We start from the raw sequence: 138,820 nt of genomic DNA on the forward strand, positions 1-138,820 counted from the left end.
AGAGATTGGAAATGGTCCAGTTAAATGGTGACAACAACCAGCAGGGCCAGCACTCGGTAACAAACTGTTTTTGTTTAATCCATCCAAAGTAGTGGTTTAATGGGCCTGGTGTTTCTAAGCTTATCTTATTTTATGTGGGTACTTGAGAATTGTATCATCTTCTTTTATACTGCAACTCTAATAAACAAAGCAAATAAGAACTGAGACAATGTCTCACCCTGAGGTTAAAACACAGCCAGTCACCAAGACAAGAGAAGAGACCTTCTGTTTAATATCAGCTTGGAGACAAGGTCATCTGGCATTGGAGATAAAGGCGGGCGGGTGTGTGTCTGTGTGTGTGTTTGTACCACTTCAAACAGACGCTGTCCATCTCGCTCGCCCACCATGGGCAGGCCAGGCATTTCTCATCCACATTCCTCAGATTATAGAGGGACGAGCAGAGGCAAGCCTGGACCCACCTGGGCAGACCCTGGTAAATTCCACTCACGCTCACAGACCCACTGGGAGAAGTGGGGGCACTTTGGGGAAAAACAGCATTTGCATCTCCCGGAGCTTTGTTCTCATTCTCAAGGAGCCAGAACTGCTCTCTGCGTGAACAACCTCGGGCCGGCAAACAGGCCCTCCTGGTCTTTGCGGTGGGTAATGTCCCCGCTGTACCCACCCACCCCTCTGCCTTCCCCATTGTGTTTGTGTGGCGCTGATGTTAGGGGAGAGAGGGGCTTGGGAAGGGGGAGGGCAGGGTAGGGCTATCGACACCAGGGCCATTGTTTCTCAGCGACCCCCATTCAGGGTCATTTAGCATGTGACACCTCTGAGGGCACAGTGCATTGCTAATGGCACAGAGGAGCAGTAAATGTGCCAGCTTCCTACACTCTGACCCGAACCAGGACGATGTGAAATAAGGCAAGGGAGATAAGGGCGAAGGGGAGAGGGGGTGGCAAAGGGAGAGCGATCACAGATAAGACGGCCACAGAGGAACCTGATGGAAGGAAGTGCTGAGAAGCGCCAACTCCAGGCCGACAGACACTGAGGGAGCTCATCTACATACCTGAGCAGGGTGTGTGCACGAGTCTCTGCTAAGTGTGTGTTTACTTTAAGTGATGGGGAGGACAGCAGCCCACAGCCAAGGGCATTTCTACCTGGGCATCAAAAGGAATATTAGAAGGAGACGCTGGTGGGGGAGGGGGCTGTAGACGGCCTGGAGAAGGCCCTGCGTTTACCACAGCGGAGTCAGCTACGGGAGGTGCTAGTTGAAACCCACATCAATAGAAGACACATATGATGTTTAGTTTTCATTGAGATTTAAGGCATACTTCAATATTTAAGTAAATACGCCACAATATAAAAGTCGGGTTGCCTACTTTCACGAGGAATGGAGGTGCATTACAGCAGAGTGACGTTTCTTTGTTGTCAGCCCTAAAATGCCCCTGAGGTAGTGTTGGTGTAGCTCCACTTGCAGAAAGTGCATCAGGCTTTTCGAGGCATTTGCCGTGAGCACAAAATACTTCTGTGGTTGTTTGTGACGGGTCCAAAAGCAACAGAGGCAGTAAAACCTTTTAAAAAGGGATAGTTCACCCAGAAATTAAAGTTCACTCATATCTACTCTGGAGTCTCAGGGGCAAATAGTGTTGCAGCTGAATCCAATAAATAGTCTTAAAACTTATCTAGGCTTCCCAACACTTGTATGACACCACACGAGCCATATATGGAGGCCTGTTTTGTTTTTTACATCTGAAGATAGGTCACTAATCTCTTCCCTTATATTGGATTTGGCTGCAACTGTTTACCCCTGAAGCTCCTAAAGTGTTTTGTGGACTGACACACTTCCCCCACTCCTCCATCGGCATAGTGGTGAGTAGATTATGACAGAATTTTCATTTCTAGGTAAACTATCCCTTTAAGCCCACTACAAAGAAACTGGATACTAGTAATGATAAATCTTTCAACCACAACAATGATTCAGGGCATCGTGAAATTTGTTGTAGAGGCACAAAGACTCAGTCTTCTTGAGTCGGGGCAGAAGAATCGCGACGACATGTAAAGTACAGGAAAACTGCTTTTTCAAGATGGACCAGTGTCACGATTTGAGCTGTTCATAGATGGTACATTAAACAAGCCTGAGGCAAACGGCACAAATACCTGAAATGAGATGAGAAACATGTGACCTGCGAGTTGGGAGACATTATTCTTCCTCAGGTGCCATCTACCAACAGGATCACTTCACGCCAACACTCAATTAGACTTGTTCTCAAGAGACAAACACACAAAGCCAGTCTTGGTTTTCAATCAAGCTTTTTAATGAAAAGATCATAAAATAACAGTTTATTTTTCCTCACTGCTGTACATTAAGACTGCAAGGTTGTGAGTGCTGAGGTCAGCTGTATTACACTTTTATGACACTTTGAGTTTGCGAGCCCCATCGCTATGCACGGCGGTGGCTCTGACCTGAATACGAGCTCTCTGAGGAGTGGAGATAAAGAGAGAGCCCAGCCTGGGTGCTGCCAAAAGCCACAGAGAGGGGGTCACAGAATCCCACCTTAAATACTGCTGTGTGTTTGTGTGTGTGCGCATGTTGGGTTGGGTGTGTGTTTGAAGTCGAGACGATTGCATCGGTCTTGTTCGCGTGAGCGGAGGTGTATGTGCGTGCATGCCAGCAAAAGTGCACCTGGGTGTGTACACCTTTGCATATGAAGTGTTGTTTGCCAAGGGGTAGGGGTGGGGGGGGGGGGGGGGGCTTCTTGGCCTTTAATTATTCATCAGCAAAGACACTACATGTCCATTCCAGAGCCTCTCAGCCCACAGATCCTGATACATTATTAAGAGGCTGTTCCTGAAGAAAATGGACCAGAGAGGAAGCTTGATACACCCACTTCATGAGCACCTCCACTAAATCAACTCTTCAAGCACTATTTATTTTTTTAGCAGCGCATTGTGTCTTTCCATTAACGCAGAGCACATCAAGGTGACAGCAGGCCTTCAGAAATTCACAAAACAGATGTAAAGGTTATATATGATAATATGCTGCTACAAACTCAATTTTAGAAAAGATATTTTGGTTACAGATGGACGGCAGAGGAAAAAGGTATAAATAGTGAGATTTTATACAATGAAAAACCAACAGCACATTTCTGTAAACAACAAAAGTTTTGAGGTAATTTGGTGTTTTTGTTTTTGTTTTAGTTGCTACTGCACAATGTCAGCGGAGGTACAGTTAATACTTATGTGAAATATAAAATGCGGCCGAGCAGAGGGTACGGTCGCCTGTGCATCAACAAAGATTACAGAGGGTCAAAGGGCTAAAGCAAGGGGTCAGGTGAATCTGAGATAAAGCAAGGGACAGTAAAGCTTAGATGAGGTTTAATGGCACTGGAGGCCATTTTAAAACTGGCTTTGGTTTAGTCTGCCGAGGTAAGAAGGAACATCTCCATAATAACTGGACAGACCAGCCCCTCGACTATACAAATGCCTGGAGAGGATGGTAGGAGCAACAGCCGCACATTGTGTAACAACAATGCCAAGAAACGAGATGGAAACTTGAATGCTAAGAGCCGAGTGCAGCCTCGGTTGAGTTTCCTGCTTTGTAAGTTCATTTTTAAAGCTTTTGTAACACTGCATAATGATATGATATTCCAACAAACACTCAGCAACAATGAGGAGGTAAGAAAAGAACGACAAAGAGTCGACTGTTAGTTAAATGGGAACTGATATGAGAGCGGCCGGGTCTTCCCAGAGGCTTTGAAAAACATACAAAGTGCACTTAGTAAAGCTATCTCACCCAAGGTTTCTACAATCCACCAACGCGGAGCTAACAGACACTAAATAAACAACAACACAGAACATCACGTAGAACAGATGGAAGAAGTGGCAAGTGGTTTAAGACTGTAACAATAGTCGTGGCGGAATACGAGTGTTCGGCGGAGAGACAAGTTGAGTATGTGCACGTTCCGGCTGTGTGAATGTGTGTTTTGAATGGCAGCAGCATGGCAACACCCAAGGAGAGCAAGTTTGAAAAGATACAGTAGCCTCCGTTCTGCACAGGCAGGTCGCAGCGTCCTGCCTGTGTCCACAGACACACACACACACACACACACACAAGGGGTTAAAGTTCAACTCCCCTGGTGTGCAGTCATCCAGCGAGAACTCAAGAACACACGGGATCCAAAAACACCCATAGTGAATTAACATGAAATCAAAACCCCACAGACTGTTCAGGTGTAACTGAGAAAAGAAGATCTTAAATGCCATAGACCATTGTTTTGAGTTTGAAAAAAAAAAAAAACATCAGTTCTCCCACATAATAGTCAACTTCACAGATTGTGGTTAATGGCTATGTATTGTGTCTCATTTTTGATTCTCAGCTTGAAATCCTTTAAACGTAAAATAAAACAAAAGAATCGGGGTCCTGCCTCCACCTCAGTCTCACACACTGAGCTAATTCTTTGCAGAGGTGAGGGCAGGACCGGAAATAAATACATTCATCACTGACAATAGACATTTGATAAAAAAAGAACACTGTCAATAAGTGTTTGCACCAACGTTGTATGAGGCTCGGCCAGCCAGAGGTTTGTGCTGCTTTCACCCACAGATCACAGGCAGCTAAAGAAAACGCTTTTGAAACATCGCCACAGCGGTAAAATAACATTAACATTCACAGTTAAGACAACCAGATAAGCCTGTTTACATGCAGTGAACAACTCAACGCTACATTCTCCGGATAGGTTTCAAGAACCGCCAGCATAAGAGATGTACCAGGTTACTAAAACCACCCTAATCACTCCGCCCACCCACTCCTACATATTAAGAGACCCAAGCAGCAGAGGTAGTCCTCGAGTGCACTTGGGTATAAACACAGACGCACAACATTCAGCTAAAGACCCCGACTAACAATGCCTTTTGATTAATACATCAAGGATGCACTGCCCACCCCCCTCGCTGCAGTCCCATCTGAAGACAGGCCAGAGGGCAGGGGGACTGGGGCGCAAGGTCACCCCAAAGCCAGCTGGCAGAGGAGGGGTGGGGGTGGGGGGGGGGGTGCCCCAAAACCACACACCCCTCCCATTAATTGAATATGCAGCAGTTCACCCCATGTTTGACGCTATGCTTTTATTTTGGCAGCAGCCTCTGTGGTGAAGCATCATTTGAAAAAGAAAAAAAACTAAACAAAAACACAAAACCACCTCTCTGGTTGGCCGAGCCTCAACTGAGGTCTGTAAAACTGTAAGAGTTTATGTAAACAATGAGATAAATACATATGTTTCTTTTTAGAGCCACACATGGTTCCATAATCATTCAAATGTGCTTTGGTTTAAAAAATAGTTTGTGGATTTGGGTATGAGCTTTTTTTTTCTTTTTCTTCTTCTTAGTTCTTTGTACAACTTTGCAACTATTTCTGAACATACTGTGTTACTAACTAAAATGTAGACTTGTTTCGAGCTGCCTCGCCTTTGTCAAGGCTCTTTGTGTTAGTTGATAAAGTACCCCCCTGTTTGTCTTAAATATGAAACTAGTGTTCTGCTTTTCCCATTTGATTAAAATACAGAGAAATCGATACAATACTATGTCTTACAAATGTAGCTGAGAGTCTGCATTCACAGATGCAGAACAATCCCTGAAGTATTTGAATAGTAGTAGTACTAGTAGTAGTAGCAATAGTAGTAGTAGTAGTAGTAGTAGTAGTAGTATGGTCACAGTTTGGAGTTCGTAGTTTCTTTTCTTTCTTCGTTATGTCAAGCGAGCAAGCATTCAAATGCAGCTGCAAAGTCTTCTGCAGAGATGGCTAGAGATCTTGTACAAAAACACCTTTTGCACGACAGACATTACGCTGTACTGCAGTAAGTGCTGACAAGTACAATGACGTTTGAAGGCAATGCATTGTGGACTCCCGCTTAAGCTAGAAGAGATCACAAGCAACAATGGATCAGGCGATAAATAACATGTTCGTGGTTGGAGGGGGTGGGGGTGGGGGTGGGGGTGGGGGGTGGGGGGGGGGGGGGGGTTGGAGAGTGTGGAAATGTCCTAGATGTACCATGCAATCACTAAAAAAAGCAACTGCTCAACCGCAAGACGCCAAACATCCAACAGAACCAGGTAACAACTTAGGGAGTCCAGGACGCAGGTACCTTAAACGGTAGTGATGTTTGTAACTGTAGCTGATAACAAACATTTCACAGACCATAACATGAGTTCGAAAAGAGGAATTAAAAAAAAAAGGAAATCAAGAAGACAGTTAAACCAACATAATAGAGGAATGCCTATACCAAAAACTTGTAGTGAAGGTTCATGCTCCACAGTGTAACTGTTCAGAGTCGATACACTGGACAGGTTTCAGTGAAACCCACAGACAACAGAGGGGTCATTCATTCCCATTTGCTTATGATGAGGTAAAGCTTTAGAGGTTTAAAATAATTTAAATTCACTCTGTGATATAATGAAATACAATCAGGTACAAAAGGATGGTGCAGGAGACGATGAGTTGTCCAGCTGTCCAGTGCATCTCTGCTTCTCCCTTCTAATTACAAGTTTTCACAAGTCTGGCTCAAAAAACTAACAAGCAACTTGAACTTCACATTAAAATTCTGATTATAATTCCTATCTTTTTTTTTTGCTTTTTCTTTTTTTTTTTTTGGTCTGAACAGAAAACAATACAATGTCATCAAGTCCTGTTTTTGAAGTCAGGGAATATAAAGTGATAAGGACTCTGGAAACAAACAAAGGGCAACAAAAACAAAAAACATGTACAGGGAACATGTTTTAAGCTTTACCGGTTTCATCATGTGGTAAAGTTTACATCACACCAGCCCACCAATCAGCACAAGCTTTCCTTGCAAACAACAAGAAGCTTCCTCAGTCTCAGAGTCATTGGCCAGAACTCCATCAAAAGAGAGGATTTCTTTGTCTGGACTTGGAATATAATTCATAATTTGTTTTTATACAGCAAAGAAAGGAATCAAAAGCAAAATAATTTAGTATGCTATATATCTTAAGTACATCTTTTTTTAAACTTTGGTTATGAACTTGTCTAGCAATGTTTGTTAGTTAGCTCTGTTCTCCTCAACATTCATTAGATCTTTGGAACACTATACATCTAAACTAACTAACTCACTAACCACTATTTGCTCCAGGCAGGAAGCTACAGTACACTTTGAGGTGGGGCCACACTGAGCAGGGCACCCGGAAAGCTATAGTTGACAAGAAAAATAACAACAGCTAAACAATATTAATGTGTGAAATCTATGAGCATCAAAAAAACCTGTGTTGAGAGATGGGCAGGTTAAAGCATCAGGTGAAAAGTTACCATAATCTACACACTTTTTACAATTAATTACATAGGAACTTTCAACTAATCAACATAGAGTTCGTAAGAGTAATCAGAGGTAGCGAGGTCACAAGCCTATATAAATAGACTTCTTTTTTTTTTCTGAGGGGAGGAAAGCTATACAGACAAAAAAATAAAAATAAACGTACCCGCTGAACATAATGTTCAGGCTCAAACACCCTTTTCTTACCCTCATTAAACCCCACCCACCCAAAAACCAGATCCCTCCCCTCCACAAGAAAAATCCAAAGACATTCCAGTTTAAACATTCACTGAAACATTACAAGTTCTTTAAGTGAAACAAGTACCTCAAAGGGTTCATCTTTCCAACCAGGAGTAATTCCTGGAAGCACTAGCAGGCAAAGCTGAAAACAATCCTCTCTATGTCACACAGCTGTAGAGAAGGACTTGGAGAATCTGTGGTCTGTAAAAACTAAAACTTAATCCAATGTTATCCCACCATGAACCTTCTTTCAGGACTTTCAGTTAAAGCATGCAGATGGTCCCAAACCCAGTTATCCCTCCTTGTACATACAGATCCCCGTCACCAACGTAACAGAGGACATAAAGCTGTCAGGGTAAAAATAATCTTTAAGCTGAATTATTGCCAGTTTTGTTTGCACGGGTTTTTGGTCAAAACAGCACTGAAGTGCAGAGGGGACTCTCGAGTTAATCTGTCTGAGGAACAATCTGACAAACTCAGAGACTCAATGCTCAAAGGAGGAGAGGAAGGTTGCTGAGGGGTATGAGGTGAGGGGGTTTGACATTATATTAGTTCCCACATTCACATTTTAGAGACTTGCAGCGCAGACCAGAAGTCTTGCCACACCACCATGGCTTTCGTGACTTTGGAGAGTGACAGGAGTACATTGTTCATCTAGAACTCCTGAGAGGTGAGCGAATGATATAAACGACGACACGATCCCTGCGTCAACGAGATCCCACCGTCACCAAGAGCCCACTGTGGCTCAGAGCAACATCATTCACTTAGCCATGGTGTCGTAAACTGGAATTCATATGTAGAACTATGCAAGTCTGCATGTGAATGCTTTTTTGTGTGCGTTTCTTTGCTTTCGAGATGAAAAAAAAAAAGGTAGAGAAATGTTTTTTTCGATTCCCAGAGTTCTTTGGCTTGATGCATTTCTAAGAGGGTGAGGTGTGCATTCTCAGGTGACTGATGAGGTTGCGCTGCTGGGTAAACTTCCCCCCGCATAGCTGGCATTCGTACGGCTTCTCCCCAGAGTGGACCCGCATGTGCTCTGTCAGGCGGTACTGGCGTGTGAACCTCATGCCACACTCTTCACATGCAAACGGCTTGAGGCCAAGGTGGCTGCGCATGTGGCGCGTCATGGTGCCTCTCTGGGTGAACATTTTGCCACAGATGTTGCAGGGGAAGGGCCGGGTCAGCCAGTGGCTCTTTTCGTGTTGTCTCAGTGTTGCCGGGTCTTTGTAGCTCTTACTGCAGACTGTGCACTTGAATGGTCGCGTTTCGGAGCCAAAGTTGGAGGGACCTACAGGGGCAGAGAGGTCCTCCGCCTCCTCCTCGTCCTCCTCTTTCACGAAGGTCCCCCCCTCTTCTTTGATGTAGAGCTCATCCTCGGTGTGAGTCTCCACGTGAGCGTTGAGCTGCTCGGAGCTGGGGAAGCCCTTACCACAGGGAATGCACACGTAGAGGTTGTCTCCGAATGCTGGCTCAAAACCTTCCTGCCTGTACACATAGTTGGCGCTCTGAGTTCCCCCGCCTTTTCCTCCTCCACCTCCTCCACCTCCGGCACTCTCTCCATCACTTTGACCGCTCTCGTCGCTGTGGTCCTGGCCATTCTCTCCTCCCTCTTCCTCATCTTTACACTGGAACGACTGGTCCGAGGCGAAGCTGCTACCACTGCCCCCTCCCACACCAGAGGAGCGGCCATCTTTAGGACCCATGATCACCCCATTAACCAGGGACTTTTCGTGATCTTCAGACTTTAAGCCTGACGCCTCTCTCTTGGGCCATTCGTTCTTGCGAGCGCCTTGTCTTGATTTCTTCTGGGGTGGGGGCCCGTCGGGCTGGTTCGGGGCTTCCTCTGAGGTTTTTGAGGAAGTGTTGAGCTCCATGGTTTCTGAGCCGCATGTGTCTGCCCCTGGTAGGGTGGCAGAGGAGTCATCCAGTGAGGCACTGTTGGTTGTCGATACTGAGGCAGATTGAGGGGATTCTTGGGAGTTGCTGTTTGGGCTGAGGGCATCGGTGGCTGTGCCCGCAGAGGGAGGGCTCTTCTTGGACAGGTCTAGTCCAAGGTCGGGTTCCCCAGCACTTCCTCCACTGCTGAGGTTACCATTACTGCTGCCATTTCCTGCGTTCCCGTTCTTCCCAGAGCTGCCAACAAACATCTCATCGTCTGAAAGTTTGTCCCGAAGGCCTTCATCTGGCTGTGGATGGTCAGTGTCAGAGGGGGTTGGAGGATAGTGGTTCTTGGGGCCAGCAGGGGTAGAAGAGGAAAGTCTCTGGTTGTTGAGGCGTAAGCGGCTATGGGGACCTGGCGTGGAGGGTTTACCTGGCAGAGGTTTCCCACCACTGCGCTTGAGCTTCTTTCTGCACAGAGCAGCAAGGTCATGGAGCTGGAGGTAGCTGGCTGCGGTTAAGAGGGCACTGAAGTTCTGCTCACTGCTCTGGTCCGACGAGGACAGGAGCTTCCCAGTGTAGATGAAGTCCAGCACTTGTCTAAATACAGAGGGATTAACCATCTCTGTGTCCAGGTTAATGAGGTTATCGTGGAGGACCAAAGATTTGAAATAAATGCTGCTTGCCGCCAGGATGTTCTTATGGGCACGGAAGAGCGCATTCTCCACCACGATGATGACATCACACAGGAAGCCCTTGGCTCTCTGCTGGTTGAGTTGTAGCAGCAGGTGTTTGGCATGATTTGGCAGTTCCATCTCCACCTTCCTTCCTTCCTTCTCTCGCTCTCTCTCTCTTCCTACACGAGCACCACCTGAAGCTGAAAGAAAAACAATGAAAAAGATGATCAGTGTTAAATTGTAAACCTGAAGCAGTCTTAGATTACATCCACACAACTACATTTTAGTTTCAAACTTTCAAGGATCTAAAACTGAGAATTTTGGAAATGATGCAGGTCTCAATTGAAAACTCCAGAGACAAGAGATATTCAGGACGAGTAGAGCTAAGAACTGTGAATGCAGAGCATTGCTAACACTTATTAGCTGTTCTAGCTCATCTCTACAAGAAACAATTACTCTTATTTTTGTTATCGCTGTTGCTATGTAATGCAATATGTTGTTTTCCTGGTATGCTCATGTGTATACGAGAGGTCATGTGATATGTGTTTTCATGTCAGCGTGGATGGCTGATTGCTTCCGATAGTTCGCTAATCTGGATGAAGATCGTTTTAGTTTTCAAACTATTATGGATGCATCCTCAGACTCATGCTGTGTCAAATAACAGATCGATCCAGCATGAAAGGCAAAAAAGTTATGTTTCCACATTTCAATTCACTAGCATTGCTCAAATGCAGTTGGATTTTGTGCAAGTCTGATATAAGTTCTACTTTACTGCAGCCTGTAGTAGGATTCAAATTTAATACAGGTTTTTTTTTAATTACAGTTGCGATGCTCACAATAAGCCGGGATGTGCCATGACTCCCACTGTGAGAACATCGATCACAGCTTTTAGCTCTCTGAGGGATATTAGCAAACTGTTAGCACACCGTGCCACATAATCCCACGGCAGCTCGGAAACTGGAACCCCTCCCTCTCGTCTTCCTTTTTAAACAAATTGCAACCACACATGGATCAAGTTCTGATTGCACACATTGCCACAGTTCTGGCACAAAAGCCGAAGGGTGGGGAAGAACAATGGGTAGAGTAACTACTTTTCTAAAGGTGGCTCCTCTCCGCTTCTCTTCCCTAGGTCAGCGGAGCAACTCTAGTTTCGGTGGGGTGCCCTCTTTGGAAACGTGGCTCACCCTAGACCCATTAGGTCATGGTAATGTCAGCCCTGCCCCATTGTCTCTGGGTGGGGGGTGTCGGTGGCACAGCAGGGCCTGGGGGGAGGGATTAGGTGACACCTGAGCAGGTAAAACTACATAGGAGCTCGGGCAGGGGGGGGGGGGCTAGTGGTTGGTGGGTTGCTCAAAGACAAGGACACTACCACCTGATCCTCCAGAGAGGCCCTCATTTATGGAATTAGGGCATGAATCTCATTCACCGGTAAACCATACACTGACTAACTATAACTAACCACCGTGCTCCACTTCTGTCCTGACACTGAAAACATGTGCCACAGTGTGTTTGTCACTGTAGGCAGCATCAGGGTCTGTCATGTTAAACGTTATAAAAGCTCTGGGCACGCTGGGAAAACGAACATACATCTTTAATGCCCCTCGTCAGGGCAGGGTATACCGTATTACAGGAGATTACACGGTAATTCAGAGAAATGCTCGGCTCAAGCTGTAAATACAGATGAAAATGTGCCATTTCAATGCAGTGCCAACAGAGAGGTTTACTGAAAACCACATTTTATCATATGGAGCAGGAAAGAAAGTAGTGATTCCTCAACTTAGGTTTGAGAGACAAACGTGTGAAGCCTGAATACGACGACACAAAAGTGACATTTTGATAGAGCCATATTTGAGTAGTTCGCCATCAACCATGTTTAGTTGAATCAGTTCCTATATATTCAGCTTGAATAAACAAGTTATTTAACAAGCGTGTGTAGGATCTATATGTTTCACCAAGGACTGTGCATTTTCAGACTCCAAAGAGAGAACAAAAACCTCCTAACTGAAGATGACTTGAATGAAGGAGGGGGATTTGTGCGACGTGTCTGGTCAGGATGGCAACAACAACCCAGGCGAAATTAGTAAAAAGGGAGACGTCTGGCTGATGAACCAAAGCCAGCCCTGTTGGAACAGTCGGGGTAGCAGATACAATCAGCTGGAGTGATCATTACTTCCAGCTCCAGGCCTGGGCTTGCCTCCTCTGCTTTGACACTTCAAGTCATGGTCTTCTTCCCCTCCCCCGTCTTTCCACTGCTCCTCTCTATCCTCCCACCCTCACCAGCCTCTCGCCGGGCATTCAGACACATCCCAGGAACAGTTTTGTTGCCCGCCCCCCCCCCCCCCAAAAACGTGAAGCACAATGAGCCATTCTGCAATACATAACCAAAGATCTGCAGTTGAGTCGTGGAGTGTGCTGCAGGGGCGTACAGGGAGAGGAGGGCTGCTGGAGAGAGAAGGGCCTCTGCTATGATGCCAGCCAGGAAGCCATATATCAGTCAAGTCTTTCTCTTACCATACACACACACCTCTGCAGGCTTTATGGGGGGATTCAAGAGGCTTTTCCAGCAGACCGACATAAAAGGGGGCTGGGCTCGGTGTAGAGGAGCCAGCACAGGAGAAGAAAAAAAAAAGCTCTCCCCACCCCTCCTCCTCCTCCTCCTCTTCTCATCCTGAGTTCTCCCTCTCTCTCCTCCCCCCATCACCCACACAGCTACCCTCTCCCCCTGGCCCCTCCAGTGCTGTGCCGTGCCGGCTGGATTCCAGGGAGCTGCTAATGGATTACGGCTGATCTATATGCAGCTAGGGTGGGACACGTGTAGGCCCAGCTCCCCTTCCAGTGGTGCTGCCCAGGCAAACAGGCTTAATACCACAGGGGAGAGATCGGTCTGCACCATCATAGCAGCTCCATCTGCGAGTGGTCGGAGGTCTTTGCAGATTCCCACTACCATACTGAGGCTGTTCTTCTGTTACAGTGGAACAATTAGAAAGCAGATACTGCTCAAACAGCTAGAATGTTTTTTCTAGTATGCAGGATGAATAGTTCACGCGGGTGTTTTTCAAATTGACAGGTAGAATTTCCTGCAAGGTGGGATTCTTGCATTATTATACCCTATGCAAAAGCTGACAGGGGGGGTGAGAGATGGCATAGGAGCTGGTCAGGAGAGCGACGAGAAACGACACCAAATATGGCACCACATACCAACCAAAGCCAGCCCTGGGCTTGGACTGCAGACCAGGGTAGATGTTGCCCTTCAAGCGCAGCCATGGGATCAACTTACTTTGCCTGCACTGTTAACCTTTTCAAATAGTGACTGTGGCATAATGATAGAGGAGCCAGGCTCATTTAAAAAACACAGCAACCTACTGTTTGGCTTCAACCTTGGCTGGTTACAGGGGTCTGCTGACGAGGAGATGAGCCGACAGGGATGTTTGCGCAGACTTGACAGACAAGTTCAGGATAACACATCCGTGTGTTTGATGCGGTGAATTTATCTCAGTCTTCTTTAAATTAAATTGGTTACACGAGAGAGCCGGATGCACTGGTTTGGCTTCATTTACCGCGGCCTGTCAGGGCATCCTTTTCCCAAGGAGTTTACGGATTAAACAGTGAGCTGGTAAAACTTTCAGAGTCTGTGTTCACGCAGCGAAGGTGACGGAGAGCAGTGGGCTGTGGCACTAATCTCCTGAGCAGAGGGTAAAGAGCCAGGAGAGAGGGCAGAGGTGAGGCAAAGTCCTGTGGCGCAATAACACAACACACCCTACTACTGTGAAAGGTCATCTGCTAACAACCAATAGAAAGCGAGACCGAGCAGGATTTTTTTTAAACATATACAGCCCCGGTTTAATTGGTGGGATATTTATTTTTTTACGGCAATACCTTTAAAGGATACAAGTAACAAAGCTGCGAGGGTTGTCACGCTGTGCAATGAGGGATGGGCTGATGAGACGGATTTGCAGGTAAGCGGAAAGAGAGCCAATCATGTACACAAGCATAAGGCCTTGATGTGTGCGCACACTCGCGGACAGTGCACTTAAACACAAGCACACAGCACACACACACACACCCAGAGAGGTGGGCAGAGGGAGTGGGGGAGGGGTTAGGGGGATGGTACAAAGCCAGTTTCAAATACAAACACAGAGCAACCACCTCAGAGCCATTTCAACATGGCTGACGCTGCTGCATGTGGGTAAGGTTGATCCAAGCAGGAATCGTGGGGACTGCGCTTATCCGAGTTTCGGTTGGCTCACGAGTGAAAGGACGTCTCACGACACAACGAGGAGATTAAACCGAACGGCTGTGCTTTTCACCGACTCTTCACCACTCTGCGTGTTCCATTACACCTGTGTTACATCTGCTGCACCAGAGGAAACACCCTGAACACCTCTGTGACACTATCATTTCAGTTTTAAGACATCCCTTAGAAACTTTACTTCACAGTAACTGCGGAAAATAATAGCTCATTATAAACAGGTTACGGGGAGAATAGTAATTTTCCTCCAATATCTTTTTTTAAACTGTGAGCATTTGGCTTCTAAAAACACACACACACAGAGAGAGACAGAGAGAGAGAGAGAGAGAGAGAGAGAGAGAATCATGTGCATGTTTTACAAACAGATTACTGTTCCGCTGTGAAACCGACTCCTTAATTTCTGTTTGAATCGATTACAATGATGCACTTGTTCAAGCAATGATGTTTGCTTTCATCCTGCCACAGGGATACTTTCCCTGTCTCAAGTCTTTGACATGCACACAAGTAAAAACCTTTTCAGCCTGATGTACAGATTTCCGTGCGGTTCCTCCAACGGAAATCTATCAGAGAACACAGGGTTTTTTCTTAATCCTTTACCCTGATCGATCCCTGTTATTTGGTTTCTATAATGTTTAAGAAGTCAAGCCGCAGCAGAAAGTCAAGATATAAGAAAGTTATTTATCCACAATCAGCTTCAATCAAAACCAATCTTAGATTTTGGCACTGAATGTAAAAACGTGGACATGCAGTCTTGTATTGAATTTCCTCCAGTGATATATAAAAAAGCTGGGCTATTCATCCAGGTGCCGTGTAGAACAGATATGCAGGGTTTTCTTTAACAAGTAGAAACTACAGATGGGGAAATAAGTGAAATCGCCTGCTGTGATCTTTGCTTGAACTAAAAATCCTGCCAACACTCGTCTTTGTGGAAAATGGTTGAATAGCTCTGATGCGGAGCGTCTGCTGGAATTCTGGATCCAATTCTAGTCCTAATCTACTCAGAAAAGCTGCAGGAGAGACGTCCTGCTGTAAAAAAGCTCTAAAACGTTAAGACGGGAGGTAAAGACGGATCTGTGCCGTCTCAGAGACCAGAGTTTGCTGTAGAACGGTTGGAAAATAAATACATGTGAGCAGGTACATTACAGTGTCCCCGGCTATAGTCTGGGTAGAAACCATCCAATTAAGACCAATCTTCTGTCAGGCAGTTCAGCCATGTTGCAGACAAACAAGTCCTGCCCAGGGTGCAGCGCAGTGAAAAGAGCCCCGTCCATTTCATCACAGGAGGGGGTCAATGTCTGCTGTGTACCCCAGATGTGCCAGGGCTATGCAGCATGGGAAGAAAGGGCAGGAATCCCTTTCACACACACTCGCAGCAAAAACACATTTTTCTCCATTTCAGGACCTTCTTGTGCCCGGGCATTTACAACGGTGAAAAACAAAAATAGCAAAAGCGTGAGTCCAAACCTTTTGTTCCCCTCCTACATAACATCATAAACAATGAGCCGTGAATGAAGGTGTTCTGTGGTGTGCATGTCAACAACAGGTAATACTAGACACTAAGGCCACAGCCAAGTCTAGAGGGAGTAACAGGTGTACAAGTGTACTCTCTCATGCATGCAGAAACAGAACACACACACATACAACTTTCCCAAATGTTCCCTCCCCTTTATTGTTGTGAATGTGCTGGATACAGGGGCCTTACACTTCTCCCTGTTTCTATAAACCATGGTCAAGTCTCATTTAGCTCATTATTTATAGGCATGGGACCGTTTAATGACAAGGTTAAAAAGGCGCAATAAAACAACAAGATATCAGATTACAAACGCACAGGATGGTTCAGAATGTCAGATTTAAGATTAACTAAAAAGGTACATGAATATTAATATGCAGTGGACAGCGCTGACATTTACGCGAAGCTAAAAGGAGAAATTTCCAGCCAGTGTTCTTCTTGCATTTACAGAGACTCTTTCATTGTTAATGACTCCCACACTCAAGCAGCACCTGCTCTGAGTGTAAACACTAATAAGCACATACATGATGTCGTTGTGCTGCGTTTGTGTTCTACCTCGTCCCAGCTGGTGTCACCCATTCATCCGTTTGTTTCTCTGCTGCACGTTGTTTCAACACAGTCAGAGTCCCAGTAACACCAGTCCATGTAAACTAGAATTCACCTCAAAGCCATTCCCAAGCCGCTGTGATGCTAAAATCCTGCTTTTCGTAGCCCCGACATCATCCGACAAAATCCCAACACATTCAGATGTACTGTGATTTAATTTATATTACCTTATATTTACGTAAAATTATCTCTCTGTGAGAAAGTTGGATGCTCGTTCATGTCGACACCAGCTGCCGTGTGGTCAGTTGAATAAGATGCAAAACACTGGCGAACGAGAGGAGCAAAGGTTTGTCCAAAGAGTCCTTAGAGTTGTCGTGTTTGTTTTCGCTGATGTCTTTAAAAGGGTTTGTAAATGTGACCACAAAGGTGATAAGATGGCAACACAGCCTGTAAATGCCCCCTGGTGACGCAACAGAACCGGTTTCGCGCCAAATCATTTTGAAAGGTCAATGGCTGATGGGGAAACTCCAACAACTAAGCCAGCCGAGCAATGGTGTAACTGGATCAGTCAGTCTGCAACAGTGTGTAACTGTATATGACTAGTTAACAAATAAAGTAAATTTTGATCAAATTGCATCTTACAAATGTATCTGAAGAGATCTAGAAAGAAAGCACATGACTAATCTTATAGCAATAAACAAATGTAATATTTCAAATGCATTACAGAGCTAATTTTGCTTTGTTAAAAAGGTTCTAAAATGTATACATGACTTATTTGGTCAATAATAACAGAATTGTTGGGTCTTGGTTAAAGATTTGTGTTGTTTGACTCTGAGATGAACAAATCTAGGTATTTAACATCTAACCCAGTCCCTGTTGACCTTTCTCAACTGTAAACTGTTGCTCTCTTTCCGACTGCCATGGGTTTGTGTATCGTCTATGCTGCATTATGTTTGGCCTCAGTCGCTGCATCCACAGAGCCCCTGGAGAAACCAAATAAAGATTAACACCAACTCTGAGAATTTCACTGAGGCTACGAGCAATACGGGTTAGTAGCTGACACACACACACAAACACTGAATCTAGCTGCGTACGCCCACTGAAAGCAAACTAATCAACCACTTCACTAACTAGCGAACATATGATTAGTGTGATAAAATGCCCTCTGTCTTGAGAAAACGAACTCTGCTGATGAGATAAAGCCCACATGACCTGATGCCTAATGCTTGTGTTAAGGACAGAGGGCATGTTGGGCAAGGACAGATTCTGCATGGTCCGAGGCTTTAACCGGGCTGCCACCCCCTCCTCCTCCTCCAGCCTTTACACAGTGCACAACCTTCTGGCTATCAGCACTACATTCCACAGACTGTCTTCTTCTTAAAGAACAACAACCCTGCCCCGAGGAGTTTTCCTTTTTTTGCCACAGAACAGACCAAATTGCCCTCGAACAGAGCAGAACAGGCAGATCCGTGTAGATACGACAGCGCAGCGATCTGTAAGTCCTCGTGCAACATGTCAGCAGAACATATAGCCTAAGTAGCCTTCTTACTGCATTGTGCTGCCCACACACACACACACACACACGACACCGTAAGCCATGATCACAATGTACACAGGATACTATGTGTGTATTGAGAAGGGGAAGGGACAAGTAGGGTGAGGCAAGACCAACCGGCTGGTCATGAGGCACACACACGGGCCTCGAATTACCCTGCAGGCCCCACTATGTAGTCCATAGTAATCAATGAAACTAGTCACACTGATCAGTTGACTTGATGAAATTAACTTGTTTGACATTTATTACGGGACTCACCGATGTGTACATACGTTTATCTGACAGCACTTACAAGATGCTGACTCTTGGGCTGGGACATAAGAGTTACAGAAGACATGTCGGTTACTTAATGACACTTTCTGGTCAATGTTTCTTATCAGTTCTCACTTTGTTGTCCATCTGCATTCGTGATTTAAGGACTCAACTCGAATGTGTTCTCAAAAGTTACTGATTTCTCCATACCTGTGTAAGTATGTAGGACAAACTGGGAATAAAGTGATCACATGAACAACAGACTCAGTACATTGCCAGTCATCAAAGATGTTACAGATGCAGCATTGTCGCCACCAAGTGCTCTAGGCAGCAGGGCCAGGAGCATGACAGCCCTCACCAGATTAAAGACAGTGGGGAAAGTATTTAGATGCACAACATCAAGTCTTGACAACATTTCATCGATGCTGCCGGAGAACTGAAAAAACACAGTTCAGCTAATTGAGTGGGCAGATTTCAGGCTGGCAGGCGGAGCAACTTTAACTACACTTCTGGGTGGGTGTAACCAGCCAAAATATAATCCTATGGAATCTTCAGGTTATGGGCTGCCGCACGCCTCAACCCCTGACCGGGGCAACTGGGTGTGAAAATAGTGGGATTTATCTTTGTATTGCACTAAAGTTGTGACCAAAGCCACAACACTGATGTAGAAATGTCTCAACGTTAAAAGGAAAACGTTGCATTTGTCTAAACCTTGAACAAACCGTGACCCTACATGGATTTAATTGAAACAACAACAAACAACAATCTCCGGGTTTATATTCTATGTGAAGAAAATAAAATAAAAAACTGGTGATTATGCATCAATCAAGGCAATGAAAAACTGTTTTGTTATGCATGAGGACAAAAAGACACTCACTGTGGCTTCAACCACACATTTTACACACAGACCTGACTGTTAATGGACAAGTGAGAACCTCTGACCCCTGGAGAGACACAACTTATCCCTCATATCGCAAAGCTGACACCTTTCAAGCAAAACCAGGCAAAGCTACTTTGAGAATTTACAATTCCTACACCAGTAACATACACCGTCCCCATAAAACAAGTACACCAGTTCCATTCAGGATAGAACAACACAAAAGTCCCTGAATTACAGCTTGTGTACTAAGTGATTGATTTTACTTGACAAAACAGACCTGTCCTGGAACTAGAAAATTGACACACGAAAAAAAAAAACAGCAGCCAGTCAAAGAAAACCACATTACTGGCATTCCTGGGCCTTATTATCTCCATGCCCCTTGGTACTTTTAACAACTCTAATCACCTGAGGAGCCCAGGCTGCCATCACACCTGACAACATACACTGCTTTAGTACTACTAATAATAATTAAATGTATATATATATATATTTAACCTGATGTAACAATTGTGGTTAATTAGGATGATAATTGACGTGAGGAAATCAATACCATGCAACAGTGTTTCCACAGAGGAGCACTCCTGGGTCACAATGTAACGTTACACCCACACTGTAGCTGATCACAAAGATGGTCGATGTAAAGCAGCGGTGCACCTATAGGATATTAAGACGATGCACAGTCCTCTGCATCGGGGGAATTCACGTTAATACGAGACCACGTTTGAAAACCTGGCGTGCACGTTGCGCTGGGTATATTAGGAAGTAAATCCTGTTGCATTATTTATTTTTTTTAATTAGCCCCAAGTCTGAGGTGGCTTTAACCTACGTATAAACAATGAAGATGACACCGTATCTGCTGCAAAATCACAACGATTATCAGCAGATATTGCGCAACGTATCGTGCGTAAAAGACCCCCACAGGATCAGCCCTACGGAATCATTAAACGCGATGCATTTGTTTATTTTCGACGTTGTATCGTTACATGACAGCGATCGATTCACGCGAAACAGCGATCAGCTCGTTACCTTCCATCGGGGCGAACGATTCAATGAACTCATTGGATTGTACCGGAGAGAGAAAACGTGGTAAAGTGTGTGAATATCTCTACGTGCGTGAGTCTGTGTGTGTCTGTGTGTGAAACGCAGAGACGTTAGAGGATCCCTTTCTGTGGCTTTAACGTGCTTTGCCAGCCTGGTGGTTGTTTGGCACACACACTCCAGTCCAGTGAGGCATCTCTCTTTTTCTAAAAAAAAAAACAACGCACGACGCCAGATAATAAACACCGCGACGGTTTGCAAACATTTCTAAATGTGCACGGAACCGGAGCGGTGGTGGGGAAACGTGAGGGGGGATTCCTCGGCTTGCCAAGCAGGCTGGTACGGAGCCGGAGCAGGCACCGAGCCGGAGCCCCTTTTTGTTGGCACGCCGTGGAAAAAAAACAGCACCGAAAAAGCCCCCGCGAGAAACCAGGCATCCGGGGAGAAACGCGCACAAAAGCGGCTCCGCGGCGCCTTTACGCCCGGACTCGAAGGTGAAATAGTGCAGTTAAATTACCTTCTCACATCGGTAGGGTCGTTCTCAGGCGTTCTTTACCATCCTCTTGCTCATCTCACAGCCTTCGGGACGCCATGTTGCAAGCTTATGACGTTAGGCTTCCTCACCCCTGACCCACATTTGAATAGGAACCAGCCCAGAGTGCAGCAGAGGAAACATCCCACAGTGGGAGGGTTTGGCCACTTTCCCTCAGCCCAGGACCCCTGGCAAGTTTACCTGCAAGATGGCAGGGGGAGAAAGAAGGAGAAAGAGGAAGGAGGAGAAGAGTAGGAGGGGGATACGTGCAGTGGTCGGGCCCGTTTCTCCCCAGCAGCTCCTGCTCCGAGTGAGGGGCTGCGAAACATGTCTGACTTCATGAGGGTGCTGTGTGTAATTAGTATGAGTTTAATTAAAAAGAATAATAACATGTGTTTTTTTTTGGAGGAGGTTGGAAATGCACTTGCAATAATAAAAACACGTATTAGAAAGGGATGTATTAAAAATAAAAGCATATTGTGTTTTGTGTTTTTACAAATATGTTTGAATCGAGATTTCAAGCTGAAATAATTTGACCTTTATTGATCTTATGTGACTTCACTGTGTTTGGATATAAAACGCTCTCTAGTGCGGCCCCAGATTAACGTGACATTTCCTGCAGTGTGTTTCTGTGCAAATCCAACGTGTCATGTGTTTAATGCAGAAAGCAGCATTAACCGTGTGGATTGAATATGATGCTCTCAGTTCGAGACTAATCTCAAATCTGAATAAATGACATAATGTGTTGATCCACCCTGTGTTTGGTTCTCATAGACTCCATATATACGGATTATGTATACCCTGCATGTATTTGTCTGTTATATCAATCACATGTTTTTATTTTTATAAACATTTTGTATGTAAAGCACTTTGAGCTGCAATTCTTGTATGGAAGGTGCTACACAAATAAAGGGTATTATTTTTATTATGTGTATCTGTAAATACTTGAGATAGATTTTCTTTTCTGGATGTTGAGTTTGGTGATTTTTAAACCTGAGTCGGCCTCCTGATGTAAAGGTGTCAGCAGACAGAGAGGGGCTGGGGGTCAGAAAGTGGGCACCAGATGTGCGGAAGTGTGGAGCCCTGCTGGCTCCTCCTCTCAGCACAGAGGACCCGCACTCAGCCAATGACAGACAGGATACGAACACACTGGGTTTGACCAACAATCCATTTATTGGTTCTGTATCAATGAAGTTTCTTTAAACGATGGCATCTGACTGAAGCTACTATTGAATCGCATTGTCCACATACAGGCTTTAAGGGGCCCGAGGAGGGTCAGACGTATCCAGGTATTGCACCCCCCTTCGTTTCTCCTCATGGTTCACATCCCTGCATGGTTGGCTGATGGCTCCGTGCCTAAGCGCGCTCCTGACACTGTGTGGTTGCCGCGAAAACTGCATCCTCTGCGGGGGAAGCTGGGCTCGCGCATCTCATGGATCATTGCGTTGTCAAGGTGTTGAGACTCACTACACGTGTTCGTGTATTATTGCTCAGCCTGGCTGAGGATCGAGTGGCAAACAGGTGATAAAATCTTACACAGCATAAATCACATAGGGAGTTCCTACAGGGATTTCGACATATTGATTGAAAAGATCTGCTACATTTCAATGACATACAGTACATTTATGAATCAATGGAATAAAGTTGTTTAAAAGCACATAAGAGTCAATGTCAAGGTGCCGGAGGATTATCAAAACTTCAGAAGAGACTAGATTCAGAAGACAATAGAAAATCAATAAATAAAAAGAAAATCAACAAGTCGCAGCTGAAACTGAGTTTAAGTTGTTGACAACATTTCATTTAAAAAAAAGCGTTATAACAAATAAGAAAACACTCCACATGATACATGTTCGTCTTCAGCCTTATGTCAATCAGTTCTTTGTAGAATAACATCTGTAATTTGTTCTCTGTGATTTGAGAACACATGGAATCATAAGGAGTTGATTACAGTTTATGTATGTGCAGAGTGCCTGATGAAACATTTCCAACAACCCCGAACTCGTCCTCGCGGTTTTTTGTCAGCTGCTGTGATATCACAATGCAATATTCTCCCCCCCCCCCCCCCCCCCCACACACACACACACACTTTGAGTTTTATAATGTTGGTATAAACAATATCACCTTTGACATCCATCCACTTAGAAAGGAAGCTACTGGACATCTAATGGGGCCGAGTCGTCCAGGACACACGCCTTGTGGAGAGCATGGGAAAAGAGTCAATCAATTGTTGTCAGAAAAATAAACACTTTAAATGTAAAGAAAGAACAAACAAAGAAGGACATTTAAACACGTAAAGGCATAAAATACAAAACTCTCAAAGTCATGCAATATTAACTTTTAGACATCCAGAGGGATATTCAGATTATTGTCGCACCTTTACGCACATCACCTTGATAATGACACAAAAACAAACATATAGATGTGAGCATCATGACACACATCTGCAGGCAGCCCCCTCACCAGCCTCTCTCACCTCCTCCTGCAGCAGGGCCTCCACACCTTGGTGAGCAGCGTGGCTCTGAGCGGGGAGCAGCCCCAGATGTACAGGATGGGGGTGAGGGCAGCGTTCACTCGGGGTAACACACGCAGAGGGTCGGTGCCCTCATTCTTAAAGGTGTAACACACCAAGCCAAAGAAGTTACAGACTATAACATGACAGAAGAGGGGAAGCCACGTCGTCAAAAAGAACAAAGCCACCACCAGTATGAGATACACCGAGGAGCGCTTGATGTCCCTCTCCACGGAGGGTGGCTCCTTCTCCAGCTGGAACCTGGCTATGATGAACAGCCTGATGTTCAGTCCTATCATTATAATCACTGTAAAGATGTTGCCCACGAAGGAGCCAATGCTCACGATCTGTCTGGCCACGCCGACTGTGACCAGGTTATTCACAGCCACGATGAGGAAGGCGTAGAGCCAGAAAGCACAGATGACCACCACGGTTCTGTTGAGCGTCATGCGGCGCGAGTATTGGAAAGGTGAAGCCACAGCGTGGTACCTGTCGGCCTGCGCGGCCAGGATGGCCATGTAGGACAGACCTAAAAATGTGGGCACCACGTAATATGTTCCCGTAGGGGAGCCGAAGTGGTCCTTCACATCCATGACCCCCACATAGTAATAAGACACGCCGGTGCAGATGTCACTGAAGCAGGTGCTCAGCATGTACATGAAGCGGTTCTCGCTGCGCAGAGCCCTGTTCAGCAGTATGGAGACACACACAGACATGTTGAGGAAGATGATGCTGGAAGCCAAGGAAACACTGAAAAGAAACATCAACACATTGCCAAAGCTGGTGAGGGGCAGAGCTAGAGACAGACCCTGCAGGCTGCTGTTACTCATCAGTGCAGAGAACAGGGGAGCACAGAGTTCAGGTCTTCAGTGACGAGTGGCAGCAGCAGAGCCGCTGAGACCTGACAACTGAGAGGGTTTACTTCTGCTCTGGTTTAAGAAGCACAGTCAAGACCAGCTCACGTCCACCTGTGGCTGTAATTCCCCAGAGGTCAACAACAGGGGCGTTGCCTGGCTCGGGCATTCGAGGCTGAAGCCCTCTGTCAGAGTCTCTTGATACGATAAAGCAGAGGTTTTCAACAGGTGGTCCTCGACCCTTAGGGGGTCCGCGGAGGTACTGCAGGGAGGTCTAGAAATTTTGGGTTGATTAGACATTTTTTAAATATTTTTTTAATTTTAAATTTCTTTTTCCAACCAATCATTTTTCCACATGTCAAATGTCTTTAAATACACATTAACATGAATCCAACTAATTGTAGCGAACGGATAAATGGAGGCAGAAGATGTTATCTCTCAGTCAGTAATGCAACACTGCAGCTCCTATACCTTGCACAAGTTTTAAAATAAAAACATGAATATATGAAGCTGTGTATTATTTGAATAGCTTAGTATTAAATGCACAATAACAGAGTAGCTGGGTTTGTTAATACACAGCACTAGGCCCAGTTTAATATAAAACACAATTTTATACAACATATAGTTGGGGGTCCCTGCTCCATCTCTCCACCAGTTTGGCGGTCCTTCGCCTGAACAATGTTGAAGACCCCTGCAGTAAAGGATATAATCAGAGTTTGTCCTTTAAAGCAGGGGTCTTCAACGTTTTTCAGGCCAAGGAACCCCAAACTGGTGGAGAGATGGAGCAGGGACCCCCTACTATATATATTGTATAAAATAGTTTTTTATGTTAAGCTGGGCCTAGTGCGATATATAAGCATAGCTACCCTGTTATTGTGCATTCAATACTAAGCTATTCAAATATAACACGGTGCATATATTCATGTTTTTAATTTAAACATGTGCACGGTACAGGGTGGCCATGCCACTGCCATTTATAAACATACATCTTGCATATAACACTGAGCTATTAAAGTAAGTCACAGATTCATGTTTTTATTTTAAACACACATGTAGAAGAGACAGTGAATCCTCAAGCCATCTGTGGAGGCCACACATACTCCCACATCAGTGAGATGTCGGACCCTAATGGGTACCACACAACTTATCTAACCTTGGACGGATGGCGGTTGTCAGGCAGAGGGTCAAATCAGCCTCTCAATATGTTGGATGCATGTTACTGTGTATTTAAAGACATTTAAATTTGTGGAAAAAAATTGGTTAGAAAATAAATCAAAAATTATAAAAAATGAATCAACCAAACATTTCACGACCCCCCTGCAGTACCTCCGCGGACCCCCTAGGGGTCGCGGACCCCCTGTTGAAGACCTCTGCTTTAAAGCATCCGGTGCAGCACACAATTGTAAACTGAATGAATGTCAAATCAGTGTGGAAAGAACTGACCACTTTCATAGACTTTCTGTTCTATTCTGATTTATTAATAAAAACCTTATTTTCTAAATTATAGAACAGATGTAATAACAATAAAAGTCTACAATTTTTTAAGACTGATTTTATTAACTGCCATTATTCAGGGGAACATTTAATCTCAAAAGGTTTCTATGCCATTTTGCTATCTCGGGGCTGTAATATTTAGATTGGACTACAACTGACACCGTCACATATCGGCTAGTTAACTGTAGTTAAAGTATTAAAGTAAAAGTACTTGTTTGACAGATCATTTATATTATGTTATTAAGCGCTATGACATCATTAGATCATTTATACTGAAGCGGCTGTGTAAGCAAGTGAAGCTACAGTCAAATTCATTATGAACAGTTTTATATTAGATATATTGTGAGAGCTTGTCTCTGTGGTGAGATGGATCATCAAAGCATTTGAGAACTTCAGAGAGAAAAACCTTTAACAAAATCTGATATTTGACAAAATTTAATTTATTTTTCATCAGCAAACTTTTTTCTAAACCACTGGTTTAGCCTTTAATACTTTGTTTTAACAACTTGTTAAATTATCTAATGTTTGAAATCTTCATCGTTAAGCCCTCAAATAAATGCAGTATAAAATACAATAATTCTCTCTAAGATGTATCAGAGAAGATGTAAATAGTAGCATAAAGTGGAAAAACTAAAGTATAAGTACTTCAATGTGGTGGAGTAGTAAATAAATATTGGAGTTTTATAGTATTTGTGACATTGTGTAGTGTAAACTCTCCAGCCTGCAGAACAGGAGATATAATTTATATCCTGGGGTATGGTATGCTCTTCTGGGTTTGTTTAGTGTATATATAAATGTATCAACACACCTTATCAACCCCCCCCCCCCCCCCCCCCCCCGCCGCCCCCGGACTCAGCCCCAGATGTTTTACTCTGCAGCTGACAGCCCCCCCCCCCCCCTCCTTGGTCAACACGTGACGTACCAGGCTCTAAAATAACAACAGCCTGCGATAAGACATGAATTCATCTTTATTATTTTATGTTTATATTATCTAGCATTGCTAGAAAACATCCTGAATTAATAGGAAATGTGTACATTTTACTGATATATTATTTTAGCTCACCTAGATGGGAGCAAATGTAAAAAATGTCCCACATTACCCCGCTCTCCCCTATTCAGACAAACTGAATTTCAACAAGCGTTAAACTTGTTTCATTAATTTCCCAAGGTTTTAGAAAATAAGTGTGTTTACCAAGTTATGAGTGGATTAAACTTGTATACATTCATATTTGAAATGCTTCATATTGAATACTGAATTGAAACTGAATTGAGAATTTACAGACATGGAACTCTAGCAAGGCTGGTGAGGGAAATAAAATCATATCCAAAATCCATAAAAATGTATTTGGTGCATCATTGGTGAGACATCCATAGAGAAACAAGGGGGCCTTGCTCAAACTGAATTTGATCAGGTGTTCATAAGGAAAAAAGAGAAGATTTATGTCAAACATATTTTTTAAGATAACTTTTCAAGATTTCACATCATTGACATCCTTAAATCGTTCTTTACATATATAGTATTTCAATTTTTTTTATTACTCCATATTATACATATTAATTTTCAGCCTCATTTCCATCAGTTATTTGTGGAATAACATCTGTAATTTGTTCACTGACTTGACAACACATAAAACATGAAGGGGTTAAATAAAGTTTATGGATGGGCTTAGTGCCTGATGAAACGTTTCCAGCCTCTCCCGTGAAACCCATGAGAATGGAAGAGAATGGGAAAAGATGTTTTATATAATTTCAAGTTTCAATGAATAATTGTCAGAAAATGAACCCTTAGGATATTTGTCTTGCTGTTTTATGGATTTAAAGGAGGAACAAAAAAGAACATTTCAACACATAGAGGCATAACGTATGTATTACACTCCATCTACAATATGTGATAACTCTTAGACATTGAGAAGGACAATCAGATCACTGCTAAGCTTTTAAGCGCTTTAAGCACTTAAGCAAGTTAGTTTTCTCTGACAACTGTAAGGTGATTCAACCTGTTATCACATGTTCACGTGGAGCCAGATGTGAGCATCATGACACACATCTGCAGGCAGCCCCCTCACCAGCCTCTCTCACCTCCTCCTGCAGCAGGGCCTCCACACCTTGGTGAGCAGCGTGGCTCTGAGCGGGGAGCAGCCCCAGATGTACAGGATGGGGGTGAGGGCAGCGTTCACTCGGGGTAACACACGTATAGGGTCGGTGGCATCATTCTTAAAGGCGTAACACACAGATGCAGAGAAGTTACAGACTATAACCTGACAGAAGAGGGGAAGCCACGTCATCAGAAAGAACAAAGCCACCACCAGTATGAGATACACCGAGGAGCGCTTGATATCCCTCTCCACGGAGGGTGGCTCCTTCTCCAGCTGGAACCTGGCTATGATGAACAGCCTGATGTTCAGTCCTATCATTATAATCACTGTGAAGATGTTGCCCACGAAGGAGCCAATGCTCACGATCCGTTGAGCCACGCCGACTGTGACCAGGTTATTCACAGCCACGATGAGGAAGGCGTAGAGCCAGTACGCACAGATGACCACCACGGTTCTGTTGAGCGTCATGCGGCGCGAGTATTGGAAAGGTGAAGTCACAGTGTGGTACCTGTCGGCCTGCGCGGCCAGGACGGCCATGTAGGACAGACCTAAAAATGTGGGCACGATTAAATGTGTTCCCCTAGGGGAGTTAAGGCCATCCTTCACATCCAGGACCCCCACATAGTAATAAGACACGCCGGTGCAGATGTCACTGAAGCAGGTGCTCAGCATGTACATGAAGCGGTTCTCGCTGCGCAGAGCCCTGTTCAGCAGTATGGAGACACACACAGACATGTTGAGGAAGATGATGCTGGAAGCCAAGGAAACACTGAAAAGAAACAACAACACATTACCAAAGCTGGTGAGGGGCAGAGCTAGAGACAGACCCTGCAGGCTGCTGTTACTCATCGGTGCAGAGAACATACATGTGGGCACAAAGTTCAGGTCTTCAGTGACGAGTGGCAGCAGCAGAGCCACTGACACCTGACAACTGAGAGGGTTTACTTCTGCTCTGGTTTAAGAAGCACAGTCAAGACCAGCTCACGTCCACCTGTGGCTGTAATTCCCTGGACATCAGGTCACCAAGTGAAGTAACAGGCTTAAGGACAACAACAGCCTGCAATTAGAATACATGACTCATTATCGCTGTCAGTTTGTATCATCATTACATGTTATTGTCCTGATATTGAAAAGATCATATAGAACTAAATAAAACTGAACCAAACAGATTTTAGGTTTTGCTAAATAAACCTTTTTATTTTTCACAAACAGATTCATAAGCTAAAAACGTTGTCATATTAAACAAATGTGCAATTTTAAACTTGTTCAACACTAGAAGGCTTTGAAGCTGAAAATCAGTCTGTAAACCATTCCATGTGTTTATTTTGTTAATCCATAAAACATATTTGGTCTGTCATTAGGTAGACATCAATAAAGCCTGAAAATAAACCTGATCAGGTGTTCATGGAAGAAAGAGGGGAGGTTTATGTCCATATTCGTTGTAGCATCTTTGTTTAGCTTGCAGTGAGGGATCAACAAGCCGATTGGCCGAAGCAGAGCGGAGTGAACAGACTGTGGTGTAACGTTTGACCATGTCCTGGATGTAGACTGGACCTGATCCGTTCACAGCACGGTAGCAGCTACCAATGTTTGGAAAGGGATGCGGCAGCCACTGCTAGTGAAGGGAGCGGAGGAGCTGAGTAGTGTGAGTGATATTAGGTTAAAAACCAGTCGAGCTGCTGCATTCTGGATGAGCTGCAAAGGTTGGATGGCACTAGCAGGTAGACCTGCCAGGAGGGAGTTACAGTAGTCTAGGTGAGAGATGACCAGAGCCTGGACCAGAACCTGCACCGCCTTCTGGGTAAGAAGGGGGGTTTCTGAGTAACAGTGGTCAGTGACTTCATGGCTGGCACAGGTGAAAAAGGGAGTCCTCACACAGAGCTGGGTCTCATTACACTGTTTAGCCCTGTTTCATACACGGCAAAAACAAACAGCCTGTGTCCTGGACAAAACTAGGATGAGGATGGTGTTGATTTGCACATTTGAAAACGCTCTCTATGTGAATTCCCTATGAACATTAGAGGGAATTCATATATAGCGTGTTTGGTTCTGTTTTTATACATTCTTCAAAATATCCAATGTTACAAACTCAAACTTTGAAAGTCACTCCAGCATTGTTAGTCTACACTTTTAACTTTTACAGTGGCTTTTTGATGTGAGGAGCAGAGTGTGGTCTGGGGATGACTTCAGTCGTGTTTATCTACAGGTCACAGCTCTTTCATTGCCTTTTGATTCTGAGGGTTTGACGGTCGTGCACATTGAAGTGTTAAATGAAGGCCACATGAACACATACATTTCCAATAAAACGTACCTGCAGATGTGTGTCATGATGCTCACATCTGGCTCCACGTGAACATGTGACCACGGCTTGAATCACTTTGACAGAGTCAAATTCATTATAAACAGTTTTATATGAGATATTTTGTGAGAGTTTGTTTCTGTCTTTGATCTGTGGTGAGATGGATCATCAAAGCATTTGACAACTTCAAAGAGAGAAACCTTTAACAAAATCTGACATTTGATCAAATTTAATTTCTTTTTCATAAGCAAAATATGTTCAAAACCAATCTGTTAGTCTTTAACAATTTGCTTTAACCACTTGTTATATTATCCATTGTTTTGAAATCTTCATCTTTAAAGCCCTCAAGTAAATGTACTGCAATATAAAGTAAAAAATAATTATCTCTGTGATGTATCAGAGAAGAAGTACGAAGTAGCATGAAGTGGAAATACTAAAGTACAAGTTGTTACATGTGATGTAGAAGAAAATAAATATTTGAGTTTTACAGTATTTGTGTAATTGTGTAGTGCAAACTCTCCAGCCTGCAGAGCAGGAGTTATCATTTATATCTTGGGGTGTGTATATATAGTTTCTTATGTGTATATATAGTTTGTTTAGTGTATATATAAGTTTATCAATACACCTTATTACCCCCCCTGCGGACTCAGCCCCGGATGTTTTATTCTGCAGCTGACCCCCCCCACCCCCCGGTCAACGAGTGACGTGCCAGGCTTTAAAATAACATCAGTCTGCAAATAGAGTCAATTCATCTTTATTATTTTCGGTTAATTTGAAAGAACATATACATCTCAATAAAACTAAATTTATATTATTTGTCCGGTTCTGCTTAACAAGTCTGGAACAGTCTGGTTATTTTATTTATTTTCTCTCTATCAGAAGGATGACCTGGCCAAGAATAGCATCAACGCATTCCCGAGAGTAAAAGTTATTAACAAACAGATTAATGACATTAAAACTTGCTCATAATAAACACTTGCACATTAGATCTTTTACAAGAGTTTTAAACTTGTTCAACACTAGAAGGTTTTGAAGCTGAAAGTCCATCTGTAACTTATTCCATGTGTAAGGTGCCAAAAACCTGAAGGTTACATTTCCTAATTCAATCATTTCTTAATGTGTTCACAGTTGAGGGCCACTCATGCCTCTTTGTGTTCGACTCCTACTTCAACAGCAAAACACACAAACTGCAAACAACATGTGTTAACTGTTTAAAGTTTCACTAATGTCATATTATTAGGACATTTCTCAAGGTCTTAGAAAATAAGTGTGTTTACCAAGTTATGACTGGATTAAACTTTTATACATTCATATTTTAAATGCTGCATATTGAAGACTGAACATGAACTGAATTGAGAATTTACAGACATAAAAAACTAGTAACGCTGGTGTGAGAAAAAAATATCATATCTAACATCCATAAAAGGTATTTGGTGCATCATTTGTGAGACATCCATAGAGAAACGAGGGGTCATTGCTCCCTCTAGTGGTTAAAAACTGAATTTGATCAGGTGTTCGTAAGGGAAATAGAGAAGGTTTATGTCGAACATATTTGTTAAAAACTGTTCAAGATTATTAGAAAACATCCTTGACATCCTTAAATCATTTCTTTACATATATAGTATTACAGTTAACAATTACTCCATATTATAAATGTTCATTTTCAGCCTAATTTCCATCAGTTACTTGTGGAATAACATCTGTAATTTGTTCACTGTGATTTGACAACACATAAAACATGAAGGTGTTAAATACACTTTATGGATGGGCCGAGTGCCTGATGAAACATTTCAAACATCTCCCATGAAACCCATGAGAATGGAAGAGAATGGGAAAAGACGTTTGAAACAATTTCAAGTTTCAATGAATTATTGTCAGAAAAATAAACATTTAGGATAATTTATTGCTGTTTTATGGATTTAAAGGAAGATCTAACAAAAAAGAACATTTCAACACACAGAGGCATAACGTACACATCATGCAATATGTATTACACTCCATCTGCAATATGTGATAACTCTTAGACATTCAGAAGGACATTCAGATAACTGCTATGCTTTTACGCACATAAATGAAACAATAAAAGTTCTTTTTCTGCAACAACTGTAAAGTGATTCAACCTGTTATCACATGTTCACGTGGAGTCAGATGTGACCATCATGACACACATCTGCAGGCACCCACCCTCACTCTCTCACCTCCTCCTGCAGCAGGGCCTCCACACCTTGGTGAGCAGCGTGGCTCTGAGCGGGGAGCAGCCCCAGATGTACAGGATGGGGGTGAGGGCAGCGTTCACTCGGGGTAACACACGTATAGGGTTGGTGGCATCATTCTTAAACGTGTAACACACCAAGCCAAAGAAGTTACAGACTATAACCTGACAGAAGAGGGGAAGCCAAGTCATCAGAAAGAACAAAGCCACCACCAGTATGAGATACACCGAGGAGCGCTTGATGTCCCTCTCCACGGAGGGTGGCTCCTTCTCCAGCTGGAACCTGGCTATGATGAACAGCCTGATGTTCAGTCCTATCATTATAATCACTGTGAAGATGTTGCCCACTAAGGAGCCAATGCTCGTGATCCGTTGGGCCACGCCGACTGTGACCAGGTTATTCACAGCCACGATGAGGAAGGCGTAGAGCCAGTAAGCACAGATGACCACCACGGTTCTGTTGAGCGTCATGCGGCGCGAGTATTGGAAAGGTGAAGTCACAGCGTGGTACCTGTCGGCCTGCGCGGCCAGGACGGCCATGTAGGACAGACCTAAAAATGTGGGTACGATTAAATGTGTTCCCCTAGGGGAGTTAATGCCATCATTCACATCCAGGACCCCCACATAGTAATAAGACACGCCGGTGCAGATGTCACTGAAGCAGGTGCTCAGCATGTACATGAAGCGGTTCTCGCTGCGCAGAGCCCTGTTCAGCAGTATGGAGACACACACAGACATGTTGAGGAAGATGATGCTGGAAGCCAAGGAAACACTGAAAAGAAACAACAACACATTACCAAAGCTGGTGAGGGGCAGAGCTAGAGACAGACCCTGCAGGCTGCTGTTACTCATCGGTGCAGAGAACATACATGTGGGCACAAAGTTCAGGTCTTCAGTGACGAGTGGCAGCATCAGAGCCACTGACACCTGACAACTGAGAGGGTTTACTTCTGCTCTGGTTTAAGAAGCACAGTCAAGACCAGCTCACGTCCACCTGTGGCTGTAATTCCCTGGACATCAGGTCACCAAGTGAAGTAACAGGCTTAAGGACAACAACAGCCTGCAATTAGAATACATGACTCATTATCGCTGTCAGTTTGTATTATCATTACATGTTATTGTCCTGATATTGAAAAGATCATATAGAACTAAATAAAACTGAACCAAACAGATTTTAGGTTTTGCTAAATAAACCTTTTTATTTTTCACAAACAGATTCATAAGCTAAAAACGTTGTCATATTAAACAAATGTGCAATTTTAAACTTGTTCAACACTAGAAGGCTTTGAAGCTGAAAATCAGTCTGTAAACCATTCCATGTGTTTATTTTGTTAATCCATAAAACATATTTGGTCTGTCATTAGGTAGACATCAATAAAGCCTGAAAATGAACCTGATCAGGTGTTCATGGAAGAAAGAGGGGAGGTTTATGTCCATATTCGTTGTAGCATCTTTGTTTAGCTTGCAGTGAGGGATCAACAAGCCGATTGGCCGAAGCAGAGCGGAGTGAACAGACTGTGGTGTAACGTTTGACCATGTCCTGGATGTAGACTGGACCTGATCCGTTCACAGCACGGTAGCAGCTACCAATGTTTGGAAAGGGATGCGGCAGCCACTGCTAGTGAAGGGAGCGGAGAAGCTGAGTAGTGTGAGTGATATTAGGTTAAAAACCAGTCGAGCTGCTGCATTCTGGATGAGCTGCAAAGGTCGGATGGCACTAGCAGGTAGACCTGCCAGGAGGGAGTTACAGTAGTCTAGGTGAGAGATGACCAGAGCCTGGACCAGAACCTGCACCGCCTTCTGGGTAAGAAGGGGGGTTTCTGAGTAACAGTGGTCATTGACTTCATGGCTGGCACAGGTGAAAAAGGGAGTCCTCACACAGAGCTGGGTCTCATTACACTGTTTAGCCCTGTTTCATACACGGCAAAAACAAACAGCCTGTGTCCTGGACAAAACTAGGATGAGGATGGTGTTGATTTGCACATTTGAAAACGCTCTCTATGTGAATTCCCTATGAACATTAGAGGGAATTCATATACAGCGTGTTTGGTTCTGTTTTTATACATTTTTCAAAATATCCAATGTTACAAACTCAAACTTTGAAAGTCACTCCAGCATTGTTAGTCTACACTTTTAACTTTTACAGTGGCTTTTTGATGTGAGGAGCAGAGTGTGGTCTGGGGATGACTTCAGTCGTGTTTATCTACAGGTCACAGCTCTTTCATTGCCTTTTGATTCTGAGGGTTTGACGGTCGTGCACATTGAAGTGTTAAATGAAGGCCACATTAACACATACAGTACATTTCCAATAAAACGTACCTGCAGATGTGTGTCATGATGCTCACATCTGGCTCCACGTGAACATGTGACCACGGCTTGAATCACTTTGACAGAGTCAAATTCATTATAAACAGTTTTATATGAGATATTTTGTGAGAGTTTGTTTCTGTCTTTGATCTGTGGTGAGATGGATCATCAAAGCATTTGACAACTTCAAAGAGAGAAACCTTTAACAAAATCTGACATTTGATCAAATTTAATTAATTTTTCATAAGCAAAATATGTTCAAAACCAGTCTGTTAGTCTTTAACAATTTGTTTTAACCACTTGTTATATTATCCATTGTTTTGAAATCTTCATCTTTAAAGCCCTCAAGTAAATGTACTGCAGTATAAAGTAAAAAATAATTATCTCTGTGATGTATCAGAGAAGAAGTACGAAGTAGCATGAAGTGGAAATACTAAAGTACAAGTTGTTACATGTGATGTAGAAGAAAATAAATATTTGAGTTTTACAGTATTTGTGTGATTGTGTAGTGCAAACTCTCCAGCCTGCAGAGCAGGAGTTATCATTTATATCTTGGGGTGTGTATATATAGTTTCTTATGTGTATATATAGTTTGTTTAGTGTATATATAAGTTTATCAATACACCTTATTACCCCCCCTGCGGACTCAGCCCCGGATGTTTTATTCTGCAGCTGACCCCCCCAACCCCCCGGTCAACGAGTGACGTGCCAGGCTTTAAAATAACATCAGTCTGCAAATAGAGTCAATTCATCTTTATTATTTTCGGTTAATTTGAAAGAACATATACATCTCAATAAAACTAAATTTATATTATTTGTCAGGTTCTGCTAAACAAGTCTTGAACAGTCTGGTTCTTTTATTTATTTTCTCTCTATCAGAAGGATGACCTGGCCAAGAATAGCATCAACGCATTCCCGACAGTAAAAGTAATTAACAAACAGATTAATGACATTAAAACTTGCTCATAATAAACACTTGCACATTAGATCTTTTACAAGAGTTTTAAACTTGTTCAACACTAGAAGGTTTTGAAGCTGAAAGTCCATCTGTAACTTATTCCATGTGTTAGGTGCCAAAAACCTGAAGGTTACATTTCCTAATTCAATCATTTCTTAATGTGTTCACAGTTGAGGGCCACTCATGCCTCTTTGTGTTCGACTCCTACTTCAACAGCAAAACACACAAACTGCAAACAACATGTGTTAACTGTTTAAAGTTTCACTAATGTCATATTTTTAGGAAATGTCTTAAGGTCTTAGAAAATAAGTGTGTTTACCAAGTTATGACTGGATTAAACTTTTATACATTCATATTTTAAATGCTGCATATTGAAGACTGAACATGAACTGAATTGAGAATTTACAGACATAAAAAACTAGTAACGCTGGTGTGAGAAAAAGAAATCATGTCCAACATCCATAAAAGGTATTTGGTGCATCATTTGTGAGACATCCATAGAGAAACGAGGGGTCATTGCTCCCTCTAGTGGTTAAAAACTGAATTTGATCAGGTGTTCGTAAGGGAAATAGAGAAGGTTTATGTCGAACATATTTGTTAAAAAACTGTTCAAGATTATTAGAAAACATCCTTGACATCCTTAAATCATTTCTTTATATATATAGTATTACAGTTAACAATTAATCCATATTATAAATGTTCATTTTCAGCCTAATTTCCATCAGTTACTTGTGGAATAACATCTGTAATTTGTTCACTGTGATTTGACAACACATAAAACATGAAGGTGTTAAATACACTTTATGGATGGGCCGAGTGCCTGATGAAACATTTCAAACATCTCCCATGAAACCCATGAGAATGGGAGAGAATGGGAAAAGACGTTTGAAACAATTTCAAGTTTCAATGAATTATTGTCAGAAAAATAAACATTTAGGATATTTGTCTTGCTGTTTTATGGATTTAAATTTCAACACATAAAGGCATAACGTACACATCATGCAATATGTATTACACTCCATCTGCAATATGTGATAACTCTTAGACATTCAGAAGGACATTCATATCACTGCTAATCTTTTAGCACATAAATGAAACAATAAAAGTTCGTTTTCTGCAACAACTGTAAAGTGATTCAACCTGTGATCACATGTTCACGTGGAGTCAGATGTGAGCATCATGACACATATCTGCAGGCAGCCCCCCTCACCAGCCTCTCTCACCTCCTCCTGCAGCAGGGCCTCCACACCTTGGTGAGCAGCGTGGCTCTGAGCGGGGAGCAGCCGCAGATGTACAGGATGGGGGTGAGGGCAGCGTTCACTCGGGGTAACACACGTATAGGGTCGGTGGCATCATTCTTAAAGGCGTAACACACAGATGCAGAGAAGTTACAGACTATAACATGACAGAAGAGGGGAAGCCACGTCATCAGAAAGAACAAAGCCACCACCAGTATGAGATACACCGAGGAGCGCTTGATGTCCCTCTCCACGGAGGGTGGCTCCTTCTCCAGCTGGAACCTGGCTATGATGAACAGCCTGATGTTCAGTCCTATCATTATAATCACTGTGAAGATGTTGCCCACGAAGGAGCCAATGCTCGTGATCCGTTGGGCCACGCCGACTGTGACCAGGTTATTCACAGCCACGATGAGGAAGGCGTAGAGCCAGAAAGCACAGATGACCACCACGGTTCTGTTGAGCGTCATGCGGCGCGAGTATTGGAAAGGTGAAGCCACAGCGTGGTACCTGTCGGCCTGCGCGGCCAGGATGGCCATGTAGGACAGACCTAAAAATGTGGGCACGATTAAATATGTTCTCGTAGGGGAGTTGATGGTGTCCGTCACATCCAGGACCCCCGCATAGTAATAAGACACGCCGGAACAGATGTCACTGAAGCAGGTGCTCAGCATGTACATGAAGCGGTTCTCGCTGCGCAGAGCCCTGTTCAGCAGTATGGAGACACACACAGACATGTTGAGGAAGATGATGCTGGAAGCCAAGGAAACACTGAAAAGAAACAACAACACATTACCAAAGCTGGTGAGGGGCAGAGCTAGAGACAGACCCTGCAGGCTGCTGTTACTCATCAGTGCAGAGAACAGGGGAGCACAGAGTTCAGGTCTTCAGTGACGAGTGGCAGCAGCAGAGCCGCTGAGACCTGACAACTGAGAGGGTTTACTTCTGCTCTGGTTTAAGAAGCACAGTCAAGACCAGCTCACGTCCACTTGTGGCTGTAATTCCCCAGAGGTCAACAACAGGGGCGTTGCCTGGCTCGGGCATTCGGGGCTGAAGCCCTCTGTCAGAGTCTGAGAACACTTATAGGACTGATGTTATCAAGGTTGACCCCCAAGGGTCCACCTTCATACGGTAAAGCAGAGGTCTTCAACAGGGGGTCCTCGACTCTTAGGGGGTCCGCGGAGGTACTGCAGGGGGGTCATGGAATTTGGGGTTGATTAGACATTTTTTTATATTCTTTTAATTTTAAATTTCTTTTTCCAACCAATTATTTTTGCACATGTCAAATATCTTTAAATACACATTAACATGAATTCAACTATTGTAGGGATGGATAAATGGAGGCAGAAGACGTTATCTCTCAGTCAGCAATGCAACACTGCAGCTCCTATACCTTGCACGAGATTAAAATAAAAACATGAATAAATTAACCTGTGTATTATTTGAATAGCTTAGTATTAAATGCACAATAACAGGGTAGCTGGGTATGTTTACACACAGTACTAGGCCCAGTTTAATATAAAACACAATTTTATACAATATAAATAGTTGGGGATTCCCTGCTCCATCTCTCGCCCAGTTTGGGGGTCCTTGGCCTGAACAACATTGAAGATCACTGCACTACACAATCACAAAAATACTGTAAAACTCAAATATTTATTTTCTTCTCCATCACATGTAAGAACTCTTACTTTAGTATTTCAACTTCATGCTACTATGTTCTTCTTCTCTGAAACATCTCAAAGGGAATTATTTTATTTTATACTACAGTACATTTATTTGAGAGCTTTAAAGATGAAGATTTCAAAACAATGGATAATATAACAAGTTGTTAAAATAAATACTTAAGACTAAACAGATTGGTTTTGAACATTTTTTGCTTGTGGAAAGGAAATACAAAAAATTCAAAAGTCAGATTTTGTTAAAGGTTTTTCTCTATGAAGTTCTCAAATGCTTTGATGATCCATCTCACCACAAATCAAAGAGAGAAACAAGCTCTCACAATATATCTAATATAAAACTTTTTATAATGAATTTGACTGTAGCTTCACTTGCTTACACAGCTGCTTCAGTATAAATTATCTAATGATGTCATAGAGCTTAATAATATAATATAATAATCTGTCAAATGAGTACTTTTACTTTAATACTTTAACTAAAGGGAGAGATGGAGCAGGGACCCCCAACTATTTATATTGTTTAAAATTGTGTTTTATATTAAACTGGGCCTAGTACCGTGTATAAACCTACCCAGCTACCCTGTTTTTGTGCATTTAATACTAATCTATTCAAATAATACACAGGTTCATATATTCATGTTTTTATTTTAAACCTGTGCAAGGTATAGGAGCTGCAGTGTTGCATAGCTGACTGAGCGATAACGTCTTCTGCCTCCAATTATCCGTTTGCTAAAATATGTTGGATTCATGTTAATGTGTATTTAAAGACATTTGAGATGTGCAGAAATAATTGGTTGGAAAAAGAAATTTAAATTAAAAAAAATATAAATAAATGTCTAATCAACCCCAAATTTTGTGATCCCCCTGCAGTACCTCCACGGACCCCCAAAGGGTCGAGGACCCCCTGTTGAAGACCTCTGGTGTATCGTAAACTCTCCAGCCTGCAGAACAGGAGTTATCATTTAAATCTTGCGGTGCGTACATAGTTTGTTTAGTGTATATATAAGTTTATGAATACACAAGTGACGTACCAGGCTTTAAAATAACAGCAGTCTGCAAATAGAGTCAATTCATCTTTATTATTTTCAGTTTATATTATCATTACATTTTATTGTCCTGACATAACAATTCAGATTTGAAAGAACATATACATCTCAATAAAACTAAATTTATATTATTTGTCCGGTTCTGCTTAACAAGTCTGGAACAGTCGGGTTCTTTTATTTATTTTCTCTCTATCAGAAGGAAGACCTGGCCAAGAATAGCAGCAACGCATTCCCGACAGTAAAAGTAATTAATAAACAGATTAATGACATTAAAACTTGTTCATAATAAAAACTTGCACATTAGATCTTTTACAAGAGTTTTAAACTTGTTCAACACTAGAAGGTTTTGAAGCTGAAAGTCCATCTGTAACTTATTCCATGTGTAAGGTGCCAAAAACCTGAAGGTTACATTTCCTAATTCAATCATTTCTTAATGTGTTCACAGTTGAGGGCCACTCATGCCTCTTTGTGTTCGACTCCTACTTCAACAGCAAAACACACAAACTGCAAACAACATGTGTTAACTGTTTAAAGTTTCACTAATGTCATATTATTAGGACATTTCTCAAGGTCTTAGAAAATAAGTGTGTTTACCAAGTTATGACTGGATTAAACTTTTATACATTCATATTTTAAATGCTGCATATTGAAGACTGAACATGAACTGAATTGAGAATTTATAGACATAAAAAACTAGTAACGCTGGTGTGAGAAAAAAAAAAAATTCACATCCAAAATCCATGAAAGGCCTTTGGTGCATCATTGGTGAGACATCCATAGAGAAACAAGGGGTCATTGCTCCCTCTAGTGGTTAAAAACTGAATTTGATCAGGTGTTCATTGACAACCTTTGATTTTTTCTTTACATATGTAGTATTATAATTAACGATTACTCCATATTATACATGTTCATTTTCAGCCTCATTGCCATCAGTTATTTATTGAATAACATCTTTAATTTTTTCACTGTGATTTAACAACACATAAAACATGAAGGTGTTAAATACACTTTATGGATGGGCTGAGTGCCTGATGAAACATTTCAAACATCTCCCATGAAACCCATGAGAATGGGAGAGAATGGGAAAAGACGTTTGAAACAATTTCAAGTTTCAATGAATTATTGTCAGAAAAATAAACATTTAGGATATTTGTCTTGCTGTTTTATGGATTTAAATTTCAACACATAAAGGCATAACGTACACATCATGCAATATGTATTACACTCCATCTGCAATATGTGATAACTCTTAGACATTCAGAAGGACATTCATATCACTGCTAATCTTTTACGCACATAAATGAAACAATAAAAGTTCGTTTTCTGCAACAACTGTAAAGTGATTCAACCTGTGATCACATGTTCACGTGGAGTCAGATGTGAGCATCATGACACACATCTGCAGGCAGCCCCCTCACCAGCCTCTCTCACCTCCTCCTGCAGCAGGGCCTCCACACCTTGGTGAGCAGCGTGGCTCTGAGCGGGGAGCAGCCCCAGATGTACAGGATGGGGGTGAGGGCAGCGTTCACTCGGGGTAACACACGTATAGGGTCGGTGGCATCATTCTTAAAGGCGTAACACTCAGATGCAGAGAAGTTACAGACTATAACATGACAGAAGAGGGGAATCCAAGTCATCAGAAAGAACAAAGCCACCACCAGTATGAGATACACCGAGGAGCGCTTGATGTCCCTCTCCACGGAGGGTGGCTCCTTCTCCAGCTGGAACCTGGCTATGATGAACAGCCTGATGTTCAGTCCTATCATTATAATCACTGTAAAGATGTTGCCCACGAAGGAGCCAATGCTCACGATCTGTCTGGCCACGCCGACTGTGACCAGGTTATTCACAGCCACGATGAGGAAGGCGTAGAGCCAGAAAGCACAGATGACCAGCACGGTTCTGTTGAGCGTCATGCGGCGCGAGTATTGGAAAGGTGAAGCCACAGCGTGGTACCTGTCGGCCTGCGCGGCCAGGACGGCCATGTAGGACAGACCTAAAAATGTGGGCACGATTAAATATGTTCTCGTAGGGGAGTCGAAGTTGTCCTTCACATCCAGGACCCCCACATAGTAATAAGACACGCCGGTGCAGATGTCACTGAAGCAGGTGCTCAGCATGTACATGAAGCGGTTCTCGCTGCGCAGAGCCCTGTTCAGCAGTATGGAGACACACACAGACATGTTGAGGAAGATGATGCTGAAAGCCAAGGAAACACTGAAAAGAAACAAAAACACATTGCCAAAGCTGGTGAGGGGCAGAGCTAGAGACAGACCCTGCAGGCTGCTGTTACTCATCGGTGCAGAGAACATACATGTGGGCACAAAGTGCAGGTCTTCAGTGACGAGTGGCAGCATCAGAGCCACTGACACCTGACAACTGAGAGGGTTTACTTCTGCTCTGGTTTAAGAAGCACAGTCAAGACCAGCTCACGTCCACCTGTGGCTGTAATTCCCTGGACATCAGGTCACCAAGTGAAGTGACAGGCTTAAGGACAACAACAGCCTGCAATTAGAATACATGACTCATTATCTCTGTCAGTTTGTAATATCATTACATGTTATTGTCCTGATATTGTAAAGATCATATAGAACTAAATAAAACCAAACTAAACAGATTTTTCAGGATTTGCAAAACAAGTCTGACTCTTTTTTTTTTCACAAACAGATTCATAACATAAAAAACTTATTAAACAAATGTGCAATTTTAAACTTGTTCAATAAAGCCTGAAAATGAACCTGATCAGATGTTCATGGAAGAAAGAGGGGAGGTTTATGTCCATATTCGTTATATCTTTGCAGTATACTGAACTTTTGTCCTCTAGTCACAGTTAGTAGTATTATTAATAGTATTAGAAGTAGTACTAGATGGTAGTTAATAGTTTTTGTCCACCTTTGCACATCTTGTTTCAGGTTGCACCTCTGTCTTGTACAGTCTAACTCTAATGGCACATAATATGTTTCTTGCATTCTGGTGATAATTGTCTTTGTATCTGTGTATGTACACTGAGCACAATTTAACCCGAGTCATGTTCCTAGTATCTTGTACACATACTTGGTAAATAAAGCTTATTCTGATGATGATCATCTAACAGTGGTCAGTGACTTCACGGCTGGCACAGGTGAAAAAGGGAGTCCTCACACAGAGCTGGGTCTCATTACACTGTTTAGCCCTGTTTCATAGACGGCAAAAACAAACAGCCTGTGTCCTGGAGAAAACTAGGATGAGGATGGTGTTGATTTGCACATTTGAAAAGGCTCTCTATATGAATTCCCTATGAACATTAGAGGGAATTCATATACAGCGTGTTTGGTTCTGTTTTTATAAATTTTTCAAAATAACCAATGTTACAAACTCAAACTTTGAAAGTCACTCCAGCATTGTTAGTCTACACTTTTAACTTTTACAGTGGCTTTTTGATGTGAGGAGCAGAGTGTGGTCTGGGGATGACTTCAGTCGTGTTTATCTACAGGTCACAGCTCTTTCGTTGCCTTTTGAATCTGAGGGTTTGACGGTCGTACACATTGTAGTGTTAAATGAAGGCCACATGAACACATACATTTCCAATAAAACTCATTAGATGTTGCAGTTAAATTAAAAAGGAACGTAATATTCAGGATGCAATGCTGGATTAGTCGGTTGGAATAAAACCCTATTTCTTTTGAACAAGGTTTACTCTGAATGTGAGGCATGCAAGTGTTGAACAAAAAGTGATAGAAACTGAGGTGATGGAGACCTCAGGCTTCAGGTGAGAGGAAATTCATTTTAGGTAGACGGTCGTAGAGTAACCAAACATCCCCAGTTTTTCACCATCACCATGCACAAGTGTCTTCAAATAACAAGGTATCATTCAGACATGTTGTTTTTACACGACATACTATATTGTTATGCTAAAGCCTCTGCCCTCTAGAGATCAGGAGGTGTGCGTATACTCCATAGGATCCATCCACGATGTGGCCTTTATAAGTGTCACGCGTGCTCTTCCTCTGGTGGAGCACCAGGATGCGCCTTAACGCCACCGTCCCTCTGTCGGTGGACTTCGACACTCCGGAAGACTTCCTCATCTTCATCTTCCACATCATGTTCGCCACCAGCGCGGTGCTGGTCGCCGGCTCGGTGGTGATCGGGATCTCCTGCACCCCGTCTCTGCGAGGCCAGAACCGCTTCATATTCATGCTGAACACGAGCATCAGTGATACGATGACCGGCTTCTCGGTCTACTACCTCGGCCTCTTCGACGTCCAGGAGGGCTACCCCTCCAGGAACGGCACGTTTTACATCTTGCCCTCATTCCTCGGTGTCAATGTGTTGACCTTCCTGTTCGCTCAGTTTGATCGTTACTTCGCTGTGTGTCATCCATTCTTTTATAACCGCTTCATAAGCAGGTACTTTGTCATTGGTATCTGCGCATTTTGTTGGATTTACACCTACTCCATCCTCACTGTGCAGAGCCTGGTGCCAATTTCAATAGCGGCTCAGATGAACGCATTCGGTGTAATGATTCTGCAGATTATACTTATTGTCAAACTGCTGATGACCGTTAAATTATACATCATCGCGAGGAACCACTTGGTGAGAGAGGTGCCCGGCACGGAAAAAGAGAACAAAAAGGAGTCGCTGCGCATCATTGTGTTTGTGGTGATTTGCTTCTTGGCGCTGTGGTGTCCGTCATTCGTGAATATCATTGTCAGACAGATGACCAGGGGAGGTCTGAAGTTCAGGAACGAGGCCACCAACCTGTTCGCCATCTTGGCTCGACTGAACGCACTGGTCACCCCGGCTCTGTACATCTGTGGCAGCCCGGCGCTGCGGGAGGCCGTGTGGGTTACTGTGTGGCGGAGGATCTGCCCCGGGCGGAGGCCGAGGTCAGTCTCAATACAGGCAATTTAAAATGTCACTGATTGAGTGTGAGACATTTGACTTTTGTAGAATTGTTGTGTGTAACTTATAATATTGCTATGTGAAACACTGACTGCAGCCCTCTCTTTCTCTCCACCCTCACCTCCTGTCTCTTTTCAGAATTGGTTTAGCTATCGATGGAGTAACAAAGAAATGACAACGAAGCTGAATCTGCATCAACATCATCAGCAGCAGCAGGAATCATATGGAGACGGACTAAATGACCAGAACACGGGTCTTATATGTTATGTGTTTGATTTTGAATTAACGTGAGTCCTTCATCATCAGAAATTCCACTATTTTCCTGATTTTTCAAATGTCTGCAGAGTGTATGAATTCCCTATGAACATTAGAGGGAATTCATATACAGCGTGTTTGGTTCTGTTTTTATAAATTTTTCAAAATAACCAATGTTACAAACTCAAACTTTGAAAGTCACTCCAGCATTGTTAGTATACACTTTTAACTTTTACAGTGGCTTTTTGATGTGAGGAGCAGAGTGTGGTCTGGGGATGACTTCAGTCGTGTTTATCTACAGGTCACAGCTTTTTCGTTGCCTTTTGAATCTGAGGGTTTGACGGTCGTGCACATTGTAGTGTTAAATGATTTTTCAAATGTCTGCAGAGAGCACAGTTTTATAACATGGACGATATGGTGTGTGAAGTGAGGTATGAAATCAAAGGTGAAAGACTGGCGAAATGTATTAATGTTCCACTGCCACGTGTTGCTGGGAAAATCCATTACAGACATGCGGGGCAGGATCACTATACGTCTGTCGTTTGATGTTAAGCCCCGGCATTCAAATGCGACTCGAAATGGTGTCATTTACACAACGTTTTATTTTCCAGTTTGAAAAAGTTGTCACCTCTTACTTCAATTGTTTTGGATTTGGCTGAAACCCTCTTAACCCCTGAGACTCCTAAAGTGTTTTGTGGACTCAAACATATCACCCACCCCTCCATCGGCCCAGTGGTGAGTAGATAAGTGAATTCAATTTTGAACTATCCCTTTAATGCTTGTGTTAATTTATAATGTGATGGTATTGACGAGCCGCAGGTTCAGCACCACGGCTCAGACAGCTCCACTGATACCGGCAGGTTCAGGACCTCGGCCAGCTCCGTGTTGTTTTTGATAAATACAACTGACTAATTACTACACGAGCCGGGGTATGTGGGCAACGCCTCCAGCAGGAATAAAAACTATATTTAACATCTATAGCTACCTTCTCCAATTCAAAAATTAAATGACACTCAAAGAGAAATGGGATATTTATGATCATCAGTCAATCTATCACTGTCTCCCTCCATCATCACATCCCTGAGCTTCATCATGGAAAGTCAGAATTTAAAACAGGAGGGCATCTCTGTGTGGGTGAAGCTTCCCTTTACTGCCATCATGATCCCGTCAGTCAATATCACATCTATCTTAACTTAACTTCTACAGTATAGCCCACAGCTAGAGACTTTAATCTTTAATTTTGAAGACTTTAATCTTGATGATGTTTTCCTGCACGTGGCATCTATTGCACTTCTGTCCGTCCTGGGAGAGGGATCCCTCACATGTGGCTCTCTCTGAGGTTTCTACGTATTTTTACCCTGTTAAAATGTTTTTTTAGTAGTTTTTCCTTACTCTTGCTGAGGGTTAAGGACAGAGGATGTCACACCCTGTGAAAGCCCTATGAGATGAATTGTAATTTGTGAATATGGGCTATACAAATAAAATTTGATTGATTGATTGATTAACAACCTTATTTTTTACTTCCCATTGTTATCGCACCGTGCTCTGTGATATTGTGATATTCTAAAATCATGCACTTTTAACATAAAATCGTTCAGCGATATTATATTAGTATTTAATATCAATTTCTATTCGCTGTGCAAGTGGATTTCTTGTGTCAGTGAAGCACTTATATCAATTTAGCGTTTTTTCTTGGAATTAAAGTCATGACGCCTCTATTCTCTCATATGTGACGTGTTGACCTGCTGATTGTAAATCCCTTCTCATGAGGCTGTTTCCTCTCCACAAAGGGGATTATGTATAGTATGTGTCGACATATAGCTGCGTTGTAATATATGATAACATTATCTCAAGCTGAAAATGTCTTTATGATGGAAAACTAATCACTAAGTGTCTGCATTTGGATTATGCACTGTTCAAACTATACATATGATAAGTATAATAAGTTGGGTTCAGTAACCAAATCACCAGAAAACAAAGAGTGATCACTGACCAATGATGATTTCTATACAACTGATAATAAGAAGATCACAAATTAATAATGAATCAAAAGCTGTTGATATATGTAATTGTGGCGAACAGAAGAAAAGTAAAAGCATGTTGGCTTGTGAAGGTTTGGGGGAAATATTGTGTGATAATTATTTTTGTCAATATAACAAAGAGGCGTTTTTAATGATCATGGTTCAATCTGCAAGTTATTGTTAAAACTGAATTGCAATAAAAGAAAAACTGAAATACTAAATTCTGACTTTTTGCAGTTTTAAATGATAAAATGTCTTTAAGATAATAACATGTTGGGGGAAATAAAAGCTTAATGATTGACATGAAGAGTGCCATTAGGTCATTCCTCATGGGCACATCTTGGTATCACCTGTTCAATATAAAGACCAAATAAACGAGGCAGCTTTACAGACACCATGCTGCTCTTCAACCTCACACCCCCCGTGGCAGGAGCGGTGCTTCGTCTCTCTGTGGACTTTAACAGTCCTGTCGATTATCTCATCTTTATCTTTCAGATCTTATTCGCCACGGCCGCGGTTCTTTTAGCAGGGCCGGTGGTCATCAGCATTTTGTGCACCAGAGCGCTGCGGCTGCAGAACCGGTTCATTTTCATGCTGAACACCAGCATCTGTGACACGCTGGTGGGGCTGTCAGTGTACTACCAGGGTCTGTTTGATGTGCAGGAGGGCTACCCGTCCAGAAACGGGACTTATAATGTGTTACCAACTCTGCTCGGGGTGAACATTATGACCTTTTTATTCGCGCAGTTCGATCGATATTTTGCTGTGTGCCACTCATTCGCGTACATGCGCTTTGTCACCCGGAGGGTGATCATCTCCACGAACGTGTATTGCTGGTTCCATGTCTACGTGCTGCTGCTCATTCAAAATTTCCTGCCTCTCTCCAAAGCTGTGCAGGTTTATGTCTTCAGCATCATCACCTTGCAGTTCATCGTGCTCACCAAGGTGGCCATGACCATCAAACTGTACTTTGTAGCCAGGTACCAGCTGGAGAGAGACCCCCCCAGTGCAGAGAGAGAAAACAACAAGGAGTCTCTGAGAATCATCATCTTTGTTGTCATCAGCTTCTTGGTGTTGTGGGTCCCCTCCTTTGTTAACATCGTGCTCAGACTGATAGTGGGGCGAGGGCTCGTGTTTAGGAACGAGGCCACCAATCTGTTCGCCATCATGGCCCGTCTGAACGCCGTGTGCACACCGGCCGTGTACCTGTGGGGGAGCCCGGCTCTGAGGGAGGCCACGGTGCGGACGGTGTGGGGCAGAGTGTGTCCTCGCTGTAGGAGGAGGTAAGAGGGGCAAAAGGAAAAAGGTGATATTCGCTTCTCTGAGGAGTGAACGTGCAGTGAAGCAGATGTTGATGCGTCTCTTTCTCAGGGTTGTCCCCAGTCCTGTGAAGGGAACCAGTAACGGGAGGCCGACCAAGATTCACTGACTGGGAAAGGTGAGATGAGCGAGGACTCATCCAGCTAAAACAAAAAATGTAAATGTCACTACAAATGAATAAATAAGTATTATTTTCATTATTTATTTCAGTGTGTTGACGCTGACAGGTTCCCGGTAATGAACTGTAGCTTTCCCGTCTATTCAAACCTTGTTGATGTTAATGTTAATTGTTACAGACGCCCTTTGAATTCGTAATGTTTTTTATCTTCTAATACGAAAAAAAAAAGAATTAATTGATAAAGCCAAACCCTCATTCAACAGAAACAAGTTTGGGTTTTATGTTTAAATTTGTTTTTTAGTCCATCAGTTTGCTGGTTTACTTTCATAGTTGTTAAAGTTTTATACAATATAATGCTTAATTAGTCACTTATTCAACAAAATCATTCTTCTTTGATTCTTCTTATTATTTATTTACTTTCAGGCCTCCATGAGTACAGAAAAACTTCCCTCACCATAAAACGTTCAAGCATAGATATAATATAATCTGCGTGCTGAGCTGATAATGATCAATAGTGTGATGAAACTGACCTTATATATATATATATATACATATAATAACATTAGCTTACTGATGTGACTGCAGATCCTGGTGCTGAAGTTAAGTTCAATTCAAGTGTCTCTTATGTGAAATTAGTTTTGGGTCCAAATCTCTATTTCACCAAAGAAGATTTGCGTCTTACAAGCAAATGATGACGAGTTTGAAAACAGCTTTTTGATCCTTGGTCCGGAACATCGCAGTAACATATATTTTTATCCATTTCTGTAAATATTTCCAGATTGTCCTTGATTTGTTTTTATATTTTTCTCAATGTTTTAAATAACGTTTCTATCCTGATTTTTTTTTCATCGCAGGAAGAGCGTCAGTAGATGCCTCATATGGATTCGTGACACCACAGCGCCCTCTGGTGCTATTTTGGATCAAATAAAACTCTAACGAGTAATAAAAGCTCTTGTAAATAAAATACTATTAATATGTGATATATGCTACTCTTTTCTATATTTTTAAAGTTGTCTTTCAAGTTAAGAGGTTCATACTTTCCAACAACATTGCATGTGTTTTAGCAAAGGAAGAATGTTATGCTTTGTTCACTAGAGTATTATAATAATAACATTATTTATATATTTCTCCTGCATCAAGATGAGGATGATTTTTTGATTATATGACAGCCCAATAAGAGCTGAATAAAAGCCTTAAGAACGGAAATAATTTACCATGTGACTTCAGTGGAAGTTTAACTTTGACACTGGATTTCTGCACGAGGCTGATGTTTGTATGTTAGGAGAAAACAGGCTGGTGGCTCCACAGCTGATCTTACACATAAAACAATCATTTCACTTCACCTCTTCAGCCTAAACATCACTCTCCTCCAACATCACACACTCCCTGACAAGAGGAGATAGTGAGGACTATTTAATCTTTATATTCCAGATTTGATTCCCTACAACTGTTGCACTACACATTCAAGACTGGTTTATTTTCATGGTGAAAACTAGGACCATCTGATTTGTGCTAGAATGCTTATGAGCGAATAAGTGGATATCTTGTGTCAGTAAAGCACTTGTCTTAATTTAGAGTTTTTCTTGGAATTAAAGTCATGACGCCTCTATTCTCTCATATGTGACGTGTTGACCTGCTGATTGTAAATCCCCTCTCATGAGGCTGTTTCCTCACCACAAAGGGGATTATGTATAGTATGTGTCGACATATAGCTGCGTTGTAATATATGATAACATTATCTCAGGCTGAAAAAGTCTTTATGATGGAAAACTAAGAAGCGTCTGCATTTGGATTATGCACTGTTCAAACTATACATATGATAAGTATAATAAGTTGGGTTCAGTAACCGAATCACCAGAAAACAAAGAGTGATCACTGACCAATGATGATTTCTATACAACTGATGATAAGAAGATAACAAATTAATAATGAATCAAATGCTGTTGATCTATGTAACTGTGGTGAGCAGAAGAAAAGTAAAAGCATGTTGGCTTGGGGGAAATATTGCGTGATAATTATTTTTGTCAATATAACAAAGAGGCGTTTTTAATGATCATGGTTCAATCTGCAAGTTAATGTTAAAACTGAATTGCAATAAAAGAAAAACTGAAATACTAAATTCTGACTTTTTGCAGTTTTAAATGATAAAATGTCTTTAAGATAATAACATGTTGGGGGAAATAAAAGCTTAATGATTGACATGAAGAGTGCCATTAGGTCATTCCTCATGGGCACAGTTTGGTATCACCTGTTCAATATAAAGACCAAATAAACGAGGCAGCTTTACAGACACCATGCTGCTCTTCAACCTCACACCCCCCGTGGCAGGAGCGGTGCTTCGTCTCTCTGTGGACTTTAACAGTCCTGTCGATTATCTCATCTTTATCTTTCAGATCTTATTCGCCACGGCTGCGGTTCTTTTAGCAGGGCCGGTGGTCATCAGCATTTTGTGCACCAGAGCGCTGCGGCTGCAGAACCGGTTCATTTTCATGCTGAACACCAGCATCTGTGACACGCTGGTGGGGCTGTCAGTGTACTACCAGGGTCTGTTTGATGTGCAGGAGGGCTACCCGTCCAGAAACGGGACTTATCACGTGTTACCTTCTCTGCTCGGCGTGAACATTATGACCTTTTTATTCGCGCAGTTCGATCGATATTTTGCTGTGTGCCACTCATTCGGGTACACGCGCTTTGTCACCCGGAGGGTGATCATCTCCACGAACGTGTATTGCTGGTTCCATGTCTACGTGCTGCTGCTCATTCAAAATTTCCTGCCTCTCTCCAAAGCTGTGCAGATGTACGTCTTTGGCATCATCAGTTTGCAGGTCATCGTGGTCACCAAGGTGGCCATGACCATCAAACTGTACTTTGTAGCCAGGTACCAGCTGGAGAGAGACCCCCCCAGTGCAGAGAGAGAAAACAACAAGGAGTCTCTGAGAATCATCATCTTTGTTGTCATCAGCTTCTTGGTGTTGTGGTGCCCCTCCTTTGTTAACATCGTTCTCAGACTGATAGTGGGGCGAGGGCTCGTGTTTAGGAACGAGGCCACCAATCTGTTCGCCATCATGGCCCGTCTGAACGCCGTGTGCACACCGGCCGTGTACCTGTGGGGGAGCCCGGCTCTGAGGGAGGCCACGGTGCGGACGGTGTGGGGCAGAGTGTGTCCTCGCTGTAGGAGGAGGTAAGAGGGGCAAAAGGAAAAAGGTGATATTCGCTTCTCTGAGGAGTGAACGTGCAGTGAAGCAGATGTTGATGGGTCTCTTTCTCAGGGTTGTCCCCAGTCCTGTGAAGGGAACCAGTAAAGGGAGGCCGACCGAGATTCACTGACTGGGAAAGGTGAGATGAGCGAGGACTCATCCAGCTAAAACAAAAAATGTAAATGTCACTACAAATGAATAAATAAGTATTATTTTCATTATTTATTTCAGTGTGTTGACGCTGACAGGTTCCCGGTAATGAACTGTAGCTTTCCCGTCTATTCAAACCTTGTTGATGTTAATGTTAATTGTTACAGACGCCGTTTGAATTCGTAATGTTTTTTATCTTCTAATACGAAAAAAAGAATTAATTGATAAAGCCAAACCCTCATTCAACAGAAACAAGTTTGGGTTTTATGTTTAAATAGTTTTTTAAGTCCATCAGTTTGCTGGTTTACTTTCATAGTTGTTATAGTTTTATATAATATAATGCTTGATTAGTCACTAATTCAACAACATCATTCATCTTTGATTCTTATTATTATTTATTTACTTTCAGGCCTCCATGAGTACAGAAAAACTTTCCTCACCATAAAACGTTCAAGCATAAATATAAATTAATCTGCATACTCAGCTGATAATGATCAATAGTGTGATGAAACTGACCTTATATATATATATACATATATATATATATAATAACATTTGCTTACTGATGTGACTGCAGATCCTGGTGCTGAAGTTAAGTTCAATTCAAGTGTCTCTTATGTGAAATTAGTTTTGGGTCCAAATCTCTATTTCACCAAAGAAGATTTGCGTCTTACAAGCAAATGATGACGAGTTTGAAAAGAGCTTTTTGATCCTTGGTCCGGAACATCGCAGTAACATATATTTTTGTCCATTTGTGTAAATATTTCCAGATTGTCCTTGATTTGTTTTATATTTGTCTCAATGTTTTAAATAACGTTTCTATCCTGATTTTTTTTTCATCGCAGGAAGAACTTCAGTAGATGCCTCCTATGGATTCGTCACACCACAGCGCCCTCTGGTGGTATTTTGGATTAAATACAACTCAAACGAGTAATAAAAGCTCTTGTAAATAAAATACTATTAATATGTGATATATGCTACTCTTTTCTATATTTTAAAGTTGTCTTTCAAGTTAAGAGGTTCATACTTTCCAACAACATTGCATGTGTTTTAGCAAAGGAAGAATGTTATGCTTTGTTCATTACAGTATTATAATAATAACATTATTTATATATTTCTCCTGCATCAAGATGAGGATGATTTTTAGTTTATATGACAGCCCAATAAAAGCTGAATAAAAGCCTTAAGAAGGGAAATAATTTACCATGTGACTTCAGTGGAAGTTTAACTTTGACACTGGATTTCTGCACGAGGCTGATGTTTGTATGTTAGGAGAAAACAGGCTGGTGGCTCCACAGCTGATCTTACACATAAAACAATCATTTCACTTCACCTCTTCAGCCTAAACATCACTCTCCTCCAACATCACACACTCCCTGACAAGAGGAGATACTGAGGACTATTTTATCTTTATTTTCCAGATTTGATTCCCTACAACTGTTGCACTACACATTCAAGACAGGTTTATTTTCATGGTGAAAACTAGGACCATCTGATTTGTGCTAGAATGCTTATGAGCGAATAAGTGGATTTCATGTGTCAGTAAAGCACTTGTCTTAATTTAGAGTTTTTCTTGGAATTAAAGTCATGACGCCTCTATTCTCTCATATGTGTGTGTTGACCTGCTGATTGTAAATCCCTTCTCATGAGGCTGTTTCCTCACCACAAAGGGGATTATGTATAGTATGTGTCGACATATAGCTGCGTTGTAATATATGATAACATTATCTCAAGCTGAAAAAGTCTTTATGATGGAAAACTAAGAAGCGTCTGCATTTGGATTATGCACTGTTCAAACTATACATATGATAAGTATAATAAGTTGGGTTCAGTAACCGAATCACCAGAAAACAAAGAGTGATCAGTGACCAATGATGATTTCTATACAACTGATAAGAAGAAGATAACAAATTAATAATGAATCAAATGCTGTTGATCTATGTAACTGTGGTGAGCAGAAGAAAAGTAAAAGCATGTTGGCTTGTGAAGGTTTGGGGAAAATATTGTGTGATAATTATTTTTGTCAATATAACAAAGAGGCGTTTTTAATGATCATGGTTCAATCTGCAAGTTATTGTTAAAACTGAATTGCAATAAAAGAAAAACTGAAATACTAAATTCTGACTTTTTGTAGTTTTAATTGATATAAAGTGTCTTTAAGATAATAACATGCTGGGGGAAATAAAAGCTTAATGATTGACATGAAGAGTGCCATTAGGTCATTCCTCATGGGCACAGTTTGGTATCACCTGTTCAATATAAAGACCAAATAAACGAGGCAGCTTTACAGACACCATGCTGCTCTTCAACCTCACACCCCCCGTGGCAGGAGCGGTGCTTCGTCTCTCTGTGGACTTTAACAGTCCTGTCGATTATCTCATCTTTATCTTTCAGATCTTATTCGCCACGGCCGCGGTTCTTTTAGCAGGGCCGGTGGTCATCAGCATTTTGTGCTCCAGAGCGCTGCGGCTGCAGAACCGGTTCATTTTCATGCTGAACACCAGCATCTGTGACACGCTGGTGGGGCTGTCAGTGTACTACCAGGGTCTGTTTGATGTGCAGGAGGGCTACCCGTCCAGAAACGGGACTTATAACGTGTTAACAACTCTGCTCGGGGTGAACATTATGACCTTTTTATTCGCGCAGTTCGATCGATATTTTGCTGTGTGCCACTCCTTCGCGTACATGCGCTTTGTCACCCGGAGGGTGATCATCTCCACGAACGTGTACTGCTGGTTCCATGTCTACGTGCAGCTGCTCATTCAAAATTTCCTGCCTCTCTCCAAAGCTGTGCAGATGTACGTCTTCAGCATCATCAGTTTGCAGGTCATCGTGCTCACCAAGGTGGCCATGACCATCAAACTGTACTTTGTAGCCAGGTACCAGCTGGAGAGAGACCCCCCCAGTGCAGAGAGAGAAAACAACAAGGAGTCTCTGAGAATCATCATCTTTGTTGTCATCAGCTTCTTGGTGTTGTGGGTCCCCTCCTTTGTTAACATCGTTCTCAGACTGATAGTGGGGCGAGGGCTCGTGTTTAGGAACGAGGCCACCAATCCGTTCGCCATCATGGCCCGTCTGAACGCCGTGTGCACACCGGCCGTGTACCTGTGGGGGAGCCCGGCTCTGAGGGAGGCCACGGTGCGGACGGTGTGGGGCAGAGTGTGTCCTCGCTGTAGGAGGAGGTAAGAGGGGCAAAAGGAAAAAGGTGATATTCGCTTCTCTGAGGAGTGAACGTGCAGTGAAGCAGATGTTGATGGGTCTCTTTCTCAGGGTTGTCCCCAGTCCTGTGAAGGGAACCAATAAAGGGAGGCCGACAAAGATTCACTGACTGGGAAAGGTGAGATGAGCGAGGACTCATCCAGCTAAAACAAAAAATTTAAATGTCACTACAAATGAATAAATAAGTATTATTTTCATTATTTATTTCAGTGTGTTGACGCTGACAGGTTCCCGGTAATGAACTGTAGCTTTCCCGTCTATTCAAACCTTGTTGATGTTAATGTTAATTGTTACAGACGCCCTTTGAATTCGTAATGTTTTTTATCTTCTAATACGAAAAAAAAAACAATTAATTGATAAAGCCAAACCCTCATTCAACAGAAACAAGTTTGGGTTTTATGTTTAAATTTATTTTTAGTCCATCAGTTTGCTGGTTTACTTTCATAGTTGTTAAAGTTTTATACAATATAATGCTTGATTAGTCACTAATTCAACAAAATCATTCTTCTTTGATTCTTCTTATTATTTATTTACTTTCAGGCCTCCATGAGTACAGAAAAACTTCCTTCACCATAAAACGTTCAAGCATAGATATAAATTAATCTGCATACTGAGCTGATAATGATCAATAGTGTGATGAAACTGACCTTATATATATATATACATATATATATATAATAACATTAGCTTACTGATGTGACTGCAGATCCTGGTGCTGAAGTTAAGTTCAATTCAAGTGTCTCTTATGTGAAATTAGTTTTGGGTCCAAATCTCTATTTCACCAAAGAAGATTTGCCTTACAAGCAAATGATGAGTTTGAAACAGCTTTTTGATCCTTGGTCCGGAACATCGCAGTAACATATATTTTTATCCATTTGTGTAAATATTTCCAGATTGTCCTTGATTTGTTTTTATATTGTCTCAATGTTTTAAATAACGTTTCTATCCTGATTTTTTTTTCATCGCAGGAAGAGCGTCAGTAGATGCCTCCTATGGATTCGTGACACCACAGCGCCCTCTGGTGGTATTTTGGATCAAATAAAACTCTAACGAGTAATAAAAGCTCTTGTAAATAAAATACTATTAATATGTGATATATGCTACTCTTTTCTATATTTTTAAAGTTGTCTTTCAAGTTAAGAGGTTCATACTTTCCAACAACATTGCATGTGTTTTAGCAAAGGAATAATGTTATGCTTTGTTCATTACAGTATTATTATAATAACATTATTTATATATTTCTCCTGCATCAAGATGAGGATGATTTTTAGTTTATATGACAGCCCAATAAAAGCTGAATAAAAGCCTTAAGAAAGGAAATAATTTACCATGTGACTTCAGTGGAAGTTTAACTTTGACACTGGATTTCTGCACGAGGCTGATGTTTGTATGTTAGGAGAAAACAGGCTGGTGGCTCAACAGCTGATCTTACACATAAAACAATCATTTCACTTCACCTCTTCAGCCTAAACATCACTCTCCTCCAACATCACACACTCCCTGACAAGAGGAGATAGTGAGGACTATTTAATCTTTATATTCCAGATTTGATTCCCTACAACTGTTGCACTACACATTCAAGACTGGTTTATTTTCATGGTGAAAACTAGGACCATCTGATTTGTGCTAGAATGCTTATGAGCGAATAAGTGGATTTCATGTGTCAGTAAAGCACTTGTCTTAATTTAGAGTTTTTCTTGGAATTAAAGTCATGACGCCTCTATTCTCTCATATGTGACGTGTTGACCTGCTGATTGTAAATCCCTTCTCATGAGGCTGTTTCCTCACCACAAAGGGGATTATGTATAGTATGTGTCGACATATAGCTGCGTTGTAATATATGATAACATTATCTCAGGCTGAAAATGTCTTTATGATGGAAAACTAAGAAGTGTCTGCATTTGGATTATGCACTGTTCAAACTATACATATGATAAGTATAATAAGTTGGGTTCAGTAACCGAATCACAAGAAAACAAAGAGTGATCAGTGACCAATGATGATTTCTATACAACTGATAAGAAGAAGATAACAAATTAATAATGAATCAAATGCTGTTGATCTATGTAACTGTGGTGAGCAGAAGAAAAGTAAAAGCATGTTGGCTTGTGAAGGTTTGGGGGAAATATTGTGTGATAATTATTTTTGTCAATATAACAAAGAGGCATTTTTAATGATCATGGTTCAATCTGCAAGTTATTGTTAAAACTGAATTGCAATAAAAGAAAAACTGAAATACTAAATTCTGACTTTTTGTAGTTTTAATTGATATAAAGTGTCTTTAAGATAATAACATGCTGGGGGAAATAAAAGCTTAATGATTGACATGAAGAGTGCCATTAGGTCATTCCTCATGGGCACAGTTTGGTATCACCTGTTCAATATAAAGACCAAATAAACGAGGCAGCTTTACAGACACCATGCTGCTCTTCAACCTCACACCCCCCGTGGCAGGAGCGGTGCTTCGTCTCTCTGTGGACTTTAACAGTCCTGTCGATTATCTCATCTTTATCTTTCAGATCTTATTTGCCACGGCCACGGTTCTTTTAGCAGGGCCGGTGGTCATCAGCATTTTGTGCTCCAGAGCGCTGCGGCTGCAGAACCGGTTCATTTTCATGCTGAACACCAGCATCTGTGACACGCTGGTGGGGCTGTCAGTGTACTACCAGGGTCTGTTTGATGTGCAGGAGGGCTACCCGTCCAGAAACGGGACTTATAACGTGTTAACAACTCTGCTCGGGGTGAACATTATGACCTTTTTATTCGCGCAGTTCGATCGATATTTTGCTGTGTGCCACTCCTTCGCGTACATGCGCTTTGTCACCCGGAGGGTGATCATCTCCACGAACGTGTATTGCTGGTTCCATGTCTACGTGCAGCTGCTCATTCAAAATGTCCTGCCTCTCTCCAAAGCTGTGCAGATGTACGTCTTCAGCATCATCACCTTGCAGTTCATCGTGCTCAGCAAGGTGGCCATGACCATCAAACTGTACTTTGTAGCCAGGTACCAGCTGGAGAGAGACCCCCCCAGTGCAGAGAGAGAAAACAACAAGGAGTCTCTGAGAATCATCATCTTTGTTGTCATCAGCTTCTTGGTGTTGTGGGTCCCCTCCTTTGTTAACATCGTTCTCAGACTGATAGTGGGGCGAGGGCTCGTGTTTAGGAACGAGGCCACCAATCCGTTCGCCATCATGGCCCGTCTGAACGCCGTGTGCACACCGGCCGTGTACCTGTGGGGGAGCCCGGCTCTGAGGGAGGCCACGGTGCGGACGGTGTGGGGCAGAGTGTGTCCTCGCTGTAGGAGGAGGTAAGAGGGGCAAAAGGAAAAAGGTGATATTCGCTTCTCTGAGGAGTGAACGTGCAGTGAAGCAGATGTTGATGTGTCTCTTTCTCAGGGTTGTCCCCAGTCCTGTGAAGGGAACCAGTAAAGGGAGGCCGACCGAGATTCACTGACTGGGAAAGGTGAGATGAGCGAGGACTCATCCAACTTAAATTTATGTATTATTTTCATTATTTATTTCAGTGTGTTGACGCTGACAGGTTCCCGGTAATGAACTGTAGCTTTCCCGTCTATTCAAACCTTGTTGATGTTAATGTTAATTGTTACAGACGTCCTTGGAATTCGTAATGTTTTTATCTTCTAATATGAAAAAAAGAATTAATTGATAAAGCCAAACCCTCATTCGACAGAAACAAGTTTGGGTTTTATGTTTAACTTAGTTTTTTAGTCCGTCAGTTTGATGGTTTACATTAATAGTTGTTATAGCTTTATATAATATATAATTTTAGGTTTAATTGGTCACTAAATAACCAATATCATTCATCTTTAGTTTACATTATTATAATAAGTAGTATGTATTAAATTATTTTTAGGCCTCCATGAGTACAGAAAACTTCCTTTACCATAAAACGTTTAAGCAAATATATACTATAATCTGCATACATGCATTTTGATCCTTGGTCCGGAACATTGCAGTGACATATGTTTGTCCATTTGTGTAAATATTTCCAAATTGTCCTTGATTTGTTTTAATATTTGTCTCAATGTGTTAAATAACATTTCTAACCTGATTTTTCTTCATTCATTCATGACACCACAGCGCCTTCTGGTGGCATTTTGGATCAAATACAACTCAAATGAGTAATGAAAGCTCTTGTAAATAAAATACTTTTAATATGTGATATGTTCTACTCCTTTCTGTATTGTGTTTTAGCAAAGGAAGAATGTTATGCTTTGTTAATTATAGTATTATTATGATTCTGTTGCATCAGGATAAGGTTTTTTTTATATGACAGCACAATAAAAGCCTTAAGAAGGGAAATAATTTACCATGTGACTTCAGTGGAAGTTTAACTTTGACACTGGATTTCTGAACGAGGCTGATGTTTGTATGTTAGGAGAAAAGAGGCTGGTGGCTTCACAGCTGATCTTACATATAAAACAATCATTTCACTTCACCTCTTCAGCCTAAACATCACTCTCCTCCAACATCACACACTCAGTGACAGGAGGAGATACTGAGGACTAATTAATCTTTATATTCCAGATTTGATTCCCTACAACTGTTGCACAACACATTCAAAACAGGTTTATTTTCATGGTGAAAACTAGGACCATCCGATTATTGCTAGAATGTTTATGAGCGAGGCCTGGCTGCTCTAACTTCAGATTCTATTTATCTTTCTCACTTCTGCAATCTGAATCCCTCACCCCTTTATATTATTACTGATATGCTGACACATGGGCTACATGGATCAATAAAGTTACCGACCCACTAACATTAGCTATCTGTTACAAGCATAGACAAAAAACTAATCAAAAAATATTCAGAAGTTTTACGAATGTGAACCGCAAGAAAGCAAACAAATAAAGGTCTGTTCTGCAAAAAGTTTCATTTAGATTTATTAACCATAAGAAAAGGAATGCACATTAATTATCAGTTTTATCCTGTTAAAGTTCATGCAGATGAACAGAAATTATTTACATCTGTACAGTGAGAAGACTTTCCCAGTATATTGTATTGTGAATAAAGCAGACGTAGTGATGAATAGTTTCTTTCCCTCAGAGGAATATCAAACCAGCAACACTATTAGACCTGGCAGAAGAGACGGGTGCTGTGTAAGTGTTGTATTAATGCTTAACGAGATTTTCATTCTCACTAGTAACAAACCGATCAAGTGAACAAAAGGTTCCTGGAGACCGAGCTACTGGAAGACACTCAGTCATGATCAACAACTGTTCAAACTATAAATCAAAGCATTACTGTTTCTCATCTGATCAACCTCAGACTAGTCCGTTGTATTGCTGAGGATCTAAGGAACAGTTGACTGCAGTGTTGTGGATGAATATTTGTCAAGAAAATAAAAATACAGACATGAATTAATCTATTCAAACCCTAAATCCTACTTGTGACTGTTTGTGTCACATACACTGTGACACTAAGCAATCAGCCCCTGCACACAGGCACATTATGAACGGGCACTGGAGTAATTATTCAAACTTCAGCTCGGCACTAAACATAACCAAGAATGTTTCTTATTTGTTTGTTTTATTGGTTCACCACTAGTACATGTGATAGGTTACCCACCACAACAAGGTTATCACCAAGACTTCCCTGTGAAGCTGTGGGTTTACTCACTGCTGAGAGGAAATGTTCTGATGAAAGAGAGCGAGCTGAGTGTGGAAGACAATGAAGTTGTAGGTGTGTGTCACTTCTACCACAGTGTCCATGGTGGCTGCTTCAGAGGGAATGAGGCCAGAGACGAAACGTTGACAGGGATGGAAATGACAGCCCACGGCAGCTCTTGTCTCTTGAGAGTTCGTCTGATCATCATTCTAGAATACATGGAAAAATATGTTAAAGCCCAATAAATGCAATGCATCAATCCTTAGATAACATACAACAGCCCTAAATGACGCGTCTTACCCATCACGTCCCAGCACAAACAGGGCAGGAATGCTTGGTTTGGCCGTGGTCCCATCAGTGATCATATCGAGATACTGACTGTCATTGTCCGCTGCATTATCAGCTATCAGAACAGCTTTGCCTCCGGCTTCCTCCACATAACGGGCCTTTTGTACAAAGGAGCAACCACTGAAGAAAAACAGAAAAATAAAAGGAAGAAATTATTTTAAAATGAGCCGGAAAAAACCCAGATGTAAAACTGCGACCAATGATGTGCTGTCACATAGCTACTTAAACTCTACTGTCCCATGTGGACAGTTTTGTGCACAGACTCTGCACATAAAAATGTCTCAGACCATTACATACAACTAGAAATGCCACTGTTGTACCTGCAAGTTACTATAAATAATTAATTTAGTACTTACTGAATTAACTATTACTGAAATTTAAATATCTTTACAGTGGCATATAAACAATTAGAAGGTTAGAAGTCAAAGCCGATATCTTGTTATTGCCAAGTACTGTCGGGATTGTATGTTGTGCCCTGCTCTACTTTGCGATGTGCCCGAGAGCTTAAAAGACAGCTGAATAACCGTTATACATACATGATACAAGCATGTTATTAGAGAATAAAATAGTTTATTCAATATTTTATCGTATTCTGAAATACAATCCGTCCTTTTAAGGCTGTAATAGAAGAATCAAGAACAGAACCACACCTAAGCCTATACAAGATGTCTTACTATAGGTTGACTGCAGCCACACCCTGGGCTGCTTATCTTAACTTAAGTCTCAGGCCTTCCATGCCCCTTAACTACATGGCTTACATATCCAAGCTTACAGTTCCAATTTCCCATCACTGGTCTGTTTATGGCTCCTACAGTTGCAGCTATAAGTTGGTATTTACCCTCTTTCCACCAGGATGACTTGTCCCTGAATGATATCTCTGTCCTTCAGGTCTGAGCAGCCGTCCGCTGGGTCTGCAGGCACCAGGAAAATCTCATCGTAGGATGAAGTCTGGAAACTCAGTGAGAGAGGAGTACATAGAAGACAAAGAGGTAGAGAGGGTGAAAACCTTGACTTTGTCTGACAATACACACACATCATCGAGACGTCCCTACAGTGACTGAGAAGGCTAATGAAGCCACCAAAACTCCTCAGTAGCGTCTTTAGGTGCGGAGTGGAGTGTGCCTAATCAGCTTCATCAAAGTGTGGTGTGGTAACTGCATTGAGCAGGACAGGAAGACCCCCAGTGTGTGATCAGAACTGCTCTCATCTCAGGGACAGCCTTGACATCACTACAGGACATTTATCAGACCAGGGTCATAGTAAAATAACACATCATCATCGGGGACAGTACACTTCCCAACACATCTTTACTTGAATTTCATTTTTATGCTTGTACTTTATCACTGTGATGGTTTAATCTTGTGAGACGCAGGACTGGCAAAGTAAGAATTCCATTGCTTGCTGCAACACGTGAATTTGAATGTGATTTGAAGGCATGTGGACATAAATAGATAGATAGATTGATAGGTGGATGGATACTTTATCGATTCCAAGGGAAATGTAGGACTCCAGTCTCACTCAAAAACACTTGATAAGAAGAATAAAAGGTCAAGAATAAGTTCTCTGCCATGAGATGAAAGTTTAACCAACGGAACTACTACAGAGTTGTCACTGTTAAAAAGTACAGTATGTGCTAATGGAGATATTGAGAATACACATATTTGAAGTATAAGGTGATAGAAAGACACAAGTAACCAAGGCAGTGTACTGAAGCCAAATATAAATAAACACATACGAAGGACAGGAAGTGTTGAGGGGTTGATGAATGAAACACAAGAGAGGAAGTGGTGCTTACAAAATCTCCTCCAAAGTCTTTAGCGGGTGCAGCACTGAAGATGTAGCCGATCTCCTCTGGACTGATGACCCGGAAGTACAACAGTTCATTGACCCCGAGACCTGCTGCAGCACCCCCCACCAAAAAAAAAACACAAACACTTGTAAATACATAGAACTGCATCATCCACGTGAAGTCAGAGCTGTTCGTGGACGTTCAGCGGGTGAACATATCGTCTCTACACCGGGCGAAACCGTGTACATGCACGGGTAAACAAAGGTTCTCCGAAGCTAATGCTAACACCGCTGCTAGCTAAACTCGCCGGTGGCCATGGATCGCTCCTCTCACCTGACGCGCGGCTGAAGACGCTCCACAGGTACAACAGTACAGCTGCTGTCCGGAGAACCGCGGCCATGTTCAGGACATGTGCGACGTTAGGGCCCCGACACGCGTTCGCACTTCACATGTGACGGCGGAGCCTCCTCCATGTCCGCGGCGGCACCGGGGAACAACACGGCGGCAGGTGAGCGGCCATATCCGGTCAGTGTGCGGTGCGCATGCGCGTTCTGCAGAGCCGGATCAACACGCCCGGGGGCCGCTGGGCAAGAAGGAGTTGCTGGGCCCCTTCCGAACCCCCTCAAATTCAAAAATCAAGAGATTATTATCAAATGCACAACAATAACATTAAGCAGTCGCTGGCAATTAAATGCTTGAGTTACCGGCTCTCTTCTAGCAATGCTCAAAGTAATTACAACCAAAAAAACTTTAAAATAAACTAGTATAAAATAGAATTTAAAAAATTTAAAATAGAAAATAATATATATATATATATAAACACCTGAAGAAAAAACAATAGGGCAATTATGTGCAATAATGCAAATGTGTTTTAATCGTAGACTGTGTATCAGATTTTAATTTGTAGATGTTTTATACAAATGAAAGACAACAAAGATGTTGAATGCACTCATTGTAAGTCACTTTGGATAAAAATGTCTGCCAAATGACATGCAATGTAATGTAACATGAAAAAAAACAACACTTGACTGTGTATTTCCTTTTTATTTGTAGGGAAGCGAGTCGTATTCACCTGAGAAAATAAATCTGCTCTGTTCTTCTGAAGTAACAAGATAATTAAGTCATTAATTAAGAACAGCAGACTTGTTTTAAGGGGAAATGATGTCGTTTATTTAGAAAAACAGACCAAATTAATTTTTTAAGAAGATTATCTTGTTAGCTCAGTAAAACAGAGCACCTTTTTTCTTTGGACTACATTTCTGAATTAACAAGATAATTAAGTCGTTAATGATAAACAGGCACCTGAGTGTAATTTAGCGAAGAACACAAGTTATTATCTTCGTCAGGTCAGACACTTTATTTACTTCATACACACACCCATGTATACAAATATTTTTCATTATTCTCTACAAAGTGTAGTGTGTTTTTGCACCAGAATGATTTAACATGTCTTTAAGATGTCTGACATCTTTGTTCTTGTTCTTGTTCTTCCTCTTCTTCTTGCAGCGGTCCAACAACCCGAGTGGCAACTCTGGACAGCAGTATTTTACTGTGTTTCTGCATTTGCACAAGTTCTCTTCCCCCGTCCTCACCTGTAACAAGGTAATGACAGATTACAAAGGGACAATAAAAGTGAATAAGCTTTGCATATCCTATTTTACCAACTTTAAAACATATTCAGTGTGTCCCTGTAAGTTCTGGCTATGAATATAAAAATCTTTAGAGTGCAGTTTAGTTCACTCTCAGTGCCATCTATATATTTCTTCATTTGAGCGTTACATTTCAACATAAATGTATTTTACTGCAAGAACTTCCGGCCAAGTTAAGTTTCTACAGACGTCTTTAGGTTTGTTTTTTAAAGTTGAATGTCGACAATTGTTTTACATTATAAAGTTTAAGAGGATCTAAACTGATGCGTTTTGTTATCTTACGTCCACCAGTTTCAGTGAATAACGGATGAAAACATTTCCCTGCTCATGTGACAATTTTATAAACTACATATAGATGATAGAATAGTTGTAAAGCAAAATTGCAGGTTTTATTACGTATATTAGGTGATATTCTTTAACATAAAAAGCGATATGTCTCAATCATTACAAACTAAAACTAAGCTAAGTATTTTAATCAGTATATACTACTAAGAGAAACTTGCATACCAACACACGATAAAATAAAACATCTGTTATAAATGTTTCTAGGGTATTCTAAGTTCCATAAGAATGAATGATAGTTAACATATTTTACTAAAATAACCTCTTTAAGCTCCAGACATTTGAGGCAAAATCTTCTGATTTGACCTTTCATTTAAAAACCCAGATATATTTTGCACATAAACTAAATTAACATGATTTGTTACTAGATTACATCAAAGGTGAACCTTTTATTTTTCTGTTCAGGAAGTGAAATGTCATGAGAATCACTCAAAAGAAGAAGGAACATATAAAAGGAAGGAAGAACAAGCTTTTAATAAACATTCAACTTGCACAGGAAACACCAACACACTTACACAGAAATAACAGAGACAAGAACGAATGTGTGAAATCCTGTGAGCAGTGCCCACTGAACTGGACTCTTCTGTTGAAATGAAACCTATGATGTGTGTCTGTTGCACTGGTGTCTGTGTCATATACTGTTCGGAATAGCAGTGTTTTGTTTGATGTTTTACAAAAAAATAATAAATATACTTATAATAAATATTTTAAATACAGTCATAAATTATTAAATAAATAACATATGTATGGTCTATATCTAAACTGAGGGCTGACATCCATAAAGGACCTTATAGGAAAATGTGGATATGTGAGAGCAAACACGGAGCAGAAGCAGACAGAAGCAGCTTCAAATAACATCAGTTGGTTACATTTTTCCAAGGAGTCCACTCGCTCCAGGTTGAGAGCACCAGCGAGTCTCTGGAGCGAACCCTCAGCTTGCTGATGCTCTTCGGCACCAGTGAAGATAAAGAGCGGCCAATCTAAAATCAGACAGGAAACACCATGAGGAAACAAAACGAAAGACAGGCATGAAGAGATCTCTAGACTTTCTATCAATCATAGCTTGTGTTCACCTTCCCATCATCTTTGAACACGTATTCAATCTCATGCTCCAGACCGAAGAAACTGTGAGGCGTGGACCAGCTGGATGGAGGATCTATGGTCACGTTCAGATCCAAATCCAACTCCTGACACGTGCCAATCTGGGGACTGTCAGGTTGAACTTGACAGAAAAAAACAGTAAAACATATGAAACATCAAAGTCTGTCAGGAGATAATCATGAAAGACAATACTGTGTAAGTAAATTAACAAATATTTGTGCAACAATTTCATGACTGCTTATATTTGCCACTTTATCCAGCATCGTAAAATACATGTTTTTGAAAATAATTGCATTTTATACTTTTATCTAGCTATAGTTAGAATTTCCTTTTTTAATTTATCACAAAGCCACTTCACTTTTGTCCTTTGTGATCAACTCTATTGTTTATTTCCAATCTTGATAACCTTCTGCTGAATGCCTTTGTTGTGGCTCAGGTTCACTCAGCTCACCAATGTCTCGGAGATAAAATCTCCTTGTTGTCCTGTGGACATTGAGGTCAACAATGGCCTCAGCGGTGAGTTCGAGCATGGTGCTTTCCTCAGCGTAGGGTGACAGGGAGTGCGACAGCTCAAACTGGAATCCCCCGTCCCGATTCTGATCACCGCTGCTGATCCAGTGACACAACTTCCCTCCTTCAGTGCTTCAATGATGCAAGGAATGAATTAGACACTGATTGAAATACGTCATTTGGAAAGCTCTAATTCTGGCTGTGTCATAGTTCATCTTTATACACTATATGTAACAGTGTGGTCTTTCCAGTGTAAATTGTGTGGTATTTACCAGTCATGGCCCAGTCCGACGCGCACTGCTGTGAATTCACTGTTGCTGAAGATACAGCTGAAGCTACAGTGATAAGACTTTGCCAAACAAGTGATGAGGGAATCTATAAAGACACAATGTGAGTGGAAGCAAATTGAGTCTTTGGGCAGGAGATATCACAGAATGAAAGACATTATTGTTAGAAGTGCAGCATCATTCTTTTCATTTTGAGTTCATTTTCAGTTTCCTCCTCGAGACTTAGGAAATATTCCACCCAGACTGACTGCCCCGTTTAAACTGGCTCTTTGTTCCTCTATTTGTGACCTAACACTTCTAGACAGTAGAACAGATGAAAAATGAAATAAGCATCTCACCTAATTCCTCTTTCTCCTCCACCTCCAGCAGCAGGTGGGTCGATGATAACATCTCGTCTCCTCTCCAGCAGCTGTACTCTCCCAGCAAGGGAATCTCCACGTAAGTCACGCTCAGATTTTGACCGACCTGCTGGATATTATCCTCAATTTCCAACTCGAACCCTTGAAACATCCACTTGACTTCTCCATCATTGTTTGTGCCGCAGGTCAGTGTGACTGGCTCTGCGTCGTTAAATTTTGCCACAACAACTACACAAACATGCAGACACACAGGCACATAGATCAAGATCAATACATTTAAAACCTCCGAAGATGTGGAAAATATTAGGAGTGAAAATATATGGCTCTATTAATAAGACGTACAATTTTTTGGAAAGTCGTGGAGTACATTCGCTTCTGTGAGGCTGATGAGCAGAAGTCCGAATTTCCACAGAGACAAATTCATCTGAGGAAAAGAGAGACAACAAGAGGAGGAGGAGATTATTGAACACACGTTACTTTTGTTTAAACGTAAACGATTATAATTAAAACTTAGAATTATAACATATAAAATTACGATTAATTATAAGGATAAACAAACATTTTAATTGACTGAATACTTTTGGTTAAAGAAAATGGTTAATATCAGAAAAGGTAGGTACTGTACTATTATTTACCGTAAACAATCAAGTGCCACATCAATTAATTAATACAATTGAATGATAATTAATAATAAGTAGATAGTAGTTAGCTCTTACCATTTGGATGAAATTACAGTCAAGTGATGCTGAAAAGTGAAGAGCGGAGGTCCAGTTGGAGTGATCCTGCGAATTGTTTGCTCTCAATGTCCACTGAGCTTCATTTTTATATCTTGGCTTTCATCATCATCAGTATCAACACTGCCATAGCACCTTGGAGGTGAGAGTGAAACTGCTCAACAGACTTTTCGACAGAGGCAGCGGGAAATGCATTTCCTCAGTCCTGTTTTGAATGTCAAATTTTGTAAACAGATAAACAGTGAGTTTCAGACAAGGGACTGAGAGGCGGTGATAAGAAATGTTTGGCGTGGGCGTTACATGGGGGGTTACCCTCAGCCTTTAAGATGAAATACTGCTGTATATCAGTATCTGACGAATACTGTGTCTGATTAACAAAACTGGAACCACCCCCCCCCCCTCTTCCCAAACACACACACACACACGCACATCAATCACATCCATACATTTGATCTTCTATCTTTATGAGAGGCAAATCTGATTAGTATCATACATTTAAAGTTGATCTCATCTTAAAAGAATATATCTGTGTCATATCTTTATGAACAGACCTAATGGAAATTGAGAAGAAAATTTACAAAATCCTGATTGGTCACCATGATCTTATAATCTTTCTTTTCTGTTGATTTTAACCTCATTCTTTTATATTTCTTTATATATTATTCTTACGAGACTAGCTGAGATGATTGATGGTTGATAAGTGGAAACATATCTGCACATAGGCAGTTTTTGGTAACGATGATATTTCCCTGATCAAGATCGTCCTGACCATTAATCCTGGACCATTAATCCTGGATTTTCCCCGAAGATAATTCAGAACTATTGTGGCTAACGCAAAGACCGAGAAAAGTGGGTTTCTTTAAGTCGTTCAGAGGTTTTCCCCATCATACCACCTTGTGAGGACATGTGATGACCTTCAAGTTCCAGGCCATGCACACACTTCAAACAGAAAAAGAGACGGGCCGACAACTGGACTTCCCCTTCCTGTTACTCATACATGGTAAACCAATTTTGTTTATCCAAATGTCTGCTTTGAATGAACTAAGACTGTTCTTTGTACATCACACATTTAGCTAATGTGTTATTCTCCTCACATACACTGTACATTCATTCAGAGATCCAATCATGTGTTAAACAGTGAGTACTTCCCATATTTAGCAGTGTGCTGGGAGACTCTGCTGCTCTTTGGTGTTGTGAAGCTTCTTTGTCCTCGAACAGTTTGTTAAGTAGATACACGATACTGTTTATGTAAAATAGTTCACCCTGCATGTTACATGAACTTTGTAATCACAATTATGATCTAAGATTCTACGAAAATCCATTAGGTCAGATGACCTGAACTGGTTGGTTTCATTTCCTTAAATCATAAATAGTTCATCTGTGTGCATGAATATCAGTGTGAAGTCCGACATGAGGGCAAATTGACTCACTTGAGGTTCTTCAAGACCTCCCACCCGAAAGCCTTCTTCAGTTTCGGATGAGAAATACAACTTCTTCAAGAATCTCGAGGAATTCCAATTTCCTAAATAGCATCATGTATTTGTCTGCTTCCGTGAAGACCAAGATGTACTTGAATGACCTCTCTCAGTATCTGAAGTAGCCGTGGAGAATGCTCACTTTATTAATAATCATTTGTATAGTATATTCTATAAGATGTCCAGCTATCTGAAGTGATCGATTATCACACCATTCACTGTGTTTGACTTCTTTTCTTTGTGCTCCGAATTCAGAAAATAACATTTTGAACCCTTTTATAAATGAAACCCACATCATTCAGTTAAAATGATAAAATACCTGCTGCATTAGAAAAACTTATTTTTGAATCACAGATACTATCTGATATGAAGGTGTCAACAACTTGCTTCTGATGTAAAACTCTTATGTATGAACATTATAAAAGCTTGACCCCATTATTTTGCTTTTGTTTCGTCCAAAGCTTCTGATGTTAACATAGAAACTACAAGGTTATGGTTTATATTAAAAGGGAGGATGTCTACTTCAAGTGTTTTTCAACCTTTAGTATCATGGCACAGAGACGTTTTTAATATATCCAGAACCGCTATCAATGCAGGCCTATTACAAATTACATGAATATGACTTTGAAAACAATGATGCAAACTAAGTAAACATGCTATTCATTAATGGTTGAGGGGAACTGGTATATTTTAATGTAATCTTTATTACAGGATTTATTCCAACAATACATTTATGATGTTCGGGCATCACGGCGTCGGAGAGGGAGTGGGAGAAAGAAAAAGGTTTGCACATTCCACTGAATTTAAATATCACTTGTACTGCAGATTGAGGAAAACGATCAGTAACAGTTGCCCTAAAAAAGTATATTTTACTTGATTTATCCCAATTATCAATGTTACAATTAAAATGCGTGTTTTGCTTGTAGCCACAGGGGAATAACAGAGGGGGAAATGCTGCCGTGTCAAAGTGTAATGAGTAAAGAGGAGCTTTGAAATGTTCACTCATGTTTGTTAGTCCGCCTCGTTCTTTGAAGCCTCGTCAAAGTTTTCAACAAGATCTGAAAACAGAAGAGTAAGGAACAGTGGAGGTCAGAATTCTGTAACAAATACTAAGGTTTTAATAAGAGTAACATTTATTAGCATATAGATTAAACGTGAAAACATAACAATATATATTAGGTCATACATCATAAACTCTACCCTTCTAAATAAGGCATCCATATTAACCATATTAGATTTAATAAAGTCATAAATGCACCATTGTGATTAGAAATACAGACCAAAACCTTAGTTAAACTATTGTTATATGTTGACTGTTAATAATGTGGATATCTGTTATATTACAGATTCAATGCCTGCATGTACAAATTGGCTTACCTGGAACCTCATCATCCTCGTCCTCCTCCTCAGCAGCAACCATGGGGGCTTTGTTTTCTCCACCTATGAAGGAAAATTAAATGACAGATTGTTGACAAAGAGCAAACAGACAGGAATTGATGCGTGTCAACATGTCAGCAAAGAGTTTACCTGGTTTGGGAAGGGTCTCTGCTAATCTCCTGAGGCTGGTGAGACTGTCAGCTCCCATCTGGTTGAGGATTGCTGGGAGCATCTCTGTGAGCTGCTTGTTCTCAGCATGCCCTGTGATCGTGAAGGTGTTGGCCGCCAAGGATGCCTGAACCTTTGGGTTGTTGAAGTGGATCACCGTCCCCTGGTTTGTGAACATATTCACCTGCAATGGAATACAAGAAGAGTTGAGTTGAAACATGCAACAGCTGAACACCAATTGATGATATAACAATGTGCTTACAAAGCAAATATTTGTATTTATGGACTTTGGTCTCTTGTCCAACATTTTGGACAATAGTTGCAAGCTTTCAGAAGAGGATATTATAAGACTATTTTCAACTGTTATTTAAATTATCACGTTGATAAACACAACAGCTTTTCCAACATTGTATCTTTATTAATTACTTCATAGTTTTAGCTCTGGAATCCAAAATCAGAATCTGATTATTGATCCAGTTATAGGCCCCTTCAATAATCTTATTTATTACAGCTTTATTAAGCGATGTGACCCTAAAACGACAAAGTCATGACAACGACATGTCTGTCTCCTTATTGCTGTGCACTCCTGTGAGAATTTGCTTTACCTCCTCGATGCCGGAGATGTTGTTGACTCCTAGTTTCTTGAGGGAGAACTGGAGCTTCTTGTCGTCTGCTGTAGCTGTTCTGTGCACCACCTTCTTCTTCCTACGGGCCGACCCCTGGAGCACAAAGACAAGCTTCAATGAATTAACCCATAACCCAAGTTCAAGACTAATGAAAGTTATTTGACATATAAATGTGTATATATATATGGGTTTAGTGTATTCTGTTCTTCCATGTGTTACATTTTGACATTACAGTGAAAAATAATAAACTAAACCAGCATTTACTCACCTTGCCGCCAATGCGGACCTGCGCCTGCAGTTTGGCGAGTTTCTCCTGATTCATTATGAACTCCTTCATCTTTAACGACACATGATAAGAATTAATACATGTTTGTATTAGTGCTTTTATAAATAAGTACAAAATTCTCAGTGGACTGGGCACAAAAAACATGGTCCAATAGTCAAGACTTGAAATGACATCACACCCCCGACATTTTAGAAATGAGTCAATACTGACTCATCGCCTGTTTTTATTTATTATCAGAGACTCTAATCTACATGCACACTAATATAACATTTGGGCGAGTGGGGATCTGAGATAGAACAATATGCTAAATGACATTTCACTGGAAAAACATTCGGGGGTTAGTGGTGTGTGTCCAAACCTGAAAACTCCCCTGAAACCCTCCTGCTACAGGTTTTACTTCAATCTACCAAGTGTGCACAGCTGCCGGGGCTCCCAAAAATAGCTGCACGCAGTTGAAGCCCCGGCTGAATGAGACAGAGGTGCTCGGCTAAAGCTGGAGGCTAAGTTGAGCTCCCAGAGAGAGAGAGAGGAGAGGGAAGAGCCGATGAAGCCACCGTCTCATTTCATATTGAGAAGCTGATGGTTGAACTGTCAGCTTGCAAGGCCGAGGTGCGTAGGTGTAAAGCCCGGGTGTGTAGGAACTGTGTCACTGCACTGCCGGCTAGCTAGCAAGGCATGCTAACCGGCTAACACAGGCCTCTTTCATTTGAATGCTAACGTTCAGGTGCAATTGCGGTTTTTCCTCCCACGTCCACGCACACGGTGACACCGGGGACTCTTCCCCCTTCTCTCAGTGGGAATCAAACCTGTGCGACGAGAGCCGATGAGGCCGCAGAGCCGTGAACTGACCTGTGAGAGTGTAAACACGCGGGTTCCACCACAGACAGACGCTCGGAGAAAGGAGCGAAGACCGGAAGTGACGCGCTATGATCGATAACTTTTTGTCGGGTGTGCCCGCAGTTTTTTATTTTTCAAAATGCCTGCTCAAACTGAAATGGGATTGTAATTTTATTCAGTTGTTCTCTGATGTTATATACACACAGTAATGTTTTAAAAGTTGCCAAATAACACCAACAAATTTCATAATGTCTCAAAAGATTTTAAAGACGGGAAATCAGAAACGTCTGTCTTTCTCCGATAGAAAACAGACCTAATAACACCCCAATTTTAGTTTAAAACCATACGGAACATTAAGTTATGTTTTAGGAAGTAAATGTACTACGTTATCTTGTTATTAGTATTTTTGAAAGTTATAAAGTAAAATGCATTTATTTTTATTGTGAAAAGGTATATATCAGAGGCAGTGACGTTCCAAGTGTCATGGCGTCCTCCTGTGCACCGAGAGGCAACGTGACCACTCGTTAAAATGAGCAACTGTTCGTTTAAATCCACTTTCAGTTTAGGTTTCTTCTAATTTCACCATCTCTTACTCAAGTCAACAAGTTTTCACTCCTGGGTAGTTCTTGGTCAAAGGTGAGAATCGTCAAAACCAGGTTTAATAGAAGATGCTAACCGGCTAAAGCTAAAGCTAGCTAACGGAGTTGTGCACTGAACACGTTGCGTCCGTTTCCTTCAGTCTCACGAGCTCTCTTTGTTTTCACACTAGTTTCCTTACCAGTCATTTTAAACACCAAGATGTCTACACGCACTTTGTATGTGTTAATGGTATTTTATGCCGAAAGTTCAACTCAAATGAAAGATTAAATTGCCTCGAAACGGTGAGCTTGTTAGCTTAGCCTTCACGAACTGCACTCGTTCACTCCCGAGTTATGATGTTGAGTTTTTTCACGTGTTCAAACTTATATTGGCTAAACGGTTGATCCCCACAACAACCACACCACAACGTTTATTCCCCCTCGAATAAATGTGGGTCTTTGTAGTTTAATACCTTTAGTTGCAATATTGTCCCGTGCCTAACTTTATAAGACAAGTCTCAACGGTGGCTTTGTGATTAACTATCCCAGATGTACAATATTTGCATTAATAATGTCTATTTTTTTTTTTACTTCTCTGTATTTTTACAGACAGTTTTCCCGATCGGCACAGAAATGGCTTCCTTTAAACCTACGAAAGTCCAAGTCTATCCCAAACTTGGGGAGAAAGTCACACAAGACACACTCTACTGGAAAAACTACAAGGTGAGTCTCCGTTATTGTTGGTTTTAAAAGTTTCGGGGGTAAAATTGTCCAGCATGAGGTCGAGAGGTCTTCAGATTTGTTTCTCCATCTTAACTTGGCATCGTTGCGTTCTCATCCCACAGGCTCCGGTCCAGATAAAAGAATTTGGAGCGATCACAAACATAGATGTCTCCCCCGTGGCTCCACACAACTTTGCAGTGACAGCGTTCACAAGAGTATGTTGGTTTTCCTTGCATGAAGTTTTGTTTACAGTTCAGTCAATATTCACTTCATATAGGTTGCAGCCGTAGATCTATTTTCATTTCTACTCTATTTTCTCTACAGATCCACATTTATGGGGCGTTCTCCCAGGAGCCTGTGAAGACGTACACACGGTTCAAAGACACAGCTTACTGTGGGAGGTTCAGGGCCGATGGTCAGCTACTCGTGGCGGGATGTGAGGACTCTGTGGTCCGGCTGTTTGACGTCAGTGGCAAGGTGGCACTCAGGATGTTTAAAGGGCACACAAAGTAGGTACTCGAAGTGTCAGTCTGATTAGTTATAGTGTAATTCTACTGCATAATACAATTTTTTACATTTTCAAACAATATATATATAACTGGTCCCTGACGGTTTAAAATGTCTACAGTTTGCATATGTTACAGTATCAGCATATCGATTATTTCATTATATTGTGTCTGATCTGGAGCGTAGTGTGAAGGACTTGTTGAATGATGATACCTTGAGTGATCCATCGTCTGAATCTTGTGATGATCTCAAGAATTCTGACAACCTGCGAAACTGTGAATGACTCATAAAGGTTTCTACACGGAAGATGACACTGGTTTGAGATTTGTCTCGTTTTATTTGTGTTCAGGGCCGTACATGTAACAGACTTCACCTCAGACCGTTACCAGATCCTCACGGGGTCTGACGACTACACCTGTCGACTGTGGGACATGCCGAACACCACAGAGCTCAACAGATACCAAGAACACACAGACTACATCCGCTGTGGAGTCACCAGCAAGCTCAACAGAGATCTCTTCATTACTGGTGAGAAGGAATCTATTTTTAAAATGATGCGAGTAAATTGAGGAAGTAAAGTTATTGCATTTATTTGCATCACATTTGGTTCTTCCTGGAGTCATCCACTAGCATTTGAATAGTTCCACTATGCGATGGACGTCATCGTCTTTTAGATCAAAGTGACATAACGGGTTCAACCATAATCTACCAACACTTTTATTTAGCACTACATGCCACAGGCTGTTTGTTGTCACAACAAAAACTTTAACAACAAACTGATGTAAAGAGAAACCTCTTGTACAACTTGTCAAATTGAATAATTAATATGCAGAGTTAGTTGTTAATGCATCCAAATGATCCTCAGCAGATAGAATGAGTTTGCTCTGTCTTCGTGAGACTGAATTATTCTTTTTATCCAAGGATCATACGACCACACACTGAAAGTATTTGATGCCAGAATGGAGAAGAGTGTGATGACCATGGACCACGGCCATCCAGTGGAGAGTCTCCTTCTTTATCCCTCTGAGGGTCTCCTCGTCTCTGCAGGTATTCAGCACTATAATCTTCATGTTCACTGCATCCAGTTAACGTACCCTCCTGTTTTCAGGGCCATACGCTACTACATTACATTACTAATGTTCAATCAGGATTTTTGATGAAATGCTTCCTGTCACTCTTCAGGCGGACGCTATGTGAAAATCTGGGACCTTCTTAAAGGAGGTCAGCCTCTTGTCTCCCTGAAGAACCATCACAAAACTGTCACCAGTTTGTGCCTCAGCAGCAATGGACAGAGACTCCTGTCGGGTTCTCTGGACAGGTATGGGACTTGTATATTTAACTTGTGGAAATCACTCTCATAGCAGTTCCAGACTTACTTCATCAGTGATAATTATATGCATCTGGTCTAATGCAGAACCTCTGTTTGTCTTTCAGGCACGTGAAGGTGTACAGCACAACCAACTATAAAGTGGTTCACAACTTTGACTATGCTGCCTCCATCCTCAGTCTGGCTTTAGCTGTAAGAAATACACTCAACCCTTTGATTATTATTAGGTTTCATGTTTAAAGATGAATTAAATGTCGAAACATGCAGTCTAATCGGTGAATAAATACAATACAGACAGATGCTTGTATTTGAGGTGCCCGTCTCAGAGGAAGCTGCTATCTGAGACCAGCTCTCTGAGTGCAAAGCGATAGATCCAATTTCTGCTGCAGCCAACAGAAATATCCAGTATTGCCAGAGATTAAGATCGAAAGGAGATGAAACCGTAGATCCTCTCCTCGTGGTCTTGGTATGAGGGTGCAGGGTTACGAGAACACAATGTGCAACCTCGGATCGTGACCTGATGAGGCACTTTTCTACTTTGTGCTTTCATATTTCCTTTTTGTAAAATCAGTCGTAGATTTGTTAGAAAAACTCTCATAAAAAGTAAATTGCTGGCTGACAATGCATTCTAACTGGTCCCTGACGGTTTAAATTGCTACAGTTTGCATTTGTGTCTTGGTATCAGCATAAACATTATTTCATTATATTGTGTCTGATCTGGAGAGTAGTGTGAAGGACTTGTTGAATGATGATACCTTGAGTGATCCATCGTCTGAATCTTGTGATGATCTCAAGAATTCTGACAACCTGCGAAACTGCCACCGACTCAAAGGATTCTACATGGAAGATGAAACTGGTTTGAGATTTGTCTCGTTTTATGTGTTCAGGGCCGTACATGTAACAGACTTCACCTCTGCTGTAGCCAACAGAAATATCCAGTATTGCCAGAGATTAAGATCGAAAGGAGATGAAACCGTTGACCTCTCCTCGTGGTGTTGGTATGAGGGTGCAGGGTTACGAGAACACAATGTGCAACCTCGGATCGGGACCTGATGAGGCACTTTTCTACTTTGTGCTTTCTTTTTGTAAAATCACAGTCGCAGATTGGTTAGAAAAACTCTCTTAAAAAGTAAATTGCTGGCCGATACTGCATTCTATCATCGATCCCAGTATTAAATTGACTTTGTTTGGCCTCAAAGAATTGGCTGAAAAGAGTAACATTGACAGTAAAACTATGAATGTCTTTCTTTTCAGCCTGATGATGAGTCCATTGTCGTGGGTATGACCAACGGTATTCTGAGTATGAAACACAGAAAGAATCCTGAAGATTATAAAGGAGTCATTCAACAGAGGCGACGACCGTCTTATCGTTTTTTTGTGAAGGGGAAGAACTATGTCCCTAAACAGGTACGTTTACATTCAGTATCATGCAGTAGCTCCATTTGTTTTTCCACAAGAGATGCACTGAGTGACCGGTAAGGACAAGGTCAAACTGCCTCATCATTACTGAGGTGTGTGAAGGACTTGTTGAATGATGATACCTTGAGTGATCCATCGTCTGAATCTTGTGATGATCTCAAGAATTCTGACAACCTGCGAAACTGCCACCGACTCATAAAGGTTTCTACATGGAAGATGAATACCTGTCCAGAGAAGCCGACAGGAGTCTCTGTCCATGAAGATGATTTAAAAAAATTCTTTACAACCATTGTTGATTCATTTCTGCTTCTCCATCTTTCTCTAGGATGATTATCTCGTCAGTAAGCCAGTGAAACAGCATTTGGCCAAATACGACAAGCAGCTCAAGAAATTTAATGTATCTCAGGCTTTGGATACAGCTCTGGAGGTAAGTTTCATGTATTTATAACATTAGTTTAGATTGTTTTCCATTTGCAATATAAAGTAGTACATTTCCTGGTGCTTTGTCGTATGAAGGAGTGGCTGACCTGGATATGGAAGCCGAACAACATTTCCCTATTAATGAGAATAATTAAATTTTATTTACAGACATGGGTAAGATTCAGAAAACCAGAGGTCACGGTCGCTGTTATAAAGGAGCTGGATCGAAGAGGAACGCTGAAGAACGCTCTGGCGGGAAGGGACGAACAGGGTCTCTCTCAACTGCTCAACTTCCTCGTAGGGTAAGAAGCACTGCAATGTTTTAGCCTCTAACTGTAGATCAAACCATTACCACATTTTCTAAAACTTAAACTTGTTCCGCTTCTTCTGTAGGAACTTGGTTGACCCCAGATTTGCTCCTGTGCTTGTAACGACGGCGGAGATGATCTTGGACATCTATCAGTCGGTTATCGGTCAGTCGCCAGTCGTGGACCGACAGCTGCTACGTCTGCAGGACCTGCTTGAGAGGGAGATTGACTACCAGCAGGAACTGCTGGAGGTGCTGGGCATGTTGGACACAATGTTCGCCTCTTCCCTCCCAAGGAAGCAAGTGCCCTGCTCTGCCGTCAGCAGGTCTAATGGTCTGGCTCAGAGAGAAGCAGGAACACAGCTCCCGGCCACTTGAGACCTGGAGCTGGGCAAGAGAAACTGCTTTAGACTGGGTTAAGCCTAAACATCTTTTTGAACTGTCCAACACAAAAGGACGTGTCAGGCTACATGTCATCAAACATTTTGATACAGGTTTTAAGAAACTGACAAAACCCACGGTCTCACTCTGGTGTTTTAACTCGGTGTGACTGACAACCCAACAGACGACAAAGAACATGCATTTGCCGTATGAGAAACATGGATTTAAAGCAAAGTGTTGCTTTTATTGGAAGTCTCGTAATTACACTTTCCATTGTAAATGCGTGTGGATGGATGTGTGTGTGTATATGTATACACACTTGTGTGTTTGAAAGATTTGATTGTGTGTCTGCTTTGCGTTTTCCTAATATTTGGTGTTGACAAATGTTTTATAAGCAGATCAAAATAAATCTTTGTAATAGTGAAAATGACAATCAGAATTGTGTTTAACAATTGTGTCGGCTCACTTTGTTAAAATTCCACTGATTATTTCCACGGAAATGTGACGTTAAATATTACTAAGTAATAAGTATTTTAGTTAACAGGTATTTGATGAATTATTTAGAACAGTGAACTTTTAAACACAATGAAGCGCATCATAAGGTCTTAATCAATAATTAAATTGTCTGGAGACATTTTAAACACTGCTCAAAAAGAAAGGATACGTAAATCACACACAGTTCACAGCCCTCTGGAGGTCATTTTGTGGGGCTCTGGCAGTGCACCTCCTGTTCCTCCTCACACAAAGGAGCAGATACTGGTCCTGTTGCTGGGTTGATGCCCTTCTACAGCCTGGTCCAGCTGTCGTCTTACATTTTTATTTGTACAGCACCTTCTATACATAAAATGCTGCTCAAATTGCTTTACAATTTAAAAACATACATTAAATAAGAAGTCAATAAGAACATGTTAGCAATGAAACAGACTGCATACAAATAATATAAAAACTAGCAAACAGGATGAAAATAGATTAAAGACAATAGTGTTTAAAAAGATAAGAGTTGATTAAAAGCAAGATCATAGAAATAGTTCTTGAGTTGTTAAAACCACCAACAGATAGTTGCACCAAAGCAGGTGAAACTGATTCCCAATCAGTGGAGCTTCCTACATGAACAGAATGAACTCCCTGAAGTTTAACTGACCTGGAGTTCTACTGTGATGAGTCCGTGTTCCCTTCATTTCTATGTGCGATGTATATTTAACTGTTTTACTATATTTAAATTATCTGTACATACACCAGCTTCCAAAGAGGATGGGTTATTGATCCTAGCAGCTTCACAAAGGTCAAGAAAAATATTTATGGAGGAAAAGTAAAAGGCTGCAAATGGTCAACAACTGATCATTAATATATATAAATATATAAATACAGAATATAAGAGAGTAAAACATGGACTAAAACCAGGAAACCATTTTTTTAAAGCACGTAGAACCAGGTCCACCTCATCCAGCTACATTACAGTCTGTTATAAAACCATCAAGTGTTTATATTCTGCATATAAATATTTAACAGGGGCTCTTGAAGGGATCATTACTCTCCCAATGACTGCCTCGCTCGTTAGAGGTCGCTGTAACCACAAGGAAACACGTTGGTTTATAAGGAGGAATTTGCGTGTGAGCAGACGGAAGACCGAGCATCGACTGGAGCCAGACAGACACCGAGAGGAGGATGTTCTCCATGGATGCAGCTGCGGATCAGACCCTGCGTCATTTCTCAACCTGTGGCTCCAGCGGCCGCACTGGGAGGCGTGAGTCCCAGTTAGAGTCTGTGTTCACCGCGGACTGTCACGTTTCCTCCGCCGGAGTGTGAGCCCGTCGTGGGGGTGAGTACATCCACAGAATGAAAGCTTCTCTACCTGCTGCTGCTCACTTTGTTCACCCTGAATGTTTCCCTGTGACTGTGAACCCCTTCTAATCATACACGATAGAAACAGAGTATATTTCAGTCTGTAGCCAAAGAGGTCAACATTAAACTTAATTTAATATGCATGATCTAAAAGACTCAATAATCCATAACTGAGATGAGACATAAAAAGTCCTGTTCTTGTTTTTTACCTTTACTCACTGTAATGTTTAATTTTATATGTATATATATATTTTATATATAAACATATTATCTGTGTAATAATAAAGGTAAAAGGACAATGGGATCATATGTAGGGAAGATTTTTTTAGTTGTTTGCGTAAGACCTTGCTTCTGAGTTCAGTTTAGAATAAAGTGACCACTGATGAAGAACAGATCTGAACCCTGCACCAATGAAATCAATCGATTTCTTACACACACACACACACACACACACACACACACCCACACACAATCATGTCTCCATGATTCCCTGGTGACTTTAATAGTAACCATAGTAAACTTAAAACACGCCTTCATCTTGAAATTAAATGATCAATCTCATGTGGACTTAATTTTTGGCCCTGTATTAAAGTCAAGTCTCGATAATGTGACAGTGAACAGATGTATTTGTCCCCACAACGTGAGTAATACCTGCGTGACGTCACACACATGCACATTCTGGGCACATTTGGTGATCTGCCACCGTCTTTACGCACCACGGCAGAAAGTGTCATCATTAAAATCCTTATTCACATACTTGGGATCAAAGGATTATCGTGCCTTGTCGGACGACCTCTGGCTCTGCCTGGCACAGATACATTTTGATAATCTCTTGGGGATCAGAGGAACAGGCCGAAGAACCAAAGTGACCCGGCAAGAAATGAGGATGTGGCTACACACGTGTGAGTTGAGTTTGACTGTTTTTCATATTTGTTTCTCATCTGTCCGCCTGCAGCTGCTGTGCAGATGGAGCTGAGCAGGAGGAAAGTGCCTCTGTATGTGAGTATGTGCTCCGGTTTTGCCGTCAGGTTTGACACCAGTGTCTCCAGTTAATCTCAGGAGTTAGTTACGCCTCTGAAATCACTGTAAATCAGGTTTGGAAAGTAGTGAGGGATCGGCAGCTTCATTTATACAAACCAAAAGTCAATGGGAGAGATTTAGTTTGTGTGCATCTAAAAATCCAACATCATAACATCCAATATTTGAAAGGATACAAATGTTTTCTGTAGATGAATTCCCTGAAGTTTCTGCGTGTACGATTATAAAACAGAGAGATCCGATTTGACACAGGGGTTGAAGAAGGCACTGGGATGAAAGCAGACTGATGTTTTCCCTGATGATCAAACACCGACTTTATTGGTCTTTGGATGAAACATTTGTGGGTTTTGCTGTTGGATTATTTGAGCACTTAATCATAGTTTTCTCTGGGGGGGGAATAACCTGATCCATCAGCACAGCAGTGACAATAGCACCATGGCACTTTTGTATATAACTAGCAAATCAGTAACGCCGTAATTCATTCACAGTGATGTTCTTTATTTGTGTTTAACTTAGTCAGAGATGAAGAGGAACTTGAATTGACCATGTGTTTGAGTTGTGATGTTTGTGGTCGTGTTAAAGCTTTGATGGATCTGGTGTCTGTGAGGTTAAGCCGCAGTTAAACAAGGGAGGACTGCAGTCAAATATTCTGTGTTTGGGATCTTAACAATGTGAACTCATGCTCCTCTGAAGATCAAAGCACTGCTCACACTGCGTTCAGTCGATACTCATTCGACATGTTTTTCAGGCTGTTTTCCTTTCGTACATTGTTAGGTAATCCTATCAAACGTTTAATGTTGATGCACCATATCCACTAACACATGCAATGAAACACCTGCCGCTCAGATACTTGTTTTCTGTGGAGCCCCGAAAATGAACGAGTGAATAAATAAATGGATTGATGCAACGATTCAGATTTACATGCAGAGGACAGATTGCAACACTGAACAGAGGAAGGTTAGAGCCTCCGAGAGGTTTGGAGCAAAATGCAAACAAGATTGTCACAAGGACAACGTGCTATAATACTGACATTTTTAATGTTCATTTTATTAGCCTTTTAGCATGCTAACATTAGCTCACTGGCACTAACATAAAGTACAGCTTTAAATAGAATATGAACATCTATAGTTTTGCAGGTATTTGATCAAAATAACAAAACATCGGACACTGACATTGACCTAAAACTTGCTGCAGAAAGAAAGTTACCAGTTGTTATGATTCATTACATTTAAATGAATGGTGTCATTAGGATACATTCATTCTGGGAACCTTGACTGTCTGCACCACCGACTGTATACAAAGATACATATTTTATATATCTTCTGATATATGGGCTGTATTGTGCCAGTCTATTCACAGATGTTGAGATATTTTACTGGTGAATTATAAATTTACCTGCCGGTGCAATGGCGGTCAAGATATTTCACTAAAAACTAAAAATGTCAAGTGTGCCGGAAGGAAAACAAGGAACTCTCCACACTCCGTAGACTTCATGATAGATATGAATTTGTGTGGGCTGTTATCGATATTAGGACCATTTCTTATGCAGATATATCAGCTGATATAGGCGAACAGAAATTGGCAATGAATCCTAAGATGTAAGTGTCAAACCCTTATGTCAAAGTTAACCTTAAACGTTACTTTAAGTAGCTATAAATACAAAAAATCTAAAATACAACCACATACACAGACCTTGAATCAAGACATGTATGCAGATCTTTTCTGCATTGTTTATTCTGTAAAGTGAAGGTTGTCATATGGGCAAACATAAGAGTCGATATCGAAAAAGAATGAACGCCCAGGGATGAAGAAATGATGAGTTAACCTGAAAGCAGGATTAGGTGAGACGGAGAGAAGGAATTACTCCCAGCGTCTCCATCTGAGACAGGGAGAGAAGTAAAGAGAGAGTTATAGCGTGAACAATCGGGTCAGCTGTGGGGCTGCTGTAAAACTAATGTGGACTCTCTTATGAAAATGGAGAGAGAGTGAGAGGCTGATTGTAAACACCCTCATCCCATCCAACACTAATCTGGCATGTTCGCTGCATTTGCAACTAAGCCTCACTGTTTACGTTTCTGCTGTGCCGGTTTCACTGCAACCCGCGTCCCACACCCCTTCACTCGTCAGTGGTTTGAGACGTTTCCCAGAATAACCTGCACACCGTGGTCTCGCGGCTGCTTCGCTATCGAGGCCACTGTAGGTGGAGAGAGGTGGCTGAGCTAGAGGCCCGGCAGGATGTTTATTATTCCGACCGAGGGGCTGAAACTAATACCTCTGTCCTCAAGAGAGCGGGAAACAAATTAATAGTGCTTCAGATATTTGGAGTTGTGTTTTCATCAAGGTTCCAAAATCCTAATAAGGACAGGGTCTCGGGGAAAACAACCAGTTCTCTCACCGCCTCCTGGTGCTCTTTTGGCTCGACACTGAAGTTTAAGGGGAAAGTACTTCTTGAACTGCTGTCAGCTTGTATTCGACATGCTTGCGTTGTTGTCAAATTGAAAAGGTTGTTTTTAAACTACTGTGTCATGTTTGTCAAACTAATATCACTCAAATGTACCGATATGTCACATTGAGGCTTTCACGGACATACATGTATGTTTCAGTTTGCAGAGATGCTCAGATATAAAAATAGTTTGAAATAGCAAACAATGCAGAAAAGTTGTGCATTTGTGTTCACATTTTACTTAAAAATATGTTAATTTTCCTAAGTCAAGTTCTATATATGTGGTTGTGTTTTTTATTTTATTTAAGTTCTTGTTATTTACCATAAAAAAAAAAACAATCCTTATATTGGTATCTGTAATTTTTTCTTCCTACCATCAGTATAAATATTGGGCCCCAAAATCTATATCAGTCGAGCTTTGAGGTAAATTCAATTTTCCTTGATGTGTGTATTTGTAAATAACTCACAGGATGCAGTATGTCTCAGTACTGATTGCAATATGTATAGCATATACAGTATATTGAAAACATTGATTCTAAAAACATGGAAGGAATGTCTGATTACATTTGATAATCTTCTATCTATCGTATTCAGTTGTAATAGATCCAGAATCCGACACACATTGTGCCAGTTGTGCATCACTTAAGTTGGTGTACGGCTATTTGGGTGCGTTGTCCTTTTATCCTAAAATTGTATAAAAAGATGTGGTTTCAGTATCGAAGCTCAGGTTGAATATTGTCTCTCGTGTCTGAACTTCATAAGATACTAAATCAATGACCCAGAAGGACTGAGGGTGAACATCTTAAACCGCACTAAAGGTTTTTTAAAAGGAACCAATCAGGCTTCACATGTGTGCGACTGCTCTGCCCTGGTTCACCGTCTCTTGCCTCCGATCAGAAGTCTAAAGTGTTCTGGCCTGGTGGGATCAGGGCAGGTCTTTACAATAGACACTAACACATTCCTGTTTTTATTGAGGGGTAATGCTTTATTATACCCTCAAGAGGAATGCTCTCAGGGGATTTGGTGTACTTTACAGAAATGTAGAACACTGCATCCGGATAGAGTCCTGCTCTAAAACAAGCCTGCATCTTCAGGAATAGAAATACCTTGTGCTCTCTAGCGTTGCTATTGTTTTATTTTGCATCTCGACCCTCTCTCGCCTTTCTGCGTCCCAGGGCCAGGCCAAAGTGTTTGCCCTGCTGGAGGGTTTAGATCCGGTGCCGCTGGATGCAGAGGTCTACATCGTTCTGGAAGGATCCACGCTGGTCCATGTCGCCAGAGCTCAGAGTGACATCATGCTCTGCTTCATAGTGCCTGGTACGTCCATAGGTCTGTGTGAACTGTGCTGTCTCTGTATGTTGTCTCCTCAGATAAGTGGAAGAGAATGGATGGATGGATTTTCTATTTCCCCTTTATCTTTCTTTGCATGTTTAACATCCAAGAATGGGAATTTCCTCAGAGAAATATCTTCAGAATTCAAACGGCTCAACCTGAGAGTCCCAGGTTTTCCTCTCCTGTCTGTTGTGTCCCAGTAGTCTATCAGTATTTGAATCTTAACACACACACACACACACACATACAGTACATGGACAGTTTGTGCGCTGAGGTCTGAGGAGCAGCACAGAATCTTATCTGCTTCCTCTCAGGAGGGAAGCAGTGCCATAAACAGTATGTCCACATTACTGAGTCTCTGTGTAGGCTGACACACACATCAGTCCTGCAGGGTTGTGTGCTCCCTACAGATGTGGGCTTATGGACTCCGAAAACTGGTTTCCCTTCTCCATCAAAAAGAGAACATGCCTTTTTATTAACATACAACAATAAAATCTGAGAATATTCTCCAGTTAGACTTCGTGCCATGCTAGTGGTTTTGTATTTTATCTGTGTTGTCTGGTGTAATTGTGTTCATTCGTTTAGTAGAGTCAACAAATGTTTTTGTCTTTACACCCAGGTCACTTACATTCAGTTTCATTAGTTCGAAACAGGAACTTCAACCATGCAAATCGCTGTCAACCATTTCTCTGCTGTGGATTTTGTTGCCTGAGAAGACAGTTGGAGTCAAACCCTTATCTTGGAGAGAAAAACAGATGTATGTGTCTTCCCCTGCACGAAGAAATATAGAACCTGCATGGATTTAAGTGTTGTTGTCTCTTTAGGACACAACCTGGCTGAGACGGTCTCTGTCCAGGCCTACCTGAGCTCTGAAACCATGCCCCTCACCTGGGTGGGCGGAGCTTCACTGGAGTACATCCAAGATGATGCTCAGGTGAGGAAGATACACAAATTTGATGCTACACATTTACACACCAGGTTGTGTAGATCTGGTGAAAAAGACGTGCTTGTAGTGTGGGTTCATCACCTTCTCCAAGGAGTCAGTGACATTTCAATGGTGCTGCAGATGATTCAGATTACTTTCTTTTTTTTCTATTATAAGAATTAGATGGTGTAGAATTATCTATCTTCTAAGTGATTGTCACAAAATGTCTCCAATTATTTAGTTTTGTAACAAAAACAAGTTGAATCATCTCACCTTTGTTGCAGAGCTGTGGTTTTTTCATGGCCGTGGTTTTGCAGTGTGCACCAGTTATCACCGATTGCATCTTATTTTCAACGTCTTCTATTCCCAGGACCTTGCGGAGCACCTGGTAATCCACGCACATTGTCTGAGTTCCTCAGATCACAAGGAGCTGAGGAGCCTCTTCAACGTGGGCCAGGAGAGCTCTCGCTGGGCCATGGATCGTCGCGTGGCCCTGGCCGTGGCCAACCTGGATATCCCACAGAACTGGAATGTACTGGGGAGCCACAGTGGAGACGGTGAGAGCAGGATTATCTTATCTCGCCCTAAGAAATTCCTGCACAGATTTGTTGATCAGAAGCTTTTCGATGTGTGGTTTTTATTATGTAACAACGTCAATATATTATTTTTAATAATGATACTTTCAATTTCTTAGTATGAGACAAATAACAATGATTAAATGACACATCACAGTACATGTTACCAGTTGAAGAAGGTTCAATAGAGAGGATTTGATTAAAGAATAGTTAATAGATAGATAATTTATCATTTTCATGTGAATTCATAAAGAGAAATCCTAAGTGAGCGGGGAGAAGATGGACAGGTTAGATAACTTCATCCTTCAGTGTCTCTCTGGGAACTTTGAGCCGCTTCAAAATCCAAAGAAAGTGAACTTTTCAACTCTGTTCTCCTTCATTCATCCTCCGTCCACTTTCTCCGCCATCATTTCCATTTTCCATGCTCACTGGGCTGAGGTTCGGAACTGAACATGGTCACGTGTGCTCCTGTCGAATTCATCAAAGCCAATTAAGCGGCATGTAATGTGGTTAATAGAGCATTTCCATCTGGAAGTAGCTCTAGGCAGAACACAATAAATCTAAATGTATGTGTGTGTGTGTGTGTGTGTGTTGACCAGCATTAGATGCCACCATCTGTTTGCATGACAGTGTTTGTGTAGGGCCCCCTTCATAAATAACAAACCAGATTTAGCGTTAATACAGTTATGGCAGTCTGTTTCATTGCAGCGTCTCCCTCTAAATGTCTGCAGTTAATTGGATAACGCTGCTCATGACATCACTATGTCGCTGATACTGTATATGTGACTGAATTATCAATCCCAAACCTTCCTTTAAGAAGTCAGCACTTCTCTACAGTGTGTCCTGCATTTCTGAGGCACTGGTAAAAACTCATTACCTTCACAAAATCATCCGAGCTTGGAATTATTATGTTCTCTCCAGTGTCTGAGCAGAAGAAGAGCTGAAGTGTTTTATTGTGAAATCTGTCTCCATAGCTTCAGAAGGCCTGATGGGATTTTAAAGCAGAAAACCCATTGAACGATTGTCTGTTTTGTTTATAATAAAGAAAACTTTAACCTTTTAAAAGCTAATTCAAGTTATTTCTTGCACCAGTTTTGCTTTTAGTTATATTGTCGACTATAATCCAAAGGCAAACAGGACAAAAGTATAATTTTAGACAGAAGTCAGTGTAACCCAGGGATCTTAAACATATGGCTGTCTGGCCTGAACTGGCCTGAGAGAAGATATTATAAAAATAATAATAATAATAATTCATAATAATAAGTTAAAAAAGCTCTGTGGCAGATTCAATGTCAGATCTTGCTGGAGATTTAAATTAAGGACGGTGTCGAGTCAGTTGTTTCATTTTTGATTTAAATTGTTGGGATCACAGACTTTACACATGTTGTTCATGAGGCCATATTCATGTTGATGAGTCGGTCACCAAATGACACCACAATAGTGAATGTTTTCAGAATATTTCTTGCACTTGTATTAAAAAGGAAAGAAGTGATGTTGGTAGGTTGATGTGCAACGAATGGCAGATGCGGCCTGTAACCTTATGTTGTCTTGTTAAGTGGCATCTAGTGGCATCTAGTGGTGAGGTTGTATCATCCTCCTCTTCCTGTCTCGTAGGAAAACCTTCAGGTAATAGAACCAATGATTTGGTTTGTCCACTCTAGGCTACTGTAGAAACTCTGGAAGAGGATCTACTCCCTGAAATGCCCCTTTCTTAGTTTCAGGTGATTTAAACCTAATGAAAACAGAAATATTATATTCCATTTTTGACAGTGACCCCCTGGATGTTGTGCATTTATTTTATTTTATTGCTTCACTGACTTGGAACAGAGCTGCTTTGCATAAAACTTCTTTTTGATTCTGCCCCATTTAGTTTATCTTCCCTACAGGCGGAAATGTACTAGACCCTTCTATATATGTTCTATGCCTCCACACAGCCATGGCTAGAGGGATTATGTGGCCAGGAGGTCCGTCCATCTGTCCCCCGCCCATCAAACCAACATCTCAGTAATGCCCTGAGAGAATTTCTTCAGATTGTGTTCGATCGATTAGTTTGTTGGTCAAAGGTCAAAGTGACATTTTCTGCACAAAACACATTGTTGTCCGTAACACGAGAATTCATCCATTAATGATGTCACACAAATGTCTGCTAGGATCAAAGAGTGAAATTATGACATTTTATATCCAAAAGGTCAAAGGTTGTCTTCATTGTGACATCATAATGTTCCACAAATACACATTTCTGGCCATTAATCAACACAAAGTTGGGAACAGAAGGGAAATTATATCCACATTTCCTCCAGCTCTTTTAAATAATAAAACTTTCACTCAAAAAATAAATTAATGATATTGAAATATTCTAAGATTTAGTGAATTTAAATTGCATTTTAACGAGAATACAACAGTATATTTTCAAGCTGACCAGTTTCCTGACTGCGGCTGATTTGATGCAGGCCAGTTACCTGGATCCAGATCCTGTGGGTCTGCGTCGGCAGGGAGCCACAGAAATAAGAAGCTGTCGCCTCTTTATTGAAAAGCTTTTACTATCTCTAAAAGTGGGTCAGTGGAGCAGAGGGATCCAGCGCTGCGCAAGAGAAGAAATCAATCATTGACATTTGGGTTAATTATCATGAGGAGGTGGTCATAAGAGTGGGGATGGGCTCCAGCCCCCCCATGACCCTCTGAAGGATAAGTGGGATGGGTAATGAATGGATGAATGGAAAGTGGTTATTACTATGAGATTCTTGGCGTGTTCTTTTCCCTCTGTTGTTCCACCGCTCACTTATTATTTTGTTTTAATCATATGTCTCCCCTCCTTCACAGAGCACAGTCCCCGGGAGTCTCCCCTCCACCTGGCCGTACGCTGGGGTCTCTGCAGGCTTGCCGAGCTGTTGCTCTGCCAGCCGGGGGGTTTGATGGCCGTCAGTCTGCCGAACGAAGAGGGCGTCACGCCGCTGCAGCTGGCACAGGCCGCGGGCAACCTGGACCTCCTGGAGCTGCTCACACAGTACGGTGCTCAGCTCCTACAAGGCCCTTGAGAGAGAGACGCTGACAGACCATTCACTTCTCTGCTGTAACATCATGTGTTCAGTGCAGAGCTGTCTCAAACAACAGAGAGGGAACGCAACCCAGTTTTACCACGTTAGCTCGTACCCCACATAACTTGCATTCTTCAGATTTTTCGGCGACTGTTAATATCGCAGTCCGTTTTATGAACACATAAAAAGCCAAACACCTGCCGGTATTACCTGTCACACTCAGGAATGGTTTGGGTCTGTCAGTCGGCCTCCAGCTGGATTCTTAAATCTTAAGCACAGCTGTACTTGTCCTAAAAAAACAGCCCTCATCCTCACTGAGTGGTAGTACCTTAAAGAAATGCACCTAGCTGTTCTCATCATAATTCTACTGATAAAAACACTGCACTCTGCACGATTTTTTATGTTTATGAGGAAACTAATCCAGCTGTTGTGCCGCAGCCCACCCAACCCCCTGGCCACGCCGCCCGCAGGTCTGTCCCAGGTGTGGGCCGACCGCTCCCGCTTGCTGCGGTTCTGCCACGACACGGGGAACCTGACTCTGACCGTCCGACAGAACCTGAGGTGGAGCACGGAGGAGAGTCGCCACGCTGACATCCTGCTGCTCAGAGAGCGGCTCAGAGACGAGGACTTCCTCCGGGAGGTGAGTGCGTGGATCAGTGTTACCCGGTGATTGAAAAGACCTGTTGACATGAGTCTCTGAAACAGAATAGCATTATTGATTAAGACCAAGCACTGGAATAAACCTCGAGGAACGTTGTGCAAGACAAGAGTGATTTGCCTCAAATAAGTGTTAAAACAAGGCCAGATAGTAAATGAATCAATAACTAATTCAATATCAGTCTTTCTATCTTGATATTCTTTAGTTTACATAATCCACCTTTTCAAATAACACCTGTCCTCCCTCAGATAAAAGCTCTAAGGAGGGAACGGGTGGAGACCATCTTAGGGAAAGAAGAACTGGTGGATGATCCTTCAGAGAACGGTATCATACTCTCCCTAATCTGCCTGCTTTGTGGGATTTAAAACTAAGCCGCTCAGTTTGAACTCTTCTCTTTCATGTTGCAATGATCTGCAAGTCTCTGTTCTGGTGTTTTATGAGGCCAGAGACAGTCAGGCTGCAGGACTGATAGACTTTGACTGCCCCCCTCTGGGCTATTAGGAGCACTGCAAGGCTTCGGAAGGGAAAGGAGGCGAGAAGAGAGAAAGAACCACCAAGCAGCATTAATAAGGATAAAAAATTATAAAAATTATTTCGGATTATTTTGCTTCAAATCCTCAAAAAATGTATCAATATAATCAAATAATTATGATTAATAAAAAAAGAAAAAAAATTTATAAATGAATAATTGAATGTCTTTAAAGGCATCACACTTAGTTACTGAAACATCAGCCAGATAATATATATTTTTTATGGGTTGCTACCACCCACCTACATTTCCTTTGCCTTTATGTGTCTACGTTACCCCAGGCTGCCCAAGCTCTAATTTCCATGTGTCGCTGTTTATGTGTTCATACCCTGGGATCCATGTGGTGGCTTAATGAAAAGAAATGAGATCAAGGCCACACGATAAAGATACTTCCCCGAAGTTATGAGAAGAAGACAAAAGTGAGATTAAAAATAGAATTATTAAAAAGTGACACACCTGTACTCACTGGAGACTCTTTTGAAGTTTTAATGGCGGCTGTATAACTGAATGTGTCTTTTCTTCTTTCAGCGCCGTATCCAGATCTCAACGAAGAAAACTTTGCCGTTGAAGAAAATGTGCGTAGTGTTGGAAGAGCCTTTGTGGAAGTCTATTAACTTTTAATATATGCATATGGTATAGATATGTGGGGACTGTGTTTAATCACAAACATGACCAGTAAAGTCAATGGGAAAGACTCAAAACAAGTAGGATGTTTATACAAAAGCCAGCTGAAACAAAAATCCCTACGGATTGTGTCTAATCCTGATCATCCCGTGTGAAAAGATAATAAAACTGTCCTCAGGAAGACGCTGTAGCGCTGTCACAGCAACCAAGAACATTCCAGCTCCAGCACATACCTCCACCAAGGCCAAACAGGGTCATTAAATCCAATCACGCCTCAACAAATTGCTCGACCTCATAGATCAGATCAGTCTCCTAAATATGTTCTTCATCAAGATCCACGAGTTGTTCCCTGGAAAAGGGTGAAAGTGTCGGAGAAAGTGAAATAACCTTTGTGGATCCACCCCCCTCATCCAGATTTGTAGGTTGGAGATCCATGCAGTTGTTGCGTATAAACAAACAAACAAACAAACAAGTGGACCCGGGTGAAAACCTCAACTTCTTGGCGGACGTTAAAAGTAACAACTAGAACCATCCCCATCATTGCTGCCTGTATTGTATTTGATGTTTAACCAACAAGACAAGTTTCCACATCTGTATCTAAGATCATTATTATGAAATCACATACACAGAAAGCTGCAGACTGAAAAATGACCAGAATATATTTCATGGTCGTAAAACGTCCATAGATCTTGTTCTTAAACAGCTTTATCTACTGACCTGAGTCAAATGGGCATAAGCAACCTGCCCCTCCAGTAGTCTGGTTCATTTTTCTATCTGGCAGCAACAGGTGTTGTTTAAAAACTCCTGGATATCTCATTTCAAATTTCACGTCACCACGAACACCTGTGCCCAGCCAGTGGCGGAGTGTGGTCATGGGCAGAACAAGGCAGTGACCGCCCCTCAATGCTCCACATTGTTCCACTCTCATTGTTGAGGTGTTGGATTTGGCACCTCGCACACACACTCAATAGCTGACTGTGCACGGTCAAGTGTGTATTTCATGGTTTGGGAGGTGTGTTGCATGCTTGTGATTCTGGTTACCCAGTAGGTCCTGTTTAATGTGATACAGATGGTTGTAACTAATTCATTTTCTCTCACACACCCATGCACCTTACGTTTTTATACTTGGTTCCCCTCGTGTTGGAGTGTGGAGGTACCCCTGCTGCTGGGTGAAATGTTCCTTCCTCTGTCTCTTCACCCAGGACTATGAGGATTCGCTCATGTTTTGCCTGAACGAGGAGGACGGAGAGGACGACCCATCCCCGTCTGCTTCTGGTAAGGATTTTATTTAGCCTTTTCAAACTTCCTCTTAGCGAGTTTCTCAGAAGCCTATTCTTAGATCTGGTTTTGTTGTAGATGTTGCGGTGCCGCAGCTGTAGATCATGTTTTGTGCCGACTCAAACCGATCGTTGTTGCTTTAGCTGCTGTTGTTATATTCATAATAAGTTCTCCGAGTAGCTTCCAAATCGTTAAGCGAGTGCAACCGCAGGAAACGTTTTGTTTCCTGAACAGAACTTGAGATTCGGCTCTGATCCTCACCTCGGAGTGTCTGCCCTCCCCATGGACCACAGGGTCACATTTCAGACCCCTGGCCCGTCGGGTGCCCCTCTCTCTCTGGACCCCTTGTGCCTCTGTTGCTCAATGAGGGAATGTTGTGCTTTTTATTTTGGCCTCGATGCTCTGTATAAAAGCTACAAACATAGAATGGGGGGGGGGTGTATTCTCTTTCCGGCTTAATCCCGGCAGTAGAGGTAGTCAAAGATGGCATGTGGGGCTGGTGGGACAGGACGCAGATGCTGTCGCGTGACACATCATGGCTTTGGAACGCCGGCTTGCTATTTTAATAACACACACAGGGGCATCAGTGTGCCGGCTTATTCTACTCGGTGTCAATGAGCAAAGGCGGCATAACAAGGTGTCTTCTTAACAACAACAACACAAAGGGGTGTGTGTGTCTGTGTGTATGTGAACAGAAGAGTCCTGTGGGTCGTCCCGAGTCGTTCTCTTCCTGTCTGCAGCCACAGAGGTGAATCCTAGCCCGGTGTCTGAAGGTGGCTTCACTCTCATCTGCCTCGGCATGGGAAGGACCTGAGAACGGGGACATCCTGTGGGTTAATAATTGGCCCGTGTTGCTGATGCCTCAGTGTGAGAAGGCTGTGGTTACAAGCTGAGGCTTCAGGCTCTATATCACTTGGCGCTGGACATCTGCAATCCTAACTTCCTAACTTCCTGTGGCTTCTGTTGTTTTCCATCCTATATTGCCATTTTGTTCTCTGTGTGTGCCTGTGTGTGTGTGTGTGTGTGTGTGTGTGTGATTGTGTGTGTGTGTATGTGCGTGTGTGTTTTGGCTGGTGGAGGATTTTCGCTTTTTCTGTGAAGTCATTGAGGACTGCCTGCCAGTGACCTCGTTCAATCCCCTCAAAGGCCTTTTGTGGCTCAGACGAATAACATTAGTCACTTAAATACTGTTTCCTTCAAGTTTCTTCACGTCGAATGAATTGATATAAAACTGAATGGGGGAAAAAAAAAAAATAGCTCTGACTAGATTTGCCGTCCTTCCGGGATTACAGAGTTTATGTCACCCTGTCCTCGTTGCTGTCGAGCGTCCAGTGACCTGTGGGTATTTGTTTTTCTAACAGGGAAGTGAGGCACATATTGGGATTCCAGTGTGTTTTTATCACAGGCGATGTGGCTGTTTTTTTGGCGCTAATGCGTCATCAAATACACAGACAGGACTTTCTATAGCCAGGGCTTCAGCAGGGGATGAGGAATTTTGAAGGTAGCTGTTATGTCCCCCCCCCCCCCCCCCCCCCCCCCCCCCCATCCACTTGATGTCAGCTCTTTTCTCCTCCCAATTCCAATAACTGTGACTTCATTGGCATGAGTGTAATTTAATACAGTATTGCAACAAGGTTTGTAGTACAAGTGTAATAATAATTAGTTTTGTAAGAGAAAAGGTGATCATTCTTTTCCACTTTCCACCAGTCCTCCTCCTTTCTCCCCCCCACCTCTGCCCTCCTAATGCCCCCAATATTCAAATACCCCACCCAAAGTACACACTTGCACCCAAATACCTACTTAGAGACACACACACAGACACACACACATACACACACACACACACACACACACACAGACCGATGCAACAGTACTCCCTGGCCCATCCTCCCAGGTCAGCATTTTAATGTGAGTTTAGTGAACAAACAGCAAAGACCACTTCATCCTGAGCAGCTCTGCTCCCCACAGCTGAAGAAAGGAAGAGGGTTGTTGTTTTTTGTGTGTGTGTGTGCATGTGTGTGCACTTGTGTGTTTGAAAGGGAGCATGCAGTGGGGTAGAGCGCTCTGAAGGGGGCAAGGGGTATGGGGAAGTGAGTAAAGGGGGTGTTTGTGGATGAATGGGGGTTGCCAGGGCTTTGCTTGCAGCAGCTCGATCAAATCCCCAGGGAGAGGAGAGTGGAGAAGTGTGCGAATAAAGAGTGTGTGTGAGTGTGTGTGTGTGTGTGTAACCGGTGGGGGGGGATAAGATAGAGTGTAAGTGAAAGGTTTTATGATAGTGATAGTTTGGCTCGGTGGCAGTGGACGATGAGCGCAGCACCAGGAGTCTCAGACCCCAGCAGGGGGATCTAATTGGAGAACGGAAAAAGGAGTAAACCTCACACAGACCCCACAAAGGCAGCATTAATGTTCACTAGTACAGTGCCAGCACACAGGCACACACATGCACACACTCTCTATAGCAGCAGTGCCCCTCTTGTTCAACCATCCGTGTGTATTCTGCCTACAAAACTTGTCTCTTCCCCCTTTTCTGTCTTTTTTGTATCACATTCCTTCATTTACGTGCATTTACAAACCCACGTTTGGCCTCCTTCCACGGAGCCTTTGTCTGAGGTGTCTCTTAAACCCCCTTCACCATCCCATTCTCTCGCTCTCACCAGCTCGGCCCAAACTTACATGTGTTCTCGCCGGTTGCAAATGGGGCACTGTACTCCTGCAGGTTGGCGAGGGGAGGAAAATGGAAGAAGAAAACAGCAGTGCGGCTCTCGCGGGTGTCTCCATGGTGAGGCTGCTGACCTGCTGACACCCCTACCACACACACAGACACACACAGACACACACAGACACACACACGAACCCCTTTCCCCTCAGCTCGGCTTTGACATGCTAAGATACACAGAGAGAGAATGGAGTGATCAAGCCCGACTCTCTTCAGACGTGGCATCAGGCGTGTTCACAGTGGATGGTTTGTACCTTGGAGTGTGTGCAGCTCTGTGAGACAATCATGAACCCACAGGGTTAATGATTTCTCCCGTGTCTGAGACTCACCTCCACTGAGCTGTCTGCCACCATGTTTGTCTTCCCTGTAGGTTCTGAAGTCACTCCTCTATTTGACTTTGTCTCCCTCTGTTACTCTCCCTCCTTCCCGTCTTCACCGCTCTCCCTCTAGTAGAGGCTGGCGAAAAAGAGAGAGAGACTCACAGATTTGAGTCAGTCAGGGGGAACCAGAGGAAAAGGGGCTAGAGCAGAAAATAGAAGGAGCAGAGGGGAGCAGGCAGAGTTCGGTCCCGGCTCTGTTGGACAGTTGTTTCAGAGTTGTGAAGGGGGAAGGGTAGGAGTTTAGGGGGAGGGGTAGTAGGGGGAGACAGAGGGGAACACGCTGGCTCACTCCTGAAGTGTCAGTGTCTACAGCCGGGCTCTGGAGAAAGGAGAGTGAGTGCCGCAGCCATACACTCTGCAGTCTGTTCTGCCACTGGGGAAATGGATGATGTAAACTGAGGCGCTGTTGATTCATTGAGCCGTTTGGAGGAAGACTCTCTTTAAAGGCAGCAGATCATGGATTCCGACTCCGACTCTCCGTTCAACTACTCGTGGCCCTCGTTTCCCAAGATGAGGATGCGCAGGAAGACGGGAAAGAAAGGTAACGGAGGAGTAATGTGGAAATCTGTCTTGTCCTCCTCTCACTCTGACAGGTCATGCACTTCGCAGACAGAAAGAAACATCTGTCCGGCACATTGATTTCTGAGGTATCAGACTCAACATGTGGATTGATGTCAGAGAGGAAGCTGCTGGCTGTAAACACCTCCGGCATAGATCAGCCTTACAGCTACATCATGTCACAGATGGCGACTGGAAAACTTTAGTGCAAACTGCCCCTCTTGGCAGCCACGTTTCACCGTTCACTGTGGAACAATAAAGTTAAAATTAGACTGTTCCCACTGCAGACTCTTTAGTCAGAACTTCCACTGCATCACCAGGTCCCCGGGAGTGAGATAGCTGCGTGTTTGCCGGTGATGTAACCCGATATCTGACAGTATGTTGGGGAATGTCAGATGTCCACTCGAGGCTGATGGAGTGGTCCGGGGGCTTTTCTCAGGCCACACTGTTGTTTGCATGAATGAACCCTGGTGGGGAGCTTTACCCTCGTGAGACTGCTGCTGTCCACGAAGTGCAGAAAAGAAGGTTTAATGTATCCTTTAATGTGGCGTCTACAGGCTCATGCACCTGCACTTGATAATCATAGTTTTTGTGTAAGTGTCACTGAAGTGTCACCGGAGCAGAGGTCGAGTGTTTGTCAGCTTTTACTGTTGATTTAAAGATAGAAGGTGAATGAAGTTATTCCTTTTGCTCTAACTTGATAAACAAGTTTTGTGCTTCATCATTATTCATGATGGAGCCAAAGTGAATGCATAAAATAGTATAAAATTAAATCAGAATGGTTCAACAGTTCCCTGCCCGTGTGAAAATGGCTGTGTGTTGATAGAGGGGGGGGGGGGGAGAGAGAAAGAGAGAGAGAGACACACACACAGAGTGAGATCAAGTTACTGCCATGTCTGTGTCATGGCTCGACTCCAGTGGTCTTTTCCTCATCTTTCACTACAAACCTCTGCAAGATGATCCACGTTATTGCTTCTTAATTGTGACTGACGTCGGCAGAGTTCTATCCACACCGCCTTGTCGGTGCTGTTCAGCTGAGGAGCAGAGCCAGCAGCACAGTTTAACCCCTTTTTGAAACCATGCATCCAAGGGAACGTAGACTTATTTTTTTTTTTTTTTTTGAGGAGTCAGAAATCAGAAAACAGCTCTGGTGTAACAGTGCACCTGCAAAGCTCTGTGTGATTCCAGGTGCTGCGGTGCCACAAGCTTATTTCTTCACTCTGACAACCGTTCTCTCCGGTTTACCTCTTCCTGGATCTCCAGGGCCGGGTGACACGCTGAAATGTAAACACTGTGGGAGATCAAAATGTGATGCTTGGAGCGGGACGTCCGACCGCAGGTGTCATAACTCAGAACGGGTTTGTAGATTTTGGTAGACAATTGTTATAATGATTTAAACGGCCTTCCCAGAACTCTGAAGCCAAATAATTACCCCCTCTCCTTTTATAAGGTAATAACACCCTCTGTTGTGATTATTTTTCTCTCCTTTTTTTAGACTGGGCTTATTATTTCTCTCTGCTCCTAATTTCTCCCAGCCCTCTCCAAAGTGACAGTTGTTTAGTGCCGTGCATAAAACCAGAGTTACCTCATAAAAGAGAGAGGGGGGGGGCAGCCCGGACGAATGATCCTCTTGTAATCACAATAAACAGGCCGGGGTTGCTTACACTCTTCAAACTGATATCTCTGTGTTTATGTTGAACTTTTGTGTTTTGCCGTGCAGCTTCTAAATTAGAGTGAAGCTTGAGAAAGAAGCCTTGTGACAGCCTCCCCCCCCCCCCCCCCCCCCTTCCATCCTGCCTTCCTCGGTCTCTCTCTCTCTCCCAGGGGTGTGCATGGGTTGAAGGGTCACTCCTCTGTGTTTAACTGCCCTGTGCTGGAAACCTGGCAGTGACTGCTGTCTTTGTCTGGCTCTCTGTAAAGCTCGGGCTCTCATGCGTTCCCCACTGCCGCCGCCACCGCTGCTGCAGGCCCTGCTACTGTATAGGGTTCTCTCTCACTCGGGGACATGCTCTGAATATCACATCACTCCAAATATACTTTCTGTGTGCAGAACCCCCCCCCCCCGACACAAACAGCCCCACACACGGCTCAGCATTCTTTGAAACTCCCTTTGAAATGACAACCTGCAGATGGAGTTCTCTTGTCTCGGCGTCTCCGGCAGAAAGATTGATTTTGTGCGGCTTTAACTTATTAGTAATATGACCTCCCTGCTTCTCTGTCATTCCCCCCCCCCCAGTTAACTAATGTTAAACACAGATCGCAGCGGCTGACAGTAATGTTCACTGAGCTGGTGTTTATGGGTCAGAGGTGTGTGAACGATCGGGCCCGTGGCAGCCAGCTGGGGCTTTGTATCTGGCCCAGAACTTGAACTATCAGGCCTGTCTGTCAAGTCCCCGAAGTGGGTTTATATGAAACACTATCTGCTTTCAAACAGCTCTTTGTCCCTCACCCAGGATCTGACCCCCCGGTCTCTGGATATGACGTTAGACTCTAGACAGTCCTGCGATCCAGATAGGAGAAGGTCTGACAGGACTTTGCTCAGGTGTTGTCGATCTGGATTCAGGTTGATGCACAGTCTTCTGGATCTAGATGGGTTTTAGTTTTTGCAGAAAAACACATTTTTACGATTTTTTGCTCATTTCACGCTGCAGTAACTCACAGTACATTGAGGCAGTGGGAGATGTGCATTATGCAGATACTGCAGACGCAGAGCTGTGTGTCCTGCAGTGGTTGAACCCGAGTCTGCTCCTCTACATGTGATGGGGACGGAACAGGGCTCATCTGCTGTGCTCATCAATGTCTGCTCGACTCCCTGTTGCCTCTCGGATTTATTGGATTCACCGCCTGCAGGAAGCACAGCCAATTGTTGGTCTGATTTATTCACTGTTACAGATGCTGGACTCCTCTTGTTCTGCGGTGCCTGCAGTTTAGGAACTTTGGATTTGTTTTGAGAGAAGACGGTTAAGTCTTGTTTTAATAGCTGCTTAAAGGGTTTAGGTGGAAAAGTCAAATGCATGATTTGACATCGCTGGCATCTTTGCAGCCATTTACCCTTGTAAGGTGAGACTGTCATTAGGAATTTAACAATATGACTGGGCTACTGAGGCTTCACCAGTACTACTGGTCACCGATGTGGTTTAAATGTCCTTTTAACAGCGACTACTCAGCAGAATGTGACGTTTAAATACTTCACCTCACATGCACAATACATTCATAACCCATGAGCAGCAGAATCAAACCACAACCTGCTTCTGTGAGTGTCATTAGAAGCTTCACTGGAATCTGAGGGCAGATTTATTTTAATGTGGTGATGTTACTGGCCAGGTATGATTAGAAAAGCTTCTGTTGTTTTCTAGACTTTATCGTATCTTTCTACATCGTTAGTGCTGATGTTCAGTAACTATTCAGCAAATAATTAATCTTTGTTATGAGTAAGACAGACATTGATGATAGATTAGTAAATAAAGGGATTCATATTTGACAGTAACATTTGGACAACATGAGCCTTTTACACTCTCAATGCTTTCTGAATTTGCTGATATGCAGCAATATGAAACATTTATAATAAACAATGTAGAAAATATGTGCACATGTCTCTACATTATTTATGAGAAAAAAATGTATTTTCTATATTTGGCTGTATTTGTTTTTCTATTTTACTTTATAAAGTATATTATATTCTCTAAATTGCACATCTTTGTCATAAGGGTTTTACCAAATTTCTTAATACTATTTATTGGCCAATATATCATTATTGGAAATGTTTCACACTAGACGGTCAAGTATACTGTGACTCATTAGAGCACAAACCTTTACACATGCCCTTATGAAACCGTATATTTTGATCCACAGCAGATTACACACAATCCTAAATGAACACATTGTTTACATCAAGATCCGTGACTTATTCATGGGCATCGGTCGAGTTGTGTTTGTGTAATCCTGCTAACCAACAAACAAAGGTAACAATGTTATGCTCTGTGAAACCCAATGGAAACTATACTGCACATCTGGAACTTCACATCCGTGAGAAAACAAAGGGAGTTCCAGTTTTTTCCTTGACCTTAAAATGAGTTGACAAATCCCAGTCAGGAGCTGTTTTGGAGGCTTCGATCATGTCACATGATCTTCACCAGCAGATGGAGCTGGCCCAGTTGCATTTCCATTTTTTTCCTATTTAAACTGGTTTTGTACATGTTGGCTTTAGTCGAGTTTCAGGGATGTTCCAAACCTTCGAAAACATCACATGACAAAGAATCCTTATGGTTCAGCATGATTTTATTTTTGCTTGTGTAACTGCCACAATTAGTTTCAGTCTTTATTGTGTTAAGTTTCTCGACACTGTACAAACAAGCTTGAACAATATCTCCCTGTGCTGCACAGAGGCCTCATCAAAGCCCCGTTGTCGTGAGCGCTGTGGTTAATAACGTTAGGCTGCAAATACTTATTGAGAAAGTGTGTTGTGCAGAAGCTGTGTTTTTGTGTGTGAGTGTGTGTGTGTGTGTGTGTGTGTGTGTGTTTTGAGAGCAGGAGTGTTTTCTCCTGTTTAACAGCGAACCCAGGCTGACGGCTCACAGTGACTCCACTGTGCTGAGGCGGCTCCAGTCAATGCCACTGTGTGCTCACCGGGCGTTATTTCCACTCAGCCACTGTATCGAAGGCTGGGTGGAGGAAAAAAACATGTCTACAGATGCCCACTCACAAGTCCATGCACACCCATTCACGTGTGCATGTAAAGACACACACACACACACACACACACACACACACTCATGCAGAGAAACTTGGTCTAGAACAATGATATGCAACTGCCCAGGATGTCTATGTCACTTCCTGTTTTTGTGAGGAGTTATTCGGTGTTGCTGTGGAAACCAAATGTAATATAGAAAAATCCTCTCTCTCTCTCTCTCTCTCTCTCTCTCTCTCTCTCTCTCTCTCTCTCTCTCTCTCTCTCTCACACACACCCTCTCTCTCTCTCTCTCTCTCTCTCTCCCTCTCTCCCTCTCTCTCACACCCACTCTCTCTCTCTCTCTCTCTCTCTGTGTGGCTCCTTTCCTCTCTGTAGAGAAAAGCCAGTCCATACGGGAGAGCCAGGCCTCCTCTCCGACTCTGGCCGCAGCTGCCCGACTGTCGGCGATGATACACGGCAAAGACCGAGTCTACGCCAACACCATGCTGGTCGACCAGGTGAGTCAAGCTGACACTAGTACTCCTTTCTTTGCTGTTTTACTGAGTAAGCAATACACAGTGTATGTTACATAGTTAGGTCATCAAGTCAAGAATAGTCTCGGTTAATAATGATGTTAACTGTTCCGTTAACGTGGCGTCTTCCGTTAACATGTTGACGTCTTCCTTGCCGTCAACATCTCACTCATGTGTTCCAGGTGGAAGACGCTGACATCAGATACCGCTCCCCAGGGGAGGAGGAGGTGAACCCTGTGGCCCGGGTTGGCAGCCAGTGCTGGGAGTCCTTCTCCCCGACGCCCTCTGACTCAGGGAACTGCTCCCAGAGCCGGCACACATCCTCACCCCACAATGAGGAGAGGGGAATCCAAGGCCCCGGCCCGGAGAATCACAGGGAGCCATCCCCGCGCACCTCTCCCCTCTCTCCCTCGGCTGCCTCCCCGTCTTTTCCTTCCTCCCCGCTGGCTTCCGCTTTCCGTTTGTTCGATGGAGCACAGAGGCGTCACAGGCAGTCCTGCCTGCCAGCGTCTCCTGCTCTGAATCGCAGGGGATGCAGCCTGACTGAGCCCAGCCGGGGCCTGAGGTAAGACACTGCTGCTGCTGATCCTTGAATTAAAAATACAAACACGCTCACAGGGTAAACAGTTTGAATTTGAGTATATGAAAGCTCTACACTAATTTAATCCCTTTATTCAGTTTGAAAAATCAATCCCGCTGATCAAAGCTTCTGCACCGATGCAGAAGCTTTGATCTCCTCGATAAGAAACATAAACATTCCTGTGACCGACCCAGACTGAGACAACCAAGCATCATCCGTCTGGAATTTCAGCAAAGTGTTTTTGTGGTGTAGCGATTGTCGTCAGTGAAGGTGCGGAAAGTGACAGGAAGCCTGGACACAATTGAGCTGTTTGTGCGTTGAAGTTGCTGAACATTCCTTCCAGTTTCCTCCGAGCTGCAGGATCTTCTGTGTCGGGACAGAAGCTGCAGGATTCAAAGCCTGATCTTTGCCTTAGTGGAACAATCATGAGTTTATTAAGATAATGGAGATTGTCTGCATTGACTTTATACTTAATGTTTATCATGGAGACAGAGGCTCAGACTGCCTCCTCAGCTTAACGCACCCAAATTTAAAGTAAATCCTCTAGTTTCAGTTTGTTGTTGACATAAATCTGTACAGCCTTCCTTGAACCATGTAGGCTGACATAGCTGCAGGATCACAACCTCAGCATGTGTGTGAGTTTCCCTCTTTCTGTGTGTATGTATGAATAGTCCCAGTCTTGAGTGCGACAGTGGGGAAGAGGACATACTGGGACATTCCTACCCCTGCTCATCTTTAAAGAAGCAGTCCTTCCTGCGATCCAGCTCCGGAGAGGAGAGGGACTCTTTCGACACGTCGCCCGACTTTAACCACCACACACACCCCAACAGCACACAGACGTCCACCAAGGTACACCCCCCCAGCCCCCCCCCCCTTGACAGGAGATACAATCGTTTCTTTGATTGTTCTAATTGATGCAGACCTTTGTGAACTCATTGAATTACTTTGGAGTGACAGAGTAGAAGAGTCTGTTGACAGATCAGAGAAGCAGGTCCCCTTAGGATCTCTATTCACTGTGTCATGATGTGCATGATCCAGCTTTCATGCAGTTATTTAACTTTAACAATTTGACAAGAAACTAGAACTACTATGTCCATTTTAATTCAATCAAGCTGCACAAAATTTTCACACATTCATTGTTATCTGTTCCCTTATTATTTCCATCAAGATCCATGAATTATTCAATGGGAAAGCACTGAAGATCTAAAATAACATGAAAGTGATGAAAACAATTCTGGATTCGCACCAAAATGTAATCTTCTCTGACCCATGCAGCTTTCCTCAACCCAGTTTCGTGGAAACCAGTTGGGTTGTTTTTATTTAATCTTGCTCAGAAAACAAACCAGCAAACAAACGGAGAGGGGGGTGAAAACATCCCCTCCTTGTCAGAGGTTTTCAAAATATTTTTACAGCAGTTTGAACTGAAAATGTTTCACAATCAATCACAATAAATCACTTAAAACCCAGTGAAGTTTACTGCAGCAGACCCAACTGTCACGTGGACAAACGTCAGCTGAAAGGCCCGAAACCATCAATAACACGAGAAGTCTGATTCATCTGTGTACTCTGCAGCTTTGTGCTCCTCACAGGAGTTTAACCTGGGAACTGGATGTGCTCACCTCTGATCACCTCCTCCTGATCTCTCCTCTCACCCAGAACCCGGAGGAAGCCGAGGTTCGCCTGCGCTCCTACTCCTACTCCTCCCCCAAAGCAAAGCCGTCACGGCCGCTGCTAAACCGAGACGCAGCCATCAGCGACCTGGCAGAAGGTGAGCGAACTTTGACCCCTCGGCCCTGTGACCTTTCTGTTCCCAGGAGCCAGCTGAACGGACACATGTGCCACATGTCTGACAGGGGGCGGGGGGCGGGGGGGCAGACAGGTGTCATATATCAACTTGTGTAGCTTTTACGTGTGTGTGTTTACAGTTTTTTATGCAGCACCACTACTGGAGTGTGGTAGTGTGCAGCATTAAGACCCTGCTTTATCCCGTGTAGATGGTGCGTTCAGCAGCAGCGGCCGCTCTCTACTTCAGGCTCTATCTCTCTCTAAATCCCTCTCTCGCCTCAACCAAGTTAGTAAGTACAAGGACGCTGCCGGCTGGTCGGTCGGGTCATGTCCCTGCGGCTCTTTCCGCTCTCTCTGGGGAACCATTGGACAAACTGCTGATTATCAAGAGCTGCACAATTAAAAGACATGCTTGCTATATTTCAAAAAACACAATCGATGTATTAAACATGCTTATAGCTCATAAACAAGATGGAACAACTTGAGTAACACAATTACATCTGAGAGGAATCAATTCATTTAATTTGGTGTTAAATGATTTCACAAAGCGATGATGCTGCTCGTCGTTGTCCACATTGTGCAGCTCTGTGTTTGGGGTGAGATCTAGTTCTTGGTGGTGGCTCACAAATGTGCAATGCATCAATCAATGTCTCCGTACAGAACGTATCGAATATTATTTGGAGTTGCTGGATGATCAGAAGCAGACGTTCTCCAAAGCCTGAAGCCAGGACTTGTTTTGTTAGTAGTAAAACAATAGTCAAAAAACCAACAACAAATCCTCTGTCATCTCTGCGATGACTCACAAATAAAGGTTGGAATCCTGAGGCTTTGGAAAAATGCTCTCTGCATAACTTTCTATCTGAAGGAGGAGCTGTTTCTACTCTGAGGTTTCTTTTAGCTTCCCTTTGGGCATATGATTTGTTTCCCTCTTTATTTGTTTCCGTGTTTACACTCCTCTGGTCTCTCAAAGCAGAGCTCGTTGGCTGTGTTTGTTCTTTCTCTTGAGGGGTTTCGCTGAATCCAGACCCTTTGAGGGATTCTTGCATTTGGCCTGTTACTCACTTCTGATTTCGGGGATGATGGTTTCCAACCTCCTCGGCTGATTCACTCTGTAATAATGTCTCGACCTCTGTAATGATGTCCCATTGACGTGTGTTTCTGGTTTACTCATTTGCCGTTCTTTGTTGCTCTACATTACAGAGCAGAGAGCGTTCAGCCTGACGGAGACGCCCAGAGACAAGAGGTAAAAGCCAGTGTGACTTTTCAGGCGACATCCACTCCATTGTGCAGGGTCGTGCTCAGATCTTCCTCTGTTTTTAGGCACCAGTGTTGACGAGTGTGTGTGTATGTGTGTGTGTGTATATATGTATGTGTGTGTGTGTGTATCTATTAAACTTGTGGCAGAGGTCTGAGCGGGCAGGATGTGACGTACTTCCTGTTGCAAGGCCGGGGCCAGACTATGCTCTGATTGTAACCTCAAAATAACCCTGAGTAAACAGAAACCCTCAGGTCTCTCCTCAATCTAAAAACCTCAGAAACATCGAGCTTCTTTCCAGACCACATTAATGGTATTGGCTGTGTGTACATACAGTATTTTAGTATTTATTTTGGATACAGACTTTAACTTGTACTTACCTAACATGTCTCTCCTGCCATGTGGCCATTTGCTTATGTTACTTTATTCCATAACTATTCTAATCCATATTCATGTTATAATTCACCTCATGGCTCATCTCACTGCCTTCGTAAATGTATCATGTGCTAATGCATTTATTTGACCACGCAGCGCTAACAGTGGAAACATCTGAGACCTTTGTTTTAGTTAATTAGATGATCATATTAGATTATTTATTTTAGAATAGAACATATTGTTACTAAAATATGAAGAACACCAGATTGTGGATTCACCTTAGCTGCTTTCAGACATGCACTGAGCTCCGGAGAGTCTGTATGAGTGAAAGCCTCCAGACTTTCTGCGGACTTTCTCCAGGAAGTCCCCTCAGTAAAAAAGTTTGCAGAACGTCCGGAGGAGCACATGCGAGGACACAGAAGGATTTACCGTGAACGTTCCTAATACACGGAAAAAAAAGAATACAAATATCTCCGGATGAAAGAGTGCACACGAAGAAGACACACAGGCTAAGATGTCAAGAGAGTTTTTGGCAGCAGAGTTAACGTTACCTCCTGACTCTGCCTGCTGCACCAGCCCTCGCCTGAGCACTCAGAGATCTCTGTGTTGTGATCACGTCTGAACAGAGAATCTCCTGCTGCTTTGTTCGTGTTCCAAAGGAAACCTCTGGAGAAAGTCTGGACATCCTCTGGAGTTCATGTCTGAAATCGGCTCATGTTTGTCCCTCACTAAATCCTGTCTCCATCTAGCTTCTCATATTTATTAGGCCCAGAAGCGATTTGTAGCCTCTTATCTTAGACGTCCCACGTATCATTATCACTGTGAGTCTCCTGATGAGCTGAGCAACAGCGACCCGGTCTGAGGTGTGTTGTGTCCATGCAGGGTTTTGGGTTTCCGTAAGCGGGCCCAGTCAGCAGAGGAGGAGAGCAGCGCATCAGTCCAACACCTCACCCTCACAGAGTTCCTCAAAGAGTATGTTTTCACCAGAGCAACCTCACAGCCCTGCATGCGTGGCTTAACTCATTCTAACCCCCGTCCCTAAAATCATTCTCCAACTCATCCATTAACCACGCGGATTCTCTGCAGCTGAATTTGGTCACACATGACACTTAGAACATGTTTACACGTTTAATGACATGCCACAGTGTAGTTGTTGCATGTGTTTCTTCTTCTTTGATATGTGTTGTTGTAGCCTATCACCTAATATGTCTAATGTACCTGGCATAAGTTGCTACAAATAGTTGACACATTATTAATTGCATCTGACCAAGGTCATCCTATAAATAGTATCCTCTAGAGTCCATAGTGACTTCCAAGCATGCCAAGCATGTTGTTAAGAGTAATAATCTGTGGACCAGGGGGCCTGGAAGACTGTCTGGACATTCCTCCACTCCAGCATGACACCAGTGTAACCTGAACATTCAACTCCTAGTGTATTAACACCAATCAAAATATTGCTATGGTCAATGAAGCGTGTGCATGTTGGGTTTGAGTCCCGCAGTCTTCCACAAGCCAAAATGATGCGAGGACAATCGTGACAACTGCTGACTGAAATGTCCCCCCCCCCCCCCCCCCCCCCCATGAAACAGGATTGAGGATGAGGAGTGGGATAAATACATTATCCCATCGAAGACCGAGTCGGAGAAGTACAAAGTCAGCCGGACCTTCAGCTTCCTGAAGAGCAGGATGTCCAGCACCCGCAACAAGACCAAGGTGAGGCGACACACTGGGCGCCGGTGGAAAATGTGATTTCTGTCGGCTATGATTTCACGGGCATGTGTTAAATACATAACTGAAAAGTCCCTTTTGTTGAACCGTGGAATAAAACAGTCCGACTCGTGGAGCAGTAAAAGGTTTTACCACCTCTCAGACCAGCCGGGTCAGAATTCCTCTGCTGGGGAGCCATTGTATGTTCACTGTGCTTTTATGTGGCGAGGGAGAAAAAAAATTCTCTCTCTACATGTCTTAGCAACGGGACACAGAGAAAATATCCTCTTACATAACAGTTCAAAGACCCCCCCAACACACATGCACACGCACACACACACACACACAGCGTGAGGAACCAAAACACATTCCATAGTATACTCTTATAAACACGGTACATGTGTCCGACAACGCGTTTCCATGTATGTGCAGACACACACGATGCACACGATCAGTCCAAAAACAAAAACAAACATGCACTCTTAGACTTCCTTGTAAAGTTTGATTAGAAAATAAACAGAGAACTATCACACACATGCACAGAGGAATCGCCCTAACCCCCCCCCCCCCCCCGCCTTTAAAGGATGAAGCAGCACAACAGCAGCAGTCCCCGTGGACCTTAACCAAGTAAACACAAACGCTCATTCAGAGGCCCCTTTATCTCAGCTTCACTTTAACAGGTGGGTTTTAGCCGCCGTCCTCTTCCCGCCCGCTGCTTGTTGTCGTGTTATTTCTGCGTTTGTGGTTCAGGTGACTTTTGTAAACGTCAGCTGTGAACTTCTCGTATCCCAGGTGAAGGGGAAAGAGGTGAAGGAGGGCAAGGAGAAGTCAGGAGCCGCCAACGGCCACCAGTTTGTCCCCGTGTCTCCATCTGGTCCCGCTCTCTGTGTGGCCTGCGATAAGTCCGTTTCTGGGAAGGAGCTTCTCCAGTGCTCCAGTAAGTAGTACACTGTCAGTGCTGTTGTTGCTTTATGTCCTGTGGGGGCCGAGCTGTTTAAGGTTTGTTTCTAAATCTCCTCGCACGTGCCGCCTTGATGTTTTTGCTTTAGTAGAGGACATGAAGTCCGTTCTCCTCCTGCCACACATTTAGCATCAATCGCGAGGAGCTGAGCAGAAGGAGCAGGGACATCTGGACAGTCTTGTTTATTATCACCTGAGCGTTGATGATGAATATCCGGGTTTTGCTTTTGTCTCCGCAGACTGTTTCCTGAACGTCCATAAGAACTGCAGAGAGTCTGCTGCAGCCTGTGGGAAGGTAACCACCAACTCCACGCACCTCATTCCACCCCCCAAAAACCAGCTAACCAGCTAGAATGATGAACGCTCACATGATAGCTCAAGGGGAACGTTCAATTAATGACAAACACTAGAAGAAACAGCTGCTAGTGAAGGAAACTTCATGTTCTCTTTCAGCCACGGATAAAAAAACGCAGATACAGATCACGTGTTGTTATTGTAAAATGTTTGCAAGAACATCCAGAGTCACACACGGTGACTCTTGTTTTCTGATGATATCATCAGTCAAACAATGTTTACTTGTCTTTATAAAGACAGAGAAAATAACAGATGACGTAATCTTGGCGGGATTAAAATAATCTGGAGCAGAAAAGTTATAGGTAATGTAGGATCTGGTGTTATCACAGCTCGACCTCTAGTTTGGAAAGTCAGAATTTGTTGGACTTTGACAAATCCTCCACTCTTTACTGCTTCTTTACTGTTTTCATTTGAATCAAAGAAGCCCTGTGGAGATGCAAATACAAAAGTTTTGTTTACTTTTTGTAATCCCACCCCCAAAAAAGTGTTTTTCTGCATCCGTGAAGTCTGGCAAATATTTTGAGGGCATTTCATTCCTCCTGCAAAACGTTGGCACTATCAATTATTTCCATCAAGCTGTGTTTACATCTGTGTTTATTAGCTTGAAGTCGTCCCCGATGCTTTTCATGTTGCATTTTATACATTTTAAGGACATTTTTAGAAATCTGTTTCTGTCTATTCACCATATCCATCGGTCAGAGACGTGTGAAGCAACATCCCCAGCTCAGATCTTCTGCATCAGTTTATTCATTCTGTCGCTCCCTGTGTGTCCTCTCTTCTTCTTCTCTCCATTCTACATAAAGACTAAAACATACACATACATAAATCAATTCCCGAAGTGGAGGCAGGCTGAGAGGAGGTGTTACCGCAGGATAACAAATGTCCAACACTGTGAGACAAAGGAACTCCTGGAATGCGTTGAATAACACAATCATTGTATTGTAGTGGGGGGGTCCTTTGAAAAATATTTTTCATGTAGACATTAATAGACTCCAATAATCTGTTATGTTATAGTTGAAAGTATGATTTACGTCTGTTGATGTTAATGTGAGCGTGTGTTTCCCCAGAAGCTGCCGGAGAGGAATTTATCGCTGGTGAAAAGCAAAACCTCGTCTCTCCCACAGAGTGAGTCACAAATTACAATGTGTCACCCCCCCCCCCCCCCACCTCCCTCTATTCACCTCCTCCGCCATCGTGTCCTCCTCTCTGTCTTTGGTTCATGTGGTTTTCACCTGTCCTCCCTCGTTCCTCCTGTAGTGCATTAAGTAAACCATTTGTCCTCATCCCCCCCACTCGCTCCTCCTCCTCCTCCTCCTCCTCCTCCTCCTCCTCCTCCTCCTCCGTCCTGTTGTTGTCTCTCTGGTGAAGAAGTTACTGTTTAATCCATCTCAGTGGGGGATCTGTCCTGGACTGTGTTTACGTGTGTTGGTGCCCGAGGTTGAGTGTGTCTCTCTCTCATTGACCTGGAGTTTTGTTTAAATGTGAAGCTCTGTCTTCTCGAGCCTGACGGATTTATTGATTGGCCAATAAAAATCCACCGATCGTGCCCTTCACAGACATATAGATTTTAAAGAATAAATGATTCAGAATATACGTGCGTTTATGTACATTTTACGTTACAAAATATGTTTATTTTCTTAAATTCTATATATTTGATTGTATTTGTGGTTTTATTCAAAGTCATAAATAGAAAGGTTAATGGTTAAACTGTAAAATATCAAGCCTCAAATACATATCTTTTTCACAGGGTTTTCATAACGAAATCATTGGGATCACTGCTGATTTATTAAAAATAATACATGTCGTCCGATAGATAAATATCCATATCGATGGTGCTCGACTGTCTTCCCTGTTGGTTTCTGATTTCAAACCCAATCCACCTCATGGTTATAACACATGGTTGTAGCTCTAGACTCCAGGCCCAGTTAAACAATGACAGATAACGAACGCAGACTTCCTGTTTTATAATCCAGTTTCTGTTACATTCAGTGTCCACAAAGATAAAGATAAAACATCTGAACTGTGACTGATCCTTCTCTCTGCTCCTCCTCCTCATCCCCCCTTCAGACTTTTTGAGAGACAACTCTTCAGCCTCCATTTTCTCATCTGCCGCCTCCTCTTCCTCGTCACTGCCAGCGATGACCAGAGAGAAGAGGGAAACACTCGCCCCTCTCACCAAAAGCCTCTCCCTCTCTATAGACAGCAGGTAGGATGACGATGCTCCCACTATGGTGTCACCAGTACATCAATATGAATCATTCGAATATAACTTCTACTGAATGATCGATGCCGGATGCAAACGTGTTGAATTCCGACTGGACTTGTTTCCCGACAGACGTCTGAGTGACTCAGCAGCGGTGGAGGGAGAGTTCAGTGTGACGGCGTGCGCCAACAGCTCCCTGTCTGATGAGGGAACGCCGGTCCCAGCCACTCCCCCATCCACCGACCAGCCAATCATCGCACAGGGTGAGGAAGAGGGACTTTTAAACCTCTCAGCCGTCTCATTGGTGATTACTGTACAGGGAGCTGTGAGTCAGAGTTAAGACTTTGCTAATTATCTTCTGCTCTCACAGATGCTGTCGATGCTCCGCTACTCAGCGACTTCTCAGCCGACCTGCTCGGACTCGATGTGGAGTCGTGGAGTCTGGCGGTTTGTCCGGAGTTCTGTCGACTGCACGAGAGGCACACGGTCAAACGGCAGGATGTTATTTACGGTGAGATACTTCTTCTTCCTTCTAGTTTTCTTTTTATAGGAACATTTATCTGTGATTGTAAAACCGATCCTATATATGAGTTTTATTGGGTTCAACCAAAGAGTTACTTCTCTGTAGCTCAGTGGAAAAACCTTTGCTCCTCAAAATGTTTCCAACACTTCTTCCACTAAAATGAAGATGCCCCAAATAAACATCTCATCTGCACCAGATTAACATGAGAGTTCCAGATGTTTCCTATAATCCACTTTCACTGCCCCCCCCCCCCCCCCCCCCCCCCCCACAGAGCTGATGCAGACAGAGCTGCACCACATCCAAACCCTGACGGTCATGTCCGAGGTGTTCCGGAGAGGGATGGTAGAGGAGCTGCAGCTCGACTGGGAATGCGTGGCCCGGATCTTCCCGTGCTTGGATCCCTTGCTGCTCTTCCACAAGAACCTCTTCGGAGCGCTGCAGGAACGCCGACAGGCCGAATCCCAACCCGAGAACCACCGGAACTATATCATCCACCAGATTGGAGACATCCTGCTTCAGCAGGTTGGTGGAGATTCACTCGTGGATCCAAACTCACAGAAACATGTCTGCACTCGCTGGCTGACGGTCTCTCTCTCTTTATCTTTCTCTCTCTCAGTTCTCAGATGAAAATGCTGAGAAGATGAAGCAGGTGTACGGTGAGTTCTGCAGTCACCACACTGAGGCTGTCAATGTCTTCAAAGAGCTGCAGCAGCAGAACAAGAAGCTCCAGAACTTTGTCAGAGTAAGCTCCTCAACCTCTTCTGCTTGTAAAGACTAAAGTTTCACAGTAAAACGTCTCGATTGAGCTGCCGAGGTTCTCCTTTTGATTTTCACCTCCGTTCACAGCAACAGAGCAACAACTCTCTGGTCCGACGGAGGGAGGTGCCTGAATTCATCCTGCTGGTCACTCAGCGCATCACCAAGTATCCAGTGCTGCTGGAGAGGATATTACATTACACTCAGGGTGAGTCAGGTCTGTTGTGTCCTGCACTGAACTATAAACACATGCAGCCCCCAGAGCCTTTTACTATTCATTTCAATATGTGAGTACTTTCATAGATAAATGTTTTTAAACATTATCCTGCAGATATTTATTTACTACTACATATTACCAAACTACTTCTACTGTTACTATGACTATATTCTACTACCACTACTGGGTACTACGCAACTAGATACTGCATTAGCTACAGAATCAAATGGTCAATGTCCAAATTGATCTCTATAATCAGGTAATTTCTTGTGCAGATTACCAGCTAATAGATGTGTTTTTTTATTACATGAATATAAAGTAATGAAATCAACAACTTAGCTATTTACGTAATAAAAAAGACAGCGCCGTGGCTCAGGGTCTGAATGGTCTGAGTGAAACACACTCACATAACATACCTGCTGCTGTGAGAGAACAAGGACAATGGTTAAACACTTTAAAAGTCCCAGTACACCAGCAGAGCAGGAAGAGGAGGATACAAGAACTTTCCACTGAACAAATACCCTGTTACTTCCTGTGTTCATCATGTGACATAGCTATTTGTTTTTTTCAAAGTGGGAGAATATTATAAATAAGATCGATTTTGCTCTTTTCTTGTGCCAAGTATGTGAAAGTTACATATATATTGAGGCCAGTATAATCTTTTGTAATGCATGTACCTTAATTACGCTTCTGTTAACTCGTTCTCCTGACAGAGGGAAGTCAGGAACACGCTGACCTGTCGCGTGCCCTGGTTCAGATCCGTGACGTCATCGCCGCCGTGGACCTGACTGTGAATACGTACGAGAGGCTGCAGGAGCTGCAGGAAGTCATGGCCCGGCTGGAGAACAAGAGCTTTGCCAAGCTGAAGAACGACAAAGTGTTTCGCAAACAGGACCTGCTCAACAAACACAGGGTTCTGCAGCACAAAGGGCTGGTCTTCTGGAAGACTGCCACAGGACGTCTGAAAGGTCTGTGTGACGTCACCATTACCAGTGGGTTTGTTAAGTTTGGGGCCAACAAGTCTAAGATATATTTTCACTCCTGTTTCAGACACTCTGGCACTGCTGCTCACAGACGTCGTGGTTTTCCTACAAGAGAAAGACCAGCGCTTCATATTTGCTGCTGTTGTAAGTTTCAACCCAAACATCCCCTGACCTGCCGTCCATCCGCTTCTCCACACCTCCTCACCAGTTTCACCCAGGTTGGTTTATGGCCTTTTATCAACTGTTTCAGGACCAGAAGCCTCCAGTGATTCCTCTGCAGAAGCTCATCGTCAGAGAAGTGGCCAACGAGGAGAGAGGGATGTTCCTTATCTCCGCCTCCGCAGTGGGACCAGAGATGTATGAAGTTCACACCACCACCAGAGAGGAGAGGAATGCGTGGATGAGACACATTCGACAAGCTGTAGAGAGGTGCGACAAGTCAAGTGTACATTGTGTGGAATCTCTGTGTGTGCGTGTGTGTGTGTGTGTGTGTGTGTGTGTGTTACTCATTATCTAACCCACTGATCTACCTGGCAGGTGTCCTGAGGAAGAGGAGGAGGAGGATCGAAGTGCCGAGTCAGAGGAGGTGAGGAGAGCTGCAGAGGCGAGGGGCCAGAAGATCACCAAGTTCCAAGGTAAGAAATATGAGTGTCTACATGCATGTTTTATCTGATACCTCTTCTTATCAAGTGTTTATTTATTTATATTTTATTACAAAATGCATTGAACAAAAAGTCTCAATGGTCGTGTATATTTTGTGCAGAGAATCTGTTGGGTCAGGATCAGCAGATCTGCACCAGCCTGGAGGAGAAGCTGCATCTGTACGCTGAGCTCACCGAGTTAACCCTCCACTCACCAGAAGCTGTGCCACGTCGCCACCTGCTGGTTCAACCGGACACAGACAGTGAGACGCTGCCAGAGGCGTCCTCACTGCTCACAGCCGCCCTCAGAGAAGGTGACGGAGCTGCTCATCCTCTTTCAGCCTCAGCCACATGAACTTTCAAATACAAATCTTTTTTTAAGTAGTGGCAAATCCATTTTAGAGGACATTTTGAATAATATCTATACACGAGAAACAAGCTGACCCCTCCTGAAAGACAATTTTAAAAATAAATTATACCAGTTTTACCCGTTTTGGCTGATGACCCCTCTTTACAGGCCTGTGCTCGACCTTCTCTTCTGTTGTTTTGTCCTATAGACCTTTTAACAACAGACATTTGGACCTGTCCGTAAAAGCATTGCATCTGGCTTAAAAAAAATGAAAAAAAGACAGTGTGATATTTATGTTTAAGTGATATTATATAGAGCCGTTATATATATAATATATTATATAAATCAGACTTAATCGTGAGTTCTGACAGATGTGTGCTTCCCCTGCAGCAGAGAACCTGGTCAACATTCTCCAGGCTCGAGACGTTGTCCCTGTCAGAACTCCCAGCTCTCCTGTCCGAGGACCCGAGTGCTGCAGCTACAACAGTCACGGCAGCAGCATCCAGGAGTCTCCCTCTGAACGTTAGCTGCACACATGCACTGCAACTCTGAATGCAAATCTATGTGTGCCCTGACGCTGCTGTTCCCATCTTCACCTGACCTTCACTGACGCAGCATCTCCTGTGTTCTCGTTCCTACAGCCGATTATCTCAGCACGCTTAGCATGAGCTCCACGTCTCTCGGATCGGACTCGGAGCTGACGGGGCTGGACGGTGTGCTGTGGAGCTCTGCCGTGGAGCTGAGAAGAGGAGACAACAAAGGGACCATGTTAAAGGTTCGACTACTGCAGCTCCCCCATAAGCAATGTTTGTGAGTGGATAAATGTAAGTTAATGTTCCCCGGTAATAACGCCTTGTTCTTGTAGGTGGCAGAGAGCGTGCAGAGCCTGACTCAGCTCCTCTACAGTCTGCAGGTGAGAAAACAAACTTCTGGGCATTTGTGATGAGATTAAACTGGATTAAAAGCACAGAGTTAATATGAGATGTTGGTACAGTGCATGTAAATAAAAGGGAACAATTGCATTTGATATTTTAGCAAGTCAAAATTATTTAAATCTAAACCTGAACAGCTTTAATGTGGGATTTCAAGAGACATGGATTACATTTATGTTAAATATCCACCATTGAAATGGCAGTTTCTATTTCAAGTTATTAACGTGTTTCCTCTTTGTGTTTGCAGGCCGCTGTGACGCTTCAGGACAGCTGCTATGAAGTCCAGAAAGTCCTCCTCCAGGAGGGAGAGAGACCTCAGCTCCGAACCCTCTCCTCTCTCCAAAACTGTCTGGTACCAGTCATATGATATTTAATACCTTTTTGACCACATGTAGGCTCACATCAGTTCATTGAGCAGTTAGAGGAATTTAAACTAGAATTCAGTGACTGGTTTCTTTTGAATGACCTGTTTCTGTTTTCGTCCAGGAGCAGGAGAAGCAGAGGAGCCTCGACAAGAAGAAAGAGGAAGTGGAAAAGAAGGGATCAGAGAGGAAGAAAGAGGAGGTGGATGAGGTGCAGAAGCTCCACATGAGGCTGAAGCAGGAGCAGCAGCGATGGGACAGAGAGTGTCTGGTCAGAGAGAAGCAGCAGGTGAGCATCTCTGATTCCACGGCAGCTTCACCCGTCTATCACCTCTGCCAGGTGCTGATTCCACCACATCTGAATATAACCTGAAAAAAAAGAATATATATATACCCTTTCCTCCCGCCCTCTCACTAATTTACTTTTTTACATACACTAGAAAAAATAGACCTAGAAATACAAGAGCAGATCCCCAAACGCTTTTTAACCCTAGAAATCCAAGAAGCAAATTTTTTAAATCCTTCAATCCTGTGCAGGACACCTATTACCACTGCAGTAAGGGTTTGATGGTGCCTGATTTTGTGTCTATGTGCACGCGTCTCGTTTGTTAACAGAGTGAGCAGGAGAGCGTCCTGGAGCAGCGAGAGCAGCAGTGCCTCCTGGAGGCGGAGCGTCTCCGCTGTGAGCGTGAGGAGCTGGAGGCGCAGCTGCTGGAGTATCAGCAGAACCTGGACAGACTGAGGGAGGGCCAGAGGAGCGTGGAGAGGGAGAAGGAGCAGATTGAGAACCAGCAGAGGATTCTCCAGAGCTGGAAACACAGCCGCCAGAGCAGCTTGCCTGTAACAATACCACTGGATGGATTCAAGGTACGAGAGGGAGGAGGACGACAGACAGGAAGGGGGGGAAATAAACTGACTGCTGAGTAAACCGTGTCCCCTCTGCTTTATGCACAGGTGTCCAGCCACAGCCGCACAGGAAGTCTGGATGGCAGCTCTTCGGTTTACGAGAACGAGGCGGCGCTGCTCGCCTCTCTCCAGCAGAAACACCCCCTTCAGCCCGGGAACAACCACCAGTGTCTGCACTCCACGTCCAGGAAGAACCACGATGGCCCCCCGAGCTCCGGCTACACCGCCAGCCTGGGCCTCAGCGCCAGCCTCTACAACAGCCTGAACGCCCTGCTCAGTCAGGCTCACAGCAAACAGCCTCCAGACGGCCTGACCTTCCCAAACTGCAGTAACAGCCACAGCTGCCCCCTGAACGACTCGGTCCACCCGTTCAGCGGCAGGGTCACCGCGCAGCCGCAGAGGAGCAGCAACAGTAAGACGATTTATCATGCAGGACCATAGAGGGAGACACTAACTCAGGTTTCTACTTTGACTCATCAGCGTCTGTTGTTCTCCTTCCAGCAGACTTCAGCCTACCGTTGGACAGGCGATCCCTGGGTCCCTGGAGGTTTGAGGTCACAGGTGACGGATTTTGCGAGGACTACTCCTCCTCCTCCTCCCCCTCTATTACCCCGCTCCTCCCTCCGCAGGCTTACCTCTCCCTAGAGGGACCGAGCGGGGAGGAGGGAGGTGAGGAGAACGTTGTTTATCTCTGAGAAACAAGCCGAGCTTCCTGACGTATAACTGGACCAACAGAAATGTACTTGTTGCTTATATGTGTTTGTGAATGTTTGCATTTGCATCCGTCTGAATGTGACGGATGCAGAGTCCATGTTTAAAAACCTGTATAATCGCATAAGGGAATAGTTGCAAGGAGGGAGTATATGCCGAAATACTGTGTGTGCCTTTATCAGCGTATATCCGCCATTATTCCTTCTCTTCCTGCAGTGTGATCAAACCATTGTGCCTTTTTGCAAAGAAGCTCTTTGTAGATCAGCTCTTATACTTTCACTCCCTGTGTTTTCACTTCTGTCACGAAATCGTTTTATTTTTAAATATCTGTCGGACACGTTGGACGGCCGACGCACCTTCGTGCTACTAACACTGGGACCTGAGGCGTTAGGACACGTGGACAGAAGTTGTGCTGTGTTTTCCCGGGAGCACTTAAAAGAAAATATTTGAGAAGCTAATTATTATTTGAGTCTATTTAGAGAGTGCAAATATTTCTCCACATCCCCTTTTAATAATATTTATGAGGGATTATGAGCATCTGAAAGTAAATAAATATACTGACATTATTGTATAAAAACCTGATATATGTATAGTTTTATGGAAAGGCTACCTATGCACACTACTCTGGAAGAGGAACTCCATTTTTCTCACACAAGTGCCAAAAAATCTTTATCTATCCGATACTGTAATTGATTTCTGTAAAAAAACGAACAAAAAAAATGGTTGTATTTTTTCTGTTAATCTCCTTTTTCTGATTATTTATTGTGTGTAAATTGCTTCATGCACTGTCAACAGTAATAATATGTGCGTTTGATATGTATTCTATTGTAATCTCTGTAATCACACACTGTGATGTGCCATATTAATATTGTGCTGTACATAAAACTACTGTGGAAATCATCAGCTTTTAGAGTGCGTTTTGCTTTGTGTCAAACAAATCAGCTGGAAATTCATACAATCACAGGTTTTGATGTGACATTAAAATGTGATATAATGATGATATGAGTCATTATTACTTCAGTCAGTGTGCACAGCGATTGGTTAATGTTTGAATCTGGTTTTACGTTTCTAGAAATTCTTTGAGTTCCTCCACCGATATGTTCTGTAACTCTACACACATTGCGTTGCATTGTTGTGCCAATTTATCCGCCACAACAAACCGAGCTTCATTCCTCTGCAGCCTGTCGGGGATGAGCATAGCCCGATGGTGAGCTGATAAACCACAGTGACTCAGTGGGCCACATTAATTAGATCCAGATCAGCTGCACTGAAATCAGCACCGTTATTTTACATTGCGTGTACTCCCCCTGGAATTCATGTTGTTTGAAGGCGTCCTGGTAATTACACAGGATCAATTATCCTGCTTTCAACAGGATGTCAAAGATAATCATCGACTCCAATGGATGTGCTGCACAATGTTTCCCTGTTTTTGTTAATGTCGTTGGATCCTCCGCATACTGACCTCTGATCTGCCTCTGCCACTCAGGGCTCCACATGATCAGTCTGTCCGAAGTCCCAGGAGCAGAAAGGTAAAGAATCAGGGGCGTTTCTAGGGTTGAAAGAAAGGGGGGGCTTAGCCCCTAAGGATGCTGAATGTTTGCGCGCACAGTGCGCGCCAATTCTTTTTGGGCTCATTTGGGGCTGCGGATATCCATGTTTCTCACAGTTAATAGATTGGTTCAATCAGAAAGAGTGTGATTTTTCTCTTATCTTTGCTTGCATTCATTCAGTATAAGATAACAGAAGAGACCGAATTTCAGGGTCATTGTGAGCAGCAGCTACGACTGCAGCCACTGCAGCGCTGCATCAGGTTTCTGCTTTGCACAGGACGAATCAGATGATTACAGAGGTTGTGTATTCTCAAACTGACTAATGCAGAGACACATAGAGGCTCTTATTTTCCTCAAAACAGCTTCTGTCACTCCTCCCGATCATGGGTAAAAACATGGTTTATACTATTTCTAATTGATCAGAAAACTGTCAGAAGATTTTTTTTTGATGTGTTTATTAATTTAAGCTTATTTTGGCTTCATGACTGACTGTGTTTAGCAACAATAAAATGTTGAAAACCCCTTTGAGGGTCCCTGGAGCGAACCCTAGCTGACATTAGGTGAGAGGGTACACCCCGGACAGGTCAATCTCAAAATGTAAAACTGTCAAAAAGAATGTATATTAATTATCAATAGGATATCTTCATCAGTCATACATTTTTTTGCCAAACATTGAATCCAAAAACAGACACAACTCTCACTGTAGTACTTGATTTATTACAAAATGTTGCTGCACTCGACGCAAGATTTGTTTTGTCTCTTTACTATTCAGAGGTCATTATTATAAAATCCTATGTCATCACTGTGAGATGTGAAGCCATTGTCCTGCTTTAACAACAGTGAGCAGGACACAGCATGCTAACATTAGATACATTGTTGGTAGGAATTAAATAGGCAATCTGACCCCTACTGGAGAAATTCATGTTGACTGGGTTTGACAGATTATCACATGAGAAGGGTGTTTCCTAAATGTATAATTGTTAGTGAAGTGTAGGCACAGGTGATTTTAGAGACTACAGTCGAGCAAGTATGGAGATTAGAGTAGAGCTGAAGGCAAATCACATTAAGTGAGAGCACAAGTTTCACAGACAGCGGAGATTTACAGTTAAAACTAGAAGGGCATTCGGTGGAGCGCACCTCCGCCAAGGCCCATCAGTCCCCTTAAATTCAAACAAGCTGCTACACTGATATTAGTTCCATAAATGTGCCAGATCTTTTTTCTTCAAGATTGCTCCCTTGGAAAATGGTGAAAGTGTTGAAAAACTTAGAATCTCAAAATGTTACAGGAAGATCCAAATATAATGGCTTCTTCTATGACTCAAACCAAATTGTTCCACCAAGTTCCCTGCAACTCTGTTGGGTTGTTCTTGTGTTATTTTCCTTTCAAACAAACAGACAGGGGTGAAAACATGACCTCTGACCTCGGCAGAGGTAACAATGGCAGACACATCGATGGATTGCTTTCAAATGACTCTACTCATCCCTGATTGGTTGTCCAAACTTTCTGACTATGCCAAACACATCTCTGTTTTTGTGTTGTTTCTGACATTTTGTCAAGATTTGTGGCTATTTCAGTTATGTCCATTACAGATTGACCAATAGTCAAACCAGGATACGTCTGAAAAGCCTCAATCTCAGACTGTTTCTGTTGCTTCTCTCATCTTCTCTCCCCTTTTCCCCCAATTTCTCTCTATCAACCTCTGTCCTAGAGTTGCCCCCTCCCTCGCTCTCTCTGACTCCTGACACCAGACAGATGTTCAGTGGGGAGTGTTTCACTCTGCAGTGCCTCACATCTCAGACTTACTCCTCAGGGTCGAAGCTGGTGCATTTCTCTCCTGACCTAAAAGCAGGGACCTCAAACCTCACCGTTCACTATTCACCGCCAGGAGGTAGCATGAGCCCTTACAAGTCTGAAGCATTTGTGTTCACTGCTGCCAGTGGGACCAGTGGAGTGTACTAGTGTGAGGGCGCCAGGGGCCGCAGCAACGCAGTCAACATTACAGTAAGCTGTGAGTCTTGTGTAACAGAGAAGTTTCAGGACAAACTCCGGAAGAAACCACCGACTTCTGTGTAGCACTGATGATTAAATAGGACTGTATTTAACACAAAGGTAACATAAAAGGAGTAGGAGTTCAATCTTGCCTTCTATTTTTCTTCCACAGATGGCGACATCATTCTGAAGACCCAAGCCTCCCCTGTGTTTACGGGTGACGATGTCACCTTGTGTTATCAGCATCAGAGCGGCAAACACAAACAAACAGCTTCTTTAAAAACAGAGCATTGATTGACTCTAACAGTTCGTCCGGTTCAGACCGAGTCATAAAGACGACTCTTAAGAGTGTGACAGGGGAAGATGAAGGCTTCTACAGGTGTGCGTCCCACGACTGACAGCTGCAGAGTCCAGAGAGCTGGTTATCAGTGAGACCGGATAGAGGTCAGCTGAACATCATCACTCTGCTGTGTGTTCTATAGAAATGGATCAGTGTCACATATCAACTGTTGTTTCTTTTAGGAAACTTCACATCAGAGGAGACTCCAGCCTCCACTGGTATTTTTTCTTATTTATATACATGTACTTGTTTTGGAGGAAATAGTCAATATTAATCAACACATTTTCCATTATTGAGTGAAGCCTTTTGGTTGTCTGGTTCTCCTCCTGCTCTGTCTTTTCATGAAGGTCTAATTTCATCAGGAAGATCCCTCAGGATCTAATGAGATGAAAGAAACTAGAATGGGACTCAGTAGAGCGCATATTCACCAAGGCCCAGCAGTCCCCTTAAATACAATCAAGCCGCACCAAATTTCACACACTCATTTAGGAAAGAACGACAAGCCCAACAGGTGGTGAAGTAAATGATTCACTGCCTGTTGTATTTTCTTGAAGGTACCAGAAGTTCTGCACTTGGAGCTGCTGGCCAGTTTCCAAACAGGAAGTTCCAGCAGGGGTGCTTCCTGCCACCAAGTTGGATGTGACGGAGGTGCAGTGGGACCTGTCCTGGATGGAGATGTCCAACCTGTTGGAAAAAGATTCTTATTGTGGCACTTAAAGGGAAACTCTCTTCTGAAGCCCAGAGAAAGTATTAACTATTGGGTCAAACCTATGAGAAAGCTCAGTCAGTGCTGGAATTTGATGGTCACATGTCAAAATAGTGCTGCCTGATATATTTTTGAATTGAATTAAATGAGATGTTTAGGATTTATAAGGATGACTACATTTGCTGATGGTGCAGATTTGATAGCTTCCAATACATTTTGCACATTTAAACGTCTCTCCTTTGAGTACATTTTGAAACTAAGAATCGTATTTGTTATATCTTATTATCTTATCATTAATATAATTAACTGTTCTAAATCATTTTACATGTATCATTTCTCCTGTGTTTGTTCGAGGTTCCATGTTGTTTGCTCCCTTTGAATCGTTATTTGCTATTTCTTGTCGTCTGAAGTTATAAAAGTCATGGAAATCTTCGTGCTTGTTTTATATCTTTTAAGGCAGAACAAACAACTACCAAGAAACTAAAAATAACTATAAAGATTAACCAAACAAATACAATTTGACACAAATCCACTGCAAACAGACAAAAAAAGACTAAGAGACACAACACAAGTCTGAAGTGGCACAAAATGGCTACAGAGAGACACACAAAAGTATTACAAACAGACAAGAAATGTAGAAAGAGAGAGAAAGAAAGAAATACTCTACATATATATTCTACATGCACCTGATAATATATTTCCATTAAGCTGATTGAGTAAAATGGGTTTTTAAAATTTCACAATTTACTTCGCTAATTTAGGCTCTGGATTTAAATGCTAATTTTTTTTTAGAAAGACCCGAAACCATTATGTGTCTGTCAAGATAATTAAGATGCATGCCACACTGCATTATCCCTCATATACTACACTGTTTATCATTTAAAAGAACCACATTACTGTAAAATAAATACATGTGCATGCCTTTAGAAGCCGGCATCTTTGGTAGTAATTTAATGCAGTCGATTTTATTTTCAGTTCTTCTCTTTATTGCATTAGAGGATGAAAAGGAACCTGAGAAGAATAGTTTTTTCCACTTTGTTTGATAAGCAGGGGTTTAAACAAACGGAGCTATTTCTAATAATGTAGAAAATATTGGCTGTGTCAGGGATTACATCTCTTTGCGAGGACTTCACTCTTATAATGACTGATATAACTCACAGTGTGAGCAACAAAGTAAAGACTCAAGATCATCCAGTGCTGCTGTGTGCACACAGTTTGCCATGGATTTTCAGGAAAGCATTTGGTCTGAGTTACCAGAGGAACAGAGAGGTGACGTGAGGTGCAGGACAGAGAGCAACATTAATATTACAGCCCTGCCCTGTAAGACACGCTGAAGAATAATCTGTCAAAACATCAGGTCAGAATTTGATCTCATAAAAAACTTCTCTTACATAATGAATGGTGTGTTATGTTGACAAAGAAATGAAGTACAAAAGGTTACTCCTACAGTTCTTGTTATCTTTGTACAATAATACACATTTCTAAAGAACATCTGCAGCAGACATTGGTTCTTTATTGTCGTTGATATGCATATTCATATAAAGTTAATATATTCCAAAAGCCTCTATAGCGGTCAAACCAGTTAGGCCTCATTGATAGACCATGTTAGCTGCCAATTGTTGCATTTTGCATTAATAGATCACTGCAAACAGTACACCGTCTTCTTAAATAGACCTATTTTTTTATTCCTACAAATTTCAAATATGTCTGTGTGTCCGGCAAAGTCTTGCAATTCTCCCGATGTCTTTATTTCACAGATACGACTATAGTTTCTGAATTACAGTTGTTTGAGTGGTGAACTCAGAGTTTAGATTTCTCTCTTCCCAGTGAGGAGAGAACCGGTGCATTCAGTTGAGTTTCCATGGCAACCAGATACACACGTAGCAGGAGGGGAGTCTCTCTCTCTCTCTCTCTCTCTCTCTCTCTCTCTCTCTCTCTCTCTCTCTCTCTCTCTCTCTCTCTCTCTCTCTCTCTCTCTCTCTCTCTCTCTCTCTCTCTCTCTCTCTCTCTCTCTCTCTCTCTCTCTCTCTCTCTCATCTCTCTCTCTCTCTCTCCTTCTCTCTCTCTCTCTCCTTCTCTCTCTCTCTCTCCTTCTCTCTGCGTGTGTCTATCTGTGTCAATTGTTTTATATTGAATGTTTGATGGATCAAATTCACCTAAATCTTACACACTATTTCATCCTGTCACCTGCAGACATAAAGCCATTTGACTTCAAGATCCAGACATGAACGGTAACTTCTTCTGAAATAGTGCATCAACTGTTCCAACAGCTTCATCAAAAGATAGATCTACTCTCTGCTGTAAACCATGGAGAAACCAGATATTCTGAAGATCCTCAATGACGAACTCCTCACAGCCTACAGGAAGATTAATGCTCTTAAGGATGAGGTGTGGCAGCTGCAAGACCACCTTCAAGACAGAGATGATGTCATAAAGATGGCGGTGGAGAAGGAGAAGGAGAAGTAGAAGGAGAAGGAGAAGGAGAAGGAGATTGAGACCGAGACCGAGAAGGAGAATGAGATCCAGGCCCTGACGGAGAAGGTGGAGCAGCTGGAAAACCAGCTGAAAGAGAAAGATGATGTCATAGCGAAGGAGGTCAAGAAACGACGCGCTCGCCTCAGAGCCTATCTTGACTGCCTGCTGAGCTCACTGACTGTCAGGCCAAGGTTAAGCTTATGGAAGCAAGTCTGGCACCAGGAGCCACCTCAGCCTGATACAGGATGTAGCAGTGAGGTGGAGGTGGAGGTGGAGAAGGAGAAGGAGAAGGAGACAGAGAAGGAGAAGGAGAAGGAGAAGGAGAAGGGAGAAGGACAAGGACAAGGACAAGGACAAGGAGAAGGAGAAGGAGAAGGAGAAGGAGAAGGAGAAGGAGAAGAGAAAGAGAAAGAGAAGGAGAAGGAGAAGGAGAAAGAGAAGGACAAGGACAAGGACAAGGAGAAGGAGAAGAGAAGGAGAAGGAGAAAGAGAAAGAGAAGGACAAGGGACAAGGACAAGGACAAAGAGAAGGAGAAAGAGAAGGAGAAGGACAAGGAGAAGGAGAAGGAGAAGGAGAAGGAGAAGGAGAAAGAGAAGGAGAAGGAGAAAGAGAAGGACAAGGACAAGGACAAGGACAAGGAGAAGGAGAAGGAGAAGGAGAAAGAGAAAGAGAAGGACAAGGACAAGGACAAGGACAAAGAGAAGGAGAAGAGAAGGAGAAGGAGAAGAGAGAAGAGAAGAGAAAGAGAAGGAGAAGGAGAAGGACAAGGACAAGGACAAGGAGAAGGAGAAGGAGAAGGAGAAGGACAAGGAGAAGGAGAAGGAGAAGGAGAAAGAGAAGGACAAGGACAAGGACAAGGACAAGGAGAAGGAGAAGGAGAAAGAGAAGGAGAAGGAGAAGGAGAAAGAGAAGGAGAAAGAGAAAGAGAAAGAGAAGGACAAGGAGAAGGACAAGGAGAAGGACAAGGAGAAGGAGAAAGAGAAGGACAAGGGACAAGGACAAGGACAAGGAGAAGGAGAAGAGAAGGAGAAGGAGAAGGAGAAAGAGAAAGAGAAGGAGAAGGAGAAGGAGAAAGAGAAGGAGAAGGGGAAAGAGAAGGAGAAGGAGAAGGAGAAGGAGAAGGAGAAAGAGAAGGAGAAGGACAAGGAGAAGGACAAGGAGAAGGAGAAGGGACAAGGACAAGGACAAGGAGAAGGAGAAGGAGAAGGACAAGGAGAAGGACAAGGAGAAGGACAAGGACAAGGAGAAGGAGAAGGAGAAGGGAGAAAGAGAAGGACAAGGACAAGGACAAGGACAAGGACAAGGAGAAGGACAAGGACAAGGAGAAGGAGAAGGAGAAGGAGAAAGAGAAGGAGAAAGAGAAAGAGAAGGACAAGGACAAGGACAAGGACAAGGACAAGGACAAGGAGAAGGAGAAGGAGAAGGAGAAAGAGAAGGAGAAGGAGAAGGAGAAGGAGAAAGAGAAAGAGAAGGACAAGGACAAGGACAAGGACAAGGACAAGGAGAAGGACAAGGAGAAGGAGAAGGAGAAGGAGAAAGAGAAGGACAAGGACAAGGACAAGGACAAGGAGAAGGAGAAGGAGAAAGAGAAGGAGAAGGAGAAGGAGAAAGAGAAGGAGAAAGAGAAAGAGAAAGAGAAGGACAAGGAGAAGGACAAGGAGAAGGACAAGGAGAAGGAGAAAGAGAAGGACAAGGACAAGGACAAGGACAAGGAGAAGGAGAAGGAGAAGGAGAAGGAGAAAGAGAAAGAGAAGGAGAAGGAGAAGGAGAAAGAGAAGGAGAAGGGGAAAGAGAAGGAGAAGGAGAAGGAGAAGGAGAAGGAGAAAGAGAAGGAGAAGGACAAGGAGAAGGACAAGGAGAAGGAGAAGGACAAGGACAAGGACAAGGAGAAGGAGAAGGAGAAGGACAAGGAGAAGGACAAGGAGAAGGACAAGGACAAGGAGAAGGAGAAGGAGAAGGAGAAAGAGAAGGACAAGGACAAGGACAAGGACAAGGACAAGGAGAAGGACAAGGACAAGGAGAAGGAGAAGGAGAAGGAGAAGGAGAAAGAGAAGGAGAAAGAGAAAGAGAAGGACAAGGACAAGGACAAGGACAAGGACAAGGACAAGGAGAAGGAGAAGGAGAAAGAGAAGGAGAAGGAGAAGGAGAAGGAGAAAGAGAAAGAGAAGGACAAGGACAAGGACAAGGACAAGGAGAAGGACAAGGAGAAGGAGAAAGAGAAGGACAAGGACAAGGACAAGGACAAGGAGAAGGAGAAAGAGAAAGAGAAAGAGAAAGAGAAAGAGAAAGAGAAGGAGAAAGACAAGGACAAGGACAAGGACAAGGAGAAGGAGAAGGACAAGGACAAGGAGAAGGAGAAGGAGAAGGACAAGGAGAAGGAGAAGGAGAAGGAGAAAGAGAAGGACAAGGACAAGGACAAGGAGAAGGACAAGGACAAGGAGAAGGAGAAGGAGAAGGAGAAGGAGAAGGAGAAAGAGAAAGAGAAGGAGAAGGAGAAGGAGAAAGAGAAGGACAAGGACAAGGAGAAGGAGAAGGAGAAGGAGAAGGAGAAGGAGAAGGAGAAAGAGAAGGAGAAGGAGAAGGAGAAGGAGAAGAGAAGGAGAAAGAGAAAGAGAAAGAGAAGGACAAGGACAAGGACAAGGACAAGGAGAAGGAGAAGGAGAAGGAGAAAGAGAAGGAGAAGGGGAAAGAGAAAGAGAAAGAGAAGGAGGAAAGAGAAGGAGAAGGAGAAGGACAAAGAGAAGGAGAAAGAGAAGGAGAAGGAGAAGGAGAAGGAGAAGGACAAGGAGAAGGAGAAGGGGAAAGAGAAGGAGAAGGAGAAGGAGAGGAGAAGGAGAAAGAGAAGGAGAAGGAGAAGGACAAGGACAAGGAGAAAGAGAAGGAGAAAGAGAAAGAGAAAGAGAAGGAGAAGGAGAAGGAGAAGGAGAAAGAGAAGGAGAAGGGGAAAGAGAAGGAGAAGGATAAGGAGAAGGAGAAGGAGAAAGAGAAGGAGAAGGACAAGGAGAAGGACAAGGAGAAAGAGAAGGAGAAAGAGAAAGAGAAAGAGAAGGAGAAGGAGAAGGAGAAGGAGAAAGAGAAGGACAAGGACAAGGAGAAGGAGAAGGAGAAGGGAGAAGGACAAGGAGAAGGAGAAGGAGAAAGAGAAAGAGAAAGAGAAGGACAAGGACAAGGACAAGGACAAGGACAAGGAGAAGAGAAGGAGAAGGAGAAAGAGAAAGAGAAAGAGAAGGAGAAGGAGAAGGAGAAAGAGAAGGACAAGGACAAGGACAAGGACAAGGAGAAGGAGAACGAGAAGGAGAAGGAGAAGGAGAAAGAGAAAGAGAAAGAGAAGGAGAAGGAGAAGGAGAAGGAGAAGAGAAGGACAAGGACAAGGACAAGGACAAGGAGAAGGAGAACGAGAAGGAGAAGGAGAAAGAGAAGGAGAAGGAGAAGGAGAAGGAGAAAGAGAAAGAGAAGGAGAAGGAGAAAGAGAAAGAGAAAGAGAAGGACAAGGACAAGGACAAGGACAAGGAGAAGGAGAAGGAGAAGGAGAAGGAGAAGGAGAAGGAGAAAGAGAAGGAGAAGGGAAAGAGAAAGAGAAGGAGAAAGAGAAGGAGAAGGAGAAGGACAAAGAGAGGAGAAAGAGAAGGAGAAGGAGAAAGAGAAGGAGAAGGAGAAGGAGAAGGAGAAGGACAAGGAGAAGGAGAAGGGGAAGGAGAAGGAGAAGGAGAAGGAGAAGGAGAAAGAGAAGGAGAAGGAGAAGGACAGGAGAAAGAGAAGGAGAAAGAGAAAGAGAAAGAGAAGGAGAAGGAGAAGGAGAAGGAGAAAGAGAAGGAGAAGGGAAAGAGAAGGAGAAGGAGAAGGAGAAGGAGAAAGAGAAGGAGAAAGAGAAAGAGAAAGAGAAGGAGAAGGAGAAGGAGAAGGAGAAGAGAAGGAGAAGGGGAAAGAGAAGGAGAAGGAGAAAGAGAAGGAGAAGGAGAAGGACAAGGAGAAAGGGAGAAGGGGAAGAGAAGGAGAAGGAGAAGGAGAAGGAGAAGAGAAGGAGAAGGACAAGGAGAAGGACATAGGAGAAAGAGAAGGAGAAAGAGAAAGAGAAAGAGAAGGAGAAGGAGAAGGAGAAAGAGAAGGAGAAGGGGAAAGAGAAGGAGAAGGAGAAGGAGAAGGAGAAGGAGAATGAGAAGGAGAAGGAGAAGGAGAAGGAGAAAGAGAAGGACAAGGACAAGGACAAGGAGAAGGAGAAGGAGAAGGAGAAGGAGAAAGAGAAGGAGAAGGAGAAGGAGAAGGAGAAGGAGAAAGAGAAGGACAAGGACAAGGACAAGGAGAAGGAGAAACTTGTGACGATCTACAATGTCGAAATCCTCCGAGCCAACAGGAAGATGTTGGCTCTTAAGGAGGAGGTGTGGCAGCTGGAAAACCAGCTTAAAGACAGAGATGATGTCATAAAGATGGCGGTGGAGAAGGAGAAGGAGGAGGAGAAAGAGAAAGAGAAAGAGAAGGAGAAGGAGAAGAAGAAGGAGAAGGAGAAGGAGATGGAGAAGGAGATTAAGATTGAGACTGAGACCGAGAGGGAGATGGAGACGGAGAAGGAGAATGAGATCCAGGCTCTGAAGGAGAAGGTGGAGCAGCTGGAAAACCACCTGAAAGACAAAGATGATGTCATAACAAAGGAGGTTAAGAAACGGCGCGCTCGCCTCAGGGCCTATGTTGACTGCTTGGCTGAGCTCACTGACTGTCAGGCCAAGGCTAAAATTCTGGAAGCAAGTCTGCACCAGGAGCCTGCGCCAGGAACCTGAGACAAGAAGGAGCAGTGAGGTGGAGGTCAACAAGGAGAAGGACAAGGAGAACGAGAAGGAGAAGGAGAAAGAGAAGGACAAGGACAAGGACAAGGACAAGGAGAAGGAGAAGGAGAAAGAGAAGGAGAAGGAGAAGGAGAAAGAGAAGGAGAAAGAGAAAGAGAAAGAGAAGGACAAGGAGAAGGACAAGGAGAAGGACAAGGAGAAGGAGAAAGAGAAGGACAAGGACAAGGACAAGGACAAGGAGAAGGAGAAGGAGAAGGAGAAGGAGAAAGAGAAAGAGAAGGAGAAGGAGAAGGAGAAAGAGAAGGAGAAGGGGAAAGAGAAGGAGAAGGAGAAGGAGAAGGAGAAGGAGAAAGAGAAGGAGAAGGACAAGGAGAAGGACAAGGAGAAGGAGAAGGACAAGGACAAGGACAAGGAGAAGGAGAAGGAGAAGGACAAGGAGAAGGACAAGGAGAAGGACAAGGACAAGGAGAAGGAGAAGGAGAAGGAGAAAGAGAAGGACAAGGACAAGGACAAGGACAAGGACAAGGAGAAGGACAAGGACAAGGAGAAGGAGAAGGAGAAGGAGAAGGAGAAAGAGAAGGAGAAAGAGAAAGAGAAGGACAAGGACAAGGACAAGGACAAGGACAAGGACAAGGAGAAGGAGAAGGAGAAAGAGAAGGAGAAGGAGAAGGAGAAGGAGAAAGAGAAAGAGAAGGACAAGGACAAGGACAAGGACAAGGAGAAGGACAAGGAGAAGGAGAAAGAGAAGGACAAGGACAAGGACAAGGACAAGGAGAAGGAGAAAGAGAAAGAGAAAGAGAAAGAGAAAGAGAAAGAGAAGGAGAAAGACAAGGACAAGGACAAGGACAAGGAGAAGGAGAAGGACAAGGACAAGGAGAAGGAGAAGGAGAAGGACAAGGAGAAGGAGAAGGAGAAGGAGAAAGAGAAGGACAAGGACAAGGACAAGGAGAAGGACAAGGACAAGGAGAAGGAGAAGGAGAAGGAGAAGGAGAAGGAGAAAGAGAAAGAGAAGGAGAAGGAGAAGGAGAAAGAGAAGGACAAGGACAAGGAGAAGGAGAAGGAGAAGGAGAAGGAGAAGGAGAAGGAGAAAGAGAAGGAGAAGGAGAAGGAGAAGGAGAAGGAGAAGGAGAAAGAGAAAGAGAAAGAGAAGGACAAGGACAAGGACAAGGACAAGGAGAAGGAGAAGGAGAAGGAGAAAGAGAAGGAGAAGGGGAAAGAGAAAGAGAAAGAGAAGGAGAAAGAGAAGGAGAAGGAGAAGGACAAAGAGAAGGAGAAAGAGAAGGAGAAGGAGAAGGAGAAGGAGAAGGACAAGGAGAAGGAGAAGGGGAAAGAGAAGGAGAAGGAGAAGGAGAAGGAGAAGGAGAAAGAGAAGGAGAAGGAGAAGGACAAGGACAAGGAGAAAGAGAAGGAGAAAGAGAAAGAGAAAGAGAAGGAGAAGGAGAAGGAGAAGGAGAAAGAGAAGGAGAAGGGGAAAGAGAAGGAGAAGGATAAGGAGAAGGAGAAGGAGAAAGAGAAGGAGAAGGACAAGGAGAAGGACAAGGAGAAAGAGAAGGAGAAAGAGAAAGAGAAAGAGAAGGAGAAGGAGAAGGAGAAGGAGAAAGAGAAGGACAAGGACAAGGAGAAGGAGAAGGAGAAGGAGAAGGACAAGGAGAAGGAGAAGGAGAAAGAGAAAGAGAAAGAGAAGGACAAGGACAAGGACAAGGACAAGGACAAGGAGAAGGAGAAGGAGAAGGAGAAAGAGAAAGAGAAAGAGAAGGAGAAGGAGAAGGAGAAAGAGAAGGACAAGGACAAGGACAAGGACAAGGAGAAGGAGAACGAGAAGGAGAAGGAGAAGGAGAAAGAGAAAGAGAAAGAGAAGGAGAAGGAGAAGGAGAAGGAGAAAGAGAAGGACAAGGACAAGGACAAGGACAAGGAGAAGGAGAACGAGAAGGAGAAGGAGAAAGAGAAGGAGAAGGAGAAGGAGAAGGAGAAAGAGAAAGAGAAGGAGAAGGAGAAAGAGAAAGAGAAAGAGAAGGACAAGGACAAGGACAAGGACAAGGAGAAGGAGAAGGAGAAGGAGAAGGAGAAGGAGAAGGAGAAAGAGAAGGAGAAGGGGAAAGAGAAAGAGAAGGAGAAAGAGAAGGAGAAGGAGAAGGACAAAGAGAAGGAGAAAGAGAAGGAGAAGGAGAAAGAGAAGGAGAAGGAGAAGGAGAAGGAGAAGGACAAGGAGAAGGAGAAGGGGAAGGAGAAGGAGAAGGAGAAGGAGAAGGAGAAAGAGAAGGAGAAGGAGAAGGACAAGGAGAAAGAGAAGGAGAAAGAGAAAGAGAAAGAGAAGGAGAAGGAGAAGGAGAAGGAGAAAGAGAAGGAGAAGGGGAAAGAGAAGGAGAAGGAGAAGGAGAAGGAGAAAGAGAAGGAGAAAGAGAAAGAGAAAGAGAAGGAGAAGGAGAAGGAGAAGGAGAAAGAGAAGGAGAAGGGGAAAGAGAAGGAGAAGGAGAAAGAGAAGGAGAAGGAGAAGGACAAGGAGAAGGAGAAGGGGAAAGAGAAGGAGAAGGAGAAGGAGAAGGAGAAAGAGAAGGAGAAGGACAAGGAGAAGGACAAGGAGAAAGAGAAGGAGAAAGAGAAAGAGAAAGAGAAGGAGAAGGAGAAGGAGAAAGAGAAGGAGAAGGGGAAAGAGAAGGAGAAGGAGAAGGAGAAGGAGAAGGAGAAAGAGAAGGAGAAGGAGAAGGAGAAGGAGAAAGAGAAGGACAAGGACAAGGACAAGGAGAAGGAGAAGGAGAAGGAGAAGGAGAAAGAGAAGGAGAAGGAGAAGGAGAAGGAGAAGGAGAAAGAGAAGGACAAGGACAAGGACAAGGAGAAGGAGAAACTTGTGACGATCTACAATGTCGAAATCCTCCGAGCCAACAGGAAGATGTTGGCTCTTAAGGAGGAGGTGTGGCAGCTGGAAAACCAGCTTAAAGACAGAGATGATGTCATAAAGATGGCGGTGGAGAAGGAGAAGGAGGAGGAGAAAGAGAAAGAGAAAGAGAAGGAGAAGGAGAAGAAGAAGGAGAAGGAGAAGGAGATGGAGAAGGAGATTAAGATTGAGACTGAGACCGAGAGGGAGATGGAGACGGAGAAGGAGAATGAGATCCAGGCTCTGAAGGAGAAGGTGGAGCAGCTGGAAAACCACCTGAAAGACAAAGATGATGTCATAACAAAGGAGGTTAAGAAACGGCGCGCTCGCCTCAGGGCCTATGTTGACTGCTTGGCTGAGCTCACTGACTGTCAGGCCAAGGCTAAAATTCTGGAAGCAAGTCTGCACCAGGAGCCTGCGCCAGGAACCTGAGACAAGAAGGAGCAGTGAGGTGGAGGTCAACAAGGAGAAGGACAAGGAGAACGAGAAGGTGCTTGCTTCAGGGCCGAAAGGAGACGAAACTGCAGCAGGAAACAACTCCAACTATGGGACTGAGCTACAGAAAGGAGGAGGCCGAGATGAGCTGGAGGAGAGAGAAGAGGTGGAGAAGCCCCCGCCCTCACCCTTTTTCTACTCCTCAAAACAAACCCCTCCAACAAATGTTCATGGCACTGAAGTCAATTTAAAATGACATGTAGCATGTTAGAGTTATAAATAACTTGTCCATGTGTAAAACAGTAGTTTAATTTAAAAAAATAAAAAAATCACAATAATTATTTTGGGGGGCTGAAGCACATTTTAGGGGGGCTTCAAAATACCTTGTTCTTTAAAATGGACAACAATGTTTGACAAATATCCTCTTATCAGCACTGGAGCCGGAAACAACAGCAAAACCACTCGTCAAAGTTCCAAAACCTCTGCTCGGTCTGGATCTGTCAGCTGTGAATTTGAATTATGGTTATTTTTGTTTGACATTCTTGAAACATTTGTTTTCCACTGAATCTCATTGTTGTCAGTGATGTAACTCCTCAGAAGCCCCAGAGACATTTGAGAGGAATGTCACTGAACAGATTTTATAAACTGAAACAACCAGAGATCATTAAGATTAAGATGCATTTATTCCTCCCAAACACATGCACAGACATGCACAGGCACACTCATGCAGGTAGGGAAATTTAACTTCTGCTTTTGACCCATCTGGTGCAGGACACACAGAGCAGTGAGCAACCATGTACAGCGCCCGGGGTGCAGATGTTGGGGGAGTAAGGTGCCTTGCTCAGGGGCACTAGACAAGTCAGGGAGAATCCTCTTGGATTTTTGGACAGATCAATCCAGGTTCATCTTTTTGTTGTTTTTCTTCGTGGAGTCGAACCAGAGACCTTTTCAGCCCATAGTCCAAGTTTGTGCCACTGGTCCACCGCCTCTCCCCCTAGGGTAGTTCCCATACCGGGAGTCGAACCCGGGCCGCCTGGGTGAAAACCAGGAATCCTAACCGCTAGACCATATGGGAAAATCATTATCATTATCGCCAGGATGATGAAGGTGTCACAGATAACGCAGCTGAACGTATCAGTTGAAAGAAGAAGACAGGAGCTTCACCGAGAGACACAGAACACATAAAACCAAACATTGAATCAGATTATTTTGTGCGATAAATTAAAAGTATAAGTAGTGAATAATCATTAATTCTGAATCCAGCTGAGTTTGTGCACAAAGCATAATTAACCTGCAGTTGTTCATGTTTAGCAGGGTATTGACAACTTTTTTAATTTGCTCTCGTGTGCAGAAGTAAATGAATGTTGATGGGTTTAATGTTTTTGTTTCTGTAGCCGATGTGGTTTTAATGCTGCATTTTGTCTATCAGTGATTGAAGGCAGAGGTGAGAAGTGTCTGATTCAAACATTTAAAACACACTGATATCTTACTCTCTACCTGTTGGAAGAGGTCACGGGCTAAAAATAGAAATCTCATCCTACCCGTGGCGTCCGGTGATGATTTGTTCTCATTTCCAGGAATCGTTGCCATGGTGTGGTTAGTGCACTGTACATAAAGCATAAAACAACGATATATACAGTGTCAAAATTAATCAGGTTTATTCATTTTGAGTTTGAGGAAGTTGGTGAGGTAATAATTCTTACATGTGCAGCTTCATCATTAAACAAATGACATCAGTGACCTCACCTGTTGCTGCTGTGTCACCCCTTTTTCCAACAATAACACAACTGTGTGTCAATATGATCCAGGTTTGTCTCCAGGTTAGAATGATGCTGTTCTACTACACCCCAAAGACTTTAAATCAGGATTTGGTGACTGGGAAAGCCAGTGAAGTTCACTGAGGTGCATTATCGTGGTGGACGTGCCCAAAGTGAGTCAAGGAAACACAACAACCAATTGTTGTTTACACTGAATCCTGCCAATTCCTCCTGATTCACCAGACCAGAGGTTTTTCCGTTCTTCAGCTGTCCAGTGTTGAACATCTCAGTTGTAAAAGAGTCTGTGTTACTGCAGCTTCACTGTCTGGAATAACCATCAATAATATAATCCTTTATTTGATGCAGCTTCTAATCTGAAATTTCCTTTTTCAACTTTTTGCATTCAGTTGCAATGTTTCCACAAGATCATGATTTCACGATTCACGTATCTCATCCTTAAAGGATGATCAGTTCTCTGTTGAGCATTCTGTGTTCTGAGGAAATCTTTCCACCAGACTACATTCCCTCCTCATTACTTCACCCTGTTCACCCTGTTTTTTTTGTATTTTTTAAGTTGCAGTACTGGTCCTGAAAACATGTCCGACCTCTGCTGTGACTGTGAAACACTGAGCCACAGTTGAACTGTGTCCTCGATGTGGACGTGTCCACTTGGCCGAGGGACCACGGACACGTGCAGCACTCTGCCTTTCATCATGTTGATCATTAGAATCAAGGAGACTGAGCAGCACATGAACCTTTGAGTCTGAGCAGATATCGTTGATGAGCGATGAGCATTCCTTTCCTGTTACATTCACACTGACACTTAATCTGTTACTGCTGAGTCGGCACAAAGTTCTGCATAAATCTATCCACAGTGAAGAATATGTCTCGAGACCAGATCATTTAATTTAAGACCACGAGGCAAAGGGAAAACAAGGGATTGAGTCTGATTGGAGATTGATTGTGTTGATACAGACACTTTTCTTACTGTTCATTTATATTCACACTCAGTTTATTATAGAGTCATAGTTTCAGTAGTTACATCATCCTGAGTAAATTGAATAAATGTGGATTCAAAAAGGAAAAAAGGAAAAATATAAAAGCAAATTGAAGTGAAAGATTTCCACAGTACAGGTCTCAAACCCTCCTGGACGTCCCTCACAGCTTTAGGAGATTTTCCAATAGATCTGTGAGAAACTAGAGAATAAAATGGATGTACATGGAACCTGGTGATGTCATTAGAAACACAAAGTTTTGGTCCATTTGGTGCAGCTATAAAATATGTACATATATACAGTGTATATCCAGCCTCTCTCAGTCATACACAGTTTGTTGGTCAGTGGAGCGAGCGGTGTCGTTCCTCAGTAGTGCCGAGTCAACAGGAAACCACAGGAAAGAAACTAAAAGCTGAACCATGGGACCTGGAGATAAAAAGAGTTTCACGTCATCATGGAGCCACAGTGAAGCTGAGGGCCGCAGGTGACACATCCACTCAGTCCAGTCAGACCTGGGTGGTTTGATCTTTGGATCCATTAGGAGGATCCTCTTCAGTGGTATAATGTCACTCTGGTGCTTTTTCCTGACGGGGGGGGGGGGGGGGGGGGGGGGGGGGCAAAGTCTGCTTTGAGTCCGCACCATTACGATCCAAAACAAGCTGCTGAACAGACGAGCCCGAGAGCCGGTGTTCACACAGAACTCCTCGGCTGCAGTCTCACCCTCACCTTGCTGTGCTTTCTGAAAAGGGACACGAGTGTAAGAACGTGACGGCTGCAGTAAAAAGTTTAATGTGAAGAGTAAAAAGGGATTTCTCTGATGTGCCGGGAGACAAAGTTCGGACATGTGACGCTAAGAGGCAGGTGAACAAATAAGCAGTTTGCATCATCGCTGGGTTTAACAACCTGGAATTAAAGCTCCGGCCATGTGACGTTAGGGCTGGTGTGTGGGTTGTGTGTGGGTTGTTTTTGGGTTGTGTGTGGGTTGTTTACCGTTGTGGTGGCGACACCATGCACTTCCACAGGACAGCGTAGAGAGCCAGTAAGAAAGTGATGAACACCGCGGCTGCGATCGCACCTGAAAGACACAAAACATAGAATTAATTGCACTTAAAAATACAACTTTATGCTTCATACACACGACCTGATGAGAACCAAGTGCCGTTCACTTGCCGTTCAGGCTGTATCCTCTGCTTCTGGGGAAGTAATTTGTTTACCTGGTGATTTGAATGAAGCAGAATAAAAAGGTATTGTGTAGATGCACCATCCACTTTTTCTTATCCATCTTTTCAGGTTTTCTTTCCTGTCAAAGGTTTTATTGGTAGAAGCTTCTTTCCAGAGCTCTGCAGACCCGATGAATTTCATTGTCCACATTTCTACTTTGAGTCTGGTTACATAAAAAAATTTAATTTAAAAAACCGTAAACATCCATACACAGTATTTGTTCCAGATAAGGAATAAGTTGTGGTTTCAAAACTGAGCCGTAGACAGTAAACAGCAGTTCGGGTTAAAGAAGTGAAATTTTAACGGGATTGTGTTGAAAAGGTAATTCATCGTGACGCACACTTTTCAGGTTCCATTCCAGAAATGCTGCCTCCAGTCTGCTCTGCCCTCACAGTGAAACACTAGAGACACACAACCATCTCCACCCTGCCCGAGCAAACAGAGACACGGAGACATGAAGGACCTGGGGTCAAGGTGCAGCTACAAAGGGTCTCTATAGTCCAATTAGAAAGAACCAGGCTGTCAAAGTCACCAAAACACTGCTTCTTTAAAAATCACAGAAGAGTGTATTTATGGAAGTGTGATATTTTTGCCTGTCTGTCTGAGTATTTTTGGAAAACTCTGCTCTCGGCCAATCAAAACAACCCCCCCAAAGAAATCTGATCAAAAATCAAAAGGCCTCTTTTGCTTTGCAGTCGAGCTCCATCAACACCTGCCAAGTTAAATGTTTTAAAACTCGGGGCCGACTGTTGCTGGTGTAACACAACACGATTCCTGTTTATGTGTGAGTCTCCACTTTTGAGGGGGGGTGGGGGGTGGATGGCCTGGGTCTGTGAAGCCATGAGACTGTGGTGCTCACCGGGGATGATCCCACTGATGGTGGTTGAAGGGTCCTCTGTGCTGGAGGGAAGAGTGACCGCTGCGGCTGAACCTTCATGATGAGGAGAACAAACAGAAAACAATACTGATATAAAAGTGTGTGTGTGTGTGTGTGTGTGTGTGTGTGTGTGTGTGTGTGTGTGTGTGTGTGTGTGTGGTTAGGGAATAGAGTCATTAATGAGAATTAAATGTAAACGTCAGCTCTCCCCTCACAACCCTGAAAGGATAAGCGCTATAGATCACAGATGGATTTAAAATGTCTGTGAGTCAAAGAGCTAATGATCTATGAGGCACTTCAGTGACTCACTATTAAAATGCAAGTATATAACCTGAAGGATAAATCCTTAATTATGTGGATTTGGGTACTGCTCTTTTATTCCAAACCGGTTCTCAGGCTTGTGGTTTGTTGGGACTGCCTCAGCTGTTGATAGAAACGTGTGGCCATTTCTGAATACTACAGTTTTGTTCATAGTTTTGTTTCCCCCCTGCAGTGTAACCACGTCTGTTATGATCCCCTGTAGAACCCATCAGATAAACTTTCCTCATCTCATGTCCAATCAGTTCCTCCCTTCTCTGATAAACTAATTACCTCAAACGAGGAGGTTATGTTTTCAGTCCTGTTTATTTCTTAGTATTGTTTTTCCGCAGAATTTTCTTTAACAGAGATCGGGGCCTTTTTTTAATTTATTAGTGGCACAATATTGCTTTTTATACCTTTTAAAACCTCTTTGTTTCTTATCTAGTGTTATAACCATTGTGGTTTATTCCATCGTCTTTTCTGCATTCATTAATTTGCCTCAGCCTGAAGGGTCCTAATCCCTGTTTATTCATGTAAAGCACTTTGTAACTTGGTTTTGAAAAGTGCTGCATCAATTTGTTTATTATTATTATCATGACCAAGAGCCATTCTAGTTTATTATATTTATTAGATGCAGATTGTGTTTATAAACATTCATATCAAACATTTTCACAGTGATCAGCAGCTCCTGTGTTTCACTTGTTCTAATTGAAAGCCATCTAAAACTCTATAACTTTCTAAATGTGATTACTCCGGCACAGTAATCTGAAACTTTGTATTCTTCTAATATCTATGTGAAGATTATAAACTTGACTGTGGTGCACACCAGCACTTCACTCTTACCAGGACCTCAAAACAAACAAGATGCCAACTTAAACTTTGTAATGACTCTAGATTTATGATGGGCCTGACAGAGTAAACATCCTGAAGTTCCTTGATGAGCCTCCTGACTGGAACTCGAGAAGCAGATAAAGAGATAAGATAAGGTTCCTCACCGTTCCTCTGCTGAACTGCCTGGAAGAGCTGCCCTGTCAGATCCGGGTCGCCCATCTGAAAAATGCAGCAAAACACGATCATGTCTGCACAAAAATGGAAGTCGAGCACATGAGAAGCTCAGGTTAAACCCAACTTGTGCAGGTGAGAATCAGCCACTTCTTGCATGGGCATTAGTTTGGGGGGGGGGGGCTGTTTGCTGCAGAGATAGGAAACTTGCTGGCAGGAGGAAGTTCATGTGGGAAACCAGAGCGACAGGAGCAGAGATAAGAAAAAAAGCAGGAGACAGACACACGTTTCCCCAGTGGAGACACAACACTCCCAGTTAGTGTGGAGGAAACTTCGGTGAGAAGTGACCGCAGCGTGCAAAGTTCGAATCCCTCTGAGGATCCTCCCGTCCACTCACCTTCGAGCTGACTCGGCCTGCAACGGTTGAACTTTCACTCTGGTTCCTTCTTCTCCTCCGGTCACATTGTTGCTTTCTGTCCTCATCCGCTCCTCACGTTGTTTTCCTCTCAGCTGTGCGCGTCCCCGTGCTGCGTTCAGGGGCAGCTTGTCAAATCGCGTCTTTTACCGTCTCGCACGGGGGGGGCGGATCGAGTGTGTTTCTGAGTCGGTGCACATCCAAGGCATTTTTCGTTTACTGTTATCTCTATTGTGTTGATATGCAATAACTTCTGCATGCATATTCCTTTACAGTTTACAGTTGTCACGAATATGAATGAGGTTATCAGAGGACATTTAGACTAAACACTTGGTGTAAATGACCTCGTCTGGAGTTGAATCTGAATGTCTGGGCTCACAGACACTTGGATGAAACCACAGGAGCAGTGTGGAGGCACTTTGTTCTTTTTTAAACTTTTAAAGAAGTGGTCACCAGCTACTTCAGTTGTATTTGGATTGGCTGTGCTACTGTTTACCCTGGAAACTCCAAAGGTGTTTTGAGGAACTCCAACACTTCCACTCACCACCTCCATCAACATAGTGCTGAGTGGATGAGTGAGGTAATTTCTTATCATTATTATTTGTGTATTTTTATTTTGTAATATAATCGATTTGTTTCTGTCTCCGTTGATCACATCTTGTTTGTTTAACCCAACTGATTCAGTTA

General features: G+C 42.9%; 16 protein-coding genes, 2 long non-coding RNA genes and 1 other non-coding gene across 26 annotated transcripts; 8 read left to right on the forward strand and 11 right to left on the reverse strand.

Annotated features, from left to right (window-relative positions):
* Positions 1 to 6,849: 6,849 nt before the first annotated feature.
* On the reverse strand, positions 6,850 to 20,857 carry hic2 (hypermethylated in cancer 2). Its single transcript, XM_053421781.1, has 2 exons — positions 20,641 to 20,857; positions 6,850 to 10,293 (listed from the first exon to the last, which is right to left on the reverse strand). The coding sequence occupies exon 2, from the start codon at positions 10,229 to 10,231 to the stop codon at positions 8,459 to 8,461; it is 1,773 nt and encodes a 590-aa protein (XP_053277756.1). The 5' UTR covers positions 10,232 to 10,293; positions 20,641 to 20,857; the 3' UTR covers positions 6,850 to 8,458.
* Positions 20,858 to 22,816: 1,959 nt separating this feature from the next.
* On the reverse strand, positions 22,817 to 23,994 carry LOC128437798 (D(1)-like dopamine receptor). Its single transcript, XM_053420063.1, has 2 exons — positions 23,129 to 23,994; positions 22,817 to 22,847 (listed from the first exon to the last, which is right to left on the reverse strand). The coding sequence occupies exons 1-2, from the start codon at positions 23,992 to 23,994 to the stop codon at positions 22,817 to 22,819; spliced, it is 897 nt and encodes a 298-aa protein (XP_053276038.1).
* Positions 23,995 to 27,587: 3,593 nt separating this feature from the next.
* Positions 27,588 to 28,457, reverse strand: LOC128438498 (D(1)-like dopamine receptor). Its single transcript, XM_053421080.1, has one exon. The coding sequence runs from the start codon at positions 28,455 to 28,457 to the stop codon at positions 27,588 to 27,590; it is 870 nt and encodes a 289-aa protein (XP_053277055.1).
* A 3,644-nt stretch (positions 28,458 to 32,101) lies between these two features.
* On the reverse strand, positions 32,102 to 32,971 carry LOC128437804 (D(1)-like dopamine receptor). Its single transcript, XM_053420072.1, has one exon. The coding sequence runs from the start codon at positions 32,969 to 32,971 to the stop codon at positions 32,102 to 32,104; it is 870 nt and encodes a 289-aa protein (XP_053276047.1).
* A 3,632-nt stretch (positions 32,972 to 36,603) lies between these two features.
* On the reverse strand, positions 36,604 to 37,473 carry LOC128438499 (D(1)-like dopamine receptor). The gene has a single exon (XM_053421081.1). It carries the CDS (start codon positions 37,471 to 37,473, stop codon positions 36,604 to 36,606), a length of 870 nt encoding a protein of 289 aa, XP_053277056.1.
* A 3,301-nt stretch (positions 37,474 to 40,774) lies between these two features.
* LOC128438913 (D(1)-like dopamine receptor) lies at positions 40,775 to 41,644 on the reverse strand. The gene has a single exon (XM_053421683.1). It carries the CDS (start codon positions 41,642 to 41,644, stop codon positions 40,775 to 40,777), a length of 870 nt encoding a protein of 289 aa, XP_053277658.1.
* Positions 41,645 to 43,349: 1,705 nt separating this feature from the next.
* LOC128438500 (C5a anaphylatoxin chemotactic receptor 1-like) lies at positions 43,350 to 44,403 on the forward strand. Its single transcript, XM_053421082.1, has 2 exons — positions 43,350 to 44,212; positions 44,367 to 44,403. Exons 1-2 carry the CDS (start codon positions 43,350 to 43,352, stop codon positions 44,401 to 44,403), a joined length of 900 nt encoding a protein of 299 aa, XP_053277057.1.
* Positions 44,404 to 46,900: 2,497 nt separating this feature from the next.
* Positions 46,901 to 47,933, forward strand: LOC128438880 (rhodopsin-like). Its single transcript, XM_053421630.1, has 2 exons — positions 46,901 to 47,787; positions 47,876 to 47,933. Exons 1-2 carry the CDS (start codon positions 46,901 to 46,903, stop codon positions 47,931 to 47,933), a joined length of 945 nt encoding a protein of 314 aa, XP_053277605.1.
* Positions 47,934 to 50,236: 2,303 nt separating this feature from the next.
* Positions 50,237 to 51,127, forward strand: LOC128438926 (uncharacterized). The gene has a single exon (XM_053421699.1). It carries the CDS (start codon positions 50,237 to 50,239, stop codon positions 51,125 to 51,127), a length of 891 nt encoding a protein of 296 aa, XP_053277674.1.
* A 2,457-nt stretch (positions 51,128 to 53,584) lies between these two features.
* Positions 53,585 to 54,475, forward strand: LOC128438903 (uncharacterized). The gene has a single exon (XM_053421667.1). It carries the CDS (start codon positions 53,585 to 53,587, stop codon positions 54,473 to 54,475), a length of 891 nt encoding a protein of 296 aa, XP_053277642.1.
* Positions 54,476 to 56,928: 2,453 nt separating this feature from the next.
* LOC128438929 (rhodopsin-like) lies at positions 56,929 to 57,819 on the forward strand. The gene has a single exon (XM_053421703.1). It carries the CDS (start codon positions 56,929 to 56,931, stop codon positions 57,817 to 57,819), a length of 891 nt encoding a protein of 296 aa, XP_053277678.1.
* A 1,567-nt stretch (positions 57,820 to 59,386) lies between these two features.
* Positions 59,387 to 62,788, reverse strand: LOC128438930 (protease-associated domain-containing protein 1). Of its 2 annotated transcripts, none has more exons than XM_053421705.1 (5): positions 62,606 to 62,788; positions 62,279 to 62,379; positions 61,322 to 61,431; positions 60,436 to 60,603; positions 59,387 to 60,344 (listed from the first exon to the last, which is right to left on the reverse strand). In XM_053421705.1, exons 1-5 carry the CDS (start codon positions 62,670 to 62,672, stop codon positions 60,224 to 60,226), a joined length of 567 nt encoding a protein of 188 aa, XP_053277680.1. In that variant the 5' UTR covers positions 62,673 to 62,788; the 3' UTR covers positions 59,387 to 60,223. The 2 variants fall into 2 exon arrangements, with proteins under 2 accessions (XP_053277680.1, XP_053277679.1); XM_053421704.1 differs by having other exon boundaries at positions 62,279 to 62,382; positions 62,606 to 62,787.
* Positions 62,789 to 63,357: 569 nt separating this feature from the next.
* Positions 63,358 to 70,422, forward strand: LOC128438709 (uncharacterized). Its single transcript, XR_008338381.1, has 2 exons — positions 63,358 to 68,254; positions 70,076 to 70,422. It is a non-coding gene; the product is annotated as an uncharacterized LOC128438709 (long non-coding RNA).
* LOC128438708 (transcription factor BTF3) lies at positions 69,414 to 72,127 on the reverse strand. Its single transcript, XM_053421365.1, has 6 exons — positions 72,036 to 72,127; positions 71,169 to 71,237; positions 70,880 to 70,993; positions 70,257 to 70,458; positions 70,107 to 70,169; positions 69,414 to 69,787 (listed from the first exon to the last, which is right to left on the reverse strand). Exons 2-6 carry the CDS (start codon positions 71,235 to 71,237, stop codon positions 69,741 to 69,743), a joined length of 495 nt encoding a protein of 164 aa, XP_053277340.1. The 5' UTR covers positions 72,036 to 72,127; the 3' UTR covers positions 69,414 to 69,740.
* A 362-nt stretch (positions 72,128 to 72,489) lies between these two features.
* Positions 72,490 to 78,118, forward strand: utp15 (UTP15 small subunit processome component). Its single transcript, XM_053420491.1, has 12 exons — positions 72,490 to 72,659; positions 73,211 to 73,324; positions 73,447 to 73,539; positions 73,649 to 73,833; positions 74,181 to 74,359; positions 74,753 to 74,878; positions 75,014 to 75,149; positions 75,266 to 75,350; positions 76,413 to 76,565; positions 76,903 to 77,004; positions 77,166 to 77,299; positions 77,391 to 78,118. The coding sequence occupies exons 2-12, from the start codon at positions 73,235 to 73,237 to the stop codon at positions 77,680 to 77,682; spliced, it is 1,575 nt and encodes a 524-aa protein (XP_053276466.1). The 5' UTR covers positions 72,490 to 72,659; positions 73,211 to 73,234; the 3' UTR covers positions 77,683 to 78,118.
* A 1,220-nt stretch (positions 78,119 to 79,338) lies between these two features.
* Positions 79,339 to 117,322, forward strand: LOC128438760 (rho guanine nucleotide exchange factor 28). 7 transcript variants are annotated; one of them, XM_053421451.1, is made up of 40 exons: positions 79,339 to 79,504; positions 80,483 to 80,526; positions 84,184 to 84,325; positions 85,165 to 85,274; positions 85,636 to 85,822; positions 88,661 to 88,844; positions 89,314 to 89,515; positions 89,782 to 89,857; positions 90,591 to 90,667; positions 91,889 to 91,961; positions 100,684 to 100,805; positions 101,003 to 101,385; positions 102,072 to 102,249; positions 103,057 to 103,168; positions 103,395 to 103,475; positions 104,386 to 104,428; positions 105,698 to 105,787; positions 106,405 to 106,528; positions 107,315 to 107,459; positions 107,722 to 107,777; positions 108,904 to 108,961; positions 109,904 to 110,042; positions 110,172 to 110,302; positions 110,410 to 110,550; positions 110,834 to 111,084; positions 111,179 to 111,304; positions 111,409 to 111,526; positions 112,249 to 112,503; positions 112,586 to 112,662; positions 112,769 to 112,947; positions 113,056 to 113,153; positions 113,282 to 113,473; positions 113,899 to 114,030; positions 114,150 to 114,283; positions 114,374 to 114,421; positions 114,688 to 114,792; positions 114,927 to 115,091; positions 115,418 to 115,669; positions 115,757 to 116,120; positions 116,210 to 117,322. In XM_053421451.1, exons 2-40 carry the CDS (start codon positions 80,494 to 80,496, stop codon positions 116,401 to 116,403), a joined length of 5,577 nt encoding a protein of 1,858 aa, XP_053277426.1. In that variant the 5' UTR covers positions 79,339 to 79,504; positions 80,483 to 80,493; the 3' UTR covers positions 116,404 to 117,322. The 7 variants fall into 7 exon arrangements, with proteins under 7 accessions (XP_053277426.1, XP_053277418.1, XP_053277419.1 ...); XM_053421443.1 differs by lacking the exons at positions 79,339 to 79,504; positions 80,483 to 80,526; positions 84,184 to 84,325; ... (5 more) ...; positions 90,591 to 90,667; positions 91,889 to 91,961 and adding an exon at positions 94,971 to 95,601; XM_053421444.1 differs by lacking the exons at positions 79,339 to 79,504; positions 80,483 to 80,526; positions 84,184 to 84,325; ... (5 more) ...; positions 90,591 to 90,667; positions 91,889 to 91,961 and adding an exon at positions 94,971 to 95,601 and having other exon boundaries at positions 114,930 to 115,091.
* Positions 117,323 to 132,392: 15,070 nt separating this feature from the next.
* Positions 132,393 to 134,376, reverse strand: LOC128438258 (uncharacterized). The gene is made up of 3 exons (XR_008338308.1): positions 133,313 to 134,376; positions 133,108 to 133,171; positions 132,393 to 132,626 (listed from the first exon to the last, which is right to left on the reverse strand). It is a non-coding gene; the product is annotated as an uncharacterized LOC128438258 (long non-coding RNA).
* On the reverse strand, positions 132,570 to 132,641 carry trnae-uuc (transfer RNA glutamic acid (anticodon UUC)). The gene has a single exon. It is a non-coding gene; the product is annotated as a tRNA-Glu (tRNA).
* Positions 134,377 to 134,923: 547 nt separating the features above from the next.
* sb:cb288 (uncharacterized) lies at positions 134,924 to 138,276 on the reverse strand. The gene is made up of 5 exons (XM_053420760.1): positions 138,116 to 138,276; positions 137,712 to 137,766; positions 136,399 to 136,470; positions 135,309 to 135,393; positions 134,924 to 135,057 (listed from the first exon to the last, which is right to left on the reverse strand). Exons 2-5 carry the CDS (start codon positions 137,764 to 137,766, stop codon positions 135,009 to 135,011), a joined length of 261 nt encoding a protein of 86 aa, XP_053276735.1. The 5' UTR covers positions 138,116 to 138,276; the 3' UTR covers positions 134,924 to 135,008.
* Between the last annotated feature and the right edge of the window lie 544 nt (positions 138,277 to 138,820).

Source organism: Pleuronectes platessa, chromosome 4 (assembly GCF_947347685.1).
Source record: "Pleuronectes platessa chromosome 4, fPlePla1.1, whole genome shotgun sequence".
Lineage (NCBI taxonomy): Eukaryota > Metazoa > Chordata > Actinopteri > Pleuronectiformes > Pleuronectidae > Pleuronectes > Pleuronectes platessa.

Bases quoted from the DNA above. Each gene is read 5' to 3' on its own strand.
- hic2 (XM_053421781.1), bottom strand. From the start codon at position 10,231: ATGGAACTGCCAAATCATGCCAAACACCTGCTGCTACAACTCAACCAG.
- LOC128437798 (XM_053420063.1), bottom strand. From the start codon at position 23,994: ATGAGTAACAGCAGCCTGCAGGGTCTGTCTCTAGCTCTGCCCCTCACC. The intron at 22,848-23,128 runs GTGAGAGAGGCT...GCTCTCCACAAG, and splicing joins AGGCCCTGCTGCAGGAGGAG to GCGTGTGTCCTGGACGACTC.
- LOC128438498 (XM_053421080.1), bottom strand. From the start codon at position 28,457: ATGAGTAACAGCAGCCTGCAGGGTCTGTCTCTAGCTCTGCCCCTCACC.
- LOC128437804 (XM_053420072.1), bottom strand. From the start codon at position 32,971: ATGAGTAACAGCAGCCTGCAGGGTCTGTCTCTAGCTCTGCCCCTCACC.
- LOC128438499 (XM_053421081.1), bottom strand. From the start codon at position 37,473: ATGAGTAACAGCAGCCTGCAGGGTCTGTCTCTAGCTCTGCCCCTCACC.
- LOC128438913 (XM_053421683.1), bottom strand. From the start codon at position 41,644: ATGAGTAACAGCAGCCTGCAGGGTCTGTCTCTAGCTCTGCCCCTCACC.
- LOC128438500 (XM_053421082.1), top strand. From the start codon at position 43,350: ATGCGCCTTAACGCCACCGTCCCTCTGTCGGTGGACTTCGACACTCCG. The intron at 44,213-44,366 runs GTCAGTCTCAAT...GTCTCTTTTCAG, and splicing joins TGCCCCGGGCGGAGGCCGAG to AATTGGTTTAGCTATCGATG.
- LOC128438880 (XM_053421630.1), top strand. From the start codon at position 46,901: ATGCTGCTCTTCAACCTCACACCCCCCGTGGCAGGAGCGGTGCTTCGT. The intron at 47,788-47,875 runs GTAAGAGGGGCA...TCTCTTTCTCAG, and splicing joins TGTCCTCGCTGTAGGAGGAG to GGTTGTCCCCAGTCCTGTGA.
- LOC128438926 (XM_053421699.1), top strand. From the start codon at position 50,237: ATGCTGCTCTTCAACCTCACACCCCCCGTGGCAGGAGCGGTGCTTCGT.
- LOC128438903 (XM_053421667.1), top strand. From the start codon at position 53,585: ATGCTGCTCTTCAACCTCACACCCCCCGTGGCAGGAGCGGTGCTTCGT.
- LOC128438929 (XM_053421703.1), top strand. From the start codon at position 56,929: ATGCTGCTCTTCAACCTCACACCCCCCGTGGCAGGAGCGGTGCTTCGT.
- LOC128438930 (XM_053421704.1), bottom strand. From the start codon at position 62,672: ATGGCCGCGGTTCTCCGGACAGCAGCTGTACTGTTGTACCTGTGGAGC. The intron at 61,432-62,278 runs GTAAGCACCACT...CTGAGTTTCCAG, and splicing joins AAGACTTTGGAGGAGATTTT to ACTTCATCCTACGATGAGAT. The intron at 60,604-61,321 runs GTAAATACCAAC...GTTTTTCTTCAG, and splicing joins GTCATCCTGGTGGAAAGAGG to TGGTTGCTCCTTTGTACAAA.
- LOC128438708 (XM_053421365.1), bottom strand. From the start codon at position 71,237: ATGAAGGAGTTCATAATGAATCAGGAGAAACTCGCCAAACTGCAGGCG. The intron at 70,170-70,256 runs GTAAACTCTTTG...TTTCCTTCATAG, and splicing joins AGAGACCCTTCCCAAACCAG to GTGGAGAAAACAAAGCCCCC. The intron at 69,788-70,106 runs GTAAGCCAATTT...TTCTGTTTTCAG, and splicing joins CGAGGATGATGAGGTTCCAG to ATCTTGTTGAAAACTTTGAC.
- utp15 (XM_053420491.1), top strand. From the start codon at position 73,235: ATGGCTTCCTTTAAACCTACGAAAGTCCAAGTCTATCCCAAACTTGGG. The intron at 74,879-75,013 runs GTATTCAGCACT...GTCACTCTTCAG, and splicing joins GGGTCTCCTCGTCTCTGCAG to GCGGACGCTATGTGAAAATC. The intron at 76,566-76,902 runs GTACGTTTACAT...ATCTTTCTCTAG, and splicing joins AGAACTATGTCCCTAAACAG to GATGATTATCTCGTCAGTAA.
- LOC128438760 (XM_053421451.1), top strand. From the start codon at position 80,494: ATGGAGCTGAGCAGGAGGAAAGTGCCTCTGTAT. The intron at 112,504-112,585 runs GTCTGTGTGACG...CTCCTGTTTCAG, and splicing joins TGCCACAGGACGTCTGAAAG to ACACTCTGGCACTGCTGCTC. The intron at 114,031-114,149 runs GTTAGCTGCACA...TCGTTCCTACAG, and splicing joins CCAGGAGTCTCCCTCTGAAC to CCGATTATCTCAGCACGCTT.
- sb:cb288 (XM_053420760.1), bottom strand. From the start codon at position 137,766: ATGGGCGACCCGGATCTGACAGGGCAGCTCTTCCAGGCAGTTCAGCAG. The intron at 136,471-137,711 runs GTGAGGAACCTT...CTCATCATGAAG, and splicing joins GGCAGTTCAGCAGAGGAACG to GTTCAGCCGCAGCGGTCACT. The intron at 135,394-136,398 runs GTGAGCACCACA...TGTGTCTTTCAG, and splicing joins CATCAGTGGGATCATCCCCG to GTGCGATCGCAGCCGCGGTG.